The 144179-nt window shown below is 40.4% G+C and overlaps 2 protein-coding genes, 1 long non-coding RNA gene, 1 other non-coding gene and 1 pseudogene across 12 annotated transcripts in view; 2 read left to right on the top strand and 3 right to left on the bottom strand.

The window, feature by feature from the left end:
• The first annotated feature begins 15991 nt into the window (after positions 1-15991).
• CUL4B (cullin 4B) lies at positions 15992-62052 on the top strand. Of its 7 annotated transcripts, XM_077888639.1 has the most exons (24): positions 15992-16399; positions 16542-16624; positions 16749-16826; positions 21265-21477; positions 27791-28333; positions 30429-30544; positions 40175-40278; positions 40778-40847; positions 41631-41704; positions 42718-42880; positions 43016-43105; positions 43401-43483; positions 44807-44874; positions 45907-46025; positions 46783-46975; positions 51745-51849; positions 52336-52446; positions 52891-52982; positions 54062-54169; positions 55046-55159; positions 55982-56087; positions 57407-57579; positions 59635-59787; positions 61505-62052. In XM_077888639.1, exons 3-24 carry the CDS (start codon positions 16766-16768, stop codon positions 61598-61600), a joined length of 2955 nt encoding a protein of 984 aa, XP_077744765.1. In that variant the 5' UTR covers positions 15992-16399; positions 16542-16624; positions 16749-16765; the 3' UTR covers positions 61601-62052. The 7 variants fall into 7 exon arrangements, 6 of the variants coding, with proteins under 6 accessions (XP_077744765.1, XP_077744764.1, XP_077744768.1 ...); XM_077888638.1 differs by lacking the exons at positions 15992-16399; positions 16542-16624 and having other exon boundaries at positions 16733-16826; positions 52891-52976; XM_077888642.1 differs by lacking the exons at positions 15992-16399; positions 16542-16624; positions 16749-16826; positions 21265-21477 and adding an exon at positions 26898-27039 and having other exon boundaries at positions 52891-52976.
• LOC144308306 (small ribosomal subunit protein uS5 pseudogene) lies at positions 19780-24154 on the bottom strand (annotated as a pseudogene).
• Positions 49147-49249, bottom strand: LOC144309278 (U6 spliceosomal RNA). Its single transcript, XR_013375333.1, has one exon. It is a non-coding gene; the product is annotated as a U6 spliceosomal RNA (small nuclear RNA).
• A 39562-nt stretch (positions 62053-101614) lies between the features above and the next one.
• Positions 101615-106345, bottom strand: LOC144308502 (uncharacterized). Its single transcript, XR_013374969.1, has 3 exons — positions 106192-106345; positions 103192-103373; positions 101615-102059 (listed from the first exon to the last, which is right to left on the bottom strand). It is a non-coding gene; the product is annotated as an uncharacterized LOC144308502 (long non-coding RNA).
• A 2153-nt stretch (positions 106346-108498) lies between these two features.
• The window catches only part of LAMP2 (lysosomal associated membrane protein 2), a 37692-nt gene continuing 2011 nt past the window's right edge, over positions 108499-144179 (top strand). Inside the window, exons 1-9 of one of the 3 annotated variants that reach the window (XM_077888231.1) lie at positions 108500-108703; positions 119689-119807; positions 120460-120673; positions 124829-124987; positions 126365-126552; positions 127724-127846; positions 132102-132165; positions 132679-132843; positions 142326-142841. In XM_077888231.1, the coding sequence (XP_077744357.1) occupies positions 108640-108703; positions 119689-119807; positions 120460-120673; positions 124829-124987; positions 126365-126552; positions 127724-127846; positions 132102-132165; positions 132679-132843; positions 142326-142465 (1236 nt within the window). In that variant the 5' untranslated portion in view covers positions 108500-108639 and the 3' untranslated portion in view covers positions 142466-142841. Of the gene's footprint in view, positions 108704-119688; positions 119808-120459; positions 120674-124828; positions 124988-126364; positions 126553-127723; positions 127847-132101; positions 132166-132678; positions 132844-135388; positions 137933-142325; positions 142842-144179 lie in introns of those variants that run through there. The other 2 variants (XM_077888232.1, XM_077888230.1) reach the window with 2 other exon arrangements.

The raw sequence follows: 144179 nt of genomic DNA on the forward strand, positions 1-144179 counted from the left end.
AGAGTCTGCACATGGAAAACCAATTTCCTACTACCTACAACTACCAAACTAGGAGTATGTTCACAGCCATCCTTCTACTGTTAAAACGAGAGATATCCCTGGTCCAATCCAGGCTAATTCCTCTGTCTGTGTTCCAGATCTCATTTAAATATGGGTCCTCAATAACCTTACTCAATCTATTATTACCTCTTTCCTATATATTCAACCTCTTTCTCTCTACTGGCTCCTTCCTCTCAGCTTTTTCAAATAAAATACATTATGCCCACATCTTATAATATTCAAATGACACAGAAGTACAATGACAATAATAATAGTGCTACTGAATACTTACCCTGTGCCTGGCAGTGTAGCAAGTGCTTTCACATATCAACTAATTTAATTCCCAGAGTGACTTTATGAAGTAAATGCTACTATTATTTCCATTTTACAAATGAAGAAACTGAGGAAAAAGGACGTTAAGTAACGTGTCCAAGATCAGCAATCTATGAAGTACCAGAATCTGAATTTGAACCCAGGTAGTCACAACTCTGCTCTCTAAATCACAACACTTAAAGTCCTCCTCTCCCCTGTGCTTCCCTGCCCCACTCCACGTCACCGTCCTCAGCTTTTCCTTTGTTTCCCTTCCTTCCCCATAGGTAATAACTAGTGATAGTTTTGTGTGTATCCTTCCAGAAAGTCTTTGGTATATTTACATATATATTGTACATACATGCTTCTTAAAAACATAGGTAGGATCATACATACATGATTTAAGTATTCTCCTTCTGATGGTCACTTACGAGAGGATTGAAGGATAGGATGGAGCCATAAAACTCCAATGCTCCTCAGACCTTCCACTGGCCTCTCATCAGGGATCAGGGCCCTGTGCTCTGACACTTATCTTAACCTCAAAAGTCCTCAACTGCATCAATAGGAGGTCACTGGGGACCCCATACACATCCCTGCCCCTGGCAGAAGCCAAGAACAAACTCACACTGGGGCTAAAACCTTCTGGAGGTTTTTACCCACTGTCAACAGTAGTCAAAAGAGGCCCAGAGTGGGGCAAATTTCAAGCCTCCCCAAACTTCCTCACTTCTATCTACAAGAGTCAAGTGGAAGCACCAATCACGCAGTGCTCCCTACAACCTCACCATCACTATCTACCTTGAGTCCACCAGGGATTGCTTTCATTATAACATCTATCTCCATTTATGTTAGTCCCATAAGAAGCCCCAGACTCCCTAGCCATCCCTCATCTCAGCCACTCTCATCTTTATGGCTCTGTACACCCCCCATTCTGTCCCTATCGCCCAGCCTGCTGTCTTCCCTTCTCAGTAAATAGCAATTCCACCCACTTATCTTCTTGAGTCAAAAATCATCTAAGTTGTCTCTCTCACATCCTGTATCTAGTCCATCAGCAAATACTATCACCTTTACTTTCAAAATATATCCAAAATCTGGGGAGCCTGGCTGGCTCAAGCAGTAGAATATGTACCACTTGATCTCAGGGTTGCGAGTTCAAGGTCCATGTTGCACCTAGAGCTTATACATTTATTTATATATATAAATATACATTTATCTAAAATATGATCACTTCTCACATACCTCCACCACTGTGACCTAGTCAAATTTGCTATCATCTCTCACCCTGGCTCCCAAATTAGCCTTTAAAATTGCCTCTGGCTTCCATTCCTGTGTCTGCCCCCACCTTACAGTCTACTTTTTACACAACAAATAGAGTGAACCTTTTTTTATTTTTTTAGAGTGAACCTTTTAGAACATAAGTCATAATATAGGGGCACCTTTGTGGCTCAGTCAGTTAAGCCTCTGATGTTTGGTTTTAGCTCAGGTCTTTTTTTTTTAATTTTTTAAAATGTTATTTATTTAAGAATTTTTATTTATTTATTTATTTATTTATTTATTTATTTATTTATTTATTTATGAGAAACAGAGACAGAGAGAGAGGCAGAGACACAGGCAGAGGGAGAAGCAGGCTCCATGCAGGGAGCCCGATATGGGACTCGATCCTGGGTCTCCAGGATCACACCCTGGGCTGAAGGCGGCGCTAAACCACTGAGCCACCTGGCTGCCCTTCTCTCGAAATTTAATTTTTTAAGATTCATCCATGTATATTTGCATGCTGCTATGGTTCATTTATTTTTATTGTATAATATTTCATTGTGCATATGAATAACACTTCAGGGCCTTTGCCCTTTGTTCCCTCTAGAATGTGCTTCTCTCAGATATCCCCATGACTCCCTCCCTCACTTTATCCATGCCATTACTCAAATGCCATCTTATCCTAATACTATCTAAAATTGTGCCCCATTTTATTCTATCTGTTCTAGCCTTCTTTGCCCATAGACTTATCACTACTATGTTGAACACTCTTACTTTGTCCAGATCCACTCTATGCCTTTCCACTCTGCTCTGAGCCCTGCAACAATAGGCTTCCTTGCCCTCTGGCTTCCCCTTTGGGTTTTTCCTATAAGAGATACCCTCAAGACATAGAAGGGTGGGAGAGACTGAAGTTGTGGTATTTATTTCCCAGCTCCCTCCCTCCTGTGATTTTGTCAACAGCTGCCACACTCCTATCCAGTGAGTCTCTGCTATTACTATGTTTCTCTCCAGGTTCCGGTTAAATTCTCCCTCCTCTTGCCTCTTAATGCCAAGGTGTGGTAATGTCTCCTCATCCCTCTCCCATCTTGGCTGCTTAATCATTCCTTGTTATTTCCCTTAACTGCATTCACAATTTTGTAAATGATCTTTCATTAAACTCATCAATTCTTTTTTTTAATTCTTTTTTTTTAATTAGGTTCCATACTTGCATGGAGCCCAACATGAGGATAGAACTCACAATGCTGAAGATCAAGACCTGAGCTGAGATCAAAGAGTCAGACACTTAACTGACAAAGTCACCTAGGCACCCCTAAACTCAACAATTCTTGTGTTTGAATGTACCATCTATTTTTTGACAGTATCCTGACAGGACTGCCTTACATTAATATTATTTATCCATATTTGTTTTGTTGACGGTCTGTTCTCCCACTAAAATGTAAGCTCCAAGAGGGTAGGGACTTTGTCTAAATCTCTGCTGTATTCCCAAAGTCTAGAATAGTGCTGAACTCATGATAAGCATTCAAGAACTATTTGTTAAATGAATTATTAACACATACAGTAATATATTTAAAGTGCTTAGACACAAAATATTGCTGGCACATACCTCTTTCAAAACAATGATATTTCTTTAAGCTACAAGATTGAAGTTTAAGTGGATTTTTAATTTAATAGCTATTACCAAATTTCCTCCATTCTCCAATAGAAGGAACCTGGGCTCCCCGGAGAAATGGCTGGCTCTAGGATCAGAGCAGGGAAAATATAAGATGAACCTGGGGTGTCACAAATTTTTCAAATTGTCAAAAACTAAACAAGCATACAGACAAAAAATAACCCACAATGGCAGATATGTCAAAGGGATACAGGAGCTAGCTGAGAGTTCCCAATAGCCAAAGTTGGATCAATATGAGCAATAAAATAAAATAGCATTGGATTATAATCCCAAGTATAAAATAGGTATTGATTCATTCACACTGATACAAATATGTGAATAAATAAACAAAAGGAGAGTAAACAAATCTGTACAGAATTCCAAATAATTTATGTAGGTACTCTCTCAAGCCACAGAATATAATTCTCCACTCATTAAGGGTAGGATGCACATTATGACTTCCTTAAGAAGACCAGAATTTGGAAAGAGAAAAAGAGTAGTACTGAAGAGAAGGAAACTGATACCTCAGACAGGCAATCAGGCTTCACATCATCAATGGTAAGTCATGCTGATAGCGCGACCTCTGATGAGATGTGATAAGAGTGACACTTTACTTTTGTAGTTTTCCTCCCAGAAATCCATAACCTGTCTACCTATGGGAGATGCATCAGACAAACTCAAATTGAAAGAGAATCTACAAAAAAAAAGAAAGAAAGAGAATCTACAAAATATCTGACCAGACTCCTTAGAATTGTCAACAACAATCGAAACAAGGAGGGTCTAAGAAATGGTCACAGCCAAGAGGAGCTTAAGGAGATATGATAACTAGAGTGCCTAGATTTTGGCTCAGATCATGATCTCAGGGTCATGGTTTCCAGCCCTGAATCAGCTCTGCGTTTAGTGGGGAGTCTGCTCGAGGATTCTCCCTCTCCCTCTGCCCCTTCTTTTCCTGCTCACATGCATGCACCCTCTCTAAAAGAAATAAATACATTTTAAAAATAAAATAAAGTGAAGCCTCCATACTCAGCCACTTTAAAGCAACACATACAACTCACTCATACAGAGCCTTCCTATTCAAGGGACAGGCCAGTCAGGGGGACACAAGAAACTCAGGCAAGCTATATATGTTTGCTAATGATTTGTCCCTTTTTCACTACTATATATGGACAACAAAAGATTACCAAAAATATTTGGAGAAAATCTACAATGTAAAAGAGAAGAACCAAAATGAACAAAGAGTACAGTTGCCCCTAAGTGGTGAAGGGGGAGGGGGAGGGAAATAATATACGGAACAACAACCAAAAAAGAAATAATAAATGGAACAAAACTCCAATTTTTAGATTCTCATTTTGAGGTATATTCAGAATGCATTGAAGGCAGATTCAGAACCTCTATGAATTACTCAGGTAGGTATTAGAGCAAAATGAAAAATGAATCCCCCAAAGAGGAACACTGTGGAATATAAGAAATAGTATTAAGCAAAGAAATAGTAAAAGTTTTAGTTGTCCAAATGCTAGCATAAAAGGAGCACCATCTGAATCAGAGGAAAATATAATTTAGAGCCAAGAACATTGAAAGAGACAAAGGGACATTTCATACTGATATAAAGTACACACAGGGTGCCTGGCTGGTTCAGTCAGTGGAGCATATGACTCTTGATCTCAGGGTTGTGAGTTTGAGCCCCACATTTGGTGTAGAGATTACAAAAAATAAAATAAAATAAAATATTAAAAAAAGAAGGTAGACTCCATCAAGAACATGTAACAATCATGGACATTAATGCATATGACAAATGAATTAAAGATATACAAAACAAAATGTATTAGAAATATGAGTAGAGGGGATCCCCGGGTGGCTCAGCAGTTTAGCGCCGCCTTCGGCCCAGGGCGTGATCCTGGAGTCCCGGGATCGAGTCCTGTATCAGGCTCCCTGCATGGAGCCTGCTTCTCCCTTTGCCTGTGTCTCTGCCTCTCTCTCTCTGTTTCTCATGAATAAATAAATAAAATCTTAAAAAAAAAAAAAAGAAACATGAGCAGAGGAGCACCTGGGTGGCTCTGTCAGTTAAGTGTGTGCCTTCAGCTCAGGTCATGATCCCAGAGTCCTGGGATGGAGCCCCCATATCCAGCTCCCTGCTCAGCAGGCAGTCTGTTTCTCCCTCTCATGTTCCCCCTGCTTGTTCTCTCTCTCTCTCTCTCTCTCTGTCAAATAAATAAATAAAATATATTAAAAAAGAAATAAGAGGAGAATAAAAATTTACAAATAACCAATCATGGCGGGGGGGATAGTCACCACTCTTGCTCCCCCTTTCCTCCCTATCCTCCTTCTGTCCTTATCCCTTTCCTATCTTTCCCCCTACTTTCCTCTAAAAAGATATATTTAGCACCTAATATGTGTCAGGTATTGTGTTACATACTGTGAGCACAGTAGCTAGCAAAACAACCTCGGTGCCTGCCGGTGAAATTTACAGTCTACTCAGAGACAAACATTATTCAAATACTAATTCAAATACATGTAAAATCACAACTGTGATGAGTGCTCTGTAGAAAAGGTATGAGAGGTCAGGGCAAGCTTCCTTGCGCAAGTGAAACCTCCCCAGAGACCTGTAAAGTACATGGAAGTTAACTGGATGAGGAGGGAGAAAAGACATTCCAAGCAGAGGGAAAGGATGTGCAAAGGCCCTATGGCAGGAGGACGTTTATTGCATGTGAGGGACAAAAGAGAGCTGGTGCAGCTGTAACTCAGCAGGTGGAGAGTTTTATAAAATGACATTGATGAGATAGATATCATTGGCCAGGCTGTGCAGGGCCCTAGAGGCTATGGTGGTGATTTGTGTCTTTATCCTAAGCACAGTAGGGATTATTGGAAAGATTAAAAGTGGAAAAGACTATTCCATCTGTAAAAGGTATTAGATGAGGGGCAAACATCAAAGCAGGGAGCTCAATTAGAAGATCACAACTATATGTGTCGTGAGAAAAAAAGGTACCTTAGTGGTGTGGAGAGTGGTAGACATCGAGAGAGAACGGAGCTTTAAGAGATGCTTAGTAGGCAAAATTGATAGGGCTTCAGGACGGGTTGTGCATGAAAATAAGAGAGAGAGGGAACGTGGCAAGGATGACTCCCTGGTTTCTGGCTTTTGCAAATGGATGAATGATGGTGCCATTCACTGAGATAGGAACACTACAAGAGGACCATATTATTGTTCTTGGTTTTTAGAGGGAAGAGGAAGAGTTTGGTTTTGAATATGTTGAATTTGAGGTGCTTCTGAGACATTCAAGAGGAGATGTACAGTAGACACGTGGATAAAAATGTTTGGAGCTCAGAGAAAAGCTGGAGATATAAATTTATTAGATATATGAACAGCTGCTAATCGAAGTCCCTGATTTGGATGAGATTTTATTTTTATTTAAAAAAATTATTTAATTAGGGGATCCCTGGGTGGCTCAGTGGTTTGGCACCTGCCTTTGGCCCAGGGTGCGATCCTGGAGTCCTGGGATCGAGTCCCGCATTGGGCTCCCGGTGTGGAGCCTGCTTCTCCCTCCTCCTGTGTCTCTGCCTCTATCTCTCTATATATATATGTCTATCAAAAATAAATAAATAAATAAATAAATAAATAAATAAATAAATCTTTAAAATTTTTTTAATTAACTTATTTGACAGAGAGAGAGGGAAGTGGCAGAGGGAGAGGAGGAAACAGACTCACAGCTGAGTAGGGAGCCTGATTGGGGCTCAGTCTCAGGACTCTGGGATTATTATCTGAGCCCAAGGCAGATGTTGAACTGACTGAGCCACCCAGATGCCCCTTAATTAATTTTTTAGAGGAGGGGTAGTGGAAGAGGGAGAGAAAGAGAATCTTAAGCAGGCTCCACACCCAGTGCAGAGCCTGACACAGGGCTTGATCCCACAACCCTGAGATCATGACCTGAGCCAAAAGCAAGAGTCAGATGCCCAACTGACTGAGATTTTAAAGTTTTTATTTTTAAATTTTAACTTATTTATTTGAGAGAGAGAGAGAGTGAGTGAGTGAGAGAGGAGGAGCAGTGGAAGAGGGAGAAGCAGGCTCGTCAGTGAGCAGGAAGCCCATGTGGGGCTTAATCTCAGGACACCAGGATCATGAACTGAGCTAAAGACAGACGTTTAACCAAATGAGCCACCCAGGGGCCCTTAGAGTTTAAAGTTTTTAAATTTAGAGATTTTAAATATCACCCTGGATGAGATTTTTAAAGTGAGAAGGGCTAAACTGAGTTGAATGTTAGCATTTAGTGGTTGGAAAGGAGGATAAGGAGGAACCAAAGAGGTATGAAAAAAGCTGGGAGAGTGATGTGCCAGATAAATCAAGGAAAGGGAATTTCAAAAAGAAGGAGTGGCAGTGTGGAGGTTCCTCAAAAAATTAAAAATAGAACTACCATATGATGCAGTCAATTCCATTTCTGGGTATTTACCCAAAGAAAAACAAAAACACCAATTTGAAGAGATATGTGCACTCCATGTTCATTGCAGCATTATTATTCTTTTAAGATTTTATTATCTCGGGATCCCTGGGTGGCACAGCGGTTTGGCGCCTGCCTTTGGCCCAGGGCGCAATCCTGGAGACCCGGGATCGAATCCCACATCGGGCTCCCTGCATGGAGCCCGCTTCTCCCTCTGCCTGTGTCTCTGCCTCTCTCTCTCTCTCTCTGTGACTATCATGAATAAATAAATAACATCTTTAAAAAACAAAGATTATCTCTACACTCAAGTTGGGGCTCAAACCCACAACCCCAAGATCAAGAGTCACATGCTCCACTGACTGAGCCAGTCAGGAGCACCCATTGTGGCATTATTTACAACAGCCAAAATATGGAAACGACCTAAGTGTCCACTGATAGATAAATAGATAAAGATGTGATACACACACACACACACCACACACACACACAGGGAAAATAAATAAATAAATAAATAAATAAATTAATTAATTAATTAATTTTAAAAAACAAACGAACAGGGCAGCCCTGGTGGCACAGCGGTTTATGGCACCGCCTGCGGCCCGGGGTGTGATCCTGGAGACCCGGGATCAGGTCCCACGTCGGGCTCCCTGCATGGAGCCTGCTTCTCCCTCTGCCTGTGTCTCTGCCTCTTTCTCTCTCTGTGTCTCTATGAATAAGTAAATAAAATCTTAAAAAATAATAATAATAATATAAAAAAAGAACATAGAATATATTCTTTGCAAATACCCATCGAACATTTTAAAAAAATGAATCATGTATTAGTCTGCAAAAATGTAGAAATCATACAAGTAGCATTCTCCGGTCACAATGCAATAATATTGGAAATTAACGACAGAAAAAGAGCCAAGAAAATAAACACACATAATTTTTTCTGATCAAAGTCCCTTAAATAACAGCTTTCTTGAGATATAATTTATATACTATAAAATTCACCCTTTTAAAGAATATAATTCGAAAGTTTTGGTATATTCATGGAATTGGGCAACCACTGCCACATTCTTATTTTAGAATATTTTCAGCACCCCAAAAAGAAATCCTGTACTCATTAGCTGTCATATCCTATTCTTCGCTTTTCTCAACCCCTAGCAACCACTAATCCACTCTCTATACATTTGCCTATTCTGGACGTTTCATATAAATGTAACTACACAATATGTAGTCTTTTGTGACTGGCTTCTTTAACTGAACCTAATATTTTCTTTTCTTTTCTTTTTAAAAAACATTTTATTTATTTATTGGACAGAAAGAGAGAGCGTACAAGTAAGGGGGAGCAGTAGGCAGAGGGAAAAAGAGAAGCAGGCTCCCCACTGAGCAGGGAGCATGATGCGGGACTCAATCCCAGGACCCCGGGATCATGACCTGAGCCAAAGGCAGAAGCTTCACCAACTGAGCTACCCAGGCACCCCAAGCCTAATATTTTCAAGGTTAATCCACATTGTAGCATCTGTAGCATCTAGCATCCATGTTGTAGTACCAGTACTTCATTCTTTTTTATGGCTGAATAATATTCCATTGTATGGATATGCTGTAATTGTTTATTTATTCACCAGTTGAAGGGTATTTAGGTTATTTCTACTTTTTAGCTACTATGAATAATGCTGCCATGAACATTTGCATACAAGTTTTTGTGTGGACATATGTTTTTATTTCTCTTGGGTGTATACCTAAGAGAGAAATTGCTGAATCTTATGGCAATTCTATGTTTAACATTATGCAGAACTGCCAAACTGTTTTCCAAAAAGGTTGAACTAGTTTATTTTCCCATAGCAATGTATGAGGCTTCCAGTGTCTCTTCATCCTCACCAACACATATTGTTTTAATTATAGCCATCCTGATAAGGCATTTTTAAGACATTTAATAAACTCTTATAGAATAGTTTATTTTTTAAAAAGATTTTATTGGGGATCCCTGGGTGGCTCAGTGGTTAAGCACCTGCCTTCAGCCCAGGGCGCGATCCTGGAGTCGTGGGATTGAGTCCCACATCGGGCTCCCTGCATGGAGCCTGCTTCTCCCTCTGCCTGTGTCTCTGCCTCTCTCTCTCTCTCTGTGTCTCTCATGAATAAATAAATAAAAACTTTTTAAAAATAAATAAAAATAAAAAAGATTTTATTTATTTGACAAGAAAGATTTTATTTATTTGACTTGTGCACGTACAAGCAGGGGGAGCAGCAGGCAGAGGGAGAAACAGGCTTCTCAATGAGTAGGACCCTAGGATCATGACCTGAGCTGAAGGCAGACACTGTTAAGCAGCTGAGCCACTCAGGCACCCCCAGAATAGTTTTAGATTTAGAAGAGGACACAAGAATATTACAGAGTTCCTATAAACCAGCCACTCAGTTTTTCCCAGTGTTAACATTAATCCGTACATTTATCACAAAGTAACAAAGCAATATTGATACATTATTATTCAGATTTCCTTAGTTTTTACCTAGTGTTCTTTTTTCTGTTTCAGTATCCCATCCAGGGCACCACATTATTTTTAGGTAGAGGGAGAGAGAGAGAGATTGAGAGAGAGAGAGAGAAAGTCTGAAGCAGGCTCCATGGGCCTGGATCTCATGACCCTGAGATCATGACCTCAGGCAAAATCAAGAATTGGACAGTTAAACTGACTGAGCCACACAGGCACCCCTGGAGGCTTCTCTTTAAAATGGGTTGGTATAGAGGTGATAGAAAGGCTGTTCCCCTGAATTCCTGCAAATTGCCAAAACAATTTTACTTCGGCAGCACAGGACTTAAGTGTGTTATTTCTCTCCTGGCCAGAGGTGCTTCTCTTTTTTTATTTTTCCCTATATTTTGTGGAAGTCTAGATTATACATACTAAGGTCTGCTCTTTTTTTTCCTTTCTAGAATCCTACACTCACACAAGACAACTTTGAGAAGCAAAGAGCTCACTTTAGTGTGAACGTTTTGGCTTTAACTTTGGAATGAGTCGAGGGATGGAGGGGCACCGCTGCTCACTGCTCGCACAGAGGCTAAGCTGATCCTTCTTTTCTGAATGCAATTCTTTAATTGCCCTGAGGGACCCCCCTTCCCACCGCTTTTTGTATTCATTCTGAGATTTGATTTTCTCTGGATTTGCTCCATCAATTTTCTCTTGGATGTTTTAGACGGGGCTCCTCCTCTTCTCTTATCAATATGATTAGATCTGATTTCTATCCTCAAGAGATTCTTCACAATTTCTGAACTGCTGATGGTACACTTTCCTTAAATTATGCCACTCTTGGTCCTTTTAAAAGATTTGGGGAGGAGAAGATAGGGACAGAGTTACCAGTGCTTCGGCTCTCATCTTGATCTAATCTGACCAAAGTAATTTTCTTATGTCAATTTGCCTAAGGCAAAGAAGAGTGGCTAGGACTCACTCTGAGAGGCAAGTGGAAAGGGCCTCTTGCAGCCCTGGCTTCTAATTTGGCAGGACTTCTAATTAAGGCCCATTAGAAACCTAGTATCTGCATATCAGTGCCTCTCAGAGAGCCAAGCTGGCTGCTAGCAGTCAGAACCCTCAGAGTAGAAAAATTGCACTCACACACACACACACAAAAGGTGCCCCTCAGGGTAAAAAAAAAGCTTGCCTTTCTCTGCTAATAGGGGCATTCCTGTATGAGGGCTCAAGGCTGGCAGACTGCAGGCTCCTCTCACCCTCCTCCTGCATACACCTTCAAATGTGCACCCTTGTGCAGGACATATCCCGCAGAACCATTTACAGCAAATGGTAGCCTTGGTTAATGCCAACTACAACGCCCAGAGACAAAGCCTCCACCCTCTTGGGCTTCTCCCAATTCCACACATGTACAGGGCTAAGAGGTCAAGTTCAAACTCGGAAAGACTTTGCTCAAGTAGGCTTCCTATGACAGAAACCTTTACTGCTCACCACCCTCTGCCTCAAGAGACAGGCCTCTGACTTCCCTAAGCCCCCAAAGCTGACATTGTAGAGTAGCCAGAGATCATATCTCCAACAATTGGGGAACTATGGTTTTAAAGTCTAGGCCCTCTTCATTGGAGAGAGAGCTGCCACCCTCAGCATCAAGAGGAGAGGTCTTTAATGCAAATGTCACCAACAGACCTTAAAGACCATCAACTGCCACTAGGCCTCTCCAGGAGTTGTCCTCAGAAACTAGGGAGAAGACCTCTATTGACCATCCCAGAGTGCCCCCTCCCTCTCCTGCCCTCCACAACCTACCCATTTCCCTAACTTGGGCCATCAACATATCTACCAGAAGTAATTCTCTTGGCAACCCTGCAGGAGGTATATAGATATAGATATAGATATAGATATAGATATAGATATACCATATAGATATCCATATGTGCATATATGCCCTTCTGCCTCTCTAATACCATATCCCAGAAATTATCTATATTAACAGTTTGTTGCATTGCCTTCTCAACCTGATAGTATGCTTATGCAAGTATATAAGACAAATATATCTATATTTTAAAACAAAAATGAAGTGGAATTAGTTAATACACATTGGGCTATAACTTGTTTTATTTTCCACTTAATGCATCAAAGATACCTTTCATTTTTTAAAATTTATTTATTTATGATAGTCACACACACACAGAGTGAAAGAGGCAGAGACACAGGCAGAGGGAGAAGCAGGCTCCATGCATCGGGAGCCCGATGTGGGATTCGATCCCGGGTCTCCAGGATCGCGCCCTGGGCCAAAGGCAGGCGCTAAACCGCTGCACCACCCAGGGATCCCCAAAGATACCCTTCAGATGGATACATATAGCTCCATCATTTTCTTTTTTGTGGCTTCATAGTATTTCATTGCACAGATATACCATGATTTTTTTTAAGCAGCCAAAGGCTTTAAAAAAAATTATTTATTTAAGTTGGGGAGGGGTAGAGGGAGAGAGTCTTTTTTTTTTAATTTATTTTTTATTGGTGTTCAATTTACTAACATACAGAATAACCCCCAGTGCCCGTCACCCATTCACTCCCACCCCCCGCCCTCCTCCCCTTCCACCACCCCTAGTTCGTTTCCCAGAGTTAGCAGTCTTTACGTTCTGTCTCCCTTTCTGATATTTCCCACACATTTCTTCCCCCTTCCCTTATATTCCCTTTCACTATTATTTATATTCCCCAAATGAATGAGAACATATAATGTTTGTCCTTCTCCGACTGACTTACTTCACTCAGCATAATACCCTCCAGTACACCATGATTTGTTTAGCTTTCCCATCCAGGTACTAAACAGGCTCAACTTTGCTTAGCTTCTAAGATCAGGTGAGTTTGGGCATGTTCAGTGTGCTATGGCCACAGACTATTTAGCTCTCTTAGCTTCCCCCATCCTTTCCTCTTCATCTTCTCAACAGAGTCATAGCATTTTTTGGATAAACTATTATGTCAGTATCACTATGATTATGTAAAAATGATTCACTGCTGAGCCAGGTAGTATATTATGCTTACATTTCCTTTCTTCTTCTTCTTTTTTTTTAAAATTTTATTTATTTATTCCTGAGAGACACACAGAGAGAGAGAGAGACACAGGCAGAGGGAGAAGCAGGCTCCATGCAGGGAACCGGACGCGGGACTCGATCCCGGGTCTCCAGGATCACGCCCTGTGCTGAAGGCGGCGCTAAACCGCGGAGCCACCTGGGCTGCCGTCGTCGTCGTCGTCGTCGTCGTCGTCGTCGTCGTCCTCCTCCTCCTCCTCCTCCTCCTCCTCCTCCTCCTCCTCCCCCTCCTTCTCCTCCTCCTCCTTCTTCTTCTTCCTTTCTTCTTCCTTTCTTTCTTCTTTCTTCTTCTTCTAGTTTTTAAGTTTTTATTTAAATTCTAATGAGCTATATTTCCTTTCTTTTTTGAGATTTTATTTATTTATTCATGAGAGACACGGAGAAAGAGGCAGAGACACAGGCAGAGGGAGAAGCAGGCTCCATGTAGGAGGTCCTATGTGGGACTTGATCCCAGGACTCCGGGATCACATCATAAGCTGAAGGCCGACTTTCAACCGTTGAGCCTCCGAGGCATTCCACTACGTTTCCTTCCTTAAGCAACTTTCTCTCCCTGGATTTAATAATTATCTCTCCTTTTCATTTGCTTAATTTTCGATGGTGTTCCATAGAGTTGTACAGTGCATGGCCTGTGAAGTTATGTATGGCAGCCCTGTTTTTTTTTTTAAAGATTTTATTTATTCATGAGAGACAGAGAAAGAGAGAGAGAGGCAGAGACATAGGCAGAGGTAGAAGCAGGCTCCCTGAAATAAACCTGGTGCAGGACTCAATCCCAGACCCCAAGATCACACTCTGAGCCAAAGGCAGACACTTTACCACTGAGCCACCCGGGCGTCCCTATTCCCCTTATTTTCAATGGAGCACACTCCACTATCTTTATTTGTCTTCAAATCTATAATCTCTCTGGTTCATTTTCATTTACTTGTTTTTTAGTCTACTTTAAAAACTTTTTTACTAATAAGTAACATACAGAAATGCACAAATGATAAGCATATAGTTCAATGAACTTTCACAAGCAGAACCGGCCATATCATAAGCATCTGGATCACTCTCTGGTTCATTTTTTACAAATAATAAACCTTTTTGCTGGGGTGACATATGTGAGGAACTTAGAACAGTCCATAGTATATTGTGAGTGCTTTTGCTAGTTCTAGCTAGTATTATTCAGTTACCTGTCAACCTGCTTTCCATTCTCACAAGTTAAGCTTTCATGTAACATTTATCTCTTAGTTTCATGGAAGATGGAGTCTACATTCTGTTTTTATTTTCCTTATTGTTTACAGGTGATTTCTGTACTTCACTCCTTACAAAATTTTTATTTTTTATATAGTCTTGTCTGTCAATGGATAGCGAAAAGGTACCAGATAAAAACCAGCAGCTATTCCTTATAAAAATTCTGAGTACAGGGGCACCTGAATGGCTCAATCAGTTAAGCATCTGCCTTTGGCTCAGGTTGTATTCCTGGGGTCCTGGGATTGAGCCCTGCATCGGCAGGGAACCTGCTTCTTCCTCTCCCTCTGCCCTTCTTCCCTGTTCAGGTCAGGCTCTCTGTCTCTCTCAAATAAAATCTTTAAAAAGTTCTAAGTACAAAAGAATAGAAGACAACTTTCTAAATATAGGAAAGAGTTTCAAAAGCCATGTGCCAGCATCATGATCAAGTTCTATCAATTTCAGGAATAAGGTACAGATGTCCTCTATAGTTTTTTGAAGGTTCTAAAATGTAATAAACCAAGAAAATGAAATAAGTTGTATAAATCTAAAAGGAAAAAAGGAAAAAAAAGGATAATTATTTACAGATGATATGATGATATGCATTGAGAATCCAAGAAATGGGGCAGCCCAGGTGGCTCAGCGGTTTAGCGCCGCCTTCAGCCCAGGGTGTGATCCTGGAGACCCGGGATTGAGTCCCACGTCGGGCTCTCTGCATGGAGCCTGCTTCTCCCTCTGCCTCCCTCTCTCTCTCTCTCTCTCTCTGTGTGTCTCTCATGAATAAATAAAATCTTAAAAAAAAAAGAATCCAAGAAATGCAATTTAAACACTATTAAAACTGAGAAGGCTATATAGTGGACATCTGCTGTTTTGATTTGCCCAGCATTCTTTCTTCCCTGCTTCTAGTAGTAGCACTCCTTTTCATTTGGAGAGCTGTTTCTCTTTCACTGTCCTTTCAATATAGTACTGGTGGGACAGGTAATGATAGTAACTTGCCCCATTGCACCCTCCACAGACCTAGCTCTGCACCTAACCCAGGATGGGCTAATCATAATATCAAACTCTGCTGGACACAATGGCAGCTCCAAAGGGTAGGCATGTGTCCTAGGCCAGAGATATAAGACCTTCCTTGGAATAATACAAATCAGAGGTAAAGAGGTAGCTTTTTCCTTTCTTTGGACATTAAACTGTAAGGATGTGACCCCAAAGCAGTTGGTAACCATGTCTCTATCATGTGAAGGAGTCTTAGAGAATGAGGCAATACAGAAAAGAGAGGTGGAGAGATGACTGAGTTTTATGTTTTTGCTTTTGGTTCCAATCAGGCCCCTGTTAGGCGAGTGGGGTTTCCCATGAAAGGATTGGTCAGATCTGCTGTCAATCAATCATCCTTGAAAACCGTTAAAAGCACCAGAACTCAAGCTTCAGTGGGCAGCACTTTCTTAGGAAAAAGCCCGCGAATTGCTAGCATGCCTAACGGTCTTCGGTGGTCAGTTGTTGTCCGCATTCCTAGCCGTTGGTTTTCTGATGTTAACAGAACGCTGGTAACCACAACAAATCCTGTTGGTCTTGGGGCAGTGCGTTAAAAGCTCCTTAGAGATTATGGAAAGAGGAGGGTATCCTTTAGGAGTTTACTGGCTGTGTGCCTGACTTGGAGCCAAGAGACTTTAAGCCAAGGCTCATCTCTGGCCACTTTAAATTATTTTGTGGTATACTTCTTTTCGTTATTCTCAGACGTTTAAAAGAGATATGTTGCTATAGAAGTTATAGCTTTTATTCACTGGTGATATGGGTAAGTTAGGCAAAAGCATGTCAGAGCCATAGTTACCTGCAGAGAAAATTCTCAGCCAGGTGGTGACCACGGCGTGGAAGAGGGATCCCAACAACCATGGCTCTGTAGTCTGATGAAGAGGCCAATATAGAAGATAGAGACCTGGTTTGGATCATAGTGAGATTGGACTTTGAGACCCTCTGAAATAGCTGGAGGACCCCTTGACCAGGGTCTGTTTGTTGGCCTGGAATCCCCCCCGGGTGGGTGTGGGAGTGGGGTGGGGGGGCACGAGCCATAGTAATTTAAAAGGGCATGGCAGATTTCCAATTTTAGATGTTAGTCTGAACAATTGTGCTTTTTCTCCCAAGTTAGCATTAAATGAAAGAAGAAAACTAAATATTAGACCCGAAACCATAAGGGATAACCGGGAAGGGTGTGATGAGCCAGCCAAAATTGTGAGTATTTTCTTGAAGATATGAAATAGGATGCAATTGATTGAGACCAGAGTCAATGGATCCAGAAAACTAGAGATATGGGAGAGAACTGCTGTTAACCTGAATTCTCTATTTTCTAATGTAGTCCTCCAAAGATGGACCATGTCACAGCCCTCTGAATCAGGGAATGGAAGAGATGATGCAGCCATCTCAGAAGATAATGGTGAGTAAATAAACTAGTAAAAGTCAAATGAGGTGAGGTATCTAACTCTTGATCTCATCTCAGGTCTTGATCTCACAGTTATGAGTTCAAGCCCCACATTAGGCTCCACACTGTTTTGGAGCCTACTTAAAAAAATAGTAACAATAGGGGCAGTCTGGGTGGCTCAGCGGTTTAGCGCAGCCTTCAGCCCAGGCCATGATCCTGGAGACCCCGATCGAGTCCACGTCAGATTCCCTGCATGGAGCCTGCTTCTCCCTCTGCCTGTGTCTCTGTCTCTGTGTCTCTCATGAATAAATAAATAAAATCTTTAAAGAAAAAAATAATAACAATAAAAATTAAAAACTATTATACAATTTTAATACATACAGAAGAATATGTGTGACATATAATTTATAGAGCATAGTAAGAAAACAAACACCCAGGAATCCATCACCAAACTAAGAACTAGAACATTTAACAATGCTTTTGAATCTACCTAAGTTCTCCCCTTTGCTTCCCCCAGAGCAATCCCCTACCCTGGATTTTGTTTTGTTTTTTTCCCTTCTATATTTTCTATCCATTGTTTTCCTTAATTTTGAGCTTTACAAAAAAAAATTATCAATTGCATATATTCTGTAATTATTGCCTTTTTCGTGTAACATTAATTTTGTGATTTATGCATATAGCTGTAATTAATTTTTCACTGTCGTGTAGTATTTCTTTGTGCAAATATACTCCCATTTAGTCATTCTATTAAAGAATATTCTCGGGGATCCCTGGGTGGCGCAGCGGTTTGGCGCCTGCCTTTGGCCCAGGGCGTGATCCTGGAGACCCGGGATCGAATCCCACATCGGGCTCCCGGTGCATGGAGCCTGCTTCTCCCTCTGCCTATGTCTCTGCCTCTCTCTCTCTCTCTGTCTCTGTGACTATCATAAATAAATAAAAATTAAAAAAAAATTTTTAAAGAATATTCTCTTGTCATGTTTTGAGGTCCATATCAAAGTTGATACAGACTAGGAACAGAAAATCTGTAGCATGTTTTGAATCACTTCCTCCCTTAGGCCACCACTAAACAGTCTCCATATATCTATTATTAGTACTTAGTATATTCAAGGGCAAAGGTCAGAAATTTATTTTTTCTGTAAACGATTACATAGGAAATATTTTAGGCTCTTGCTGGCCATATGGCCTGTCCCAACTATTGAACTCTGTTGTTTTAGCACAGAAGCAGCCACAAAAAATATGTAGATGAATGAGTATGGCAGTATTCCAATAAAACTTTCTTATTTTTAAAAGAAGATTTATTTATTTCAGTGAGAGAGTGCACACGTGCAGCGGGGAGGGGCAAAGGGAGAGGGAAACTCAAGCAGACTGCACTGAGCATGGAGCCCAACATGAGGCCTTATATCACTACCCTGAGATCAAACCCGAACTGAAACCAAGAGTCAGACGCTGAACAACTGCACCACCCAGGCACTCCCCCACCCCAATAAAACTTTATTTTTTTTCCAATAAAACTTTATTTATAAAAATAGGCAGCTGGCTGGGTTCATTCAACTGACTGCCCTTTCCCAAACTCTGCTTTAGTTTATCTGGTTCCTGTAGCATTGTCCAGTATTGTGGTCACATGTGCACAAGTATTATCTCACTTCTTTCTCATTACCTTATTTCCCATGCTTATCTCTCCTCATGCCCACCCCTCCACCCCCCCCCCCCAGTTCCTGAACTAGTGGCTCAAAGTAAGAATTATCAGTAGCTACCACTCCAACAGCAAGTAGGGGTAAGTCAGGCCTGGTGCTAAGAGGCCTAGGAATTACTGTACCAGATTTTAGACAGAGATGCTGCCTTGATTTCCCTCAATACTCTAGGGGTTTTGGTTAGGACAAACTATTCCCTGAGAACGAGTTTCCTTGAAGATAGTAAGTATGTCTTAGTCTTTCTCACCTTCAGGATTTAAACCTGCGCCCTGTTTTCCTTCTTTGGGCCCCTTGCCCCCTCCCACTCTTCTTGCCTGGCTAATTCCCACTTACCCTCACAGATTTAAATTGAATTACTTTCTCTGGAAGCTATTATTTTCTCTGGAAGCTTTTTGTAACTCCCCACCTCCACCTTTTCTCTACTCCACCCCACCTTCCTAGGCTGTGCAGGTGTCTCTCTGTGTTGCTACAGCAGCTTTTATCACTCTGTCCTCTAATTGTCTGCCTCACCCACTAGGCCAATTGGGAACTGTTTGAGGGCAAGGGTTGTCTTTGTATACTCAGGGACTGGATCATAAGAGGTCCTCAGGCAAGGCTTGTTTAGTGTTTGTCAGGATTTGGCTAGGAGAGGGAGCTGGTTTCTACCTCTGGTGAAGATCAGCCGTTGATTGAGGGTCCAGCCAAAGAATGGACTAATTCTGATTCTCTAAAACCAAATTGTTGTCTCCTTGAATGTGCATTGCTTGCTGCCGCGTCCTGCCTGAACTGAATCCAAGCTTGGTCTCCTATTAGGCACTATGATTTGGCTCATCACAATAAAGGAGTAGTTTTTTTATTTCTTTTTTTTCCCTCTTGGTGAGTGGGGCTCTGAAAGTCTTTTCCTAACTTATCTATTACTTGAGACAATTTTGTGGCATGTCTTCTGCTTAAACTGGAAATTATGAGAAATACCATATTTGAGTTTAGAGAAAAAGTGGGTTTGGTTTATGTCTGTGGGCTTCATGTTTTTGGCAAGTCATTTTAACCTCCTTCCCTGAGCCTGTTTCTCATCTGTAAAATGGGGATGGCACCTGACCTATCTCATAGTGTGGTTATGAGGATAAAATAAGATTGTATGTGAAAGTGTTTTGAAAAACTATAAAATCAACCACAAATGGAATTTTGTATTAGTTCTGTATTCCCTTATGACATCTAGCACCATGCCTTGCCCAGAGTAGTTGCTCAATACATTTTTGTTGAGTGACCAAATGAATTGGCAAGAAAAATAATGCTATTGGTGGGAATAAAGGACATTTAATGGAATCAGGAAAAACAGATCACTTGACAATAGAAACATCCATATGGTGACTAATTCAGAGTTGGGCATTTATGTATAGCCCCAAATCTACATTCCTGATGTCTGGTCTTTGTTTTGCTTATAAAAATATTTAAATTTCTCTGAATAAGCTTTTGGCTGCTGAGATAAACTTAACCAGATCTTAAATATGCAGCCATCACAAAGTAGGATTGGCCCCAGGCAATACTGTGAAGTCAGCAAGAGGTACTCTCAGAACTCTTTCCTCCCTTGATGTAACTTTACCCCCCTACCACACCCCCCATTGCAATGCCTAGTCCTAGTTCTGTTTACCTCCAGGCACTTAGGACTTTTGTATTATCCTTTGTTCCCAAGAAGCATTCACCTTAAAGGGTCAGGAACTGAGTCTCTCTGGCTAATTTGCATTTGAAAAAAGGATTCCTAGAGAAGGAGACTATTTTTATCAAAAGGAATGAATAAATAATTGTGAAATTTCAGGCTTTAAAGAGTACAAGGGCTTATCAGCCTCATTCAAATCTTGATGGTACTTAGTTCATCTACAGCTGTGGTCTCAATCTTGAAGGTAAGTAGATTCACCCTGAGAGCTTCTTAGAAATAATGGTAATGGAGTCACTACTCACAGAGATTCCAATTCAGTTGGACTAGTTTGAAACCTGGGCAAAGGTGTTTTTTTTTTTCTTCTAAGTCCCCAGGTAATTCTGTTGTTTATTTGGAGTTGGGAGCCACTGATTTAAACCTAAAACGGCCTTGCTTTTGAGAAAAAGAAAAGCTGAATGCCATTGGAAGATCAAATCTTAAAGCAGGGTGGGAGGGACAGTGAGAGTCATTGATAAAGTGAAGGGAAGGTTAAAAATAGGTCCAGCAACTCCACAATAAGCAAGTGCTTGGCAGCACCAAAGAAAGAAATCTGTGGCTGATCCATTCCCTCAAACTAAACCCCAAGGGAAAATGGCCTGGCCCTAACTCTTAGTCCTTAAATCTGCTTTCCAGATGGTTCACAGGTATGACTGTAGGTGAAACCTCTGAGCTAAGGGGTTAAATCCTCAAATGTTTGATGTACCCAAGTCAGTAAGCCTTCAGTTAATGAGATAATTTTATGTAGAGGATAAATGATTTTATGTAAAATATGAGATCTGTGTTATTTATTTACATTGTACTGAGCACCAGGTTTAGCATTTGTTGTCAAGTTTCTTGCCTTAAACTCTAAGGTGGGCAGAGGGTGAATTCACATTGTATAGTTGGATCATCTTTGCATAAGTTTGATCTCAGTCATCCCTAGCAGCCCCTTGCTGTTGATAGCATCACAGAGCTCTTACTATGATGTAATGTTGGCTACTTCACCACAGCTTGGCTTGCCTTCTCCGTGTTTCCCTGCTTCAAAGATGGTCCTTCAAAAAGGCAGATAGGGAACATGGACTACCTTTTACCCACCAATTGTGTTTTCTAGACACATTCCTAAACAATGCTTGCCGCAGAAACATTTTTCGTATTCTTCTGAACAAGCAGTATCTCCTATATGGAAGGAAAATCCCACCCGTGGATGACAAGTCTTCTGTGAGCCTGAGTATCTGTCCACAGACAAGCCCCTGCTCTGAAATGTCTGAAGATGACTCAAAACCAAGCACCTTGGAGAATCCCCGTGATCAAAAAAGGGAAAAAGGTCATATTCTTTTTTAGAGACATAACTGCTGAAATAGGGGAATGGACATTAGAAAAACTAGTCCTGTCTTTGTGTTTCTTCCTTTATGCGTATATTTACCTGTATAAGTAGCTACAGATTTATTTGCTTGATTAAAAGAATACCAATAATAACTATACTTCATCTGGCAGCACTGTAAAGTTTAATTAATGTTTCTAAGGTATGAGTTGAACTCACAAGATGAAAGACTCTATATATGGAATATATATGTGTTAAGTGCCCAATCTGGTTTAGTCTGATAATGGCCATAATTGTATGGTGTCCTACACTACATGTCTTGACTATTGTGGTTCCAGTGAGTTCAACCTTGAGAAATGTATTTTAATGTTGAAAATGTGTTTAACGTTGGTTGGCAAATGTTTGGATGTATATAATGTATATGGTTATGTCTTAATTAGCTCATTTATTTGATTCTTGATGTAAAAGAAAGATATTTTACAAAGAAACATGGAAGGTTTTTCTTCTTTTTAAATTGGTCCAAGAAGACACAAAGTTCTGGCCCTCACACATCATATAGTAGTATCTAAGTTGGTTTGTGCCACAAAATCTAAATGTTAAATAAAAAGATCATTATTGGGTCACCTCGGTGGTTCAGTGGTTGACCATCTGGCTTTGGCTCAGGTCATAATCTTGGAGTCCTGGGATCAGGTCCCACATCAGGCTCTGGGGGAGGGGGCTGCTTCTCCCTCTGCCTGTGTCTCTGCCTCTCTCTCTGTCTCTCACGAATAAGTAAATAAGATATTAAAAAAATAAAAATATCATTATTAAAATTACATATCCATATTAAGATGTACTAAATATATGAGGACTGACCTGGCACAAAATAAAATAAGATTGTTACGATATCAAAAGGAAGATTACTATTAGTCACCAAGATAAAAAAGAAAAATATTTTTCCACAAAACTCATTTAAGGATATTTCATGGAAAACTTAAATAGTAAGTTAGACTACTAGGTCATTCAAAGTGAACTATGCTCAAGAGCCAAGGATTATGCTTTTAGAGCTAACACGTAACTTGGAAGAGTGAAGGGCTTAGATAATCATGTCAGATTGGGAGCTATTATTATTAGAATGTAGTTGAATATTAACAAGACTCAGCTATGCTTTATGTTAGTCTAAATGTTTATCTTTGAATTGCAAAAGTAGTTTTCTGCCTTTATGTCCATTCCCTTTCAGTTGTACTAATATTTATAATTTTTAAAATAGCTAGCACTTTCATATAACCTTTAAGAAATACAATTACATGAATTAGAACAAGCCCCATTTTTTCAGTCTTGAAAAATCTTTGGTTAGAATGCAAATCCTTCTAGAAAAGGTATCAATTCGAGCCATTATCACCTGGCCCATCCACATACCCTTCTAAGGAATAGAACTACACAAAGTAGACAAACCTTGTTCATTAAATCTGGAAAATTAGTCAGTTAATCCTCTTCTGTAAAGACACAGCATTATTTTATTCTCATTCAAATGACGATATTCAATTCAGTATTTACTCTGCATTTACAGTTACTCAGCGTCCTGTGAAGTATGAGACACATAAAGGAAAGTTTACTGCTTCAGCATACCTTCCTTGGCTTTAAGAGTTTACAGTTTTAGGCAGCAGGAACAAAATGGGACTTTCAAAACGGAGAGGAGTCCATCTTCCCTACTTTTCAGCCTCTCTTACAGTTCTCTGTGGCCCTGGGGCCTAAGTTCCATTAGAGCCTTAGCCAATTGTAATCAAATAGCATATTCACTTTTATTTTTCTTGTATAAAACTATGTGTTAGCCACAGCTGGAGTCTGGGTCCTCTGCACAGAGACTCTGGTGTGGGTCTTTACAAGATGGTCAGTGAATTCCTCATAGGGAGACTTGGTGAACACAGTCTCTTTCCAGAGATCAGGGGTGAGATAGGTGTAGGTCTTGGAGATCGTATCAAGAGTAGCCTTGGCAAAGTTCCCCAGGCTGGCAGTGCAATCCCTGGTGGAAGTGTAGCAGTCGTCAATACCAGCCATCATCAGTAGCTTCTTGGGCACAGGGGCTGAGACCATGCCAGTGCCTCTGGGGGGCAGGGATGAGACACACCAGCACAGAACCACAGTGACCAGTCACCTTGCATGGGACAGTGTTGGGCTTGCCGATCTTGTTCCCCCAGTAGCCTTGCCGCAGGGGGACAATGGAAAGCTTGGCCAGGATGATGGCCTCACGGATGGCAGTGGCTACCTCCTTAGAGCACTTGACGCCCAGACCGAAGTGTCCGTTGTAATCTCCGATGGCAACAAATGCCGTGAACCTGGTCCGCTGGCCAGCACAGGTCTGCTTTTGCACAGGCATGATTTTCAAAACCTCATCCTTGAGGGATGCCCCCCAAAGACGTCAATGATCTCAGATTCCTTGATGGGCAGAGAAAAGAGAGGGATCTCCTCCAGGGACTTGATCTTCATGTCCTTGACTAGGCGGCCCAGCTCGGTGACGGGGATCCACTCCTAGTCCTCCGACTTGCCTCCGCGAGCTCCGCGACCTCGGCCCGGCCCGACCGTGGCCACGGCCCGGATGCCGCTGGCGAAGCCTCCGCGGAAGCCTCCACGGCCTCCCATTCTGGGCCTTCTGGGCCTTCTGGGCCTCCCGGGCCTCCGCGGCACCGGCGTCATCCGCCATTTGGTGTTCTCCCGGAGAAGAAGGTGGATTTGCTCAAGGTGGATTTGCTATTTAACCGAAGACTTTTGAAGATCTAAAATTTTAAAAATAAATACATAAACAAAAAGTGGGCTTGTATAAGCAGCTACAAAATGGATCTATTCTTAGAGTTCTGATTTGTCTCTCTCAAACTATTCAATACAAACTGCTTTTACACTACCCATCACCTTGTTACTCCCCTGCTTTTTTTTTCTCCCCTGCTTTTAAAAGCCCAGCTTGCTCCCTCCTCTCCTTGCTGTCTACCCTAGGCTGCAAGGTAGAGCAGACCTTTGGCTTTGTGCACCAGAGGAGGGAAGGAGAAATTCTCCTTCTACCCTTCAAGGTCTTCCTGCTGGATTAAGAATTAAAGACAGATTAATAGGAGAAAAAAACCCAAAGTTTTATTATGTAGGCACAGAGGCCCAATTATGAAATTGAGACCTCAAGAAATGAACAAGACAGGCAGTTTTTATACATTTTAGACAATGAAACAAATTTGTGAGGCATTGACAGGATAAAGAAAACAAGTGTTTGGGAGTTTTAACTAGGGAATTCGAAGCAGGATTTAAGTTGAGGTAGATTAGAAAAATGTTTCTGCATCTTTCTTGGCTTTAAAGTCTCTATCTCGGGATCCCTGGGTGGCGCAGCGGTTTGGCGCCTGCCTTTGGCCCAGGGCGCGATCCTGGAGACCCGGGATCGAATCCCACATCAGGCTCCCGGTGCATGGAGCCTGCTTCTCCCTCTGCCTATGTCTCTGCCTCTCTCTGTGACTATCATAAATAAATAAAAATTAAAAAAAAATAAAGTATCTATCTCTGGTAATAAGGATGTCTTTTTACATCTTAGTACAGGGAGGATATTTTTCTTATAGGAGATTTGTTTCCTGCTTTCAGAGGGACAGCAGTGGGTCTGCATGTCCTTTCACCAGTTGCTTCCCAAGTAGCTTCAATTCAAAATAATCAGTATGCCATTGTATTACATTTTGGGCAACCTGCCTTTGGCGCCCTACCCAGACACTTTTGAGCCTCATTTTATTTCTTTTAAAAAAATATTTAATTTATTTATTCATGAGAGCCACAGAGAGGCAGAGACATAGGCAGAGGAAGAAGCAGGCTCCATGCACAGACCGATGTGGAACTCGATCCCAGGACTGCAGGATCATGCCCTGAGCTGAAGGCCCATGCTCAACTGCTGAGCCACCCAGGCCTTCCAGAATCTCATTTTCCTTACTTCCAACCAGACATCTTACTAACTTCACTGCACTTTCCATAGTTCCATAAACAGGCCAGGACCTTTCACAACTGCCTGCTAAGCCCATTTCCACTATCCAGAATGCCTTTCACTTTTTCCCCTCTTGTCGTTTTGGCAGTGCCCACTTTGGGACCCAGCATAAACAATTCCTCTGTGAAACTATTCCAAAATTCGTCCTAATCCCTTGGTTCACCTGTTTCCAGAGCACTTTATACATTTGTTATAGAACTGTTATGGAAATTCATTTTGAAAATGTCTTTGTCGGGGAATCCCTGGGTGGCTCAGCGGTTTGGCGCCTGCCTTTGGCCCGGGGCGTGATCCTGGAGTCCCGGGATTGGGTCCCGTGTAGGGCTCCCTGCATGGAGCCTGCTTCTCCCTCTGCCTGTGTCTCTGCCTCTCTCTCTCTATGTCTATCATGAATAAATAAATAAATAAATCTTAAAAAAAAAGAAAATGTCTTCCTCTACTGGTTTCTCAATGGCAGGGCCCTGGTATAGTGTGTGGCATAAAGTCTTTCAGTACATACTTACTGAATGTTTCTGCAGTTAGAACGATAAACAGGTTGGCAGATCTTGTTTTATTTGACATTGTGCTGCCCCCCATGTCCTCAGGTTAAATAAAAACTCCTAGCAGGAAATGTACAAGGTTTATTGTTACTAACTTAACCAAATTTAGAGGTTTGTTCTTACAAGTAATCCATTTTGAAATTTGGGCTTGTGGAATACATTGTTAGAAACCATTGATTTTTGTGAACATCATTCTCCTCAAATGTGTTCTTCAAAACAGTGTATGAGCTGAGATTTGGTAAAAGTAGCTATGTTTAGTCTGTAAATTACTGGATTGACAACGGAGGAGATCAGGGTTGGGCTTGGTCCTGGGAACTGTGTTGTGTGTGTGTGTGTGTGGGGGTGTGTGTGTTAGTTACCTTCCTGTTTCTTGGGCCTTATAATGCACCCTCAACTCTGGCCAGCCATCTTAGAAAAATGCTCCTGTTAGGAAGGTCAAAAGATTTGTAGCTACATTACTCAGAAAGGTACCAAAATTCAGGTCCTTTTCATATTGGGTTAGGGGCGTCCTTGACATAAGATAAACAATGCATAGGTCAATCGAAGCAAAAACTCATTTTCTCTCTAAGATCTTTTTCTTTTCCTTTCCTATTTTAACATCATGACATTCCTGCTTGGCAGCAGGCATAATGCTATGATTATGTTTTCCTCCATTTCGGGTCACTCCCCTTGCCTTGCAACCCCTCCTTATTCCTTTATCTCTTTCAAAGTTTCCATTCTCCGCTCCCTAACTTTTTATTCCCTCCCTTCTTCTCTTCCTCCTCCTCCTTTTTCCCAGCTAGCTCACCCCGCCCCTCACCGTCACCACCTTCCCTCCCCTTCAGGCTCCTTCCCGCTGCTTCTCCCGCCACCTTCCCCCCACCCCGCCCGCCTCGCGTTCAGAAAGCTCCAATCAGCAACTCGGGAGGTGTCTCAAAAGCCCGCCCCCTCCTCCCTTTCCACTTCTCTTCCCCCCCTTTCTCCCTCCCCCATCCCCCCCCACTCAAGTCCTGCGGACCTGGGGGCTTCGGGACCTGGGCGCTATGAAAAGTGTCTGCCCAGTCACTTCCGGTAAGGGCGCTGCAGCGCGAAGCTCCCCGCGGGACCGTTAAGGAGGGGGTGGCAGTTACTGGCGGGCCAGGGAAGAAGAGTGCTGCCAGGGAGAGGGAGCGGGAGGGGGGGCAGCGAGAGCGAGAGAAGGAGCACGACCGTCTGGGGCGCCTTAGCCGCCGCTTTCCCGCCGCCTCCCTCCCAGCCAGCTCCCCCGCCCCCCGGGCGCCTGCAGTGCTTCTCTCCACCCCCCACTCCCGGGGACAGACGCCGCCCCTCCCTCGCCGCCGCGTGACCGGAAGTGGCGCCATCTTTAGCCTCTTGTGCTATTGACAATAACAAGCCCTGGTTCTCTCCCCCTCCCCCTTCCCCCTCCCCCCAACCACGGCATCTCCCCTCCCAGAGAGAGGGAGAAAAGGAGGAGGAGCTGCAGCCTCACAGACTCACTGAGTCGCTCCTGCAGAAAGGGGGGAGAGAGACCGAAAAGCAGGGGAGGGGGACGGCACGGCCGTTTACCTGTCTGCCTCCTCATTCGCTCTCCCCCCTCGTTCTGCTCACTCCTGGTGTCAGCCTATCCGCCTTCCCAAACCCTCCCATTCCCCCGGTGTAGCCCCCCCTTCACTTTCCTTCTCGTCCTCTGTGTTTCTCCTCTCTTTCTTCCCTTCCCCCCTCTAGCATTGCCACCTTCTCTCCTACACGCACGCAGGCATATAAACGTAGGTTTTTGATGCTCCTCTGCCTGTTGACCCCGCTATTTTCATGTTTCCAACAGGTTTTTCTTCCCCCAATCCCTCAGCTGCTGCTGCTGCTCAGGAGGTCAGATCTGCCACTGATGGTAATACCAGCACCACTCCGCCCACCTCTGCCAAGAAGAGAAAGTTAAACAGCAGCAGCAGTAGCAGCAGTAACAGTAGTAACGAGAGAGAAGACTTTGATTCCACCTCTTCCTCCTCATCCACTCCTCCTTTACAACCCAGGGATTCGGCATCCCCTTCAACCTCGTCCTTCTGCCTGGGGGTTTCAGTGGCTACTTCCAGCCACGTACCGATACAGAAGAAGCTGCGTTTTGAAGACACCCTGGAGTTTGTAGGGTTTGATGCGAAGATGGCTGAGGAATCCTCCTCCTCTTCCTCCTCATCTTCACCAACTGCTGCAACATCTCAGCAGCAGCAACTTAAAAATAAGAGTATATTAATCTCTTCTGTGGCTTCGGTGCATCACGCAAACGGCCTAGCCAAATCTTCTACCACCACTTCTAGCTTTGCTAACAGCAAGCCTGGGTCTGCTAAGAAGTTAGTGATCAAGAACTTTAAAGGTAACCAAGGCCAAAATCCATAATCACTGACTAAGGATTTGACACTTGAGCGGTCACGTGCTCTATTTATGTTAATATATTAAACAGTATAGAGGTGGCCTAATGTTTTATGCATAATCAATGAGGTGGAGGGAGGTCCTTTTTTGGGTGGAGGGTTCATTTTCCGGGGGTGGTTAGTATTCTTGTGCTGAAGCATACACCGGCGTGTTTCTGTGCAGTATTTGATGTCTGGCTCAGTTTAATCTGTTACTCAGTGTAACATTGCCAGTCGGTATGATTGATCTGGATTATACAGGTGAGAAATTTGTATTCTAAGGAGGTTTATTTGTTTCAGGTGCATAGTGAGCTTTGGCACTGCTGGGATTTTTATTTTTATGCTTCAGTAGGCCACATTCTCTAGTCCCTAGAAATGCAGGTAGCATTGGTGATCTTTTCATGCTCAAAGATGATTTATAGTTAGATTTATAATGTTGGATACTATATTCTTGAAACTCTTTGTGGAAGCAGTTTTGGAGAAAAATATTTATGATCTCTGCATATCTTTCCAAAGATAGGGTTTGGAAGTGAAAAATACTGTATACACAAAAGTAGTAACTCTGTGTACCACTAGTCTAAAGATAGGAACAATTACTACATCTATTTTTTTTTTCACTAAAATGGGCTTTAAAGTACTGACCTGCAGCTTTTAGGAAAATTTGTTCATTTCATGTTTGAGATATGTGATTAAGAGTATTATGAGTGCATTGATGCATATAAAATCAACAATTTTTAAAAACATAATTGAAATGAATTACTTTTTTTCTGTTGACTGTATTTGTTTTTCTGACTTAAGTTTTTCGACATCCTTAACTGGCAGGTAATAGATGCTAAGATGTTTATTAAATAGAAAAGTAAATGAATGAACTGAAGTAGTATTTACCAGATAAGTGTCTTGTGGCTAAATATCAGTATTGAGAAAATTAGATTCTCAGTGCTTGTGTTTTCAACATTAGTGTGGAAATCAGAAATATGCTCTATTTTGTCTAGAGCAGAGGGTTATAGTGTTTATTTTTAACCTTTTTTTCCTGTCACTCCTCTCCCATCCCCAGGTTCTTAAGAGTGTTGTAATCTTTCTGATTTAATAGTAGACCTTTCTGAAGTAAATGTGAATTGTAATTGACTAATATGTTCACTGTTCCAAAGTATATCAATTTAACAGTCAAGGATTTTTAAAGAGAGGAGTTATGATCCTAATTTCATTTGCATACTGGTTTCTGAGATTTTGTTTGGGTTTTTTCTTTCCCTCTTAAACTAAAAACATATCCTTAAGGCATTAGGATATTTTAATTTAAAAAATACTCATTGCTGGTCAATGAAGTTTAAAGCCTGGCTTAAGGTAGTCCTGTCCATTCTGAAAATGCTACAGAGGTTCTGGAGTCATTTGGATGTTTTAATTTTTTTAAATTTTACTCTGCTCATGGATGTAGTTTAAATTAAAATCTGAGTTAAGATGTTTCTCTTCATTTGTAGATGGTGCATAAATGTGGGGGTCAAACAGAGTTGGGTTAGAATCTCAGTTTTGCCACTGATTAGCTTTAATGACCTTGGGCAAGCCTTACTAAATGAGTCTTCTAGCCTCAGTAGTTTTCTCCGTTGTAAGGTAGAGATAAATAATACCTTCCTTAGAGCATTGTTAGGGAGATTAAGATGTTTGTAAGGTACTGTGTGCACAGTGGATATTCAGAATTTTAAATCTTAGGTGCAAAATTCATGTTGACTGACTTAGGATTTACATGTGATGGAATAAGATCGGGACTGTTTTTATCTGTGATTTTTGAATTTTGATTTTTTAAAGCAATACAGTCAATTGAAAAAAAAACCTCTCACCTTTAATTTTAATAGGTGAGTCAAAATGACTTAAACAGTATTCTGGCATTTCAAATTTTATTCTTTATGCTAAGGCTAAAAAGCAGTAATTACTTTAATAATTAGATGTTGTGATTATAAAAATCACAATTTACCCTTGAAAAGCAATAATACTATTACTGTACTTTAGTGGAGCCTTCCATTACTATATCCTACATATTCTGATATCAACCTTGTACATATCACCTAGATAAGCCTAAATTACCAGAGAACTACACAGATGAAACATGGCAGAAGCTGAAAGAAGCAGTGGAAGCTATCCAGAATAGTACTTCAATTAAGTACAATTTAGAAGAACTCTACCAGGTATGTATTAATGTGGATAACCAGATTTGGCAAGCATAAATTGAAGTAGTATGTAAAATATGGATTTTACTTTGAAATGACTCCTTATGTAGACTTTTGGTTTCCTTCTAATGAAAATGTCTTGATTTATGTACTCTGCTTTATAATCAGACCACATATTCTGACATACTCTAACATTCTGACATAAACTATGAGTATAGTCATACTGGTATATATTGGGTTTACCTTGGACCCTTCTGACTGGGATTTATAGTGAGGAATACCTTGGTATTATCAAGGGTTTACCTATAATGGAATCATACAGCCTGGATCCCAAAGGTGTGATTTCTGATGACAAGTCATTCTGTTATGGTACTTATCCCTAAGTGGTGTTACTCACCTATAGGAAAGGCCTCAAGAAATGTAGATATTCTCTATATGCTTTATCCTCCCTCATTCATATTAGTAGCCTTTTGCCATTTCTTTTTCCTTTAAAAAAATACTTTATTCATGAGAGATACACAGAGAGAGGCAGAGGGAGAAACAGGCTCCTCTCAGGGAGCCCAATGTGGGACTCCTGGGTTGGGGATCATGCCCTGAGCCAAAGGCAGACACTCAATTGCTGAGCCACCCAGGCGTCCCTGCCATTTCTTCTTCTTGTTCTTCATGTTTGTTTTATTTTCTGGGCTACAAGATTGTCTTTAGCCAAAAAATCAGCAGATTATAGTACAGTGACTTGATCTGAGGTTCAGGTTTGTTTCTTTTGCTTTATAAATGGGTTTATACTTGAAGTATTCAGTTTAAATATACCATTAAGGGCAATTACTGATTTAGACTTCTTACTACCATGATTTTGCTCTACTGTATTTTTTAAAAGATTTTATTTATTTATTAGAGTGCACATGCACAAGCTGAGGGGGCGCAGGGAGAGAAAGAAGTAGACTCTCCGCTGAGTGGGAGCACGACATGGGAGCTCAATCCCAGGACCCTGAGATCTTGACCTGAACCGAAGGCAGTCACTTAACCAACTGAGCCATCCGGGGGCCCCTGCCCTACCGTACCGTATTTTTGACGCAACCACTTCAAGAAGTTACTTTGCATTATAGTGTAAGCAGTTTCATGTAGAAAAATACTTCAGAGTCCAATAGCTTGTGTATTTTTTAGAGAGCAAGTGCGTGCGCTAATGAGCAGTGGGGGGGAGCAGAGGGAGAGAGAATCTCAAGCGGTCTCTGCGCTGAGCATGGAGCCTGACTCTGGGTCCTGAGATTTCAGAACCCCAAGATCATGACCTGAGCCAAAAACTCAGGATATTTAACCAACTGTGCCACCGAGGTGCCCTGCTTGTTCTTTTCATATTGATAAGTACCTTGTAAGAAATTAAGTGGTTTGATTTATCAGAATTTGTAATTTTTATCTATTCATTTTAGTTGCAGAGATATTACGGTAATGGTTAAACCCTGTATTAGGAATCTGAAGACAGGGATCCCTGGGTGGCGCAGCGGTTTGGCGCCTGCCTTTGGCCCAGGGTGCGATCCTGGAGACCCGGGATCAAATCCCACATCGGGCTCCTGGTGCATGGAGCCTGCTTCTCCCTCTGCCTGTGTCTCTGCCCCTCTCTCTCTCTCTGTGACTATTATAAAGAAATAAAAATTAAAAAAAAACTGTAAGGAATCTGAAGACAGATTTGGGATCTTGTTTTGGTGGCTATTACCCTTGTGATCTTGAGCAAGAAACTAGACCTCCTTCAACTTCAGTTTCTTCCTTTGTAAAATAGGGGAAAGAATACTTGTCCTATCTACCTCAAAAACACTTTGAAATGCTATATTCTAGAAATATAAGATGATGTAGTAAAGCTCTTGCATAAGTCACAGTGTGGTTTTTTTTTACTTGTAATAAGTCAATTACGATCACCAGGTTCTGTTGCTGTGAAAATCTCAAGGAGTCAGTGCATGGAAAACACTCAGAACATGCCCAACACATAGTAATAATGTTACACAATATAATCATTATAACACTGTGTTAAGTAGTACAAAGCTATTAAGGATAAGCCCACCTTATTTGACTATGTTGGTATGTTACATATGAGGCTTCTGAGTTGTACAGTAATAAAAGTAGAATTATGGAATTAGAATTGGAAAGACCTTAAGAAATTGTGTAGTCCAGTAGCTTTTTTTCATATAGTGCAGGTGGCCCTCTACAAATCAGGTTTATCTTTTATATCTTTTCAGTATTATAGAAACCCTTTGTCAAGTAGAGTAGTAGTTATTATTCCTCTATTGATGAGGAAATCGAGTCTCAGGGATGTTAAATAACGTGCCCAGACTCAAACTGAGATGGCCAATTTTCAAGTCCAGTGCACATTCACTACTGTGTTGCTTCAATAATACACCACAGCACTTCAAGTGCCTCTATAGTGTAGTGTAAGAGACAAATAAATAGTTTTACTTTAGGGAAAAAAACTGTCACCAAATAAATTTTTTCATATGTGTGTGTGTATGTATGTATATGGTGATTATTTGGATACGTTTTATATTTATAGCATATTGGCTGTGATTGTTAATGAACCCTATTTACTTTACCTTGAATATTTTTATAGACTTTTGGGGTTCAAAAATATTTTCCTGATAAATTGATTCTGTTAAATTTCCTTTGTTTCAAGAGCTCATAGCTTGCATTTTTGTGTTTTTCATTTTATCTAATTCAGAGTTACCACCTGCTATTGTTCAGTTGTATTTCTTTAGCCTAAAAACAGTGTTATAACTGTTTACTCTCTATATTTTTTACAGTACTTTACTATTTTTGCTGAAGTAAATTCAAAAGTATTTGTTTCTAGCTCTTTTGTTGTTTTTGACCCTAATTTTATAAATGCTCCCTTTGGATTATTCTCAGAGAGTTTATTTTGAGAATTTCAAGTTCAAAAAAGGATAAAAAGATAAAGGGAGTAAAATTGTTTTGTACCATCTGGATTTCAGGTACTTGTTTAATTTTGACTGAAATGTAAATTAAAAGTACTCTTCCTTTTTTTAATGTTTTATTTTTTTAAAAGATTTTATTTGCACAGAGAGCATGTGTACAAGCAAGGAGAGCAGCAGGCAGAGTGAGAAGGGAGAAGCAGGCTCCCTGCTCAGCAGGGAACCCAATGTTGGGGCTCCATCCCTGGACCCTGAGATCACCTGGGATCATGACCTGAGCCGAAGACAGACACTTAACTGAGCCACTCAGGCACCCCTAAAAAGTACTCCTAAAGAGAGTGTAAGGGGAGAAATGGCAAAAAAAAAAAAAGTATTCTCATAAAATTGAGACGATAGAAGTATGTAGTATACCAAGCAAAAGTTCACCAAATCCCTCACTCCCCCATTGTAGCCTCTATCTCTGAAGTAAATGCTTATTTCACATGTGTCTGTGCAGAACTTTTGTCCGTGCATGTAAAACCATTAAGTTTTAAATCTAAAGCATGGAAGTCCCTAGTGTGGATTGCATGTACTGCCTCCCTAAAATTTTAATTTCTAGAAGAGAACACGTAGTTTTGAGTGCATTTGCAAGAAACAAATGTCTTTTAAAAGTGATTTAAATGAGGGATCCCTGGGTGGCGCAGTGGTTTGGCGCCTGCCTTTGGCCCAGGGCGTGATCCTGGAGACCCGGTACCGAATCCCGTGTCGGGCTCCCGGTGCATGGAGCCTGCTTCTCCCTCTGCCTATGTCTCTGCCTCTCTCTCTCTCTGTGACTATCATAAATAAAGATAGATAAATAAATAAATAAATAAATAATAAAAAAGTGATTTAAATGAGAATTGTACTTGAGCTTAAAAATTATCTTCCTGGACAACCTTGAAATCCTACAAGTGTGAGGCAGTGGTTAATGTTGTTTTGGTTTTGGGAGATTTTTTTTTGCTTGTTTTTGATTTTCTACAGATAGTATGGTTAAGTGCACTGATCTTTGAGTTCATCAGCTTGCTTAGATTAGAGATCTGCCACTCATAATAACTTTGGGCAAGTTACTTATCTAAGCTTTGTTTTCCCCATTTGTAAAATGGGAAGACTAATGTTACCTATATGGCAGGGCTGTTTAGCTGTAAAATACTGCAAAAAATTACTTATTACAATGTCTGCTATTTATTGGTGTCACCAGTGATGTTGATGATAATAAGAGTCTTTTAAAAAGATACTTTTATTTTAAGATTATACTTTATTATACAGCTCTAAAGCCACACGTTTTAAAATTCTAAATCCACATTGGGCCAGAACAGCCGGCTGATAAATAGATTACATTCCAAATATGTGTCAGTAGACACCATTAGCCAAATTGAAAAAAATAATAGAAAAAGAGAGGCACTCTCTAGGAACAGTGTCCTTTACATCTCAAGAATATGTCTTGTTTTTTACATGTGGTATCTTATAGTAGTTGGAATTTTTGGTATTTTAAGTAAAGGGATTATTTTCCTCATGTTCTCAGCCTTTGTATAAGTAGCTGTGGAGTGTTTTTATTTTTTATTTATTTTTATTTATTTTTAAAGATTTTATTTATTCATGAGAGACACACACAGAGAGAGAGGCAGAGACACAGCAGAGGGAGAAGCAGGCTCCATGCAGGGAGCCCAATGTGGGACTCAATCCGTGACTCACGCCCTGGGCCAAAGGCAGGCACTCAACCGCTGAGCCACCCAGGCGTCCCTGTGGAGTGTTTTAAAATCAGCTACATTTTTTTTGGAACTGCCTGGTTGTTTATATATGAAAGTATAACATTTATTCTTTTTTTAAAAAAAGATTTTATTTATTTATTCATGAGAGACACCGAGGCAGAGATACAGGCAGAGGGAGAAGCAGGCTCCCCGCAAGGAGCCTGATGCAGGACTCGATCCCGGATCCCAGGATCACACCCTGAGCCGAAGGCAGACACTCAACCACTGAGCCACTCAGGCGTCCCAACGTTTATTCTTTTTTTTTTCCCAACATTTATTCTTAATAAACATGTCTAGCTGTTTTCTTTGAAGACAAGCCTAATCCATACTTCAATTCTGCTGGAAATAATTTTATTTATTATTAATAATGGGAACTCTGGTTAGCTTTTTGTGAAGTAAATCTTAAATAATGAACTTTCCTAGTAACGCTTCATTTATCAAGTAGATGACTGTAAGACTGAAAGCAAATAGTGTGTTCTTCTCAGTATAGGTTATTACCCATTGTAAAATCTGGTGGTTTAAGCAGTCAGAAGTTATAGAAGAGCAGTTAGATTCTTAGCAGAGATGACCAGCTTTTGTATTCTATATTGATGAGTAATTAATTGTATTCTATGTAAAGTTATTTAATTGTTGTCACTCTTGATGTTTTTAAGTTTAATCTGTCACATATATTGCTTCTTTCTTTATTTAGTACACAATATTATCTCTGCAATTTAAAAAGTATGCAACTACAAATTCTTAATCCTTGGTAATTTTAGTCTTATTTAAACCTTTTTTCCTAGATGTAAAAAGAAAAATTAGGTTTCATGTCTGGCTTCCTTTCTGCAAGTTCTTAGTTTTTGGTATATTTCAAGTATCTTATTTCAGCCACTTTTACTAAGTGTAAAAAGGTAATTTAGATTTTATTGCTGTATCAGTTCTTGAAAACTGTGCTTTCCTTTTTCTTTAAACATAGGGTTTGAAAAATAAGACCCAACCCATTAGGCCAATGACCAGAGTTCAGCACCCTAATGGGAGTTTAATACCTTTCTGGGTGTCTGTTGTTAAATCAGAAAGTTTCTAGATTTCCTCCTATACTATGTTTAATTATGTTTGCAGTCATTATATTTTTTTATTCTTATTTTAATCCTCTTCATTTTTTATTCTAGGCTTATTGCTCACCCTTATTTCCGTTCCCTTGTTCCAGATGAAATCTTTTGTGCCTTTGCTGTTTCTTAAATCCATTATTCCCCAAAGCATCAGATTTCAGGAACTATAGTTTTATATTTCATTTGCTACACGTTTACATTTCTTTGGAGTGAGTGGTTTTGTTTGTATCGGACAAACATGCTTTTTTTCTCTTTTTTCGGACAAACATATTTTTTGATGTGACATGTGTGGATTTTGGAGGGTAGGGGCTGGGATTTAGAGGAATAAAGGTTAGAATCTTGCTAGAATGTTTCTATTTTATATCTGACTGCCTTCAAAAATGATTTAAGGCAGCATATTTACCAGTAATGATTGGGAGCTTGAGTAAAAAGAGTTTTATTTAAGAGACTTATAAAACTATGTAGAGTATGATACAAATAGTTGCATGTGAAGTGAAATATAAAATAATTAATACTTAATGCATTTCTGGTAGTGCATTTCAAAGAGATGGAATAAAATAGAGCTTATCCTGGGGGCACCTGGGTGGCTCAGTGGTTGAGCATTTGCCTTAGGCTCAGGGTGTGATCCCGGGGTCTTGGGATATAGTCCCACATCGAGCTCCCCACGGAGAGCCTGCTTCTCCCTCTGCCTATGTCTCTGCCTCTTTCTCTGTGTCTTTCATGAATAAATAAATAAATTCTTTAAAAAAATAGAGCTTATTCCAAACTTTAAGTAGTGATTTAACACTTCCCTATTTATGTTTCTATCCCAGCACCTATACAGAGTACTTATTTAGTAAACAGTCCTTGTTGAATCAGTTACTGCTTCCTATGTGCAAAGCTGGACAGATGCCATGGGCATATAGAGATCACTTAGGCCTTGCCCCTAAGGTGCTTAGATTCTAGTTAGGTTCATGAAATTAGTAGTTTGTGACCAACATTTTTTAAGACATAAAATAGAAAATAATTGGAGAATATCACATATAGTAATAAGTATAGTTTCTTGAAGATTCTGTTTCAATTACATAAATCTATGTATAATAGCTTGTGACATGAAGTGCATTTTTTACTGTGGCTTGTCAAAAAACTTTGGAAGCCCCTGTTTTAGGCACATATGACTGCTCCAAACAAACCTTGCTTTAAAAAGTAAGGAAAGCAGAGTGTTTAGATCAAGGTGTGTGTGGAAGATTATAAATAGACATCAGACTAAAATGGTAAGATTGAGCCTTGAATGCCATGCTGAAAGGTGGGGAAGGTAGAAAGGGTTTATTGGATGAGGTGAATATATACTTAATATATTCATCCTATTAGAAGCCCAAAAAGTATTACAGAACATGTAGTGAAAGTTTTACTTCCCCTCTACCCTCCTTTGCATTCAGCTAGTTCCTCTATCCACAAACATTATTAGTTTGGGGAGTATCTTTTCCAGCAGTGTTTTATTTATTTAATTAATTTTTAAAAGAGGTGGAGTTCTGTGTAAGGCAGGAGGGAGACCCTGGACTTTTTTTTGAGAACCTGGACTTTTTAATAAGATTTTATTTATTCATGAGAGAGGCAGAGACATAGGGAAAGGGAGAAGCAGACTCCCCACACGAAGCCTAATGGGGGACTTGATCCCAGGACCACGACCTGAGCCAAAGTCGGACGCTCATCCACTGAGCCACCCAGGTGTCTGGGCCAGCCAGGTACCACCAGGTCTGCTGTTTCCTGGTGAGGTGCAGTCCTTTGTATTTTTTAATACCTATTATGGGATTTCTCCATAACAGTACTTAAGGAGCTTGATGAAAGGTTGTCAAGGAAGGGAAATTACTAGATCTGGTCTATGTATGTTAAGACTCATAAAGGCTAACTAGAGAAACAGAGCGTTCTGTTTCAATTTGACTTTCAAGACTCCCTTTCCTGCTTTTCTTGCTTAAATTACTCTCCAGCTAAACATGGGAGAGATTGTATGCATATAAAGCCCAGCTTACTTCTCTATTTCTCATTATTCCCACTAGCTCTTCATCCATTTTCCTCTAGTCTTTGGGATTTCACATTTTTGCCTCTGTTCAGGAAGCCTTTCCTGACTTGCTCCTGTCCTAAAGAGCCTGGCTTAGGGCCTTTGCCCCTATGCTTATTGTCATCATAGCATCTAACGCAGTGTTTTGTAATTCTATGTTTTCTGGCCAGTTTTCTGCTTACACTATAAGCCCCTTCTATGTACATTGCTAGTTTTAAGTATGTTTTTTTTCGAATATTTGCCATATTGCCTGATTCAAAGCCCCCAAAGCATTAAAAGAGTATGTGGATACATGAGCACATGGACTCTTTTTCTCATTAAAGAGAATTGGGGGATGGGATATGCACAAATATAGAATTTTTTAAAAAAGGATATATAGTATTGACTGATAAATCAGTGTGTTATGATTGGTGGATAGTGCCCGGTTGAAACAGTTAAGGAAAGCTTATTGGAAGAGGTGGGACCTACCTGAGTAGTAAGGGAATATGGTATTTTGTGCTAGAAGATAAATAAAGAGAAACACAGCAGAATGGAATGGGAGATACAGGACTTGGAGAAGTACTGGAAGTGGGAAATGTGGATAAGATAAAGTACAAAGACAGAATCTAAGCAGGGAAATGAGAAGTGTTGAGAAAATGAGTCATTCAAGAGGAACATGAGATACAATGAAAAGAATACTAAAGAAGGAAGGGGGAGAGTCCATAGAGATCCAATGTGAACAGAAGGGCTCATGAAACAAGCATAAATACATCCTTTAGGTATTTGTGGCCTAACCCAAGGCCCCATGGAAAGTGGCCAAGGGAGACTCAGCTTTCTTATTCCTCTTAGCTATTGGATCTAATTGGCCTGCTGTTTCCTGGTGAGGTGCAGTGACTTTCCTGCAAGGATATAAGTGGTTTTCTTTGAGCTTTCTTTTCATTTGCTAATTTATTTACTGGACCTGCCTGCTGGGAATGTGACTTCCAAGTACATATTTATAAAATTCCACTCCAACCTACAGAACTTGGATGCTCCCTTAGAGTCAATTTTAATGGATTTTCTGCCTTTTCTTGTGGTGAAGAAGGAATCCTGGTGTTATACTTAAGTCATTACTAGTTGGAATTGTAGATTATATCAGAGTTCATCCAAAGAGTTTTACCATGCCTGTTGTTTTAAAATTGAAAGTCTTTGATATACATAACTGGAAACTCATTGAAATCTGAAGTCTTTCCTTTCGGGATCTGAGTATAAAAGAAAAGACCAATTCAACTATTAGAATGAAGTAAAAATAGTTATTTCTGTTTTAATTGATGTTTGCTTAATTGTACAAATTTTAAAACCTCTATTTAAATATTCATAAACTGAAATATTGGAGAAAAATAAGAAAAATACTTGGTGTCTGCATCATACTCCTTATATAATACTGCTAGCAATAATCCATTGTTCTATTTAGGAAAACCAAAGAAAGTATAAATAAGTTCTAATTCAATGGTGAATCCATCTGATAAACAATTGTGAAACTGTTTTTTAAACTCAAAGTGAGATTCTAAACTTATAAAAATAGTTAACATTTTCAAGAACAAGACAACATTTACATGTAGTCGTTGTTGTAAATTGGATGTCTCCACAGGGTAGAACTTGGCTTGATTCCCTCCATCCTTAACCTGAACAGCCATTATATTAGTGGGGTGGGTTTTTTTTTTTGTGCATCTATTATGAAAAAGTTCACTTGCATTCATATTTTGTTATTTTAGTTTGTGTTTTAAATGGATAAATAACCCTTTTTAATAAAAGTATTAAAATAAGAATTTGATGTAAATAATCAGTGACTATTTTCTCTTTAAGCAAGTATATGTTTAATCTTGCAGGCTGTAGAAAATCTCTGTTCTTACAAGATTTCTGCAAACTTGTACAAACAGCTGAGACAGATTTGTGAAGATCACATCAAAGCACAAATTCATCAGTTCAGAGAATATCCTTTTAAAAACTCAAAATACTGTATTTTTATCTGTTGCCTCCTTCCCTATCCCTCACCATTTAACCCAACTTGAAATGGAATGCCTGTGTTTTGTAGATTTGTTATATTGTTCCTTACCTTTCTGGAGAAAGAAGAAAGGAGTTTTTGACTTTTCAACCTTAATTAGGTTCCATATCTACATTGTGGTATTAGTGAATATAACATATCCTTATGTCTTTACTCTTTTTGTCCTAACAAATTTCCATTTAGGGAAAAATCATCTTCTAAGGGAAATCATAAACAGCATAATGCTCATTTAATGTGTAAGACTTGTTCTAAAAAGTATTTAGTCGAACCTAAAATTTTTTACAGTTTAAGAAAGAGCATTTTGTTTTATAGCTAAGTGCTGTTTAGTTTAATTAGTGTGTAATACTCCATATTTAAGACAAATAAGCTCTTACATTGCTTGTATTACTTGTATTAAGCACTTAAAAATATCCTTGACATACTTCATGGATTCATTGGATAGTGTTCTTTTTCTAAAGAAGATTGATAAATGCTGGCAAAATCATTGCAGACAAATGGTAAGCTGGAAAAAGTATTGCATTTATTTATTGTAGTTAAATAAGTTTCTTCAAATACGTGGATATTAGTTTTAAAAGCTTTGCAGTGTGGGGGAATTGCCTTGATGTCTGCTCTTGTTCTGAATTGAAAACTAATTGTGGTTAAGTTTTCTATTTTTAAACTGTGAGTTACAGGGAAACCACCATTTTAGAATGACTTGTACCTTAGGATCATTTTTATTTTTGTCACACTTAACCAACAAGTACCTCGTTTAGAAAAAAACGTACATTTTTGTGTGTTGGTTTTGATGGATGTCCCGCCCACCTACTTGATTGCCCTGTGAAGGTGCCTGATGGTCCTGCATTTTAGTTTATTCAGAATTCAGCCTTATCCTTTCTCCCTAATCTGCTATTAATTTTATATCTTATGTTCCGCAAAGTAAAAATCTTAAAATCCTTCTATCCAAAGCCATACATGTACTTCACCCTGAATGAGCACTGCTACTGAGGAAGAATTGTATGTGTGTCCCCTTAATTCCCTGTTTTTATTTTCAGTTACTTTTCAAGTTGCAGAGAAGTCACAGAACCATTTTAAGTATCCCTTTTCTAAAAACGACAGCAAGGATTAAGAAAATAGAATAGTTTAATAAAAATGGTATGGGCACATTCTCAGGCAGATTTCTTTATCGGTATGTAGTAGTCTAGTATATTTAAAAGCGAATCCTGTGATTTTATTCTTATTTTATCAGGAGCAAATATATCAGCTTAACAAAATGTAAAAATTGATTTCTTTTTCATTGACAGATCATGATCAGGAGCATTTTTTTATTTCTGGATAGAACTTACGTTCTTCAGAATTCAATGCTACCCTCCATTTGGTAAGGATGCCAAAAAATAATTATGAAAAGATTTGTTACAAATCATAGTCAAATCTTAATTACAGGGATCCCTGGGTGGCGCAGGGGTTTAGCACCTGCCTTTGGCCCAGGGCGTGATCCTGGAGACCCGGGATCGAATCCCACGTCGGGCTCCCGGTGCATGGAGCCTGCTTCTCCCTCTGCCTGTGTCTCTGCCTCTCTCTCTCTCTCTCTCTCTGTATGACTATCATAAATGAATAAAAAAATTAAAAAAAAATCTTAATTACACTAATGGAAAGAGAGTAAGTGATACTGTGAATATTCTCCTAAAAACTCAAATTTGGCTTCTAGACTTGTATATATAACAAATTTACCTTCTTAATTATGTTTTGCCTATTCTAATATTGGAGATAACTAACATTCCCTGAGCACGTAATAACTTAATGAAGAAGTTTTTTTGTTAGCCAAGGGGGTTAAAGTCTATTCTGGATTGTCTATGTGTGTGCATTATTTTTTTGCTTATCAAGAGTTTGCTATTATCTGTTAACATGGCTGTGGAAAATTCCACATATACGCAAAAATAGAATAGTATAATGAGCTCTTTCCCCACCTTATGCCTAGCATCTACCTACAGTAATTATCAGAGAGTTTACTGATTTTTGAGTACTGAAGCCAGATGACAAATGACCAATTAAGCCTTCGTTACCAGAACAGTGAAAACCATTTTATATCTTTGAACTAATTTTGTCTCTTCATTTGACCAAGGAAGAAATTCACCAAAGGAAATAATACAAGAAAACTTAGTTATGGAGGAAGACAGGACTTTAGCTTCAGTTCTCATTAAAGACTAAATGAGTTTCCTGTATGCTTTAATTATAATAATGTTATATAAAATTAAATGTGTGGATTTTATCTTTTTACAATTGCTGCTTCAAATCTGGAGCCCTAATTAACATGTGGTGAGAAGTTAAGCAGGCCTCTTTAGAAGTGGTATTGTTGTCAATTAATTTTAATTATACATATTTTTGTTTTAGGGACATGGGACTGGAGTTATTTAGGGCTCATATTATAAGTGATCAGAAAGTCCAGAATAAGACAATTGATGGCATTCTTCTCTTGATTGAGAGGGAGAGAAATGGTGAAGCAATTGATAGAAGTTTACTCCGAAGCCTTTTAAGCATGCTCTCTGATTTGCAAGTAAGTTTAACTTCACTTACAAGCTGATTACTATTCCTAGTTTATGTTTAAAAACCAAATTCATAGTGTAGTTCATGTGGAGGATTTAATATTTATTGAGTAAATGAACTTTTTAATTTTGATCCCTCCTCCCAGATTTATCAGGATTCTTTTGAACAACGATTTTTGGAAGAAACCAACCGGCTCTACGCAGCTGAAGGCCAAAAATTAATGCAGGAAAGAGAGGTATTGAAAAATCATGATTAATAAATCCATTGTGTCTCACAATAGACCTTACTTTATAAAACATAAGCTTCCCTTTGCACTTAACTTCCCAACATTGTGATACTTTTCTCTCACTTAGGTATTCCTTTCTTTTCTCTCTTAAAGGCCAGAATTCTGGATCATAAGCTCCCTATAATTTTACATATCATTCAACCTTGTCACAGTTGACAGGGCTGCTCCCGGGATCTTTTGGACTTGACATTTTCTGAAAGATTCATGGGGAGGAAAACAATAATATAAAAAACTATCTTTGTAGGTTCCTGAATATCTTCATCATGTTAACAAACGTCTAGAAGAAGAAGCAGACAGACTTATTACTTACTTAGATCAGACCACCCAGTAAGTATTATATGCTCAGCCTAATATACTTTAACCATTGTTGTTGAATCACTTAAGGCACTTTCAGCATCCTCAAACCTGTTAGTACCTATTTGCAGGTGTGAGTTGAGATTTTTTAACAATTGTTTTCTTAATGTGAACTTCATTTTCCTTAGATTTAATCAAGGATTGTATGTGTTTAGGATGTAATTTGAAAATAGCATTAGAGGGGCACCTAGCCGGTTTAGTTGGTAGAGGATGTGACTCTTGATCTCAGGGTTATGAGTTCAAGCTCCATACTGGGTGTAGAGCTTGCTTTTTTTTAAAATGAAAAAAAAAATAGTACTAGAAGCTGATGTGATCTTTGAAATCTTAAGGCTGATTAAAATTCAGTAGATGTTTGGAGGAGAAACTGTTTCTGTGCTTTCCTAAATATTATCAACCAAGGAGTTTCTATAAGTAGCATAGATAACTACCTTCCTAATTAAAGCAGAGAAACTTTGAAAAAGCCAGCCACAGCAAGACCATAGAAATACTTAGTGATGTAAATCAAATTCTGAAATAATGCACTTTTCCTTCTTATGGTGTAAGTAGAGTAACTCTGAGCACCAATACATTTAAACATAGGATAGGAATATTGGAATTAACTTGAAACAAGCTATTTGAGGGGTGCTTGGGTGGCTCAGTTGGTTAGGCATCCAACTCTTGATTTTGGCTCAGGTTATGCAAGATTTTAGAGTTGTGAGATGGAACCCCAAGTTGGGCTCAGGCACTGGGTATGGAGCCTGCTTGGGATTCTTTCTTCCCTCTGACTCCTCCATCTTTTTAATTTTTTTTTAAGATTTAATTATCCATTTTATAGAGAGAGAACTGAGGGGAGAGGGAGAGAGCAAATTGCAAGCAGATTCCCTGCTGAATGTGGAGCCTGATGCAGGGTTTGATCCTATTAGCCCAAGATCATGACCTGAGCTGAAATCAAGAGTCAGATACCTAACCAACTGAGCCACCCAGGTGCCCTGTTGCTCTCTGTAAAAAAAAGAAAAAGAGCAGCAGAAGCAAGCTATTTGATCCCCCCCCTTAAAGGCTTTAAATTTTCAGTAGAGTTTAGGCACCTGGATGGCTCAGTCGGCTAAGCATCTGCCTTTGGCTCAGGTTATGAGCCCAGGGTCCTGGGATTGAGTCCCACATCCGGGCTTCTTGCTCATCAGGGAGCCTGCTTTTCCCTCTCCCTCTGCCTGCTGCTCCCCCTGCTTGTGCTCTCTCTGTTAAAAAAATAAATAAAATCTTAAAAAGTTTTTTCAACAAAATCAAATGTCAGTAATTCTAAACTTTTTTTCCTTGTAGGAAGTCATTAATTGCTACTGTAGAAAAACAACTTCTAGGTGAACACTTAACAGCAATTCTTCAGAAAGGTAATTGACCAATTTATAAATAAAGAGATCACTTTTAAAATTGTAGCTGCAAACAAGTGAAAAAAATAATTCTTAAGGATTGCCCTTTTAAGAAGCTTGATACTAAATAAAATAAAAATAAATAAATAAAAATTAAAAAAAGCTTGATACTTTGTGGCTGCTTTTCTGAGAATGGACCCAACCCTTTTTCCCTATTCATCATGGTAAACTTTGAGGAGATACTCATTGACTTGACTTAAAGATACAGTAACTGAGAATGAGAGGAGTCCACTAACACCAGTAAAAAAAACAAAAAATAAAAACAACAAAACAGTGGGAATGTGGGAATTGTTGACTTAATATGTAAGACTACGATAGAAAAAAGAATTTTTCTTTACACTAAAGTGTATTCATTCATAGCATATAAAACCAAGCACTTTCCCCTAATCCCAAGTGATCTAACGGGTAAGCCCTGAATTTTACTTTGACAGTGCCAGAAATAGACAAAAGTTTTACCTTTTCCAACCATTTTTTCTTTTGTATAAAATGGATATATTAGAACTTTAACACAGTTACACTATTATTTCATTTTGAAAATCAAATACTTGAGACTTTTATTCAAACTTGGCCTATTAATGCATGGTTTTTGAAATACCATAGACCATATCCAATACTCTGAAATACGGTTATGTATACTAATTAGTGTCAAATGTAATATGGCTACTTGCATATATGAGTGAGTTATTTGTAATGTGTATTTAAGTAAATCAGTTTTTATAAATTGGTTTATATATCTCATCTGCCATGCTAAATGGCACAAACCATTACACAGTTGTTTTTGTATTTATATAAGCTTAAAGCTCCCTATATTTACTTTTCATTTGGAAAGGTGATTTATCTATTTGGATTTAATAGAAAACAAATCTTTATATTAAATTTTATAGACTAGTAATAGTTTATACCGGTATCACAATAATAATTTAACTTAATTTTCATTAAAATGTCTGATGTTTTTGTTCACGATTTTTAATGCCTCAATGTTTGAAAATTCAGGTTTAAATAACCTCCTTGATGAAAACCGAATTCAAGATTTATCTCTCCTGTATCAGCTCTTCAGTAGAGTTCGAGGTGGAGTTCAGGTTCTCTTGCAACAGTGGATTGAGTATATTAAGGTATTGACAATTAACCTGTGGGGTTTTTTTCTTGTGTCTTATAAATCTATACACTCAGTACATATCAGCAAGCATTTATTACATGTTAGATTCAGGTTTTTTTAAGTAATGAGAGTTTTGAGGGCAGTCAAACTAAGAATGATAGCTATGTAACAGATCAGCAATAAAAGTTATTTTATTGAGGTGATTTCTATGTGTGTGGGGGGCTTTTTTTGGGTCCCAAATCTCCTTCCTTTCTTCAGTTTTACACTGAAGCCAGATGGCCATTTAAAAAGAAAAATTCAGGGATCCCTGGATGGCTCAGCGGTTTAGTGCCTGCCTTCGGTCCAGGGTGTGATCCTGGAGTCCCGGGATTGAGTCCCACATCAGGCTTCCTGCATGGAACCTGCTTCTCCCTCTCCCTGCATCTCTGCCTCTCTCTCTTTCTGTCTCTCATGAACAAATAAATAAAATATTTAAAAAAAATAAAAGAAAATTTCAAACCTGACTTCTTTAGAAGTAGGGACAAAAGCCTAGAGACTCATAATATTATGATACTGTATACCTAGTGAGTCATTCCTTATTTTGTGATTATAGATGAATGATTATCAGTCTGGATGTTTTATCACTTTATTTTTCTTTTCATGATTTCAAAAACAGCTTTGTTTTATTATTTTGAGATTTAAAAATATGTGTACCTACTTAAAATAAGATTTGGGAATTGTTTTCATCAGAGTTAATTCAGTTCTACTCAAAAGTGGTCGTTTTTGTTTTTTAGGCATTTGGCAGCACTATTGTAATTAATCCTGAAAAAGATAAGACCATGGTTCAAGAATTGCTGGATTTTAAAGATAAAGTTGACCATATAATTGATATTTGTTTTCTGAAAAATGAAAAATTTATTAATGCCATGAAAGAAGCATTCGAAACATTCATTAACAAAAGACCAAACAAACCTGCTGAACTTATAGGTATTTTTCCAGTCTTTTTTTTCCATCTATTTAATGTTCTTTTATTCATAAAATTTCAGTCAGTTTGAAATTTTGACAAGGTTGTAGTTTAACACCTCATATATTTGGGGTTGCTTATTAGGTGGTAGTTTCTAAGAACCTAGATATAAGGAATAAGTCCTTCGAGGTAAAGAACATCTCAAGTTTATATGTCAAACATAATGTTCTTTCTTTGTAAGATAATACATTGAACCCTATTTACTTTTATTTATACTAAGCTTGATACCTGTTTTTTAAGCCTATAGCAATTTAGAGATGGGGCAGGATGCTACGTCCAGAGGCCCACACTTAGTGCTACAAGAAAGGGTAGCAAGAAATTACAGTTGCTACTGAGAAAGGAAAACTGTCCAGGACAAAAATAAGCCTAATAATCTGGGCCCATTTAGTGTAAGGCTCTGACATATGGCAGTGTTTCTTAGATTTCCCCACCAAACTACCCTTTAATGTCAGAAGGAGAGGTATCCTGTGGTGAAGTTTTAGGGTCTTCTGCCAAAAGGATGAATTTCATTGGTCTACTACTTATCCTTAAATTTTTTTGGCAGATTTTGCCTTTTACTCTGTGATGTATCTGGTTTGTTTTAATAAGTAGTTTTTTAAGATTGGAGAACATAAGTGTAAAATGGACACTCCAGAATACATGCCAGGTCTTTCAGTGGCTTTTTTGAGGTGTAATTGACAATACAGTATTATATTAGTTTCAGATGTGCAACATAGTGATTCAATATTTGTATACATTGTGAAATGGTCCCCGCAGTAAGCCTAGTTACCATCTGTTCCCTTACAGTTATTATGGTATTTATGGACTATATTCCCTGTGCTGTACTTTACATCCCCATGATTTACTTATTTTATAACTGACTTTGTACTTCTTTATCCCCTTCACCCATTTTGGCACCGCCTAACCCCCCTTCCCTTGGCAACCACCAATCAGTTCTCTATATTTGAGTCTGAATTTTGTTTTGTTTTGTTTTTTAGGTTCCACATATAAGTGAAATCACACAGTATTTGTCCTATTTCTCTGCATTTTACCTAGTGTAAAAACACTTAGGATCTATGTTAACACAGATGGCAAGATTTCATTCTTTATGGCTGAGTAGTATTCCACTACACCCACACCCACGTACACCTTTCCTTATTCATCCACTGATGGACACTTAGATTGTTTCCCTATCTTAGATATTATAAATAATACTGCAATGAACATAGGGGGCATATGTTTTTGAATTAGTGTTTGCATTATCTTTGTAGTGTAATTGTTGAATCATGTGGTAGCTCTATTACTTTTTTGAGGGACCTCCATAATGTTTTCCATGGTGGCTGCACCAATTTGCATTCCCACCAGCAGTGCACAAGAGTTCGCTTTTCTCCACATTCTCACCAACACATTTTTTCTTTTCAATACTAGCGATTCTGACAGATGTGAAGTGATATCCCATTATGATTTTGATTTCCATTTCCCTGTTGATTAGTGATATTGAGCATCTTTTCATGTGCTCGTTGGCCATCTGTATGTCTTTGGAAAAATGTCTATTCAGATCGTCTGCCAATTTTTTAATTGGATTTTTTGTTACTGAGTTGTAGGAGTTCTTTATCTATTTTAGGTATTAACCCCTTATTGCATGTATGATTTGCAAATAACTTCATTCTGTCTTTTCCCAAAAAAAGGTTGCCTTTTCATTTTGATGGTTTCCTTTTCTGTGCAGAAGCTTTTTAGTTTGATGTCCTGTTTGTTTATTTTTGCTTTTGTTGCTCTTGGATTTGGAGTTAGATTCAGAAAAAAAAAATTGCTAAGACCTATGTCCAGGAGCCTACACCCTATGTTTTCTTCTAGGAGTTTTATAGTTTCAGGTCTTCATACATCCATTCAAGTCTCTAATCCATTTTGAGCTAATTTTTCTGTATGATATAATATCATGGTCCAGTTTTATTCTTTTGCATGTGGTTGTCCAGTTTTTCCAATACCATTTATTGAAGAGACCCCTTTTTCCCAGTGTATATTCTTGCCTCTTTTGGCATAGATTAATTAACCACATAAGCATGAGTTTATTTCTGTGCTCTCTATTCTGTTCTATTGATAGATATGTATGTTTTTATGTTAATACTATACTCTTTTGATTACTATAGGGTTTTTTTTTAATATGGAATGCTTCATAAATTTGCATGTCATCCTTGCAAGGGGCCACGCTAATCTCTGTATCCTTCCAATTTTAGTACATGTGCTGCTGAAGTGAGCACTGATTACTGTAGTTTTGTAGTATAGTTTGAAATCAGGGAGCATGATACCTCTGGCTTTTTTTGTCTTTCTCAAGATTAGCTATTCGGGATCTTTTGTGGTTCCATACGTATTTTTAAATTACTTGTCCTAGTTTTGTGAAAAACGCCATTGGAATTTTGATAGGGATTACATTGAATCTGTAGATTACTTTGGGTAGTATGGACATTTTAACAATAGCAATTCTTCTGATCCATGAGCACAATATATTTTTCCATTTATTTTTGTATCACCTTCAGTTTTTTTCATCAGTATCTTATAGTTTTCCATGTACAGGTCTTTCACCTCCTTGGTTAAATTTATTTTTAGGGGGTCCCTGGGTAGCTCAGTCAGCTAAGCAGCTGCCTTTGGCTCAGGTCATGATCTCATGGGTCCTAGGATACAGCCCCACATCTGGCTCCCTGCTCAGCGGGGAGTCTGCTTCTATCTCTCCTCTGCCCCTCCTCCCGCTTGTGCTCTGTCTCTCAAATACATAGATAAAATCTTTTCTAAAAATTTATTTTTAGGTATTTTATTTATTTTTTTAAGATTTGTTTATTTGAGAGTGAGAGGTGGGAACGGGGAGAAAGAGAGAGAGAGTCTCAAATACACTCACTCTTCGCTGAGTGCAGAGTCCAACACAGAACTTGATCTTATGACCCTGAGAACATGACCTGAGCCAAAACCAAGAGTTGGGACACTTAACCAACTGTGCCATCCAGGTGCCCTGGTATTTTATTCTTTTTGATGCAGACATAAATGGGATTCTTTTTGGTTCTCTGATAGTTCGTTATTAGTGTATAATGTATTTTGTATTCTGCAACTTTACTGAATTCATTTATTCTAATAGTTCTTCCATGGAGTCTTTAGGATTTCTATAGTCTTTAGTCTATAGCGTCATGTCATGTACAAACAGTGACAGTTTTACTTCTTCCTTTCTACTTTGTATGCCTTTTATTTCTTTTCTTATGTAATTGATGTGACTAGACTTCCAGTAATGATGTTGAATAAGATTGGGGATAGTTGGGACGCCTGGATGGCTCAGGGCATGATCCCGCCGTCCTGGGATCAAGTCCCACAGTGGGCTTCCTGCATGGAGCCTGCTTGTCCCTCTGCCTGTCTCCGCCTCTCTCTCTGTGTCTCTCATGAATAAATAAAATCTTAAAAAAAAAAAGATTGGGGATAGTGGGTATCCTTGTCTTGTTCCTGATCTTAGAGGAAAAGCTTTTAGCTTTTCATTGTTGAGTATATTAGTTGTGGGTATGTCATTTATAGCCTTTATTTTGTTGAAGTATGTTTCTGCTATACCCACTTTGTTGAAAGTTTTTGTCTTAAGTGGATGTTGAATCTTGTCAAATGGTTTTTCTACATCTGTTGATGATCATATGATTTTTATCTTTATTTTGTTAATGTGGTGTATCATGTTGATTGGTGGATGCTGAATCATCCTTTTATCCCCAGAATAAATCCCACTTGATCATGGTGTATGATCCTTTTAATGTATTGTTGAATTCAGTTACCACATCCAAACTCCCCAGTGTATGCTAGCAGGCTGTATGGAAACTGCAGTGATGGTGTCCTCCAGCACCTTAATCTCTAGGGAACATATTAGCTATATCCTGCCCCTCCAGCTGATAATGCCCCCAGATCAGCAAGTGTATCTTTCACATATAGCCTAGGTGCTTTTCAAACTGCTGTTTTTTCACTGCGTCTTAGAGTGAGCCAGGCCGCAAGAGCCTCAAGAGTGGAATCTTCATTTCCTACAGCACTTTGGGATCCCCGGAAATCAGTTCTGTTGGTTATTTAAGTCAGATGTTCTAGGGGCTCATCTGTGGTGCAGATCACTGGGGCCAGGGTGCCTAAAGTAAGGCACTAACCCCTTATTCGTTGAAGAGAAGCACCTGTCTGGTGAAATCTTTCCCTTTTGTGTGTTGCTATATCTGTGTCGTCTCTGCCTCTCTTACCCATCCTAATGTGATCCTTTTATCTTTCGTTGTGAAGAAAAGATCATCTAGTTTTAAGATGTTTTTCAAAGGGAAATGTTCCATGTAGCTGTAGCTGGGGTGTGTTTATGGGAGAAGGTGAGTTCAGGCTCTTCCTATGCTGTCATCTTGGACCTCCCTCCCATCTTCAGTGGCTTTGATGACTCTAGCATGGTTCTGTATACACTGCCTCCCCCAGGATACCTATACCACATTTTAATAAGCATCAGGATAGTGGAAGTAGAAAGTACATTAGACTGAGAGCCAGCAGACTTGGGTTTGAGTTCAGGCTCTGGTATTTATTAGTTCTGTGACATTGAATAAGTCACTTGATATCCTTGACTTTGGAGACTTTTAAAAATGCATGGATATCTCTGAAGCATTGCAAAACTCAGTATATACTCCTATTTTGGTATATATAGTGCCTAGTACCTTATGGATACTCATGATCACTAAATATGATCACTAAACAATGAACTTTCCCCCCCCCACTTTAGCTAAGTATGTAGATTCAAAGCTTCGCGCAGGCAACAAGGAAGCTACAGATGAAGAACTTGAAAAAATGTTGGATAAAATTATGATCATATTTAGATTTATCTATGGTAAGTATTTTTGTTTTAAAATTCTTCTTTTAAAACAGCACTCAGCAGAGAAACTATCAAGTATAATTAACCTGGAAGGAGTATATTTGGGAGTTAGAGTTAGATATTTAAAACTGTATTATATTTGTTGCATTTAATTCATTAGGGTACTTAAGGAATATTACTTAATTGCCTTCTGCTTTGACTTTTCCACTTATTAAGAGCCTTTATTTTTGCTACTTGTTTTAATTTCTGTTGATGCTAAACTCATCAGCTGACTAAAATTTTTTAAAGACAAGGTAATGGCAGTCTTAATTTTTTACAGCAAAGAACTTTTGAAATGTCCAGCATATCTACTCCTAATGTCTGTTGCATTTAACAAACTTGGGTAAAATGTATAAATTTAAATAACTTGGAGTAAAGGTGTGATTTATTAAGCACTTCACAGCAATTTTGTCAGAACTTTTTATTAGAATCTTATACGTTGTATTTTATTATTTAACATAGGTAAAGATGTTTTTGAGGCCTTCTATAAGAAAGATTTAGCCAAGCGCCTGTTAGTGGGGAAGAGTGCATCTGTAGATGCTGAAAAATCAATGCTGTCCAAACTTAAACATGGTATGATTGTCATTTTTTCTATCCTTCTTTGATTTCTGAGGGAAAATATTAGCTTAAGTTTTACTACTTAATTGCCTCTTTCATTAATTGTTGTTCATATGATGAAAATGTAAATTGAGTAAGCTCATGAGGTTTCCAACCTATTGTACATAACCAGAGCTTTTGCAGTTTTTTAAAAAATAAAGCATTGTTCTTGGTTTTATTACTTGTATAAATATTTTTCATTTATCTTATGCCTAAATAGTAGATAAGGTTACTACAGGATTAAAGAGTATGACTCTGAATTAGTGGGGCATACACTTTGGGGTAAGGATTTTTTCATTCTTATGAATAGTTACAGATCATATCTTACACTGAAGCAAGTTTTACATTTCATGTTTTCAATTTTCAATTCTCTGTTTTCACCATTTTAAAATATTATAAATGTATAAACATCTTTAATAGAATGTGGAGCTGCTTTCACCAGCAAACTTGAAGGAATGTTTAAAGACATGGAACTTTCTAAAGACATCATGATTCAGTTCAAACAGGTAAAAGTGAGTTAAACTCTTACTTAATTTCTCAAACTTAAGTATATTTAGTTATTTTCTTACTATGATTCGCACTGAAGAGGATAAGTAGAAACTTATATTTGTTGTAAATACATCATAGAAGCTTAGATGATACTCATTAGAGGAAAAAAAATCAAAGAAATATAAGTATATTTGACCTATTTCAAAATTCATGCCCAGTATGCATACCTAAGGTAACAAAAAAAAATGTATTGACTGAAGTCAGGACAAGAAAAACTGTAGCTAGATAGTGAGAACAGGGCTTTCTCTAGTATCTAATCACTGTTGGTGATTTGTATATTCAAAGCTGGCAGTGGGGAGGGAGGAGAGGCGGTAGAATGATTGTATAAGGTCTTTGAGGACATTGAGAGTAAGAAGCTAGATCCATAGTTTAGCAGATATCGGTAGAAGGTGATTTTGAAATATTTAAGAGCATAGGTAATAGTGATAGCAAATTAGATTTTCCTCTCAGGGTTTTAGTAATGACTTCTTTACCACTATATTGCCATGGTAGGAACTGAGAGTGAGAAAAGATCAGTAGAGTCATGGTCCTATAGTAGTGACAGAATAGAGTTTATCTGCTTTGCCCTTTCCCCCTCTTCTTCCTTCCCCACTTCGGGTAACCCCCTGCAAACAGGCAGTGGAGCAAGTTAAAAATTGGAGACTTGGGCTCGCTGGTGGGGTGAGGAATGGGGGTTGCTACAAGGTGTTCCAAGCCACATAGGGGTCCCCAAAGATGGGGACTGCAGGTGGTAGGGGGAAAAGAATGGAGATGAGATTCTACTTAAAACAGCCCAGCCATAAGTGAGAAATGATCTAAGTCAATAATGCCTCTAACAAGGTCACGTGATCCTTGTATGCCATTGTAATAAAATGTTAATTAGTACATTTAATACAGGCTTCATTTATAGTCTTTTTATAACAGTTGCCTTTTATTTTGAAGATGGTCAGTGTTTGCATGTAATTTTATAATGGGGAACTTCTTGAATGGGTTGTTGTTATGACATGAAATGTATGCACTTTTATTTTTAAAATTTTAAGTTTGTGTGTTGATCTTATTATAGTATATGCAGAACCAGAATGTACCTGGGAATATTGAATTAACTGTGAATATCCTGACAATGGGTTATTGGCCAACATATGTGCCTATGGAAGTCCATTTACCACCAGAGGTAAGAGTTGCTGTTCAGGACTTGAGTTATAAGCATAGAAATATATAAAGCTTCTAATTTGTTTGTCTTTGAAAAATACTTTCTAAAAGTTTGCATCAGTAAGCACACCAACACCAAATTCTCTTTTAATATTTTGCTCTTTTTTTTATATTACTCTTGTACTCGTATCATTAGAGCATAGCTAATGATGTCAAGTTTCTGGATTCAGGGCCAATTTCCCTGACTCTTCTTTTAGTTCTCCAGATTTTACCCATCATTCTGCCCAGCTCTCAGAAATTTTTACTCATATATCACTTGGAGGTTGGATTTCTGAGTGAATGGACTTGAGTAAATCCATCCTAACTTTTGGGGAAATGTCTTTAAACTCAGGACTGAAGCTTAGAAAGGAGGTTAAGGCTAGAGATAGATATTGAAAATCCTTGGTGGAGATGATCATGGAAGCCAAGGGGTAGAGTTTCACTCATTAAGAGGAAGAATATGGAAATAGGAAGAAAAGGCCTGAGACAGAACTTTGGAAAAGGTTCACATTTGGCGGATGGTAGGAAGAGGAACTTGTGAAGGAAACCAACGAAGAAGCAATAGTGAAATAAAGAAACCAGTATGGTTTAGAGGCACAAAAGCCACTGGAGGTGAATGTTTCAAAAGAGAGGATGTTTAAATATTGTAGAGAGATCAAAGAGTATCAAAACTGATAAATGCCATTAGATTTGGTAGTTGGGAGATCATTACATCAAAGTAATCATTGGAGCTACTGGATATAAAAAACTGATATTAAAAACTTCCAGACATTATTATACATGAAGTAAATATAAAGAATGGTGAAAGTGATTCTGGGCACAGAGCTTAAATAAAGCTGTATTTTTTAATTTACTATAGATGGTAAAACTTCAGGAGATTTTCAAGACATTTTACCTAGGCAAACATAGTGGCAGGAAACTTCAGTGGCAGTCAACCCTAGGACACTGTGTGCTAAAGGCAGAATTTAAAGAGGTAAGTAGATGTTCCTCAAACTTAGTTTTCATCTTCATCTTTGATGTGGAGGTCATCCTTTCTTCCCTTTACAATTTTTTTTATTTGAGTGTAGTTGACCTACAATGTTACGTTAGTTTCACATGTGCAACATAGTGATTCAACTTCGCTATACATTATGGTATGCTCACCAAGAGGTCATTTCTCTTAACTTGAAGGTTTAAGTTGTTTATAATACATGGCAGAGTCACTGCTTATCACAGCTTTGTGTGTATTTTAAGAATGTGGTCCTTCATGATTGAATTGGCCCTGCTGCAAAACCAAAAACCAATAATCCTTTTTCTGCCACCATTTCCCCACCTGTGGACGCAGAATTCCTGTTGCCATTTCTTGACAGGAAACTTCTTGTTGCTGGGAGCTAGAGAATAGAGTGGGCGTAAAGGAGAACAGTTCCCATATCTAATTTCAAAAATCCCTACAGCTTTTGTGACTAATTTGAATCTAACAAGTTGAAAATGCATTTGAAATAGTGATTTCTTGCTGCTTATGAAAAATAATCTATAATGACACATAAGCTGAGTTATTAATTTTCATTACTTTGTTCTGTTTTAATTATAAGGCTTAAAAAAAAGACCTGTAGAAAGGTCACCCAGTCCTTCTTCCTATTTTAGGTAGGATCACACCTAAACCCTACACCAAACATACTTGCTTTTCTGGATAATGTTAATCCGTGTTCCTGAATCCACTAATTGAAAAATGTTTTTCCTGTTAAAGATTAATTATTTGACTAATTTTCATGTATTTTTAAAAAATGATGGCTAAATACTGCTGTTTTTCCAACAGGGCAAAAAAGAACTCCAGGTCTCTCTTTTTCAAACCCTGGTGCTGCTAATGTTTAATGAGGGAGAGGAGTTCAGTTTAGAAGAGATCAAACAGGCTACCGGAATAGGTTTGTGTTTGAATCAATTAGCAAGCATTATTCAATGTCTGCTATGTGCATTCCACTAGGTTAAGAGCTTTGGGGGATACAGAGGAATAATCCCTCTCCTCAGCACTCATAATCATGGGAGAAGGGGGAAATGACATTTGTAATAAGTTCACAGCCTATAAGTACCAATCTGTGGGTGCTGTGAGTGTATTAGGAGTTCAGTGAAGCAAGAGATGTCTGTGGGCTGGCATAATTGGGAAATCCTTCATGAAGGAGGTGATATTTGAGGTGAGTCTTCAAGTTTTAGTTAGGGAGATGGCATAAGCTGCCAGGGGAGATAGTGTGAGAAAAGGCTTGGTGCTTAGGAATGAGCACGGTGTGGGCAGGAGTCATAAAGTATTTAACTGCAGTATTAAATAGTGAGATACAAAGCTAGATAGGTAAGATGAATAGAGCCTGATCATGGAGAGTCTTACAAATCTAGCAAATGAAACCTACATTGTAGGGTCTCAAGTGTGAGACATAATGGAAGTGGCTTATTTGGACAACTTTCCTGGAATCAGTAGACAATAGGGCAGTTTGGAGGATGAAGAGATGCCAGTCCAGCAGCTAATGGGGTAATTCAGTCATAAAATGATAAGGGGCTTACTTTAGAATGAGGCCAATGAGAATGGAGAAGAGGCATCTCTAAGGAAGCAACTACTAGGCACATGAAGGATGAAGGGAAAGGAACAGTTAAAAGATGATTCCAGGGTTTCTCACCGGAGTAGACTGGTAGTTTCAGGGCTAACCATTGGAAAGAGGACACAGGGATCCCTGGGTGGCGCAGCGGTTTGGCGCCTGCCTTTGGCCCAGGGCGCGATCCTGGAGACCCGGAATCGAATCCCACATCGGGCTCCCGGTGCATGGAGCCTGCTTCTCCCTCTGCCTATGTCTCTGCCTCTCTCTCTCTCTCTGTGACTATCATAAATAAATAAAAATTAAAAAAAAAAAAAAAAGGAAAGAGGACACAGTCTTATGGGGGAGATTCTGAATTAAACTCTGGACATATTGGAGTTGATGAAACAACCAGGTGGAGAGGTGTCTTTTAAATGTGGGATTAGAAGGAAATGAGATGTCATTTCTGATTATTAGGTAGTTATCCACAAGGAATAACTGAAGCCTTTAGAGGACCACAGGGGGGAAAAAACATTGAATAGGACAAAGAGGAAGTCGTTGATGATCCTGGGGGAAAAAAGAAACTTTTAATAGAGTGATGGGGTAGGAGTAGATTGAGGTGAATGTAGTGATTTGTGTTGATGAACTGGTTGGTAACAACTAATCCACTATTTCTTCTTCAGAGGATGGAGAATTAAGGAGAACACTGCAGTCACTGGCCTGTGGCAAAGCTAGAGTTCTGGCAAAAAATCCAAAGGGCAAAGATATTGAAGATGGTGACAAGTTCATTTGTAATGATGATTTTAAACACAAACTTTTCAGGATAAAAATCAATCAAATCCAGATGAAAGAAACGGTATCTCTTTTGCATTCTTCTTGTTCTGATGTACTGGATTTGTATGTGTTCATATTAAAAATTTATAAAGAAGATTTTATGCCCGTACTACTACCACTAACATTTTCTGTACCTGTATCTAGTTCAGTATATTTTGGTACTTGATCTTGAAATTTTGGGGGGAAAGGGGAGTACACACAGTTGGGCCTGAGACTCAAGATAGTTTTATATCCTGCTTTTTTTGCTTGACATTAAATCTTTAGAATTTTCCATGCCATTAAATATCTTCATAAAATGGCAGATGGCCACAGTGTTCTTTTACATGGCTTTTATAATTTATTTAACCAATGCCTGTTGGGTGATTAAATTAATTTCTTAGTATTTTAAAAACTGCAAGAAACATCTTTGTACCTAAATCTTAATCTCTCTGAGACTTCCTTTATAATAAGTTCATGAAAGTACTTCTTTGGGGTTAAAGAATATGAGCATTTTAAGAGTCTTAAAAATGATTTCGTATTGTGTTCCAGAAAGACTGGACCAATTTACACTCCATCTAGCAGTAAGAATGCCTGTCTTAATGGTGCCCTTGCCAGCACTAAAGATTATATTTTCTTTTTTAAATCTTTGCCAACTTGCTGAGTGAAAACTCTGAATGATTTAGTTAGTATCTCTGATTAACAGTGAAGTTTTTGTTTGTTTTTTGCTATTTGAATTTGTAAGAGACTTTTATTACAGAAAAACAACTGCAGCATTTCCTGAAACCATTTGGTTTCGATTCCAAAGGTTTCATGCAGTACATGAGGAAAAGTGTTAATATGGGATAGAGGTCAGTATCTCAAACAAGTTCCTGTCTTACTCACATCAAAGGTGTGATATTCCCTTAGAAGATTACTGTGTTCTTGTAGAACATTTATGCTGTATCAGAAAGAAATTGACTGCAAAAAGCCCAAACTATGCTTTTAATGTAAGTGCTAAAGATGAACATTTTTGCTTTAGCATTAAAATTGGGAAACTATCTCCTAAAACACCTAAATTTCTGTTAGTCTTGAAAAATATAATCACTAACACTGCATTTCTGATTTATGTATTAATAAAATAAGAATTAAGTTTTAAAAAGTTTGACTCTAGTTAGCTAGTACCATACTTTAAGTGAGAGATAGAGTCCATCTTTGCAGATAAGCTAATGTCTTGCAGAAATCTGGTCAGTAACCCTTGTGACACATTTAGAAGATTTTGAAGACAAAGTAAAAGAAAATGGTAAATTTTCCATCAGCCTTATCTACTTCTAAAAAGGCACCTTTAAGTGGTATTTTTCTATTAACTAATATTGACATTACTTCATTGTACAGGACAATATAATTAGGACAGAAAGGAGTTGTTGTAGGTTTTTTTTCTGTCATCATCTGTGTTTATAAGGTTTCTTTAATTCAATATATTTAAATCGTTATAGTGTATCATGTCCCTAAAATGTAGTTTGGTTAAGCAACCAAGTTTTTTTTTTTTTTTAATAATAAATTTATTTTTTTATTGGTGTTCAATTTGCCAACATACAGAATAACACCCAGTGCTCATCCCGTCAAGTGCGCCCCTCAGTGCCCACCACCCAGTCACCCCCACCCCCCGCCCTCCTCCCCTTCTACCACCCTTAGTTCATTTCCCAGAGTTAGGAGTCTCTCATGTTCTGTCTCCCTTTCTGATATTTCCCACACATTTCTCCTGCCTTCCCCTCTATTCCCTTTCACTATTATTTATATTCCCCAAATGAATGAGGCCATATAATGTTTGTCCTTCTCCGATTGACTTATTTCACTCAGCATAATACCCTCCAGTTCCATCTATGTCGATGCAAATGGCCAGTATTTGTCATTTCTAATGGATGAGTAATATTCCATTGTATACATAAACTACATCTACTTTATCCATTCATCTTTCGATGGACACCGAGGCTCCTTCCACAGTTTGGCTATTGTGGCCATTGCTGCTAGAAACATCGGGGTGCAGGTGTCCCAGCGTTTCATTTAAGCAACCAAGTTTCACTTCAGGTACAGTTTCTAAGTTTAAAAACTTTTTTGTTAGGTTGAGGAACAAGCGAGCACTACAGAAAGAGTATTTCAAGACAGACAGTATCAAATTGATGCTGCAATTGTTCGAATTATGAAGATGAGAAAGACACTTAGCCACAATCTCCTTGTTTCAGAAGTGTACAACCAGCTGAAATTTCCAGTAAAGGTAGGTACTTTTGTATTTTTGAATTGAGCTTGTTATATATAAAAGAACACATTAGATTTTCAGACATGAATTTTAAAAACATAAAGCCTTAAGACCATTAGGAGGGATAAAATTTTTCATTTCTCATGCTCATGTATATGATCCTCCCCTACCCCAAAAAACCCTTCGTTTAGTATATGTGGGTAGCTGTGACAAAGGGGAAAACTCTAAGGGCTCTTATACCTGAAAGTTAGCTGTTAAATGAGTGTGAAATTTTCAGGTTCATTCACAGTATTTCCTTTGAGCTTTGTTATTTTTGTTATTTTTTTCTTTTTGAAATACCTTGGTATTTTGACAGATTTGGTTATTTTAAGTTAAATCTTCTGTTTAGTTAGCTTATGTAAGTGTCCATTAAAAACTTTATACAGATAATTAGCCATCAGGCATCTTCTGGAAAAAGTTTAGCAATTGTTCTGACGACTGAAATTGGTCATTAAATGGACATGCTCCAGTGTAAATGTCCAATAATAAAGTGGCTTAGGTAATGTGTTTTACTGGCCTGTTTTCTAGGGTGTTTTTTAGAAGATTCCCAACCCCTTGTGATGATAAACACTCTGTAGAGTTTGGATAGACCCTTGGCTCTTGAGGTTCTCAGGAGCTTTGGGCTTAGGTTAAATCGCTTCACCTTGTTTTGTAAAATGGGGATGATAATAGTACTTGCATTACCTCATAGGTTTATTGTGAGGTTTAATGAGATAATGATCTATGTATAAAACTTAGCACTGGGCCTGGCATAATAAGTGTTCATTAGCTGTTAATGCTAATAAGGCAGGCTTTCTCTCTTCTCCAAACCTAATACTTCCTTCTCATTACCACAGTCTTACCTTGATGCTCTCTACCTTACAACTATTTGACCTCCAGCCAAAGAGATCACTGATGCTAAGGCAGTTAGAGGATCACTATAATAAATATTGGTTTTTGGCTGCCCTATCAAACTGCTTTCGCTCTTTACCCTTCTCAAATCAAGTGGCCATTTTACACTATCTGAAAAACTATTAGCAAGATATATTTTCTTTTATAGGCTAAATACAAAAGACTGAAATTTTGTCATCCAAGAGCTAAGAATGCAATCATGAGAACAAGTTACAGGCTTTCTCAATTTTTCAACCACAAGTAGGATTCAAAAATCCAAATTGTTTATAGTAGGTAACAGGTAAATCTTACATGAAACCTGAAATACAGAGATCTGAATTATGGGCTACTACACTTATCAGACCATTTGCTGTAGTATTCTTGTAATTGGTGTTTTCTGTAATATATTTTTTATCTTAATTTATAAGAATGCAACTGACTTTGAGAACTAGCTTTTGCCCAATTTAGGGTCTACTTATCCTCTCAAACTCTCTTGGCAAAACTAAATAGCATTCTGTTTTCCTGAACTATAATATGTTCCACATGTGAAGTTATGATAAGTTAGTCTTTTGTATTTTTGCAGAGAATAGCTGATTCTCAAAAGACCTCTCTAAGATAGAAAAGTAATAAGATGTGACAGTATATGTATAGTATAAAACATTTCTTAATCTGGTTTTATTTTCATTATACCTTTTCTTTTTAAAAAATAAGGAGATTAAATTCATTCAATCAGTATGCAAAAACTTCTTTTTTTAATGGGGTATTGGTACATGGGCTTGAGCCAGTGATTATAAGGTTTGCACTGAAAATTTGCCTTCTCTTACAGCCTGCTGATCTTAAGAAGAGAATAGAATCCTTAATTGATCGGGATTACATGGAAAGAGATAAAGAAAATCCAAACCAATACAATTATATTGCATAAAACCTTGGCCTCCGAGTATTTGGTATCATATGCAAGTAGCCAGTGGATAAACTAACCTGTTGATCCTATATTATTTGACTTCTTTTATACTACCAATGACCAAATGAAGTGTAATGGAAATAGTTGAGTCGACTTTTTCAGTGGTTAACATGCCCATATAAAGAGTTAATACTTAACCTTTAAGAAGAATGTTGTTGAACTCTTTGCATGTTATTTAGTATGATGTGCAGAAAATTCTTAAGAAAGTACCTGGTCTTCATGATTCCTCTTTGGAACTGGGGAAGAGGTCCTATGGCTATTAAAAAAGGAGGGGGGGTTCTTATACACCATTAATTATGAAGCAAAAGGTTTATTTGCTTAAAATGTCATTTAAAGATACTTAAACTGCATGCAAACTTTATTTACTGTACAGAGTTCTGGATGTATTTATCAAATAGAAAAACCACCCTGGACTTGGTTGTTCACCTGTTTTGTGATTTCCCTTGAAAAGAAAAATAAGTTGTCATAGCTATTGATATTTTACTAAGTAATGTTCTGTTACACTGAAAGGGATGTTTTAAAAAAACTTATTTGGAAACAAGTTTTCAAGTAGAGGGACAGTTGCATATGTAATCTCTTGTATATACACATCCTTAGATGTTCTATTTATGACCATAGGATGTGTGTATATGGCTTAGCCCTGAGTGTACTGTTCTGATTAACAGGTACTTATAAAAATAGCTGAAATAGAAAATTGCTGATCAACCGTACTAGAAGAACATGGTAGGAGAGAAAAATCCAACTCTTCATATTAAAAATGAATACAATATGAACATTGCAAAAGAGACCAAAACCCACGTGTTTTGTAAATTTTTACAAGGCAAAAGTTCATCAACTAGTTTTCAACTTCCTTTAGACTTTAATGTTGTTTGGACAGTTTTGTCTTTAACTTGGACCAATTGCTAGATTGTTACAGGCTTCCTAGGATTTAGCATTCCTCTTTTTTCTACCAAAGTTTTGGGAAGCACCCCAACTCTGCATTTTGCTAAATAAACCTTTCATCCTTCTGACTTCCTAAAGACCTAGATATAAAGGTTCTCCTTTATTTTCCCACATACCCTCTAGTTGGGAAATTCAAAATCCGTATTATGCCGATCTTATTCCTTTCAAAGTCTCTTGAAGAGTTCTCATAGCCACTGGACATCTACTTTTCAGGGGAATGTCCTAGGATTGTTCATACGTAGAAAATAGCAAAAGTATTGTTACTCTAATTGGTAATGTGAGTAAAAAAAAGGCTTCTCTTTAGCATCAGTGGGGGGGGGTTGTTTGTTTCTGTGGTTTTGGTGGTTGGGTTTTTTGTTTTGTTTTGTTTTGTTTTTGTTTTTGTTTTGCTTCCTGGTTTGTTTTTCCTTGAAAGGTAATCGATCTTGGAGGAGAAGCAGAAAATTTTGTCCGGGTTTTTAAAAATCAGAATTGCTTTGATGCTTTTGGCAACAGTATATTTCCTTGACTATTTGGAGCCATTAGGAAGAATATCTAGGTCTTAACCGTCAACTGAGGAGACTTTTGGCTCCTTTGTCTACCATTGATTGTTTTCTTGAATTCTCAAGACCTTTAACCAGCTATTATTAAAAAAAGCTGCCTGTTTTCTCTCTCTGATTGCATTAACTTGCACACTGTTAACAATATGTGGTATTTAGAATGCCTTCCTAATTCTTTTTGAGCAGCCATTGCCTATATTTTCTGAGCTTCTCCCTGGTTTCCTTGCATGAGCTCATCTGACAAGGAAATGCAGCTATTTTGTTTGTCCTCTCTCCATACTGGACCATTTATGTCAGTGTTCTAATTCATCCTGATGGTCTCTGAGATACACAGACTATTCCACAAGACTCAATAGTTACTCTTAAGAAATTTTTAGATAGAATTGGTCCCTGTTAGGAGGAGACTCTCGGTGTCACTTTTGTTATCTTGAAAGCTGGTCCCTTCCCTGAGGCTCTTAATTTTTTGAAAACTTGATGCTGTTTCAACTGAAAAATTGGCAAGAATACTAAAAAAAACAAGTTGAGGGGAGCTGTTTAAGAAATTGAAAAGTAATTGCAAACAACATTGGATAATTGTGACTTTCAGTTGTTCTGTATCAGTTAAATTTTTGTGCTCTTTTCCCTGTGTACGTGGTGGTTCTATTTTTCTCCAATAAAACTTTTATTTAAAAAAAGTTTCTGGAGAAGATCTTTAAAATTTCAAATATTTTGAGAAAGTTATGAAACCACAGAACTTTAAGTCTTCCTTATGATTTAATGAATTCACATCTGTCAATTTTGGTGGTTTGGTGATAATGCTATAGGAATGTGTGGGAGGGTTTTGGTATAGGGTGAATAGAATTCCCAGGAATTCTCAAGGTGAGTATTCTCAAATGTCATATTTTAGAAAAATCAAGTACAGGTATAAACACTGATTCAAATGCTCAAAAGTCAAGTAGTTTCATAAAGTCGATGTGAAACTAGATTTACATTGAGGGAAGAATAAAAGATTAAATGCTTTTGTTTTAGTAATGGCAGTTGATCTTCCTTTTCTATTAATATGAGTTCTGGGCCATATATACTCTCACTGTAAGGTGTACAGTCAAGGACCTTAACAAGCCAGAAATCAAGTTTTTTTGAACCCAGTTCCTGAGTCTGTGGAACAGTCTTATTAACATGATGTCTAGCCATACTCTTGAAAATTCTTACCTTGTACTTGTGTGTACAGTTCAGGAAATCAGTTTATTCTGTTTAGGCATCTGGGTCTCAAGATTTTTAGAAGCTTCTTTTTTAATCTTAGTATCCATAAATCTTTTTTTACATTAGCTATTTTTTTGTTTTAATGACCATTCTGTTTAATGCTGTGAACGACAGGAAGTGTTATAAACATGTTCTGTTCTGTCATCTACATAAAATTGCCAAAACATATTGTTCATTAAAAAGAAAAGAGCAGTACTAATGGGAATTTGCATAATTATGCTTTATATGGTATCCTTGCTAATGCCATCAATATTAAGTTTCCTACAAAAATTTGTTTACATTTTTAAAAATTCCATTAGCCAACATATAGTACATCATTAATTTCAGATGTAGTTTTCAACAATTCATCAGTTGTGTATATCACCCAGTACTGTTCACATCACCCGTTTACCATCCCCTCACCCACCTCCCCTTCAGCAACCCTCAGTTTGTTTCCCAGAGTTAAGAATCTCTCATGGTTTGTCACCCTCTCTGGTTTTTTGCGCATTCAGTTTTCCCTCCCTTCCCTTATAGTCCTCTGCACTATTTCTTATATTCTTAATTTCTTGAGCAACCTCCATACTGTTCTCCAGAGTGGCTGTACCAGCTTGCGTTCCCACCAGCAATGTAAGAGTGTTCCCCTTTCTCCACATCCTCACCAACATTTGTTTCCTATCTTGTTAATTTTAGCCATTCTAACTGGAATAAAGTGGTATCTCATTGTGGTTTTTTGAATAATGCTTTACATTTGAATAATGAAGAGATTTGTTCAAATACAAAATTTTGTTCAATTATTTTCCTTAGTATTATATAGGTATTTCTCTTTTTGAATAGACCCATAGTATACTTTTATATTTAACAATCCCTAGGGATGCCTGCCTGCTCAGTAGAGCGTGCAACTTTTGAATTTAAAAAAAAAAATGCAAAAAAAAAAAATGCTACAAAAAAATCCTCCAATCCCTAGAATTTGTGTTTAGCGTAGTAAAAAGAAATCAAAATTTTCTTTTGTAGAACCTTTTATTTTAGATTTTACTTATTTGAGAGAGAGGAGCCAGAGGGAGGGGCAGAGGGAGAGAGAGAAGCAGGGTCCTGTAGGGAACCCCTTGTTGGGGCTCGATCTCAGGACCCTGGGATCCCGACCTGAGCCAAAGGCAGACACTAAACCAAGTGAGCCACCAAGGTGCCCCATGTAAAACCTTTTATTATTTGATGTAGAATATAAGAATATGCTGCAGAGACACATTAAGATTTTATGGTTCTGCAGCTATAAAAACACCTTCCTCATAACCTCTATCTTTTTCTTTGAGCAAGAGAGAGCATGAGTGTGGGGAGGATGCAGAGGGAGAGGGAGTGAGAGAATCTTAAGCAGGCTCCATGCCCAGGGTGGAACCAACACAGCACTCTCTCACAAACCTGAGATCATGGCCTGGGTCAAAATCAAGAGTCTTAATGCTTAACCAACTGAGTCACTCAGGTGCCCCATAACCTCTAACTGTAATAAAATCTTTTAAAACCTTTTCTTTTTAAAAAGATTTTACTTACGTGTGCAAGAGACAGTTTGAGCAGAGGGAAGGGGCAGGGGGGAGAAGGAGAAGCAGACTCCCCGCTGAAAAAGGAGCCTGATGAGGGACTCAGTCCCAGGACTCCGAGATCATGACCTGAGAAGAAGGCAGACACTTAACTGAGCCATCCAGGCACCTCAAAACCTTTAATTAAAAAATTTTATAAAGCACAAAATTTTCCATTTTAACGTTTTAAAGTGTATAGTTCAGTGACTTTTGGTATGTTTGCTCTTTTGTGCAACTATCACCATTCTCTAGTTTAGAACCTTTTTATCATCCCAAAAGGAAATCCTGCACTCGTTAAGTAGTCAATCCCCATTCCTTCTTCATCCAGCCTCTGGAAAGAACTAATCTGCTTTCTATTTCTATGGATTTGCATAGCCTAGGTCTTTCATATCCATGCATACAATATGTGACCTGTTGTGTCTTTTTTTCATTTAACATGCTTTCAAGCTTCACCCATGATACAGCATGTGTCAATACTTCATTACATTTTATGGTTGAGTAATAGTGTATGTATATACTGCATTTTGTACATTTGGGTTGTTTTCTTGGCAATCGTGGCATAGCAACACTATGAAGATTTGTGGACAAATACCTGTTCACGTCCCTGTTTATAAATCATCTGGGTATATATTTAGGAGTGGAATGGCTGGGTTATATGGCAATTCTTTAAAAAGTAATCTATGGGGACGCCTGGGTGGCTCAGCGGTTGAGCATCTGCCTTCAGCTCAGGGCATGATCCCAGAGTTCCAGGATCGAATTCCACATTGGGCTCCTGCATGGAGCCTGCTTTTCCCTCTGCCTGTGTCTCTGCCTCTCTGTGGCTCTCATGAATAAATAAATAAAATCTTAAAAAAAAAGTAATCTATGCCCAATGCAGGACTCAAACTTACAACCCCAAGATCAAATCTCATGCTCTACCAACCGAGCCACCTAGGCACCCTTTCTTTGGGCCATTTTTATTTTATTTTTATTTTACTTTATTTTATTAAGATTTTATTTATTTATTCATGAGAGACAGAGAGAGCGAGAGGCAGAGACACAGGCAGAGGGAGAAGCAGGCTCCATGCGGGAGCCCCACGTGAGACTCGATCATGGGTCTCCAGGATCCCGCCCTGGGCTGCAGGCGGTGCTAAACCTCTGTGCCACCGGGGCTGCCCTGGGCCATTTTTAAAATGGTTTGTCAGGCCGCCTGGTGGCAGCGGTTGAGCATCTGCCTTTGGCTCAGGGCATGATCCCGGTCCAGGGATTGAGAATCCCGCATCAGGCTCCCTGTGAGGGGCCTCCTTCTCCCTCTGTGTCTCTGCCTCTCTCTGTGTGTCTCTCATGAATAAATAAATAAAATCTTTTTAAAAGTGTTTTGTCTTCCTGTTGAGTTGCAGGAGTTTTTTATATACTAAGGATACTAAACCCTTATCAGATATAATGGTTTGCTAATATTTCCTCCTATTCTATGGGTTATCTTTTTACTTGCTTAATAGTGTCTTTTAAAAAAATTTTATTTAAAATCTGCAGAAGGCAGGCGCTCAACCGCTGAGCCAGCCAGGCGTCCCTTGTTCTGATGTTGTCATGGCTGAAAAACCATTACCAATCCAAGCTCATAATAATTTACCTCTTTGTCTTCTTGTAAGAGTTTTATACTTTTACCTTTAATCTCATTTGAGTTCATCATTGTATGTGACATCAAGTAAGGGTCCAACTTCATTCTTTTGCATTTGGTTGTCCAGTTATCCCAGCACCATTTGTTGAGACTATTCTTTCCCCCATTGAAGCACATGTCACCCTTTTTCTTTTAAGATTTTCTTCATTGTTTCATGAGAGACCCACAGAGAGAGAGGCAGAGACACGGGCCAAGGGAGAAGCAGGCTTCCTGCCATGAGCCTGATATAGGACCTGATACCTGATCTCAGGATCACACCCTAGGCCAAAGGCAGACGCCCAACCACAGAGCCACCCAGGCATCCCTTGTGTCATCCTTTTTGAAAATGAATTGAGCATAGCTCTGTGGGTTTATTTCTGGACTCTTCCATTGATCCATATATGGGTCATTATACCATACTACACTATTTTGATTACTGTAGCATTTTAATAGTGGAAATCGGGAAGTGTCTTATACTTCTTTTTTCGAGATTTAGTTATTCAGGTCTCTTGCTATGGCATGTGAATTTTAGGATCAACTTTTCCATTTCTAAAAAAAAAAAAAAAAAGGCCGTTGGGATTTTGATAGGGGTTCCATTAAATGTATAGGTCTCTTTGGAGTGTTGCCAATTTAATAGTATTAAATCTTAATGTCTTTACATTTTTTTTTTAGAGTGAGCATGTGAGTGGAAGTGAGGGGAAAGGGGGAGAGAGAGAATTTTTTTAAAGATTTTATTCATGAGAGACACAGGCAGAGACACAGACAGACGGAGAAGCAGTCTCCTGCAGGGAACCCAATGTGGGACTCGATTCCAGGACCCCAGGATCATGCCCTGAGCTGAAGTCAGACACTCAACCACTGAGCCACCCAGGCATCCTGAGAGAGAGAATCTCAAACAGGCTCTGCACCCAGCACAGAGCCCAATGCAGGGCTTGATTTCACAACCCTGAGATCATGACCTGAGCTGAAATCAAGAGTCAGATGTTTGATTGAGCCACCCAGGCACCCCAGTGTCTTTACATTTTTAAACCACTTGTTTTAGGTCTTTAAGAAAAGAACAAAATACATAGGAACACATTTAACCAGGGTGATATAAAAGACTTGTACAGTGAAAAGTACAAAATATTACTGAAAGAAAAATTTTTTTAAGATCATGCATTTTAGAGAGTGAGAAAGCACTCACATATATGAGTGGCGGTGGGGGGGAAGTGGAGGGAGAGAATCTTCAAGCAGACTCCCCACTGAGCACAGAACCACATGCAGGGTTTGATCCCATGACCTATGAGATCATGACCTGAGCCAAAACCAAGAGTTGGACTCCCAACCAACTGAGCCACCCGGTTTAAATGTGTTCCTATGTATTTTGTTCTTTCTGACGCTGTTGTAAATTGAATTGTTTTCTTAATTTACTTTTCAGATTATTCACTGCTAGCAAATACAATTTTTTTGAAGATCTTATTTGAGAGAGAGAGTGAGCAAGAGAGAAGTGTCAGGAGGAGGGGCAGAAGGAGAGGGAGAAGCGGATTCCCTGCTGAGCAGGGAGCCTGACATGAGACTGGATTCTGAAACTTTGGGATCATGACCTGAGCTGAAGCGACTGAGCTACCCAGGTGCCCCTAGCATATACAGTTTTTAAAGAGATTTTATTTTTAAGTACTCTCTTGTGATCGCTTAAGCAGCACATATACTAAGTACTCCCTATACCCAATATGGAACCGAACCTGCAACCCCGAGATCAAGAGTCACATGCTCTACTGACTGAGCCAGCCAGCTGCCCCATATACAATTTTTGTGTGTTGATCTTATACCCTGCAACTTTGCTGAATTTGTTTACTAGCTCTAATATATTTTTTGGATTTTTAAGGATTTTCTATATATAGCATCTTTGTTACCTACAAATAGAGATAGTTTTACTTTTCTCTTTCCAATTTGGATGTGTTTTATTTCCTTTTCTTGCCTGATTTCTCTGTCAGGAGCTTCCAATATAACGTCCAATAGAAGTGGCTAAAGCAGGCATCCTTGTCTTGTTCCTCATCTTAGGAGGAAAGCTTTCAGTCTTTCACCATTGAGAATGAATTAGTGGTGGGGGTTTCACAAATACCCTTTTTCATGTTGAGGAAGTTTCCTTCTATTCACAGTTTTTTGTCTATCATTAAAGAATGTTGAATTTTGTCAAATGCTTTTTCTACAACAATTCAGACAGTTGTGGCTTTTTTTTTCTTTTCTATCAAATTGGTACATTATATTTATTGATTTTCTTTTTTTAATGTTTGTTAATTTCAAAGAGAGAGTGAGAGCAAGCGTGAGCAGGTGGAAGGGCAGAGGGAGAATCAGACTCCCTGCTGAGCAGGGAGCCCTATGTGGGGCTTGATCCCAGGGCCCTGTGATCATGACCTGAGCCAAAGGCAGAGGCTTAAGGAACTGAGCCACCCAGGCACCCCATTTATTTGTTTTCATATGTTGAACCACCCTTGCATTCCTGAAATAAATCTTACTTGATCATGGTGTGTAATCCTTTTAATATGTTGCTCAATTTGGTTTGCTAGTATTATGAGGATTTTTGTGTTATATATTCATAAGGGATATTGACTCGTCTATAGTAGTCTTAGGTCTTTGGCTTTTCTCTCAATAGAAGGAGTTACAAAGTGTTTCTTCCTCTTCTATTTTTGGAAGACTTTGAGAAGGATTGGTGTTAATTCTTAAATATTGAATAGAATTCACCAGTGGAGCCACTGGTCCTGAGCTTTTCTCTATGGGGAAATTTTTAATTATTCATTAAATCTCTTTGCTTATAGATCTGTTCAGGTTTTCTGTTTCTTCTTGAGTCAGTTTTAGGATTTTGTTTCTGGGAATTTGTTGATTTCATCTTGGTTATCCAATTCATTGGTGTACAGTTGTTCATAGTGGTTTTTTTCATCCGTTTCATTTCTTTAAGGCTGATCCTAATGTCCAATCTTCATCTCTGATTTTAGTAATTTGAGTTTACTCTCTTTTTCTTAGTCTAGCTAAAGGCTTGTCAATTTTGTTGTTCTTTTTAAAGAACCAACTTTTTGACTTTGTTGCTTTTCTCTTTTGTTTTTCTGTTCTCCAGTTATTTCTACTCTAATCTTTATTATTTACTTCCTTCTGATAGCTCTGAGTTTAGTTTGCTCTTTTTATAGTTCCTTAAGGTATAAAAGTTAGCTAATTGATTTGAAATTCTTTTAGTGTAGTGCATTTACAGTTATACATTCCACTTTTGGATGTGGAATGCACAAATGCACTTTTACTGTAGTGCATTTACAGTTATACATTCCACTGTTGGCATATTTTTGCTGCATCTCGTTGAGTTTTAGTACAGTATTTTTATTCATCTCAGCACTTTCTAATTTCCATTGTGGTTTCCTTTTTTGATATATTTGTAATTTAAGAGTGTGTTGTGTTATTTTTACATATTGTTAACTGTTCACTTTTCTGTTATTGATTTCTAGTTTTTTTCATTGTGGTCAGAGAAGACCCTGTGTATGATTAAGTCTTTTTTTAATTTATTGAGACTTGTTTTGTGGCCTAATATAGGATTTTTCCAGGAGAATGAATATTCCATTTGGACTTAAGAATGTGCATTGTAGGGATACCGGGGTGGCTCAGTGGTTGAGTGCCTGCCTTTGGCTCAGGGTGTGATGCCGGCATCCCGGGATTGAGTCCTGCATCAAGCCCCCCTCAGTGAGCTTGCTTCTCCCTCTGCCTATGTCTCTGCCTCTCTTTCTGTGTCTCTCTTGAATAAAGAAAGTCTTTTAAAAAATTCTCAGAAATGTGCATTGTGTTCAAGTCCTGTTCCCTTATTGACCTTCTGTCTTGTTCCACCAGAGTGGAAGACAGATTAATGGTTAGCATGGGTTGGTGTGGGAATAGGGGCTTGACCCACAAGGGGATAGTAAGAAGGTATCTCAAGAGGCAGTGGAACTGTTTTGTATATTAATTGTGGAGTTACACTTTGTATTTGTTAAAACTTGGAAGTGTACACCAAAGTGAATTTTACTGCGTGTAAATTACAAGCTTAGTAGAAAAACAGGTGGCTCAAAAGTGAGCAAAGAATGAAGAGGCAATTCACAGAACAGGAAACCCCAATGGCCAACGAATTTATAATATCAATCTAATAGTGGGGATACAAAATAAAACAGGTACAATTTCACATGCATCAGATTGGCAAAGATGGAAAAGTCTCAGTACTAAACGACATTTGTGATCAGCAATGTAAACTCGGTGGTGGTGATATAAATTGGCACAACTACTTTAAAAAGCCATATGGTGATGTTCTGTAAAGTCAAAGGTGCTCACATTTTATGACTGAACAATTCTAATCCTAGATATATATTCTAGAGGAATTCTCACATTGTGGACAAAGGACTATACAAGAATATTTATTTCTATATCATCTGTATCATCTGTAATTAGTAAAAAAAATTGGGACATTGTGTTCAGCAGCACAATAAACTGATAAATTGTGATACATTTTAAAGTATATAACAGTTAAATTTCAAATTTATATATAAATGTATAAAATTTATAATAAATGTTACATAACATTTGAATGAATTAGTACTACATCAACACATAAATCTCTAAAACAATGGTGAAAAATGCAAGGTGGAGTACACATCCAGTATGACACCACTTACATAAGTTTTATTTTTTTAACTTTTATTTTTTAAGTAATCTCTCCACCCAGTGTGGGGCTCAAACTCACAACCCTGAGTTCAAGAGTGGCATGCTCTTCTGACTGAGCCAGCCAGGTGCCCCCATTTATGTAAATTTTAAATAACTTACGAAAAGTAAATAATTAAAATTCCTTCTTTATTTTTTTAAAAGATTTTATTTTTTCATGGAAGACACACAGAGAGAGAGAGAGAGAGGCAGAGACACAGGCAGAAGGAGAAGCAGGCTCCCTGCAAGGAGCCTGACGTGGGACTCGATCCTGGGTCTCCAGGATCACATCCTTGGCTGAATGTGGCCCTAAACCTCTGAGCCACCCAGGCTGCCCAAAATTCCTTCTTTAAAATTTAAAAGTATAAATAATACATTTTAATGTTGAAGGACACATGTACACAAACATTTGAACTAGTAAAATTTTTAAATTGCTTTAGAATGATAAACACCACATCCAGGATAGTGCTAATCTCTTGGGAGAGGATGAAAGAGAATAAGGTAAGGGGGGTACACAGAACTTGAATTCTATCTGTAGTGTTTTATGAAAATGTACAAACCCTATGTTCAAGCGGTTCCACATTGGAGAATCATGCTTCATGCGCATGAGAAGACTTATACATAAATATTCATAGTTTCCAGCCAAGTTTGTTAACTAGGTTCTTTGAATATTCTGTATTGTTATTAATTTTTTTGTCTTCAGTTTTAACCCATCAAAAATTGAGAAAGGAGCATTACAATATCCCACCTTTTATCCTGCTCTAGTGACCCTCTCAATCCCAATGAATGCATTTTAAATTCTGTTTTGTCTTATATTAATGTAAGCACTCTGACTTTTGGCTAGCATTTGCTTGGTATATTTCTTCATTGCTTAACTGTCAGCCTTTCAGTGTTCTTATATTTTAGGGATGTCTCTCCATTTTAGGTGGATTTTCCCTTTTTGCCCCTTTTTTGACAATCTCTTGACTTTTAACTGGCAAATTACATCCACTTGCATCTCTGTGGTCACATTTATTTATTTGTATTTGTTTCTAACATCTTACTGGTTGCTCTCTATCTGTGCTAATTTCCTTTGCTTTATCTCCTTTCTCAGCTTAAAAAAATTGAATTTTCTTTTCTTTTTTTTTTTTTTTTGAATTTTATTTTCTTATTCCATTTTCCATCATGACTTAATTTGGAAATTACATATTCTGTTTCTGTTCTTTTATTGATTACCCTTGATATGTTAGCATATATGCTTAACAAAGTCTCAAGTTAATATCAATTATTCCAAAATAATATGGATGTTAGAACACTTTAGATACTGATCACCTCTTTCTCGGCTTATGTGGTACTATCCAGCATTTTGGTTTTGTCCTCTTTTTTAAAATAAACACCACAAATTAAAAGTCTGCTCAGACACCACTTTTTCAACAAGGCTTGCCATAGCCACTGTGTTTAAAATATCCATTTACCTACCAACCCTACAACAGACATTCCTGATTCCTCACTTACCCTGCTCTTTTTTTCCTTTTTCACGTGTCACTTGTTACCTTCTAGTACAGTACGCAGTTTACCTGTTTAATGGTATGTTGTCTGTTTACTCCACTAGAGTAGAGTTTAAGCTCCAAGTTTAGTATATGTGCTGCTGAAGCGAGCACTAGTTAAGTTTAAGACTTTTGTTTGTTCCTTGATTTTTTAAAAAAGATTTTATTTATTCATGAGAGAGACAGAGACACAGGCAGAGGGAGGAGCAGGCTCCATGCAGGGGGCTGGATGCAGGACTCATCCGGGGACTCCAGGATCACACCCTGAGCCAAAGGCAGACGCCCAACCGCTGAGCCAGCCAGGTATCCTTGTTTGTTCCTTGATTATCTCAAACACTTAGAGCAGTGTCTAGCTGTAATAGTTGCATTTGTTTCCTGTGGCTGCTGTAACAAATCACCAGAAATCTAGTGACTTAAATTCACAGAAATTAATTCCCTCAGAGTTATAGGGACCAGAGGTTGGCAGCTTCACTGGGCTGAAATCAAAGTGTTGGCAAGGCGACACGCCCCCTAGAGGCTCTAGGGGAAAGTCAGTTTCCTTGGCTTTTCCAATATCTAGAGTTGCATTCCTTGCATTCCTTGGCTCTTGTCCCCCTTCCTCCATCTTCAAAGCTAGCAGCATAGCATCTTCTCTGACTGCTTCTATTATATGGCTTTCTTCTCTACTTTGTAATAACCCTCTGCATCTGTCCTATAGGGACACTTGTGATGGCATTTTGGAACCACTCAGGTAATTCAAAATAATCTCATTTCAAAATCTTTAATCATACAGGCAAAAATCCTTTTTCCAAATAAGGTGACATTTTATAGGTTCTAGGGATTAGGATCTGATATCTTGGGTAGACATTATTCAGTCTACTACAGTAGGTGATAAATACTTGCTGAATAAATGAACAAATTATTTTATACAATGTATAGTTTACGTATTTTCCAATTTTTTTCTTTATCATTCCTTTTGGCATCTCAGAGTTATTCATTCTTTTCCTTCTGAAGTACATCTTTCACAAATTTGTTTGATGTAGGTTGTATGTAAGTTTGTTTTTCTTCAACTAGGATGTTTTTGCCTTGAAATATTTTTCTAGGGATGCCTGAGTGGCTCAGTAGTTGAGTATCTGCCTTTGGCTCAGGGCATGATCCCCCACCAGGGATTGAGTGAGTCCTGCATCGGGCTCCTCACAGGGAGCCTGTTTCTTGCTCTGCCTATGTCTCTGCCTCTCTCACTGTGTCTCTTATGAATAATAACATTTCTTTTAAAGAAATATTTTTCTAGGGCAGCCCCGGTGGCGCAGCGGTTTAGCGCTGCCTGCAGCCCGGGGTGTGATCCTTGGGACCCTGGATCGAGTCCCACGTCAGGCTCCCTGCATGGAGCCTGCTTCTCCCTCTGCCTGTGCCTCTGCCCCTCTCTCTCTGTGTGTCTCTATGAATAAATAAATAAAATCTTTAAAAAAAAGAAATATTTTTCTAGCTACACATTTCTTGGTTACCTGTTTGGTGTTTTTTTTTTCCTCAACTCTTGGAAGATATCGCACTGTCTTCCAGCTTCTATTACACTAAAGAATTTACTCTTAGCCTCATTTTTATTCGTTTACAGATTATTTGACTCATCTGAGGCGTGAGGACTCCTGTAGTTCTGTTTTTATTTTTTTTTTAAGATTTTATTTATTTATGAGAGACACAGAGAGAGAGAGAGAGGCAGAGACACAGGCAGAGGGAGAAGCAGGCTCCATGCAGGGAGCCCGACGTGGGACTCGATCCAGGTCTCCAGGATCAGGCCCTGGGCTGAAGGCAGCAGTAAACCGCTGAGCCACCTGGGCTTTCCTGTTTTTAAATTTTTGAAGAACCTCCATACTGTTTTCTTTATTGGCTGCACAAATTTACATTCCCACCAACAATGCCTGTGGATTTCCTTTTCTCCATGCCATCACCAACACTTGTTATCACTTGTCTTTTTGATGGTAGTGTTTCTCATAAATATGCAGTGATATCTCATTGTAGTTTTGATTTGCATTTCCCCCCCTGCTGATTGGTGATGTTGAGCACCTTTTCATGTGCCTGTTGGCCATCTGTATGTCTTTGGAAAAATGCCTATTCAATTCCTCTGTTCATTTTTTAATTGCATTGTTTAGTTTTGGGTTTAGCTAATTGAGTTGTATGAGGTTTTTTAAAAAAGATTTTATTTATTTGAGAGAGTAAGTGAGGAGGAGAGAGGGAGAGAGGGAGGAGGGGCAGGGTCAGAGGGAGAAGCAGACTCCCCACTGAGCAGGGAGCCTGACTTGGACTTGAACCCAGGACTCCAGGACCATGACCTGAGCTGAAGGCAGACAGTAACTGCCTGAGCCACGTAGGTGCCCCAAGTTGTATGAGTTTTTACATATTTTGGATTTATTTATTGACCTCTTATTAGATGTATGATTTGCAAATATTTTCTCCCACTCTATACATTGCCTTTTCATTTTGTTGATGGTTTCCTTTGCTGTGCAGAGCTTTTTAGTTTGATATAGTCCCACTTATCTTTTATTTTCTTGCTTTTGCATATCTTCCCTGTCTCTACTTAATTTTTTAAACATATGGAATACAGTTATAACTGTTTTAATATTCTTCTCTGCTAATTCTAACATTTCTGCTTTGTTTTTGATAAACTTACTATTCTCATTATGGGTCGTATTTCCTTGCCTCTTTTATGATATTAATTGGATACCAGGCACTGTCAGTTTCATTATGTTGGGTCTTGGATCTTTTTGTATTTCTATACATCTTCTTGAGCGTCTGTCTTACTATTATTCTGCAATACTCAGGCAAGACCTATCTGTATTCTACGTAATGCCCTGTAAGTCATGAGGTTTTCCATTCTGGCTGGTGGGAATCAGGCACTATTTCTGGCCTTATGTATGCACTAGGCATTGTGTTCTCTAATTCTTTCAGAAGGTTCTTTTCCTGTCTCAGTAGTTTTCTCATGTGAATGCACTTGTACTCTGCTGAATACTTGAGGGGCACCATCTGTAGATCTTTGGAGTTCTCTCTCTGTACAGTTGTGTCCTGTCTGGTATTCTTTCTTTCTTTTTTTTTTAAAGAGATTTTATTTATTTATTCATGAGAGACACACAGAGAGAGAGGCAGAGACACAGGCAGAGGGAGAAGCAGGCTCCATGTAGGGAGCCTGACGTGGGACTCGATCCTGGGTCTCCAGGATCACGCCCTGGACTGAAGGCGGCACTAAACCGCTGAGCCACCTGGGCTGCCCTGGTATTCTTTCTTATGTGCTCTAGCTGCCTTGGCGTCTCTACATGCTCAGCCATGTCTCCTTAATTCAGGGAGGCTGCCAGGCTGTCTTCATTCCCCTTCCCTGGTAAATAGGAACAGCTTCACAGACTGGTACCAATGCAATGTAGCACGGGACCCCAAGCTCAAAAGGGCCCATGTTTGTATTTAGTACTCTGTGGTCACCATCTTGAAATTCCTAATAATTTTATCTTTGAATTTGTGTTTTGTAAGTCCCATGGGACTGCAGAGCATGCACTAAAGGCTTGGGACCAGGGTTCACACATGGCCTTTTTTGCCTCTGTCTCACTGCTTCTCTAGGATAGGTTCCGTCACCTTCTGGCACCTCAGCCTCCCCCTCTATTCCCTTACCCGGCAACTAATGCCAGCCTCTTGTCTCCAGTGGGGACTTGGGCATGGGCACAGGGAAGGTCAGAATTAGATGTCTGTCCTTGTGGAATATCAGGGTGGGGCCTGGTGGTAACCATCCCCGTCCAGTGGCTGGCAGCCCCGCCGTACATTCAGCAGAAGATTCAGCAGGGATGAACCTCTTGCCTACTTTTATCCAGGTACCTAATCATCCTGGCCCAGAGTTTTCAATACCCCTTGGGGCTGCTCATCCACACTGCTTTGGGGTGTCAGATTTGTGGGAAGTGCAGATTCCTTGCTCATCTTCCTAGGAGCATTGCTATGACAGCTGGCGTGAGGGAGAAGCCAGCAGCTGGTGTGCCGAATGCATGTGTGTGCATGCCTTGTCACAGGGCACAGCTTCTGGGCACCTCTGAGAGTCTGCACTTGCTCTGAAAGAGTTTCATGCCTGAAGGAATGAAACATTAAGTAGCACGTAAAAATCACCATGACAGCCTAAGAGACGGGAAGAAAGGAAAACTTTTTTCCTGCCTTTTGAATAAGGGCCCCTACTTTTTAAAAAAGATCTTATTTATTTATTCATGAGAGACACAGAGAGAGAGAGAGGCAGAGACATAGGCAGAGGGAGAAGCAGGGAGCCTGATGCAGGCTTGATGCGGGAGGGAGATGCAGGGAGCCTGATGCAGGACTTGATCCCAGGACCCCAGGTGCCCTGGGGCCCCTACTTTTTAATTTTGTGCTGAGCCCCATGAATTTTGTTGTAGACTGGGTTGGAGGGCTCACCTTGCTTTTTAACCATTTTCCAGGGATCACTTTTCCTACATTGCCTGATGTGTCTTGAAAACTACTGTTTCATGAATTGTTTTTTGAAGATTTTATTTATTCATGAGAGACAGAGAGTGAGAGGCAGAGACACAGGCAGAGGGAGAAGCAGCCTCCCTGCAGGGAGCCCGATGTAGGACTCAATCCCAGGACCCCGGGATCACAACCTGAGCCCAAGGCAGATGCTCAACCACTGAACCACCCAGGCATCCCTGTTTCATCAATTTTCTAATTTTTTTTATTTATTTATGATAGTCACACAGAGAGAGAGAGAGAGAGAGAAAGAGAGGCAGAGACATAGGCAGAGGGAGAAGCAGGTTCCATGCACCAGGAGCCCGACGTGGGATTCGATCCTGGGTCTCCAGGATCGCGCCTTGGGCCAAAGGCAGGCGCCAAACCGCTGCGCCACCCAGGTGTTTCATCAATTTTCTATGGCTTTTTTTTTTCGGTTGTTTAATGCAAAGGGTAAATCCATTCTTAGTTACTTACTTCCTCTTAGCTGGAGGCAGAAGTCCTCTACATTTTCATACATTTATCTTTGTGTACTTGGCATCTGTATTATGCGACTGCATTAGAAAGAGTTTAATATTAGATTAATGGCAAGCTAAATTCAATAGTAATATTTGGAATCCACAGAGATAGACACATGCACATCAGAAAGTGGATCCAATCTTATTAAAATTCAAAACCTATAACTCCCAGGGAAATTATTTCAGGAAATTTGATCAGAATGTGTCCTCAGGTGTTTTTTTTTTAATATTTTATTTATTTGATAAAGAGCACAAGCTGGGAGAACAGCAGTGAGAGGAAGAAACAGACTCCCCACTGAGCAGGGAGCCCAATGCGGGGCTGCATCCCAGGACCCCAGGATCATGACCTGATCAGAAGGCAGATGCTTAACCTACTGGACAACCCAGGTGCTTTATGTCCTCAGGTTTTAATATCTGTCCTAAGCACCCTGGACCCTTCCAGCCAGCCTTGGGTTAATCCTCAAATGGGTCATTCTGTTCAACCTCTCTAAAGACTCATGGGATAAGATGCAATTAGTCATACAAGACCAATTTGTCCAAACCAATTGTTCAAAGGCCTAATCCAGAATATAGTGTTTTGAAAGGACACATAAAACCTATCATGCCCACACAGTCTGGCCAGGATTGGATTTGAAGAGTAAAAGTCAGCAACAGGCAATTTCCACTGAGCAAATTAGGAATGTTGCCAAACAAATTGAATTTAGATAAAAGGAAAGAAAAAAAAAGGAATGTCGCCAAAAGGTCAGGCAGTGGGAAATGCCTAGCAGCTGGGAAACAAAATCTGAGGGCTAGAGCCACTGCTGCTGTTTCTCTTCCTCATCCCACCAACAGAGCAAGCCCTCTCTCACCTCTCCCCAAGCATATTCTCCTTGGTCATCAAGAAAGTCCAACCCAGGTGGCTCAGCGGTTTAGCGCTGCCTTCGGCCCAGGGCGTGATCCTGGAGACCTGGGATTGAGTCCCGCGTCGGGCTCCCTGCATGGAGCCTGCTTCTCCTTCTGTCTGTGTCTCTGCCTCTCTCTCTCTCTCCTCTCTATGTATTCTCATGAATAAATAAGTAAAATTTTTTAAGAAAAAGTCCAACCCTTGTAAAGGTTCTAACCATTAGCCTTTAACCAGAGAAGTAAAAGTATGGTGATCTGAGTTTACTTCTATAGCACTACCTAGTGGTGGAACCTTAAGCATTTCTGGGCTTCACTGTTTCATTCAAATTGGGAAATGACATTCTTACCTTCATTTACATGATTGTTGTAAGGATGAACTTAGATTATAGGGGAAGCAGGCTGGTGTAGTGTAAAGAGCATGCTGGATCCAACAAAATGATGCTTCCAATTCCAAAATAAACACTTCATAGTTGTATGACTTTGGGGAAGTTACTTAATCTTTCAGAGTCCTAGTTTCCTAATCTAAGAGATAATATCTGTCTCATAGAGACATTGTGAGGATTAAATGAGATGATGTCAAGAAATTTGCTAACCTAGGGGCACCTGGGTGGCTCAGTCAGTTAAGTGTCTGCCTTTGGCTCAGGTCATGATCCCAGGGTCCTGGGATGGAGCCCCAAATCAGGCTCCCTGCTCTGCAGGGAGTCTGCTTCTCCCTCTCCCTCTGCTCCTCCCTCTGCTCATGCTCTCTCTATCAAATAAATAAATGAATATAATCTTTTTAAAAAAGTGCCTGACCCCTAATAAGCACTCAAAAAATGATAAAATATTACAAAATCTAGATAATACTTTATAAAATCATATACAAATGGAGCAAGGGGATACACAATGGGAGGGATTTGCTGCCCCCCCTTTTAAAAAAGATTTATTTTTTTAAGTTTATTTATTTATTTATTTATTTATTTATTTATTTATTCATTCATGAGAAACAGAGAGAGAGGCAGAGACACAGGCAGAGGGAGAAGCAGGCTCCTTGCAGGGAGCCTGATGTGGGACTCGATCCCCGGACTGAAGATCACACCCTGAGCCAAAGGCAGACGCTCAACCACTGAGCCACCCAGGCGTCCCAGATCTTATTTATTTATTCATGAGAGACAGAGAGAGAGAGAGAGAGAGGCAGAGACACAGGCAGAGGGAGAAGCAGGCTCCACGCAGGGAGCCTGATGTGGGACTCGATCCTGGGTCTGCAGGATCAGGCCCTGGACCGAAGGCGGCGCTAAACCGCTGAGCCACCTGGGCTGCCCTACTGCCCACCCGCCTCCCCCCCCCCCGCCCCTTTTAAAGAGAATGCTACCCTTCTTTATAAAGATTGGTTATCCTGGCTTTTTGCTGTAACATCTTTAAATTCAAGATTTCACAATAATAGTTTTCAGAGAAGCTTAGGACGGTAGTGTGTAATAAAAGGGTTGAAAAAAGACTTTTGGAAGGTAGGCGAAGACCTCTAGCTCTACCCATATTCCAAAATAAGGTGCTCTAGGAATTAGCCTAGGACACTTATTTCCTCAGTCGAGATAGATGCTTCTTCTTGATTTTGGGGGAGGTCTTCATGAGCACAGCATACTTCACATGTTGCATGATCTCATATTTGCCCATCAAATGTTCACTACTTGGGGTATCTGGGGGACTCAGTCAGTTGATTGTCCAATTTGATCTTGGCTCAGCTCTTGATGTCAGAGTCATGGGTTCAAACCCAATGTTGGACTCGTGGAGCCTGCTTTAAAAAAAAAGAATGTTCACTACTCTTTATGTACATTATTGTGCAACACTGGTAATTTTCATATTCTAATTTCAATTTCATTTCTCTTGTAACCCTACATGACTTCTTATTGGAACTTTCAACACTCCCACTGCTTTCGTATGTATCAGATATATGTTAATAATGTTCATTAAACTGCTCAAACCTAAGCAAAATCACAGCAAACATGCCTGATGAACACCAATGCCAGAGGCCAAAATGATGGTCAATAACCAACTGCCAGTGGCAGGCAGAGTTGGTGACATTTTCTCTCCATACAGCTTTGTGACTCTCAGAAATGTCTCAATTAGAGAAGTTTCTGTGGATATAGAACTTACTAAATGCTGGGAATGCAGTGGGAAGCAAAACATACCTAGTCTGCTTTTCTCAAAATCTCAGTCTGGCAGAGGGGACAGATCAGGAGATGGGCAATTGTCATACAGTGTGGTAAAGTGAGAAGGAGCTATAGAAGCACAGAGGAAGGTCACCTAATCCAGACTTGGAGAGCAGAGATTTCTGGAGGAAGTGATGTCTAAGCTGAGACCAAAAGGATAAGTAAGGTTCAGTCAGGTAAAGATGAAGGGAAGAGGTGTCCTACGTAGGGAATGTGGCCTGTTCAGGGAACTGAAGTACGTCTGTCTTGATGGATACAAATTGCGTTGAGGAAGGCTGGAGAGGTAAGTGAGATCCAGGCCACACAGGGCCCTTCCTGTAAGCCATGGGGAGGGAGGGAGTAGTTGGGTGCTCTGGAGGGAGACACTTGGGAGACTCAGCTGTCTTTTCTACTCAGTAGTGGAAACTTGGACAAGTTATTTGAGATTTTAAGCCTCAGTTTCCTCATGTGTAAGGTGAGGATAATACCCAAATAATATCTACCTCATAGACTTGTTTAAGTGTTAATAAGATAATGCACATAAGATACCTAATATATAGTATGTGCTCAATAAATATTAGCAGCTATTTCTTCTTAAAAAGATTTTAGTTGAGAGAGGAGAGGGGGAGGGCAAAGGGAGAGGGAGAAGCAGACTCCCCACTGAGCCCCCAATTTGGGGCTCAACCCCAGGACTCTGGGATCATGCATGACCTAAGCTGAAGGCAGACAGCCAAACGACTGAGCCACCCAAAAGCTCCACTAGCAATTGTTTCTGTATTATTCCTTCTGATATTAAGTTCACGTATTTTGGCTGTTGAAGACTTGGTGTCATAGATTTGTTCAGGATATATGTAAGTATTGCATATGCATATACCGATATACACACATTTTTTCGCATTACATTTTTTACCTTGGTTTTATTATGAAACAAGTTTTATACATTGATATAGTACTATTTGGATTCCTTTTCTTTTCTAATTAGTCTCCCATGGCTTTAATATCTTAAACATCATCATGCCTTCACAGTGATAGTATCTTCTGTCCTCCTGTGTTCTTGCTGCCTTTCGGCCTTCTGGCTCTGTGCATCTAAATTGATATCCTTAGGAAAGTGCGCCCTCTGGTTTTCATCTTGTGTCAGTTCAAAAGACAATGTTCCATTAACTGTGGTCTGAGGTCCCTGCCTGCTGCCTGTGAGCAGAAGCCCTTAGTCCTAGAGAGCAGGGAGGCTTAAAACTGTAGATTTTACGATAGGAAACCTCTGCCTATTATAAAATGTTCTTGTCCTTGTCTTCTCAAAGGTATCATACAGATACTAATTAATATATAGCTAACGTTAATATATCCATGGCACAAAGATTATAACATACAAAATGCCTTTCCTAGAAGAAAAGTCCAAGGAATTTAGAGACCTAGGATCAAGGCCTATGAACCGTCTATTACTATGTGGCCTTGGAAAGTTCCCCTCAATTGGGCCTTCCATTTTTTCCTAAAGATGTTATTTGTTTAATTGAGAGAACGAGAACGAGAGAGCATGGGGGGAGGGGCGAGGAAGAGGGAGAAGCGGACTCCTTGCTGAGCAGGGAGCCCAATTGGGGCTCAGTCCTGGGACTCCGGGATCATGACCTGAGCCAAAGATAGATGCTTAACTGACAGCTACGCAGATGCCCCTCAGGCCTTCCATTTTTAAAATGAAAAAGACTAGATCCATGTTTCACGAAATACGTTTTGTAGAATACTCTGTTAATTTTGAGGGATCACACACAAACAAGAGAGGAGAGACTACAAATAAAATGGGAAAATGAGGGTTAACCAAAAAGTGTTTCTTAACTGCAAGCCTTCTCAGATTTTACAGTGCTAACCCAATATTATGAATGTGCAAGAACATGGCTATAGCTTCCCAAAGGCAGTTGACTGCAGAACTTTTGCTGGCAGAGCATTCTGCAGTGCCAATGTTGTAAAGAAAACACTTTTGAAAATGCTGGTCTACACTATGATTTAATTGGGTGAACCTTCCTGATCACTGGATTCCTTTGCTGGATAGAGACAAGGTCAGGCAACCAATCTGCTAATGTTAGGACACCAAGTCAGCAATAAAGATAACTGGATAGCAATCAAGAACATAGTCTCTTAATAATAGTAACAAAAACAATAATAATAATAGTTCATGTTTATTGAGTGCTCTATATGCCAGACACTGTGCTAAGTATTATGTGTATTACCTCATTTCATCCTTACAATAGCCCAAATGTGTTTCTATTATTATCATGCTTATTAAAAATTTTTAAAGTGAATTTATTATTATTTTTTTGAGAGACACAGAGAGCGAGCTAGGGGGAGGGATGGAGGGAGAGAGGCAAAGAATCTTAAACATTGTGGAGCCTGACTCGGGGTTCCATCTTATGACCCTTAGATCATGACCTGAGCTGAAATCTGAGATGCTCAACTGACTGAGCCACCTGAATGCCCCTAAAAAAAATTTTTTTTAAGATTTTATTTTCAAGTAATCTCTACATCTAACCCCGAGTTTGAGTCTTATGCTCTACTGATTGAGTCAGCTAGGTGACACCATTATCATCCCCATTTTTTTTTTATCATCCCCATTTTAAAGATGAGACTACTTGAGTTTGGGAAAGATTAAATAACTTACTTAAGGTCACAAAGCTACTAAATCCCTGCAAAGCTGGGATCCAAGCCCTGGCTGGCTGCTGCCAAGGCTAATATGCCAAGTATGCTAACTGAAACACTATTGAGAGTGAAGGGGACTATAAAAATAACTACATAATTTTGAGATATTTATTTTTTCACCAAAATTAATTTTAGTGGTGTGCGAAAACCAATCAAAAGTGAACTCCTTTGCTAAAAAAATGAAAATAAAATCTATCCGTATATACTAAAGCAAGATATAAATGATTTGTATTGATTTTTATTATTTCTTATTTATTTTTTGATGTATATTGATTATCTGAATATTTTTAAATAGCATGAGTAATAATTTTTAGTACATATTCAAATGATCTGATCAACTTCTTATTCTTGCCTTTTATAATGCATCACTGGTATTTTTGTGAAGTATGTATTTTTTCAATATTTTATTACTTAAAAATTTTTAAAATAAAATTGCAGTAATTTTCAAACTTGTATTTTATGGCTAAGATGTTTGAAATTGTTCACACCTTCAATTAGCTTATATCTGTAAAGCATGATTTTTAATTTTTAATTTTTTAATTTTTTAAAGATTTTATTTATTTATTCATGACAGACACAGAGAGAGAGGCAGAGACACAGGCAGAAGGAGAAGCAGGCTCCATGCAGAGAGCCCGACGTGGGACTTGATCCCGAGATCCCAGGATCACGCCCTGGGCTGAAGGCAGATGCTTAACCGCTGAGCCACCCAGGGATCCTAATTGAACTATTATTAATTTAATTTGCATTTGAAGCAGCCAGACATTGTTGTAAAGTTGGTATCGCGGAATCATTTTTTTTTCCATTGAACCATTTGTTTGTCAAATTCAGCCAACACTTTAACAGCTACTGGTTCATTTTTCATACATGCAAGGAAATTTAGAATAAAAAATAAAATGAATTTAGAAAAACAACCATTTGATCTACATGAGAAGTTATACTTTACAGCATTATATGTAAATCTTCTGTATCTGCATGTGTGATCCTTCAGCACATTATTAAAATAACTACCAACTTTTTTAAAATTTTAATTTAATTTAATTTTAAAGATTTAATTTATTTATTCATGAGAGACACAGAGAGAGAGAGAGAGAGAGGCAGAGACACAGGCAGAGGGAGAAGCAGGCTCCCCGCAAGGAGCCTGATGCAGGGCTCTATCCCAATCCCCCCCCACCCTGGGATCACATCCTGAGCCAAAGGCAGATGCTCAATCACTGAGCCACCCAGGCATCCCTTTTTTATTTTAAATTCCAGTATAGTTAATATACAGTGTTATGTTAATTTCAGGTGCACAATGTAGTAATTCAACAATTCTATACAGGGTTACCTAGTGCTCATCAAGATGAGTGTACTCTTAATCCTCAATACCTAATTCTTCCATTCCCCCACCAACCTCTCCTCTGGTAACCATGAGTTTACTTTCTAGAATTAATAGTCTGTGTGTCTCTCTCTATATATATTTTTTCCTTTGCTCATTTTTTTTTGTTTCTTAAATTCCACAATGAGTGAAATCATATGGTATTTGTCTTTCTCTGTCCAACTGACTTACTTTGCTTAGCATTGTACTCTCTAGCTCCATCCATGTCATTGCAAGGGGCAAGATTTCATTCTTTTTAATGGCTGAATAATATTCCGTTGTGAACTAACCGACTTCTGAGGTAGATCCTGATATTTTGTCAGCAGATAGATGTCTTCTGGTTTTTGTGTGATCAGTTATATCACTGTGGCCCCCATGGGCGGTAGAGGTCAGTAGACATTTTATGTGATTTACATGTAAATCATTAAGTTCAGTACCTAAATTTTCATAAACACATATGTTCATTTATTTGTGTTCATTAGTGCCAAGAGGATTTACTGCAAAATAGAAAAAGCATTATCAGTAAAATAAATAGTTGTAGATTTATACCATGCTTAAATTACACAACCATTGTTGCAAGAATGTTCAGACTGCTCTCTATATGCTATATGGCAGGGCTGCTTAGCCTCTATTCCCTATGCATATCTCATGTACAATTGACCTGTAATTTCCCACATCTCCCATTGACTCTGCTACCTGGTGAGCCAATAGCTTGTGCGAGGGACATCTGGGATTCACAGGCCAAGGAACAACGGGCTAGTTAGTATACCAAGTGGCAGGCAGTTGGACAGTGTCAAATACTTCCTCCACTACTCTCTGAGACCTGAGCTTGTTAGGCGTCCATAGCTGCTGTTACCCGGGCACATTTTCTTTCATCAGTGAGCTCCCTGCCTGCTTTTCCTGATGAGGATGTTAAGAAAGATGGTGAAGAAAGAAATGCATTATCACTGGTTGTCTATCAAATTTAATCATGTGAGAACCAAAGTAAGAACTCTGTAGAAACTGGAAGTTCGGGCAGCCCCTGTGGTGCAGCGGTTTAGCGCCGCCTGCAGCCTGGGGTGTGATCCTGGAGACCCAGGATCAAGTCCCATGTCAGGCTCCCTGCATGGAGCCTGCTTCTCCCTCTGCCTGTGTCTCTCTGCCTCTGTGTGTGTGTGTGTGTGTGTGTGTGTCTATGAATAAATAAAATCTTAAAAAGAAACTGGAAGTTCAAAGGGGAAATCTATTAAACCCAAACCAAATTATTTGGGCACAGCTATTAATTATAATACCCAAATCAAAGATGAAAACTGTGAGACAAACCTCACACCCATCAGAATGGCTAGAATAAAATAGACAAGAAACAACAAGTGTTGGCGAGGATGTAGAGAAAAGAGAAGCCTTGTGCCCTGTGGGTGGGAATGTGAGCTGGTGCAGTCACTGTGGAACACAGTATGGAGGTTCCTCAAAAGCTTAAAAATAGAAATGCCATATGATCCAGTAGTCCCACGTCTGGGTATTTGAAGAAAATGAAAACACAAATTGGAAAAGACATATGCACCCCTAAGTTTTTGTTTTTATTATTTTAAGACTTTATTCATTCATGAGAGACATAGAGGGAGAAGTGGGCTCCATGCAAGACTTGATCCCAGGACCCCGGGATCACGCCCTGAGCCGAAGGCGATGCTCAACTGCTGAGCCATCCAGACATCTCTGATGTTTTTATTTTTTTTAAGATTTTATTTAAGAGTAATCTCTACATCCAACATGGGGCTTGAACCCACAACCCTGAGATTGAGAGTTGCATGCTCCATCAAATGAGCCAGCCAGGTGCCCTGCACCCCTATGTTTATTGAAGCATTGTTTACAGCAGCCAAGGCATGGAAGCAACCCAAGTGTCCATCAATAGATGCATGGATAAGAAAGATGTGGGACACACACACACAAACACACACACACACAAGACTATTACTCAGCCATAAAAAAAAGTGAAATCTTGCTATTTCTGACAACATGGGTGGATCTAGAGGGTATTATGCTAAGTGAAATAAGTCAGACAGAGAGGGACGCCTGGGTGGCTCAGCAGTTGAACGTCTGCCTTAGGCTCAGGGCGTGATCCCACGTCCCGGGATTGAGTCCCGCATCGGGCTCCCTGCATGGAGCCTGCTTCTCCCTCTGCCTCTGTCTCTGTCTTCTCTCTGTGTGTCTCTCATGAATAAATAAAATCTTTAAAAATAAATAAATAAATCAGACAGAGAAAGACAAATACCATATGATTTCTCTTAAATGTGGAAACAAGAAAACAAGATAAATGGACAAACAAAAAATCAGGAACACATATAAATACAGAGAACAAACTGATGGTTGCCAGAGGTGGATGGGCAAATAGATAAGAGATTAGTAGGTACAAACTTCCAGTTATAAAATAAATAAGTCACAGGGATGAAAAGTACAGCATAGGGGATATAGTCAATAATACTGTAATAATTGTATGGTGACAGGGCAACTACGCTTATTGTGCTAAGCATTTTGTCATGTATAGAATTGTCAAATAACTCTACTGTATCCCTGAAACTAATATAATATTGTATGTCAACTATACTTCAATTTAAAATAAGAATTTTTTTAAAAGTATGAGACAAATGCTAAATTGGATGAGATGCAGGACAACGGGTGTAAACTAAGACCGTCCCAGACGAACTGAGAACGCGTGGTCATCCTGGTTACACTACTTCTCGGCAGATTATCCTTTCCTAAATTGGGTCCCCTTTAGTAACTCCACATGGTCTTAATCAAGGTCCTAGAGTAATAACATCATGCTGCTGTTGCTGCTGAACTTTCGACTCAGTCGATTACATGATTACACAAGCCTTAAAATGTCCTTCTCTCTCGTGGCTTCTGAGGAGTTGCATCTGAATTCTGATGTTCCTCTTTCTCCACCCAAGCTCTAAATGTTAGAGGGCTTCAGGGCTCGCTCCTGGGCCTACCTCTCTTCTCTATCTGCCCTCTCTTCCCAGGGGATCTTCATCTAGGTCCGTGGCTTTAAAAAAACAATTCTGTGCTGCTGGCTCCTGAATCTATACCTACAACTTTGAGGGTTTTCCCTCATACCCAGACTCATATCCTCACTCTCCTATTCAACATATCCATTTTTTTCTATTTATTTATTTATTTATTTATTTATATTTTTATTTATTTTTTAACATATTTTTTTAACTAGAATTCAATTTGCCAACATATAGCATAACACCCAGTGGTCATCCCATCAAGTGCTCCCCTCAGTGCCCGTCACCCAGTCACCCCCACCCCCCGCACATATCCATTTGAATGTTTTAGAGACATTTCAAAATTAACATGTCTAAAAAGGAACTGTTGCCAGGGTTTGAATCTTAGCTCTGAAATTTACTAGCTATGTATTGTTGGTTGTTTTTATGTAGCTTAAGTTCCTTATCTCTAAAATGGGGATATTAAACCTCTGGGGATCTTGTAGAGTTGTGTTAGTCAATGCAAAGCTTAGAACAGTATCTGGCACATATTAAACATTCCACTCAATAAATGCTGGCTGTGGGCAGCCCGGGTGGCTCAGCAGTTTAGCGCCGCCTTCGGCCCAGGGCCTGATCCTGGAGTCCTGGGATCGAGTCCCACGTCGGGCTCCCCGCATGGAGCCAGGTTCTTCCTCTGCCTGTGTCTCTGTGCCTCTCTCTCTGTATGTGTCTCTCATGAATAAATAAATAAAATATTAAAAAAATAAATACTGGCTGTTATTATCTCTATCCTCTGTTTTTTTCATGAAGCAATAACATTTGAGATTAGTTTGTCTTGATCTTCACTAGTCTCCCCTACTAGAATGTAAACTCCTTGAGAAAAGAGACAATATTTGTCTTATTCGTCACTGTAGCCTCAGTAGCCACCATAGTTAGTCCTTGGCTCATAATAGGTGCTCAATAAATACTTGTTGGAATGAATAAGTAAATGAATAAATGAATGAATGAGTGAATAAAATAACTGCATGACCCAACTTAAAGGTCCTGAAGCAGAGTTTTCCGTCTCTCTCTCTTTCTAATGTGTCTTATTTGGGAAATAATGGGGAGCAATGTTGGGAGTAGTTGTTTTGTACAGGGTTGGGGGATGGCTTGCATGTAAACTACCTAATGTAAGTGACCACTAGCTATGTAGACTTTTCTACTACAGGTCTTCTTAATGTGTTTTGTGCCATGCACCTCTTTAAGAATTTGATGAAGCTTATGATCCCTGACATGGAATAATGTTTTAAATGTAATAACATTAAAAAAATAAATGAAATAAAATAACATACATAAAGATAACAAAGGAAACCAATTATATCAAAATATTTAATAATATGTGTTAAAAATGTGTGTGCTTCTCTATTAACACATTAAATATCAAGATCTAGAGATGCAAAAAGTAACAATGTTGAAATACTGATGAGCGTAAACCACGGGTCAAGATACCTACAACAATAGTGATGTGATATAAAACATATCCACGGTTTCTATTGGTGACTAAGTCAAAAGTATTGCTAATTTTACTGTGGGTTGTTTCTATATCCATGGTTTAAGGAAATCCTCAATTTCAGTAAAAGGCTGGTTCAGATAAAGACGCTATGTTTTTTCCCATCCCAGTTCATGAGCCCCTCTGAACTCTATGTACAGAACCTAGGTTAAGGACTCCTGGCTTAGAGTCAGGAAGTTCAGGGCACTGACTAGGAGGAAACCCACACTATTTCTGTAACTTAGGATCCCATTGGGATTGCCCTTTGTTTACCACATCTCCTTGGTATGTGTTACTGTTACTTGTTGGTTTACCCCCCAGTGTGGTAGTCACAGAGAATATACCATCCTGATCACCATCGGAGGAAGGACCTGCTGCCCAACCTTGGAATGTGTGCTCGGACACCAGCTGTCAGCCACTTCACGGTCTGCCTCCACTTCATGTCATGAGGTAATGCCCCTCCTGGGACAGCCCACATCTCATGATTGAAAGACGGAGGGGGATAAAGGCCTGGTCTTGTTAGCCTGTTGTGGGACACTCTGATGGGCCATACTTGTTCCAGACCTCTCTGTGAAGTTGGCCAAGGCTTTGTTAGGCTGGCATCACTGTTCAACTTTTCCCTCTTCCCAATCCTGCTTCCCACCCATTTCCTTTACAGATATTGATCTCTAAACATCTTGCACCCAAAATTCCACTTCAGCACCTGCTTCTGGAAAACCCAATCTGTCACACCCCACTTCTTGCCCTTATAGCAACTAAAGTCCACAAATTTTAGGGCAACACTTTGGTGCAAACTGAGATGCTGCTCGTCCTGACCTCCGTGCCAGGTGACCCAACCTAGCTTTCCCACCCTGTGCTTGCCCAAGATGTGCTCCTTTGGCACACAGATTATTTCAAGCTGAAAACAAGGCCCCTAAGACTCAAGAATAAACTTTGACCTCTCTGCCTAATTGCCTAAAAGACTTTGGATAGAGGACCTGCTCCAGGAAGAGAGTGACCACCACAGATAACTACATTATACTATGAATTAGGGGCTGCAGACAAAATAATTTAGAAAAGTCTATGAAGATTCCTCTCTGTGTCCCATTGTTTCTGGATGGCCCAGCAAACATTTGTTGACCAAACACCTACTTTTTCATCTTCCTGTGAGTTGCTTTCCTTTCCTTTGTAGTCCCAGAATCCTACTCTGCTTTTCTTTAGTTCAAGAGGACAGGCCTCATTTTGCCTGTGTTTGGAATCTCATGTTTATGTGGACTCCCCATACGTACTTAATCACATTTTATTTTCTCCTCTTAGCCTGTCTGGTGTCAATTTAATTTTTAGGCCAGCCAGAAGAACTCTGAAGGCTAGAGGAAAATCCACCACCCCAACACCTACATCCTGCCCCATAGCCACAGGAAAGGCTCCCCATGTTAGGCCAGGGGACACAAAGTAGGGAAAGCTTCATGGAGTGGGCTGAGTTTGAGGTGAACATTTCAAAGTAAGGAGAGAGAAAGCGGAAGAGAACAAATACCCACTAAGTTTACCTCTAAATATCTCAGGCTGTCTGCCAGGAACTTGACTTGTTGATTTCATTAATGCTCTGCTCACAAGGATACTATGGGGTAGGTGGTTCCACCACAAACAATAACAAAATAAAAATAAGTCAATTGATCAAATGCAGTACTTACTATCTGTACGGTACTGTTCAGAGCCTTCACACTCATTATTATCTCATTTATTCCTTAAAGGTCCCCAAGGCCTGGGAAGCTTTCAGATTTTGGAGACATTCACCAACTCCCACCCCTTAATAGCAGAGTTCCATGGACTTCACTTAGGATTAACGTTTGTGATAACCATTCTACCAGCAATTCCACAAAAGTTTACTACTACCCAGCAGCCCAGATTGGAGGCCCTCCTAGAATAAGGGTCAAATGATCCCTCTTTCTGCTCCTCCTCTGTGGACCCTGATTCTCTCGGGACTCTGTGAGGAAGCTAAGGCTCAGAGAAAACACTAAGGGGCTTACCTCTGCTCCTACAGCTGAGTGTCAAGGGTATGAGTTCAGACCTGGGTGGCCCTGACTCCTTAGGCTGCTTCCTGACATTGGTGATGTATTACCTCTACTTGACAGTGATGTTTCTTTGTTGTTGTTTTTTAATACTTTATTTATTTATTTATTTATTTATTTATTTATTTATTTATTTATTTATTAGAAAAAGAAAGTACAAGCTGTGAGAGGGGAAGGGCAAGGGAAGAGGAAGAAGCAGACTCCCTTCTGAGCCGGACCCTTGGCTTTCAGCTCCCAACCTGAGCTGAAAGCACAGGCTTAACCAACTGAGCCACCCAGGTGCCCCCCTTCTGTTTTTGAGGTCTGATTGCATTGTTTTCTTAGATGTCACAGCCATAGTAAATAAAGTACTAATGAAATGTCCTCATTTAGGAAAAACTTCGCAGGTAAAACCGTGTGCCTATATTTAGAGAAATTCAAAACTTTAAAATAAATAACAGTTTACTCATGAAGAAAAGGCAGTAGATCGATTTTTTTCACTACTCAGTGACAAAGATAAAAGAAATATATTTTTGTTAACTTTTTAAAGATTTTATTTGAGAGAGAGAGCCGCACAGTAGGAGAGGGAGAAGCCGACTCCCCACTGAGCAGAGAGCTTTGGGGGGGGGGGCTCAATCCTAGGACCCTGAAATCATGACCTGAGCCACACAGGCGCCCTTTTTTTTTGTATTTTATCAGTCCCTCAATTTTGATTACCATTGATTACTTCTCTGAATGTATTTCTTTTTGAAAGGTTTGTTGAGGTATTGTTGACATTCAATACACTGTACGCATTTATTTATTTTTAAAGAGTTTATTTATTCGAGAGAGAGAGACACACACACACAGAGAGGCAGAGACACAGGCAGAGGGAGAAGCAGGCTCCATGCAGGGAGCCCGACGTGGGACTCGATCCCGGGACTCCAGGATCACACCCCGAGCCCAAGGCAGACGCTCAACCGCTGCGCCACCCGGGCGTCCCCACTACACGTATTTAAAGTGTACAATGTGATGAGCTTTGACATGTGTATATGCGCGCCACAGCCGGGCGTCGGGCGGTTCCTGCGCTCATAAAGGCTCCCCGGGGCGTGCGCACGCTGAGTAAAAGACGTCAAAGCACCCACCGCACTGAGCCCAGAAGTGGCTCCCTTGGCCACGAAGGGCCGCACTTGACTGTGCTTTCCTCCCGGAGCCATAATCCACCGGTAAGGACCGCACTGCACTCTCGGCGCCAGCCTCGCCCGGCAAAAACAAGCTGCATTTAGAAGCTAGGCCTCCAGGGGGAGAGCTCCCCTGCAGAAGTGCCTGGAAAGCGGCCGAGCCGCCGGAGTCACCCGCTCAAAGTGCAAGAGTCGCTCGGCCGAGCAAGGTCCCCAAACGCGCCCAACGCCGGAGACGCGCAAAGCCGCTGTCTGGGCGGGTCGGATCGACGCGCTGCGGTTCCCCACACGCGCACCCACCAGCGCCGAGGCGCGCCCGCCGCCCAGAGCCCCTCCTCCCGCCGCGCCTTGGGCTCCGGCCCGCGGGGGGCGCGGGGGGCAGCGGAGGAGCCGCAGCACGCATTACCCACGCTCCCCGCGCCTGTGACCATACTACGAGGGGTGGGGGGGAGCTCCCCACTTTTGGTTTAGTTTCGTTTTTATTAAAAACTTCACGTGATTGCCCGACTCTTGACTCAGCGATTTCTGCAAACGGCCTCCTTTAATTTATTGGTTTGTCATCACCGCCTCCACCTCTTCTCGTACAGCCCTACCTACCAGTCTTGAGCCTTTAAGCGGAATTCTCCCGTTGGATTCAAAGAACAAATCAGCTGTGACCCCCATTGAACCAATTCCTTTCCAGCCCGCAAAATGCCAGGGGTTTGAAATAATCGCGTAAGTGATTCCCCTCATTCTCCACGGAAGCAACTTCCACGCGTTTTCTTAAAAGGATCGTCGACTTTTTTTTTTTCCCACTCTTCTGCCTTAGTTCTGGACATTACAGATCCATTCTTAAGTAAATGGGAGAATTAGATAAAGATTTAATAAGCGGGATCCCTGGGTGGCGCAGTGGTTTGGCGCCTGCCTTTGGCCCAGGGCGCGATCCTGGAGACCCAGGATCGAATCCCACATCGGGCTCCTGGTGCATGGAGCCTGCTTCTCCCTCTGCCTGTGTCTCTGCCTCTCTCTCTCTCTCTGTGACTATCATAAATAAATAAAAATTAAAAAAAAAAATTAAAAAAAGATTTAATAAGCAGTTGTCCCAGAACTTTTTCTCCCTCCCCCACATCCCCCAATAAGGACAATTCAGATAAGTTTTGTGCGAACTGAATTTTTAGGATACAAAGGTGGATTTTTGTTTTTAAAGGTTTATTTTAATCTTTATTTTTGTATTGTTTTATTTATTTATTTGTTTTAGTTTATTTTAGTCATCCCTACACCCAATGTGGGGCTCGAACTCACAACCCGGAGATGAAGAGTTGCATGCTTCTCAGACTGGCACCCCTTATTTTAATCTTCATAATGAAAATGATAGTATAGAAAACGTGGGCAAACAATTCAAAAGACAAAAGATAGTATTTGCAATCTCAGTGCTCGGGAACAATTCCTGTTAATAATTTGGTTGGTGTTTTTCCAGTCTCTTTATTATGGAATTTAAAAGACCATTTTAATTGTTGAAAAGTACAGGTTTTCTCTGCCATTCAAGGATATTTTGGCTGGTCTAAGAATTAAATTGACAAGAGACAGATTTAAAGGAAAAAGTGAGACATCAGACAGGTTAACCTGAGACAGGTTAACAGGAGGGGGCTCCGCAAAAATATGAGGCTCCCAGGCAGTTATGCAGTTGAAGTTTCTATGCTGTCTAGAGGTAAGGAGAAGGGATTAGGGTTCTGGATCTTCCAAAGAAAGAAGACAATTCCTAGGAAGATGAAAAAAGAGTAAATGTTTAGCAAACAAACGTTTGCTGGATCATATAGAAACAATGGGACATAGAGAGGAATTTTAACAGATTTTGCTCACTTCCTTCTTGTCCACCAGCCCTGGTTCATATCATAATGTAGATATCCAGGGTGACTGTTTATTCCCTTCCTGAAACAGGTCCTCTAAATTCTTTTAGGCAGTTAGAGAAGAGGCAGAAAAGAAAAACTTGAGTCTTCTATTTCTTAAATATAATCAGCTTAAAATAATACACATGCCAAAGAAACACATTTTAGGTTGGCAAATATTCCTCCCCTACATAATTATACAATTTCCTTTCTAACTCTCCCCCTCATTACAACATTACCACCTTCCCATTATATTAGGGACACAGCTTTTAATAACCGTTTAATAGTCCACCGTAGGAATGTAACATGCATCACTTAATCCTCCATTTTGTGACATTCAGGCTCAAAATTTTCAATTGAGCAAACCCTTTAAAATAACCCTGCAGTAAATTCTTTCCGTGAAGTGAAGCATCCTTTGAAATGCAAATTGCCACTCTCAGACCCAATCTGGTTTTATAAGCGTAGGAGAGAAACACTTGTCCTTTTGGCACTTCTCTGATTCTTTGGCTGGCCTAATAATCAAATTGACATGAGACAGAATAACAGGAGAAAAACAAACAAATAAAAATATGTGACTCCCAGGCAATCAGATACTAGAGGATTCTGTGTCATCCTGGGCCGAGGAGAACAGGGTAGCGGTCTGGGGCTTCAAAGGGGAAGAGGGCAAGTCCTTCGAAGATGAGAAGAGCAAATGTTGGGTAAACAAATATTTACCATGCCAGGCAGGTACATCTTTCTGATATGAAAAGTTATCTCTCCGAGCGCCCGGGTGGTGCGGGCGGTTAAGCATCCAACTCTTGATTTCCGATCAGGTGGTGATCCTAGGGGGGTGAGATGGGGCCCCACATCAGGCTCCATGCCGAGTGCAGCACCTGCTTGAGATTCTCTCTCCTCCCCCCCCCCCCCCGGCCCCTCCCCACCTCTTTTTCCTCTAAAAAAAAAAAAGTGATCTCTGGCAATAGCTGTCTTCCTGGTACAGGCATCCTATCTAAATTCGTTTAAGCGGTTACGGGGGAGATAGAAAGCTTTTCCTGAGCTTGTTGGGTTTTAATTGTCTTCAGCTCAAAACATTCCACATGCCAAAGTGACACACACTTTGGGGTATTGTATTCTGCTCCCCTTCATAAGTCTTTGAACTCTCCTGTATTGGGTTTATGGAAGGCAAAGCACACCTGAACTTTTGTTGAAGTCTGGGAGTCGTTTGAGGTTTCCCTACAAATGTATGTTGGACAACCCCCAAAACTATTGTTCTAAACATCTTCTGTGCTTTTCTCAAAGCACTTTAATGCATCTATAAGAACCTAGATCTGTGGAAAGGAGTGATTTAACTCCCTTTGCACTCATTCCTTTCCACTGAATAGAGGAGAGAAATGTGGGCGAATGGGCAACACTAGAACAGCAATGTGTTGAGGAGTGGGGGAACGGGGCTGAGTACCTGGGGACTGGCTGGAAGTAAGAAAGTGGACGTGCCCCCAAGTGTTTACAGCTTAGCCGAAGTGAAATCGAACCTGTGTGCGGTACTGGTGGGCAGATCATAAGTCATGCAAGCTCGTATTCTTCTATGGCTATTCCCCAGGACCTGGCCTAGCATGAGCACAGAGGAGAATTAATTCATTCATTCAACGGAGTATCTACTATGTTCCAGGAATTATTCTTGGTGCTTAGGCTCTATTGGGGAACATAAAAGATACAAATTCCAGCACTTTGTGTCCTTAGCATTTTAATGGGGGGAAGACAGACCCTAAACAATAAACATAATAGAGAAGTCGTATTTTATGTTAGGAGAAGACAGGTGTTGTGAAAAAATGGGCAAGAAAAGGGAGTTTGAGTGTGTGTGTGTGTGTGTGTGTGTGTGTGAATATTAAGTAGGGTAGTCACGGTAGGGTCCGTTAAGAAAGTGGCAGACAGGGACGCCTGGGTGGCTTAGCGGTTAAGTGTCTGCCTTTGGCTCAGGTCATGATCCGGGGTCACGGGATCAAGGGATCAACTCTCACATTAGGGCTCCCCATGGGGAGCCTGCTTCGCCCTCTTCCTGTGTCTCTGCCTCTCTCTCTCTCTCATGAATAAATAAATAAATAAATCTAAAAAAAAGTAAGTGGCAGATAAGCAAAGACTTGGAGGAAACAAGAGAGTTCATCATCCGGATATCTGAGGAAAGAACGTTCTGGAGCAAACAGCCAGGATAAAGTCCTGGAGTGGGACTGTATCCAAACAGCAATCAGCTAACGTGCATGGAGAGGAGCAAAGTTTATTGCTTAAATGAGTAAATGGCTAGATACCCCATTACAAAGCAAGGTGTTAGCAAGGATGAAAAGAACTCTACCCACGTGGCAGATCGAAGGTATGAGCAGCTGCTGAGTTAGAAAGTTATCAGATGGAGGTTCCCGGTGGGCTTCCCAGAACTTGAGGGGTGCAAGGTGTGGGGAGGGTGGACAGGGCACATGAAACAGAGCCGCGCCCTCAAACTGCCCCACGATCGTTGTCAAGACTTGCAGGTTTCTGGAGGGCCAGATAAGAAAGCTGTCTGGAGACCATCGAAAACTGGCATCTGCTCTTCTTATTCCGGGATTTTTAAGTGGCAAAGGAAGCCAATGAACCAACCCAAACCCCCAAACGACAAACTACATTTCCCCAAAAAATCTTATAAATGCCAACTTCAGTGGCCAAATGCCCAGGGACCCACCTCTCCTTCCCTAAAGTCTGCTGGTCTTTCATACGGAGGTGGTTTTATTAGTTTTCTTTTTGTTGTTGGTTTTTTTTTTTTTTTTTTTAGATTTTTGTTTATTTATCCATGAAAGACACAGAGCCAGAGAGGCAGAGACACAGGCAGAGAGAGGAGCAGGCTCCATGCAGGGAGCCCGACGCGGGACTCCATCCCGGGTCTCCAGGATCACGCCCTGGGCCCAAGGCAGCACTAAACCGCTGAGCCACCCGCGCTGCCCTTTTATTAGTTTTCTATCGCTGCTCTGACAGATCACCACAAACTTGGCGTACAACCACACGTCTTTATTATTTTACAGATCTGGAGGCCAGAAGTCCCCAAATCAAAGCGTCAGCAGGATTGCATTCCCTCTGGGGGCTCTGCGGAAGAAGAGGTTTCCCTGCCCTTTCTAGTTCTGCAGGCTGCCCGCATTCCTTACCCTGTGGTCCCTTTCCTTTATGATACCACCGTCCTCTGCATTTCCGTTTATTCTAAGTTCCCTACCCTAACAACTCCCGAGGCACCAAGGTATTTCTGCAAGCTGCAGCATCCAGTTGATGGAGCGCTGAGAGGTCATCTTATCTAATTTTTCTTCGAGTGCTGAAACTCATTCAGCATTTTCTGGACCAATGCTCATTCAGCTTCTCTTTTTTAAACTCGGACGGCAGCTCAAAACAAGTCACTAGGAGTTGGTACTTATTAAAGTCTTACTGTTAGAAAGTCTTCCTACTGAACCGGCTCCTCGTTAACTCCAAACTAACCTTCCCATTTTCCCTCTGCAGCTCCAGAGAACCGTCTGTCTCCTCCCGTGTCTGCCCCGTAGGTATTTGAAGACTAACCCAGAAGACTTCTGTCGTCCAGCCTGAGTGCATGTGGCCATGAGATTTCCCGGTTCCTCTCCACGCTGGTCTCCCTTCGCTGGAGACTCCCTAGTGTCCTGAAACTGTGGTATCCAGAACCGAATATATGACTCTGGGCCAGGATCCACTGGGATGGGACGCCTGGGTGGCCCAGTCAGTTGGGCATCTGCCTTGAGCTCAGGTCATGATCTCGGGTTCCTGGGACGAATCCTGCATCCAGCTCCCTGCTTAGCGGGGAGCCTGCCTCTCCCTCTGCCCTGCTTGCATTGGGTGCTCTTTCTCTCTCTCATAAATAAACAAAATCTTAGAAAAAAAAAAAAAAAGAATCCACTGGGCTATCACTTTCTTTGACTTGAGCTTTCTCTCTCCTTTTTTTTTTTTAAAGATTATTTTATTTATTTGAGAGAGAGGGAGAGCAAGAGAGCATGTGCTGAGCACAAAGCCCAAGGTGGGGCTTGATCCCAGGATCCTGGGGTCCTGACCTGAGATGAAATCAAGGGTCAGATGCTCAACCGACTGAGCCATCCAGGAGCTCCTTCCCCTATCTGATTTATAACAGCTACAGATAAATATTCTGTTAAAAGTGTACTTTTAAGCAAGCAAAAAATGGGCCACAGAATTTTCTGATTATAAAATGTAGCCCACAAACCACATACATCTGACTCACCTGGCTATTTTCTCCAAATGCAGACCCCTGGGCCCAACTCAGACTCAGATTCTCCAGTTGTGAGGCTTAGGAATCCTCATTTGACATTAAACCAGAGGTCATTCTTATGGACACTAGAGTTTAAGCACCCTGCTTTAGGACTTCAACACAGCCATCTACAGCAGTGGGTCTCAACTCTTAAAACCTCTCCTGCCCAGATCACACCTATGAAGTCAGAATCTCTGGGTTGGGACCCTGGTATCTGTGTGTTTAAAAAAGTTCCCCAGGTGGTTCTAATGTACAGCCATTTCAGAGAGACACCAATTTCTAGGTTCTACAGTATAGATTTGAGAGTCAAATAATCTTTAAGAACTTGTCAAATCTCAAGAAAATGCCCTGAGCTCATAAAATGTCACCCGTTTACTTTGGACTTGAGTTACTTGTCCTAGAGTAAAAGTGAACTTATCGTGAGGAGAGACACGAGGTGCCTCTTAGTGCTAAAAATTTCGATAATTATTGCCATCATTTTTATTCAGACAAAGAAGTTTGATGACTACCATATGTACAGCACAGTGTTAGGTACTGCTGGCAGTGCTGGTGATAAATAAGCTAGCAGAAGGCACATTCCTCAAGGAACTTAGTCTAGTTGGAGAGTCAAAATGAACCTGAGAGAAACTGGAGTGAAAAGTTTCACAAAACCTCATCGTAATGAAATACTGAACTGTAGGACACATGGTAAACACTAATTCAGAACCTCAACAGAAAGAGGTTGATGAGGTCTGCAGATAGGGTTTGAGCTACATCTCGAAAACATTTCAAGACCTGGATTGATGGTGAAACAGATGGACAGTTTCCTGGATGAAGGATACTAATTTAGATGACTTCAACTCAAGCAATTAAATTCCCCAACTAAGAGTGACTTAAGCTTATATGGACATTTATTATCCCACTTAACAAGAAGTTGGGAGGAGGGCAGTCCCAGAGGGGATTGTGTAGCAACTCAACGATATTAAAAATATTTTTGTCTTGGAGCACCTGGGTGGCTCAGTGGTTGAGTGTCTGCCTTCAGCTCAGGGTGTCATCCCAGAATTTGGGATCAAGTCCTGCATCAGTCTCCTTGTGGGGATCCTGCTTCAACGTCTGCCTATGTCTCTGCCTCTCTCTGTGTGTGTCTCTCATGAATAAATAAATAAAACCTTAAAAAAACATTTTTGTCTTTTTTGCTCTGACATCCACAGTATAAGAATGTCTTCCCTCATGGTTCAGAGATGGCTGCCACTGCACCATTCATTGCTTCCTAACCCTTGTATCTCAAGGAATAGGTTGGTGCAGGCCTTTCTCATATGCGTCTCTTTTTCAGAGAGGAAAAATCTCTTTCAGAAGTTCCTTGAGGGTCCTCCTCATGTGCCGTTAGTCAAAACTAGGTCACTGGCCACCTTTATATCCATCACTAGCAAAGGCTTGCATGGCTGGCGTAAAGCAATTGTGATTCATCTCTTACAGCTGAACACACTGTCACCTGTAATGTAATCAGGTTGTGTCACTAAGGAAGTAGGGAGAATGACTCTTTGATAGGCAGCAAGCCGAGTCTGCCATAGACATAATGAACATTTGTACTAAATGAATGAAAACTTATGATAACTCAGTATAGCAATTCAAACTGACAAAGATGTGCAAGTTATTTAAACTTTCTGTGCTTCAGTTTCCTCGTCTGTAAAACAGAGATAACAGTGCTTACTCTATAGAGTTGCCATGAGAACAACACGAGATAGTAAATGTATCACACATGTTAGTACATCACAACAGTCCCTGGCATACAGGATGGGCCAGCATCCTTTGGGTGTCACCAGCTTAGAGATGATTCTAGAGGAGTGCCATGGATGTGCTCTTTGAGTGTTCTCATTTGAGCTTCTATGTTTAGAACAAAACCCACCAGAATCTTTCATTATAAGACAGGTGCATTTTGGAAACTGGGAAAGAACCTAGGATTTTATACTATTACAACTGAAAGTGAACATGACAGTTTTCTCGTCCAATGTTTCTTGTAATTTTGTAGCCACCGAGCCACAAAAATTTATGCTCTAAAACAAAGAAAACCGAAGCCATTGTCTTCCCTACTCACTCTGAGATCCTTCTCCTGAACCCAAGGACTCCATGGAACACACTTTGAGAAACACTGACGTAGTTTAAACACTCAGACAGTAAAGTGTGATTAAGTGGCCACAGAGATTAAGTGGCCCAAAAGGCCACAGAGTGATTAGTGGCCAAACTGGGATCAGAAACCAGCTTTCCTGGTTTGTATGCTGAGCAGAGTGAGCGAAGTTTCGGTGTGAGCAGGGGGCCAGCTGTGACATTATGGTTAAACCTCAGCGGGGGCTGAAGCCCATCATTTAGGCTTTATCTGGAGGGCTGGCATCTTCATCCTGCTCTACAGGTCTTCAGGTAGACGCGTCTACCCCAGGAAGCCACCCTGGCTCACAGGAACCACTGTGTCTGGGAAGAAAGGATGGAGAAATGCAGATGGAAAGAAAGGGATGGAATCAAGTGACGCTCATTATTATTCTCGGCTTCTGTTAGAGCCCTAATGAAGGGGCTGGCCAATGGACTGTCTTCCTTAAAGCCTCACCATAAAGCCAGCCAGTGCTTAGGTGGACAGTCAGCTGGAAAACATCTGGAAGAGTGCAGTTTCTGGGAAACGCACACAGTGCAGACCCTAAGAGTGCTAAGCTCCATCTGATTAATTCCGTAGCCGCACCGACCGGCGCCCTCCGTGTGTTCCTGGCCTCTCTCACTGTCAGGACACTTTCGTGAATGGGGCCTTTTAGAGCACAGGGTGGGAGCTAACCGAGAATAGAGCCCCAGACAAGAAGAACAGAGGTGAGAGCTCTGGTGCCTGTTTGGCTGCAGACTTGGGCAAGTAACTTGAGCTCCCTGGGCAAAAAGAAAAGGTTGAAGCGGACAAGGGCTCTTTGATTTGAAAACATCCATCGTTCCAAAGCAGGAGTCTGCAGCAAGAGGCCGCCCTCTTTGCAGAAGAGCTGGCCGAGGCCTTCCCAGCTACATGGGCAGAGTCAGGCTATCAACATCACGGAGACACAAAGTGGGGTTAAGGATTTCTGAATGTGAAGCCCCTCCTCCAAACCCCTCCTGCAAAGGAAGGGAAATGTGACATGATCTGCTAAGCGATACATCATTTCACAGTTTTTTGGGTTGTTCTGTCCTGGGACTACTGGCCTGCGTGATCTGTTGGTTGAAAGAGAATGTGGAGATCACGGGAGAGATAGAAATAAGGCTGACATAAGTGTGTGTGTGTGTGTGTGTGTGTGTGTGTGTGTGAGAGAGAGAGAGAGAGAGAGAGAGAGAGAGAGACAAAGAGACAAAGAGAAAGTGGTGGAAGTGGAAGCCAGACATTTGCCGATGGTCAGCAGGTCAGTCTAGGGGAAAGAAGGCACACAGCCTGTCACTTTCCCTGATGTGACTCAGATGGAAAAACCTGGGGAAATATTCTGCCGAGGAGACCATTCCTCCAGCTCCGCACTTAGATCACATAGTCTCCAAAAGCCGAAACCTATTCTTAGATCTGTCATTCATTCATTAATTCAATATACATTTTCCGAGCACTTACTATGAGAAGAGATTGATGGAAAACATGGCCTGGTCTTTGCCCTCAGGAAGCTCACAGCCACTGTGTGGCAATTGCAGCGTGGTGAAGGAAGTCCAGGGTATTGGGGGAGCACGTTGGTGACCCCCCCGCCAATTCCGCTGTGGCTGATTAAAAGAAGGTTTCTTTGGAGAAAGTCATGTCACCTGAAGGAGAAGCAGAAGCCAGCCTGATGTTGGAGGAAGTGGGAAGAGAAGGAATGTTCTCGGCAGAAGGAGGACTATAGGCTTTCTAAACGTTTTTCTTCATGCTTAGCAGTGTTGTACAGATATTCATTACTGGACATATATTACGTTTATATAAAAGGGATTTTAGGATTTGAAGGATAGCAATGGCCCTCCCTCAATCAGAGAGCACCAGTGAGAACTTCCTTAGGTCTGTGACAGCCTGACAGGGAGGGAAGGGAACACAATAATGACCACTACTAATCCCGGTATTGGAAATGTTTGTTAGTTCCTTTCTATATGTGAGCGTTTCCCACATACCTCACTTAGTCCTTACGATGATTCTATGTAATAGATACTACTGTTATCACCCCCTTTTTATGGATGAGGAAACTGAGGCCCAGAGGTCACACGACTGGGAGGAGGGAGAAGCGGGAGTCAGAGGCAGTCCAAAGGCCAGAGCCCCGCTTCATCACCACCAACTAGGCTTTGCCGCGCTTCTCTAACAGAGTAAAGCGATACACACAGGGGATCAGCTAGTGTTCTAACCTCACCCTCTTCTAAGAAGCAACTTCTTGCCATCAGCTGACTGTGTTCTTGTCTCCTCCAAGTCGGGGTGAGGGGCACAGGGGAGATGCTTCATTTGGGCGTGGAGAGGGATAACAGGTGCGCAAAGCAAGAAGTATTGTCCGAAGGTTGCATGACAATGTAATGAGTGGATGGGTCCCAAAAAACCACATCAGCATCACAGCTGCTGGACTCCACTTTGCTCTGGCCATACCAGCAATATTTACCTTGTGCTAAGTTTCCGAGTTTCAAAACAGCGACTTCAGTCTAAATGGTTTATTAAAATTCCCTTGGGACGCCTGGGTGGTTTGTCTGGTGGTTGCGCGTCTGCCTTCGGTTCAGGGCGTGATCCCAGGGTCCTCCCTCTCTCTGTGTCTCTCATGAATAAATAAATAAAATATTAAAAAAGAAAAGAAAATTCCCTTATATTGATGTTGTTCTGTGATGCAATTCCTAGGTGAACCACAAGGTGATGCTGCAGACAGATCTAGGGATTTGTTTGAAAGGAGAGGTTTAAGCATGTTTGTATTTTATGAATTACGATATAGCTACACAAATATTAAGCAGCCACTTGAAAGTATGAAGTAAAGCTGTATGGCTTTTAATAAATATCTTTTTAAAAAAGATTTTATGTATTTATTCATGATGGACACAGACATAGACCAAGGGAGAAGCAGGTTTCCTGTGGAAAGCCCCATGTGGGACCCGATTCTGGGACTCCAGGATCACACCCTGAGCCGGAGGCAGACGCTCAACCTCTGAGCCACCCAGGTGTCCCTCCCCTATATTTCATAAACGCTTATCACTTTCCCATTCTAAATCTCTATATCTTTACATCCATTTCCTTCCTCTGACCTGCACATTTCATTATCTATCATCTATCAAATCTGACAGGACCATTATTTCTCACACCATTCAGTGTTCACACGTAGGGATGTGTTTGCCAGCGATTCCCTGCTCCCTGGCCAAAAAGTCATGAGCTCTCAAAGCTGTTCAAATAAGTCATAGGGACACCTGGCTGGCTCAGTCTGAGGAGTGTGCGACTCCTGATCTCAGAGTTGTGTGTTTGAGCTCCACATTGGACATAGAGATTACTTAAAAATAAAATCTTTTATTTATTTTATTTTTTTAAGGATTTTATTTATTCACTAATGAGAGACACACAGAGAGAGACACAGAGACACAGGCAGAGGGAGAAGCAGGCTCCACGCAGGGAACACAACATGGGACTCAAACCCAGGACTCCAGGATCACGCCCTGGGCCGAAGGCAGGCGCCAAACCGCTGAGCCACCCAGGGATCCCCAAAATAAAATCTTTAAAAAAAAGTCATAGGGTGCCTGGGTGGCTCAGTCTGTTAAGTGTCTGCATTCGGCTCAGGACATGATTTCAGGGTCCTGGGATCGAGCCCCACGTCAGGTTCCCTGCTCAGGAGAGGAGTCTGCTTTCTTCTTCTCCCTCTGCACCTCTCCTGCTTGCTTGCACACGTGCGCGCGCTCTCTCTCTCAAATAAATAAATAAATAAATAAATAAATAAATAAATAAATAAAAAATCATCTTAAAAAAAAAGGAGTCATAAACAGGCTGGCTCAGTTGACAGTCAGGGTCGTGAGTTCAAGCCCCATGTTGGATGTAAAGATTACTTAATGGAATAAATAAATAAAACCTTTTTATTTTTATTTATTTATTCATCATGAGAGACAGAGAGAGAGGCAGAGGGAGAAGCAGGCTCCATGCCAGGAGCCCGACGCGGGACTCGATCCCGGGACTCCAGGGTCACGCCCTGGGCCAAAGGCAGGCGCTAAACCGCTGAGCCTCCCAGGGATCCCCAATAAAAACTTTTTAAGAAGAGTCATAAACTACCTATGGGGGTAGAGGGTGGGGAGTGGGTGAGCTGAGAATTTTTGTACATGGGGGAGGTATGCAGGATGGCAGGAGAGGAAGTGCACATAAAAGTACTCTGGATGCAGCTGTAGCAACTCAAGTCACCGGATGTGAAGCTCAGAGGGGAGGGGGCCTCACAGAGTTTCTCAGACATGCATGCTAGTCCCCCATACAGATCTGCCTTCAATACAGAAGAGTTTGGGGGTAAGCTCCTTCAGCTGGGCTGGGGTCCTGGGATGCTGCCTACAGAAGGGAGTCATTTTCAGTATTTCACACAAACAATTGTGAGTGTGGAAGCTCAGACCAAAGACTTGAGAATGTTTAATCTATTCATTCTAACAAGATACTCACCAATTGATTTACCACTTCAAAAACATCACTCTGTCTCAGGAGTTCCAGTCAGGGAATCCGTGTTTGTTTTTGGTCAGGGGAAAAGGTTGTGATGAGGAGGTTTAGCTTATCAGGCTGTTTATGTCTCACTGTGTTCCATTTTTTTAATTTGATGACATCTGCAGAATGTTAAGGGCAACAATTGAGTAAACTGGATGTTTGACTAATTGCAACAGTTTCCTTATCTTTGAAATAAGTGAGCATTTATTCTTAGAGAATCTTAGCTGGAACCACCTTAGAGATTGTCTGTGGCCCATGAACATTGCCTTGGAGAGTTTTGAGAAAAATCCAATGCCCAGGTCCCGCATCATACCAACTGAATCAGAGTCTCCAGAGATAGGATCAAGGGGCAACACTAGTTTTAAAATCCCACAAGTTATTCTAATGCAGCCAGGACTGAGAAACAGCCGTAGTCTCACAATACAGAAGTTGAAGAGATGAAGTGACTTGTGCTCACTTTGGCAGCATATATATGAAGAGACAAAGTGATTTGCCCAAGGTCACAGTGCTAGTAAGTGGTATCTTACCCCTAACTTCCCTGACAGCCCAGCCAGTGTTCTTTCCACTATGCTCTTTTGTGTCTTCTAGAATTTAGGGTTTTGCTGAACATCATAGTTAGGTGGTTTACAGTTGAGGGAGAAGGGACAGGGTCCATCAGAAAGGGTGGGTGGGGAAACTTTTAAGGACTCAATGCAATCAAGGATTCTCCAGAACATGGTTTCCGTCAAGTCAGCCTGGTGGGAGGACAGTCAAATGACCTTTTGCTGAAAGCAGTGCCTAATACTGTAGTGTATATTTAGTTCCTCATAGAGCAAGTCAGCTGCTCATGACTCAGTTCCACCCATGAAGACATTCATGAATAAGTGTTCTCACTTTCAGGAATTAATCACATTAAAGTAAATGACATGGTATATCAGTGATTCTTAATATTTGGGGTGGGTGTTGGGGAAAACTAACAGGTTCCATTTGAGAACTAATAAAAGCTATAACTCCTCCCCCCCTGCTGAAAAATACACATACATAAATGTTGCGTGTAATTTCTGGAGATTCACAGACTGTCCCCTACTCCCCAACTGCACCCCCCTCAAATTCATCCTTTGACATCGTATTAGGATCTCCTGGATTAGATGCTTTTGGAGCTCTGTTTTTTAGTGTTTCTCAAAGTGTAGTCCAGGAACCAGAGAAATTAGAATTATCAGGGGTGTTTGTTCAAAAAACAATTTCCAAGGACAGCCATAGACCTACCGTTTCCGAATCTCTGTGGGATGAAGTATAGGAGTCTGTATGATATTAAAACTCGGGGATGCCTGAGTGGCTCAGCAGTTAAGCACCTGCCCCTGGCTCAGGATGTGACCCGTGGTCTCAGGATCAAGTCCCACATCGGGCTCCCTGCCTGGAGCCTGCTTCTCTCTCTGCCTATGTCTCTGTCTTTGTCTCTGTCTTTCTCTCTCTCTCCTCTCTCTCTCTCTGTGTGTGTCTTTCATAAATAAATAAAATCTTAAAAAAATATATTAAAACTCCCTAGATGATTCTTTCGGACACTAACATTTGAGAATTAGTGCTTTATCCCAACTTGAGATTTTTATAGTTTTTGAATGCTTTCATTTGTTGACTGAGGTTTCATCTGTTCACCTGTCAAGCATACCAAATAGTATGTCTAGTATGAGTTCATTAAAGCATATTCACATGTGGATATGCACAGGAAAAACAAGTGGAAGGATAGATTTTCTTTCTGTGTTTAAAGAAGATTCTTCCTCTTTCTGAGTTGAATTTCTCCATCTGAAAAATAGGGTATTGCAATTAGGCGAACCTCAAGGCCGTCCTGCTCTGGCTGTCCGCGACACCAGGCTACCCACCCGCTCCCTTGTCCATTTAATCACATGAACTGCAGGGGCATATGAAACACGTCTTATGGAACAGGCGTTCGTAGAATAATTCCGTGTTATTAGTGTTCATATTACGTTATGATGCTTAGCAATCTTTTTAATCCAGCAGAATTATTCTCTTCTTCCTCAATGAGTTGGAACTGAAATAAACTCTACTACCTACACCCCGCGAAAAGTTAATCCTCTCTCTTATTAAGCCTTAGAAAGAGCCGTCCGCACGTATCTCTTGGGCGCAGAAGAAGGACTGTGAACCAAAAAGCCAGGGCGTGGTCGCCCCGCCCACCGACTCCTACATCACCTCCCCTCGCGCCGCTTTCCAGCGAGGCGATTGGCTAAGCGCAAGAAAGGGCCCCGCCCCAAGTCTTATGACCCGCACCGAGGCGGCGCGTCCTGGCGTTTGCAGTGCCGCGCTCGGTGGTCCGCGGTCCTCCCGCCCGGTGTCGGCGAGCCCCTTCCCGGGTGTTGCTGTGCCGTTGCCACCGCCCCCTCCCGCCCCGCCGCCGCCCCCCCGCTTGGCGGAATCATGGTGTGCTTCCGCCTGTCCCCGGCTCCGGGCTCGGGGCTCGTTCTGCTCTGCCTTGTCCTGGGTGAGTTGTCGGGCCCTCCTGCTCCGTCCGTCAGCCTGGGCCCGGGGAGCCCAGTGCCAAGGCCACAGGCCGCAAGCCTGGTCCGGGGGAAGGGAGCGTGGGGCAGGCCGCGCGGCTGACCCTGGGCGGCGGCGCTTGGCCCGGGGAGGCGAGCCGTGACCTACGGAAGGCCTGACCGAGAGATGGCGGGGAAGAAGGGCCCGTGAGAGGGGGACGGGGCAAGCCAGCCGGGTGGGCGCCCAGGGAGTAGGGGGGGAAGAGTGGGGAGTGGAGCAGCCCTGGGGAGGAAGAGTAACTTGGGGAAGAGACTAAAAAGAGTGAGTCTAGGAGGGACGTACGGGCGATTCTGGGGTGGCAGAGACCATTGGAGACTCCTGGTTTCTTAGGATCTGGGTAGAGTTTTGAAGATGGTGGAAAATTATGGGGTGGGAGCGAAAATTGGGGAGAGAAGGGAACCGCCTTCGCCTGCGCGCAGAGCCTTGGGGGAATGGTGGGGAGTTAGGGGCGCTTATGACCGTAGAGTCTGGGGGACAGTGAGAGGGCCGGGGGGCGTTGTGTGGGTGGAAATTTGAGGCCGTGGAGGAAGGGTGATGAGAGAGATGAGGACCGCTGCCGGATTTGAGTTTGGTGGTTGGGAGTTTTGAGGGGTAGGGACCTAAGGTGACCCCGGGGCAATTAACAGGCGAGAAAACTCGGACCTAACCTCTGGAGACTAAAGGGATGAGGGGGAACTTTGGCGGGGAGTGATCTGACTTGGAGGTGCTGAAGATGTCGCTTTTCTACCAGTTTTGCTACTTCCTCCCAGCCAGATACTGATTAAGAACAAGCAGGCAAACCAACTTAAAGCCTTAAAAAACAAAAAACAAAAAAACAAAAAAAACAAAAAAACCAAAAACCTCCGGGTATTTCAGCTGGGAGGGCCTCCCAGATGTGCGGTTTTGGGGGTGGAGTATTGAGTCGTGTATACTGCCTCTGCCTTCCGAAGCTCGTTTTCTTCTCAGTGACACAACTGGCCTTTTACTTCATTTTTGGAGGAGGAGGATAGGTGACTTGCCAAAGACTGGGTTGTTACCAAGTCATAAGAAAGGCTGGATGAATGTTGGCTGATTGTATTATCCCCCCCTCCCCCAAAGATCACTGGGTCCCTGAGGGCTGTAATGCCTGAAAGGTGAACTTTGACCAGAGTGTCTCTTCCTGACCTGATTCATCCTGTGCTTGTTGCTATCCACCAGCTTGCTGTTTGTGACCAAATAAAAGAAAGGGGGAACAAACCCAGGTGGTGGGGGTGGTGGTGGAGGGAGGGGAGGGAGTAGGCTTATTAAGGGTCCGAAAGGGCAGTGAGAGGTACACAGTCTGTAATTCTCATTTCAGTAGAATAAAATCAGCACCCTAAAATAGTGGATTCTCAAACTGGGAACATTTGGCACTATCTGGAGACATTTTTGGTTGTCGCAACAGGAGATTGCTTTTGGCATCTAGCGGGTAGAGGCTGGGGATGCTGCTAAACATCCTACGGGGCATAGCATAGTGCCCCCATCCCCCAACAAAGAATTTTACACCTCAAAATGTCAGAAATGCTAGAGTTGAGCAATCTTGCCCCAGAGTGAGAGTGCTGGAAGGGTGGGTTCTTGATGATCTAATCTAGTGCTTCTCAAGGATCTTTTTGAGGAGGTACCTGTCAGATAAAAACTTATTTCTAAAATAATACTAAGAAGTTATTTGTTTCTTTCACTCACACTCTCACCAGTGTACAGTGGAGTTTTCCAGAGGCTACACAATGTGTGATGACATCACCACCACTCTCATGGCTCTGATGTTGTATTTTAGTCACTTCTTATTTTTTATTTCGAATATGGCAAATACCGACAGATATAACGCACGTAAAGCAATGTGAATAAGAGAGTAAAGGGTCCTGACACCAGACGTTTCAGACACCCCAATCTAGTGCAGCTGTGCACATAGGGCAGGAGACACCCCTGTAGCCCTTCTGAAAGGAAGCCTTGGAGTCTTTGCTCAAACACAGTTCGAAGCTGTTGTTAACACTGCTGCCAGGCACTTACTGAGGGGCCAGCGACCCTAAGAGAGGATTGTTTACAACGAAAAGCACCTTATCAGTGGCTAGAACTCATCTGACCAACGCATCTGTTAATCAGTAGTTCACTGCCAATTGAATCTGCACAAACAACCCGGTTATTGTTCAGAGAAAGTGAAAAAAAAATAATAATTGTCCTACTTGTTGGCTTTCGTGTCATTAGATTTTTTTTGTTGTTTCTTTTTTTATGAAAGCTTTTTTGTTTTGTTTTTACAAAAGCTATGCTTGCTCATTGCAGAAAATAAACAAGCAAGAAGAAGCACATGAAAGAACCCGTCAGCTCATCTGCTAGTTTGCCATTTATTGATCTGGACTAACTAGATTCGTCTTCTTGGAAGAGTTCCAAGATCGATTTCCTCCACTTCCAGGTTTAGAACAGGGTTTGGGGGGAGTAAAAGTTCATAATGTACCTAGATTAGATTTTTAGAAGGTATCAGTGAACTAGAAATCCTCTCTTCTCCTGGGCTGCTTTTCCTGACAGTTGTTGGTTCAGTGCGGAACTCAGGTTCCTTCCATGTGGTTTTCTCTCTTAAGAATCGAGCTGGTCTTCAGTTGCCTGGTGGGGTTGGCACGTCACTTTTCATATATCAAAATACCAAGAATGGGTTTTTAAAAACTCAATAAATATTTGTAAAGTACCTGTTGTGAATCTTGTGCTGCTGTTCTGGGTACCAGTGAAGAGGGATCTGCCCTGGATTTATAGTCTCATTAGCTTGAGTGCTCAAGCTGTGCCAGTTTCACTTTGTAACTTTATAACTATCCTAGCTCCACGGAAACTTTTTAAAAATAGCTACTTTAGGGCAAGTATAGGAAAGAGTTCTTAGGAGTTATGTATTGGTCCTTTTCACAGAGATTAAGTCATGCTCCTCATTTGAATGAATTATAACTGACTAGAGAACTTTCTGAAGAAAAGCGATACGATTTTTCCAAAGCTCTACAGATGCATTATAAAGAGAGTAGTGGATAAAAACCATTTCCTAGCATCATCGTCTAAGTGTTTTTTCTTTGTGACATCATAGATTTCAGAATTCTGTGGCTATTGATTTTTACAACTAGTTTGACTTCTGGTTTTTATAGGGTTGATGCTTTTTTTTTAAGATTTATTTATTTATTCATGAGAGACACACAGAGAGAGGCAGAGACACAGGCAGAGGGAGAGGCAGGCTCCCAGCGGGGAACCTGATATGGGAGACTCGATCTGGATTCCGGGATCACGCCCTGAGCCAAGGCAGATGCTCAACCGCTGAGCCACTGAGTCGTCCCTGGGTTGATGCCTTTCTGGGTGGGAGAAACCTCCTATAAATATCCTGAGTATGTACTTTACTGATAGGAAGCCCTCCCTCCCGCAGATGTTTATCGATTGCCTGGTGAGCAGAGACCCGAGCATTGCAAGGAGGGCCAGCCAGGTGACCATCTGGAGAATAGGAGTAAATCTTGTTGTTCCCAAACTCTTGGGTTATTAGGCTAGCCTGTTTTCAACTCTTTTTAAAAATTCTTTTGCCAGTTAAGACTCCCCTATGGCGGGATCCCTGGGTGGCGCAGCGGTTTAACGCCTGCCTTTGGCCCGGGGCGTGATCCTGGAGACCCAGGATCGAATCCCACGTCGGGCTCCTGGTGCATGGAGCCTGCTTCTCCCTCTGCCTATGTCTCTGCTTCTCTCTCTCTGTGTGACTATCATAAATAAATAAAAATTAAAAAAAAAAAAAAAAAGACTCCCCTATGGCACTAGTGTCCGAGAGCAAAGACTATTCTTATGCACTGTTATTTACCATTGCCCACTTAGCACAGCACCTGGTACAACGATCAACCCTCAGTACATTTTTGTTGAGGGTATTCATTGGTGGGCACTGGGGATATGACTGTAAATTAGACCCGCTTGGTCTCCTTTGTCTTCTGTGAACCTTAAATTACGTTTTGCAAGAAATTTTTTGTGTCTTTGGATTGAGAACTTCAAGATCAGTGCTAAGCTGTACAGATAATTATAAGACAATTAACTGATGTATAATCCCATATAATAATGCTAGTATCTTACTTGTACCCCTTCAGATACACCTCCACAGTAGGGTAGGTTAGCATGGAGAACTAGGAAGTCCTTGGTGAGAAAGAGAATAAGAGTTTCATAAAAAACCAATCTGTCTCCTTTTGGAGGTGATCTAAAAGAGAGAGAAAGTAAGCATGAGATCTTTCTGTAACCTTTCCTTAAACGGGTAACTTTGATTTCAAGGTTATGCTAAAATTATTTTTAGCTGTAATAGAGATACTTGAAAGAATAGGCTTATTATTTGTCCATTAGTCTTTGGTTATCACATCTGATAGGATTTTAGATCTTCAGATATTTCCCAGGAGTGCAGCTTTCTTCTCCTATCTCCTTGAGTGGAATTTGTGATCAACAATTATTTCACAGCACTGTAGCTGACTTAAGTGATCCTTGGTGCAGGAAGACTTCTCTTCCTCCTGTAGTGACAAAAGGATTCCCATCATAATTTCATATTAAAGTGATCAGAGATCGCCTCAGATCCAAAAGTGTACTTTATAAGTACTTGTTGGTATCTTGCTGTGCATTGCAAAAGAATTCTGGAGGTCTGCCAAACACCACTCACTCAGCAATAAGCATTTTCCATTAGTTGAATAGTGTTGAATCTTACTTCCTTACCCACTCTCTGGTCTTAAAAATAAATTATTTTGTAGCTTAGAATCATTTCATTACTTTTCTTTTTAAAAGAGATTTACCAGAAATTGAGAGTATCAGCAACTGAATGGGGTGATTGTACCTATATTAGGAAGCATAAATGAGGACTTGTAAATGAGGAACAGTTTATCTGATTTATTAAACCTACGAACAGAAAGAATAAATAGGTACTTGTATGCCTATGTCATGTGCTTTAAAAAAAAACTTTATTTATTCATTTATTTATTTAAAGATTTTATTTATTTGTTCACGAGAGAGACAGAGAGAGAGGCAGAGACACAGGCTTCCCACGGGGGAAACCCATGCGGGACTCAAACCCAGGACCCTGGGATCATGCACTGGAGCCAAAGGCAGAGGCTTAACCACTGAACCACCCAGGCACCCCATGTTGTGTTTTTTTTTTTTAAACCCTTTGCCCAACATCATTCTGAACTGATGAGTTTGAGTTTAGGAGTTCATGGTTTAATATGATGAAAGTAAACAAACATACAACTAAAATTTGGGAAGGATTCCTTTAGGTGCTGTATTTATTAGGAGGGAAGCTTAGAGGTTGGGATATCTAACTTGCTTGACAAAGTTATCTTAGCTGTGAAGGTCTTGCATGCTTTTGAAGAACTTGTTCGAGAAATAATCCAATTCTTAGCAAGGATAACTTGCCTATAGTCTCACAGCTAGTAAATTGGACTGACTTGATTTGAATTCTAGCTTTTCAATGTCAGGGATGGGCCTCTTAATTGCCTCATTATATTGCTTCTTAGATCATTGTTTTTTATTGGTTTTGTTTTACCACTAGTATTATGTTCCCACCCCACCCCCCTTTCGTTTGCAAATGTTTGCAAATCTTTCAAGTACACTTGCAGTCAGATAGACTTGTAAAAACCTACCCACTTTTTGCTGCATCTCCTGCTTGGAGAACTAAATTGTGAATTCTAAAAGAACGTATAAACGAATTTTTTGGAAATAAAATTGAGAGGATAATTAAATTTGAGAAAGTTGATTTTGAGGCATGCCTTTTTTTCTTTGGAGAATAAACTCTCAGCTCTATAATTATACACTCTAGGATATGTTCAGCTGTGTGGGTTTTTTTTAAACATTTAACTAAATTTAATTATTTTTTTATTTGAGTATAGTTGACACAGCTGTGCTTTTTTTAAACTTTTAAAAAATATTTTATTTATTTATTCATGACAGAGAGAGAGAGAGAGAGAAGCAGAGACACAGGCAGACGGAGAAGCAGGCTCCATGATAGGAGCCCGATGTGGGACTCGATCCTGGGACTCCAGGATCACGCCCTGGACCAAAGGCAGGCGCCAAACCGCTGAGCCACCCAGGGATCCCTGTTTTTCTTTTTTTAATGTCATTGAGACCTTTAAACAAAAACAATTTAGCTATGCTAAAATCAAATACAGCAATAAGGATGGAAATGGTTTGCTGGAGACTTTTTAGCATATAATAAGTGTAGACGTTTTAGCTATCAACATGCTTTATGGGGAAACAGATCTTTCCTAGCTTGAAATTCATCTCAAAATTTATTGAGGCGAAAACTGACTTGGGGGTTGAGGGTGCATCCAGAGGACCAATAGGTTAGATTCATGATTTGGGGGAAACATTGGCTTTTTGTAATTAGCATAAGCTATATTTCAGGTCCTTACTGCAGGATATTTTTACCTTGATAGGCTCAGTCAGTACTTATTGAGAGACTGAGATGTATTCTACAAGATTAGGAATGATAGGAGATGGAGGACAAGTAATAGATGCAGTCTCCCCAACCATGGCACCTGTGATGGATGACATTCATATAAAAGGCACACTCCTTGGGGCTGTGACATAGATAAGATCATCTGTTGGTAAGGGAGAATTTTGGAATTCAGATGAGTGGCGGACATTATCAAAAGGGAATCTTGAATCCATATATATCAATCATTCACAGACTCGGTTCCTTTTTTTTATTAGCTAACGAATTATCAGCTGTATACCATAATTTACCATGACACAGCAGTTTGTTGTGAAGTTACAGTTGAAAACTGCTGTTTTAGAGCTTGTGACGATACAGGAGTCAGGATTCACAGGCACAACAGGCATAAAATAGCTGAATAATTTCAGATAGTATAAAATACACAGGAGGGTGGGGGTATGCACATGTATGATTGCTCCTCGAGGCTTTTACAGGTAAGGAAATCTTGGTGGAGAAATTGGCTGCTGAAAAATGGGTTAGCTTATCAGTCCAGGTTCTTAATTGTAAGCACCAGAGATAAAATCTGATTGATTTTTAAGCAGAAAAGGGGAACTTACTAGAAAGGTATCAGAGCTTATGCGTAGGCTTCCCATCATTCCGCTCCTAGATATACTCCCAATGGAGACACATCCACATGTGTTCGCCAATGTGCCTGTTTGTAATAGGACCACACTGGAAACTATCCACATGCCATATATGATCTCCCATAGATGAGTAAAGTAGATTTAGCTTGTGAAAACTCTTTGATCCGTATGCTTAAGGTCAGATGCACTTTTCCCTTCCGTGTGTTAGTGTATACTTTTCTGTATATAAGTTGCACATCAATAAAATTGTACTGTATGAAAAAATGTGTTATCAGGTAACACAATTACCAGAGCTCCAGGCTGAGGTATCTCAAGCCTGGTCCCAGTTTCCCCAGTCACGCCACTGAACCACACTAACACCACCAAGCATTAAACTGCAGTTCAAGCACTACTGGCCACTGCCACCAGCCTGCTGGCTGGCCTTGTGGCCCGAGTCCTTGATCCCACTGTAGTGACTTCCACCTGAGGGTGACAGTTCCATTCCTGGCTCCATTCCGCTGCCCTCCTATCTAAAATCTGGGGTGGATGCCTCTGTTAGGCGAAGCCTACCACAAGTGCCCATCCTTGCTGCAAGGGAGGTTGGGAAAGCGAGTAGCTGACATTTTCAGCTTTTACCCTGATATCTGCCAGAAATTATTAGGGAAAGGCAGGGTCAGTGGCATGGGGCAGAGGGTGTTGGTGTTTCAGATTTGGGGGCAGCCAAAAAGAGAACGAAGTCCTTCCTGAAGTGAACATTTAAGTCAGTAGAAAAAAAGTAAATTTCAAATGTTAGGGACAATAGACGCCTAAGGGTAGAGGTTGAGTAGAGCATGGCATTTGGGTCCAGTGGAACTAGTTTAACCAGATTAAAGGGTGTGTTCTGGGAAAATGGTTTGAGAGAAGTTGAAGGAATAGGGTGGGATGAGATGAAGGATTGCTTTGAAAGTCAGGTGGTAGAGTTTAAATTTAATATGGGAGTTGGGGAGCTAATAAAAGTATCTGAACAAGTGTCCTGATAGGAAGAGATATTTAAGGACCATTAATCAGGGAGCATTTCTAGGGACAGCTAGGAGGCGTCTGTAGTAATTTAGGGGTAGGGTGGTAGGTTGGGAATGGAAATAAAAGGCAAAGGTTGGATTTAAGAGAGGCCTCGAAGGGGAAAAAAATCAATAGGACTTCATGAAGGGAATGGAGTGGAAGCTTCATTCCCAAACTTTTGAGCCTGACTGACTCTACTTGGTCCTGCCTTTCCTTTAGAGCTTAGAGACGCCAAGAAGAGGACTGATGTAGAGGAAGTAGATGAGTGAATTTTAGTGTTGCAGTTGTTGAGTTTGAGGTGATAGAGACTGAGTGAAAGTGGTCCCTGGGCCGTGGGGAGAGGTGGAGGGAAGGAAGCTCTGTGGAAGGAATAGCTCTCACCGGGAGAAAGGCTGGGAAGGCACTGGAATGGAAAGTGCTGGAGCCCTCAGGGCACTTCTCAGTTCTCATTTTTTAGGTTGGTAGCTGGCCGATCTTGAATTTAATGAAGTGGTAAATTTGAACTGCAACTTGTGCCTTCTGCTTCGTGGGGTTTGAGGTCTCCCACGCGGGCACATGCTGCTGCCATTACCGCTTTACACCATTTTCTTTCTGTTGCATCAGTGTCTTTGGCAAGTAAATGAATAACACTCGCAAGGCTTTTCTCGGTTATTTCTAGCAGTTTTGAATCCTTTGGCTACAAGGAGGATATGTTAAAGCTAGGGACTTTAAATGAGACACAGAGAGAATATATAAAAAGCAGGCCTCCAGGGATGCCTGAGTGGCTCAGTGGCTGAGCGTCTGCCTTTGACTCAGGTCATGATCCTGAGGCAGAGGATCACGACCTGAGGCTTCTCCCTCTGCCTATGTCTCTGCCTCTCTCTCTGTCTCTCACATGAATAAATAAATAAAATCTTAAAAAAAAAACCAGGCCTCCAATTGATTGGAAAAATTAGGAGCCAGAGTTCTCAGTCCTACTGCAAGGGTAGCCTTGGGTCAGGGGTGACAGCTCCTCCCTTCCACAGTGTACTGAGCAAAGACCGGCTATGAAACCTACTTAAGCCTCACGAGGTCAAGTCTTAACCAATATGTTTAGGCACTCAGTAACCACAAGCTTTAGCATAATACTCAGGCTTGAGAGGTAGCTTGGTCTCTGGAGCATCACGACGATCGGCTTTTGTGTACAACTTGAAAGCTGTTGCTGAGGGACGCCTTCTTGGTATTCCTCTTAGGACTTTATGCTCTATGGTCTATAGCATGTCCTTACTTGTAGATGGTGCTGGATTGCTCAGATATCATTAAAGGATATACATCTGTCTTAACAGGAAACAGCTTGCCCCTTGGGTAATGTGTGAGACAGTGAAGAAAATCCTTAAATGGTTGCCTGTCATTTATGCTGCTGCTGTGTTTGCTGGCACATAGTACTTTGAGTCCTTGGGCTCTTCGGTGTAATGGCAGTGTCCCTGTGTTTAGCCTAGTGTAGATCAGAGCCAAGTTAGCTCAAAAGTCCCAAGGCTTTTTTGTCCCCATAAGGTTTCTCTGCCCCTGAAGAGGTAGCAGGTTGAGAACAGAGGAAGTTGACTTTGAGTCCATGTCAAAAGGTTCATCAGCCTTCCTAATCAGTTGGATTTTAAAGTAAAACAGAGTGATGAATGTCACATCTATAAAAAATTAACCTTTTGCTTATGGACCTAACAACCTTTGAAATGAAACTCTGTTCTTTTGGTCACATGGTACAGATGCTTACAAAGAGCGATCCCACATCTTCACCTCAGAATAAAATAGTTTGCCAAGACATCCGTGTGTCATAGGTCGCGTAGCTTGTGGCAGGATTGAAAGCAACAAGACCATAGAATACCTGATCTATCATTATTTTGGCAGGGGAAGTTCCACTGGCTGGTTTGAGAGAGACAGTTTTGTTTTTTTGGTTTTTAGTTTTGATTTTTAAAAGAAATTTATTTAAAATCAATTAACATATTGGGTATTATTAGTTTCAGGGGTAGAATTTAGTGATTCATCAGTTGCCTATCATACCCAGTGCTCATTCCATCACCCAGTTACCCCATATCCCATCCCCCTCCCCTCCAGCAGCCCTCAGTTTGTTTCCTACAGTTGTTTCTTTTTAAGATTTTATTGATTTATTCATGAGGGACACAGAGAAGCAGAGACACAGGCAGAGGGAGAAGCATTTCCCCGCGGGGAGTCTGATGTAGGACTCGATCCCAGGGCCCAGGGATCACCACATGAGCTGAAGGCAGATGCTCAGCTTCTGAGCCACCCACGTGTCCCTGTTTCCTACAGTTATAAGTCTCTTATGGTTTGTCTCCCTCTCTGATTTTGTCTTATTTTCTTCCTCTCTCCCTTCCCCTATGTTCATCTGTTTTGTTTCTTAAATTCCACATATGAGTGAAATCATATGATAATTGTCTTTCTCTGACTGACTTATTTCACTCAGCATAATACCTTCTAGTTCCATCCTTATTGCAAATGAGAGAGACAGTTTAACACCTCTCCCAAGCTCCCCCTTAAACCCATTTACCTTAAAAACAAAAGTCCCAACAGCAAACTATAATTTCCTAAAACAAAACTGGCAAGGTGCAGACGAATGTGGATATGACTATTAGGAGGCAAACGGCAAATGTCACTGGTCTGTGCCATTGCATAAGCATCCTAGGTCAGGTAGCCATTCCTTCTGGAAGGAGTAATGCTAACTTTATCAATAGGATTCTACTTAAAATACAAAGAAAAACCATCACCAAGATACCATATATATTCAAAGTATTTTGTTTCATTTTAAAGCTGGTTAAACTTCAGTGGTGGATAGAGTTTGTTTTTATTTTAGATATGTTTTTGTGGTACAATTTTACAGTCTTACTCTTTTTAATCTAGGAGCTGTCTCATCTTATGCATTGGAAGTTAACGTGACAGACTCAGAAAAAGCCACTTGCCTTTATGCAAAATGGCAGATGAATTTCACAATACAGTATAACACTACAAGCAAAAATTTTGTAAGTGTTTTCCTTTTCCTTTGAGTTTTATAGTAGGAACTCAGTTCTACCCTTTATCCTTTGTATATATTTATGTAAATGAGATTTCATGTTAACTGACTTGCTTAACACTTAAATTCTGTGGGTTTTTAAAAAACATATATACTTGAAGGTATTCTGTTTAGTGTTGGAAGGAATATTTTATTTCATAGGTCCTTTGAGTTCTTGCAGTTGATTAAGGGCAAGTGATCCGAAGACTGTGGCGTTCAGGTCTAACTACATCTGTAAATGCTTTAACATGTACTAACATCAGAGCTTTCCCATTTTTAATAGTTTGCTGTTAAAATCTCCTTTTTGGGAGGGGGTGTCCTCTCAATCCTTTTGCCTTCTTATTTTCTTTTATTTAAGGTCCTGCCTGCTTATAACCTGATTTAAAAACAAATCAAGAACAGAAGTTCAGGCCACTTTCCCTTTTCCTTTTAGACATACATGAATTTGTCCAGAGGACTGGTATATAGGTGAAAAATCTGGGACTGGTTTACACAATAGGCCAGGCAAAGGGCAACCTGGCCATGGGGGCTCATGTGATGGAGATTAAATTGGCACATCCTGTATAAATGCTTGGTGCTCATTACTGTGTGTGTTACTTACCCCAAACTTCTTTTTGTTTTAGAAAACTGCAACCATTTCAGACTTTAGCACTGCAACCTATAATGGAAGCGTTTGTGGGAATGACCAGAACAATCCCAAAATAGTGGTGCAATTCGGATCTGGTTTTTCCTGGATTGTGAATTTTACGAAGAAGGAATCGGCTTACTTAATTGACAGCATCTCATTTTCCTACAACCTCAGTGATAATGCAACATTTCCTGATGCTAAAGAAAAAGGTAAATTTAAGAATTAAGTTTATGTTCTCATGCTCTTTTTTTTTTTTTCATGCTCTTTTTTAAACAAAGATTTAATTTATTTGAGAGAGAGAGTGAGAGGACAGAGGGAAAGGGCAGAGGGAGAGAGAAGAAGACCCAAGCAGACTCCCCGCTGAGCCCATGGAGCCCAACATGGGGCTCAATATCATGACCTGAGATCATGACCGGAGCTGAAACCAAGAGTCAGATACTCAACCAACCATGCCACCCAGGTGCCCCTCTCTTGTTCTATGTTAATAATAAAAATGTAGGTAATTTAAAAATCATCTGTATGCATGTCTGTCTTTCTAACTAGAATGGAAAGTTCATGTCTTTGTATTTCTCACCCCTACCCCATGTATAGCAGTGTTCAACACAGTGATGATACTTGCTGTCATTGTTTGAGTGCTTTACTTTGTACTATGGAGTACCCAAAGTGTGTGTCTAGCTGCATCTTAGTCCATAACAGCAAGCCTGGGAAGTAGATATTATTTCTACTTTACAGGTAAAGGGAATGAGGCTTGATCAAATTAAATGACTTTTCCTAGAGGTCAAATAGCCAGCAAGTGGGTGAGCTGGAGTTTGAACTAAAGTCTGTTAAGCTACAGAGTTCGTGCACTTCACTATTATTATTTATTTCATCCAGTAGCGGGTATCAACAAATGTTGAATGAATGAGAAAATCCTTTACTGATAGCTATTTTAAGCCTGTACACGGAGGATCCCTGGGTGGCTCAGCAGTTGAACACCTGCCTTCAGCCCAGGGGCGTGATCCTGGAGTCCCGGGATCGAGTCCCACGTTAGGCTCCCTGCATGGAGCCTGCTTCTCCCTCTGCCTGTGTCTCTGCCTCTCTCTCTCTCTTTCTCTCTCTGTGTGTCTCTCATGAATAAATAAATAAAATCTTTAAAAAAATTAAGTCTGTACACGTTCAGTAACCGTAGATCAGCAGAAACTTCATCTTCAATCTTTTTACTATTTATTTATTTATTTAGATTTTATTTATTCATGAGAGACACAGAGAGAGAGGCAGAGACATAGGCAGAGGGAGGAGAAGCAGGCTCCATGCAAAGGGCTCAATCCTGGGACTCTGGGATCATGCCCTAAGCCAAAGGCAGATGCTCAACCACTGAGCCACCCACGCGTCCCTCTTTTTACCATTTAGATAGGATTTGGACTGAAGAGTAAATGATTAAAGGCAAAATGACTGAAGTCAACATTTGTTGCTATTTTGAGACAATTTCACATAAAATCAAACTTGGAAAAGCATCAGCAATAAGGCGTTCTTGTCCATCTTAGAGCTGAAACATGTACTAGATTTTTTTTTAGTACTAAAATTTTGAAGGTGCACAGATAGTGGAGATTTCAATTTTATCCAGCATGTAATTCTCCTTTCTTTCCCTTCTCTTTTGATTTGGGTTAACATGGGGTTTGTAGTAGCTTAGCATTTTTCACATGTAGATAGTATTTCATTCTTATCCCAGAAACACAGGCAGATTGGCTTCGGTTGCAAGACCTGGGATAAATGACTCATTTGGATGTATGGATATCCAAAGATATGTATGTCCAGAACCCAGAAGTGAATGAGCTCATGTAAAACTTGGGGGGTAATGTGGACTCAGACTTGGAAATCAATCCTAGCTTTCTCTTTCCTAACCTCTTAGTTTGAGAGGATAACTAAAGCAAGTCCGTTATGGGTTACTTTCTATATTTAGCCTTGTGCCCTGCATTGTCTTCTAGAATTAGTATAGGATTTGCTCCCTCACCTTCAAGTGAGGAGTTTTAAAACTAGTTTGGGAGACAAAGCACATTTGGCTTTCTAGGTGAGATGCCAAAGTAGAAAGCATTGAGAGCAGTGTGATTTGTTTGTGGTTCTGTTTGGGGAGTGGCAACATGAGAGAGCCCATAGACACCACCCCCCCTCAGGGTACAGAGTCAATTTTGCAGATGCTGTATATTTCCCGAGCCCATCTGTTTGCACCTGATCCAAATGTGTCCTCGCAAGTGGTCTGCTTGGCAGCAGAGAGAAGGGAGAGGTCAGTGTGTGTGGAAGGAGTGAGAGATCTTGGTGTCAAGAAAGATGTTGAAGCTCGGCTAATGGTCTAATTTGAGTCAAGCGGAGAATTGGAGCAGAGGCTTTCCAGCAGGGGGAAGCATAGTACTGGCAGCAGTAGCTGGAGAGCTACCTGATTCAAATAGAGGCTGTGCATGTAGCAGAAGGAAAATCAAGTTGGCTGGGCCTGGTGGGTCTAAATTATAGGGAGCCTTGGGAGCCAGGGAGAGGCATTTAACTTGATGGTGTAGGCACTGGGGAACCATTTTAGGTTTTTCAGTAGGAACATGACCTAACAAAAGCAAAGACAGTAGTTTGTAAAGAATGTTCTGTAGGATTAATTTGGAAGTGAGGAGACTGCAGGCAGAGATGCCAGCTTTAAGAGGCTGTTCTAGTAACCAAGGGATGATGTAATTGAGTGCCTAGGTCAAGGGGGTGGTAGTAAAAGGACAAATCTGACAGATTTGAATGGAAAAACTATGGACTCTAACAGTTAGCTTCCCTCCTTTTTATTTTAAACAAGGGGAGGATGCAATTTTTTTTATTACTAGCATCTATGTAATAAGATATGTGAAGCTATTTGGAATTTAACATGGTCTCCTTAAATGGATTGCTGTTTTTGAAATAATTTAGTGTTTTATTTTTAGGCGTCTGAGAATTGAAGCAACTTTGAAGTTGCTGTTTTCTTAAAATTTTTTCATGATTAAAATACAGAAAAGTACAGAGAAGAATATGATAGATATACCTGTATCAGTTACCCAGAGTTTATAAATGCCGTTTTTTCGTATTTGCCTCATCTTTTTATTTATTTAGAGAAGTAAAAGCTTAAGATACATTTGAGGTTTCCTTTGTACTCACTCCCCAGAGCCATCTTCCTCTCTGCCTCCCCAGAGGCAGCCACTCTTAGGAATTTCCTATCCACCTGTTTACCTTTGACTAATATGTACATGTTCATGAATAATACATTGTTTAAAAAATTATCATTTCATAGTATAACTCCAGTGTGTCTATAGATTGTTTTTGAGGTCTGTCTATATAAGACAGTTCAGATATCTATTCGCTTAATGTTAACAGTGAGAAACGGTTTTGGGGAAAAATGTTCTTCTAGTATGTTGGTTTAAAAATTGTATTTTTCCTTTGGCCATTAGGGGGTGCCAAGACAGCATTAATTGGCTGCCTTGCTGCATGATGGAGAGGCCCTGAAGGCAGCCTCTATTAAGGACCTTGCATACCTTTCTTGCTGCTTCTCCAAAAGAAACTAAGCCATTTGGGTGGATAATTGTGATCCTAGTCTTGAAGCATCCCCACAGGCATTATAATAAAACTCCGTATGGGATGGCTGTAACTTATTCCTTTAACACTTTCATATTCTGAAGATTTCCTGAAATGGAACAGTCTTTAAATGCTATCCAGGAAGGAGTTCCGAAAGCTCATTATAGTAATTGTAACTGCCTCTGAAATAGTAGCACAAAAATAAGAATTTACTCTGAAGTCCCTGATGAATCCATCTTTCTTCCTCCTTTGGTCACAAAGTCCTGTTGATTGGACCTTAGCTATGTTTTCAGTGTGGCCTCTTTGCTCTCTATTACCTTAATTTAGGCAAACCCCTCACCTTTTACCTTAACCAGAGCAGCAGCCTTTTAACTACTTCCCGTCTTTTTAATTTTTTAAGTTTTTTACTTCCCATCTTAAATGACTTTCCTTTAGAGTCTTTTCCCCTGCCTGGCCCCTACAATTTTGCCATCTCCCTTATAATAAATTATATGTGTGTTATTTATTTCCAGCTTTAAAAACTGAAGCTAACTTTTCACGACTAACAAAATAGAACCTGACCTGCCCTCAGCTTCTCCAGTTTGCTTCAACATGTGGCCACCTGCAGCTCGTCTTTCCTTCCTGACCCCCGTCACATCTTTCCTCTTTCTCCTTGTGTTTCGGCCCAGTGAATTTGTCATTTCCTGAACATGCCATGTCCATTGTCACTTAAGGATGGGGTGAGGCAGGCAGGACTAGAAGAAGATCTACAAATAGAGTTATGTGATCGCTTTTCTCCTACCTTGGAAACAGCTGGTGTTAATCTTGTTTTATAGGAATTTTGACTGTCCATGACCTCGTGGGATTCAGAATTCCTTTGAACAACATCTTTAGATGCAATAGTTTATCAACTTTAGAAAAGAATGGTGTTGTCCAGTACTATTGGGATGTTCACGTACAAGCTTTTGTCCAGAATGGTACAGTGAGCACTAAAGGTGAGTACTTAAAGTATATATATTTGGACCTGAATTTAAGATTAGAGTATACTAGCCGGCTTTGATTGAAATTGTTAAAAAAAAAAGAAATTGTTATCCGAAAGCATTTCTATACTAAGACTTGTTTGTAGCTTACACTGGACTATAACATTTTTGTGAATAACAACAGTCTTGTTCTTGCAGAACTTGCAATTATAAGTTGATGATGTGCATGTTGTGCGATGGGTGGTTTTGTTTTTTTTTTTTTTTTTGTGTGTGTGGTTTTTTTTTTTTTTTACACAAATGCTGGACCTGTAGTGTTTTCAGCTGATTAAACCTAATCTTTGAACAAATCCTCAAATAGCTTGATCATCAGCACTTTAGCTTTTGACGATCCAAGACCTTGGCTCAGGAATGAGGTTTTTGTGTTCACATCTTGAATTGTATAAACTGTTTTTATCACTTCTATGTGACTTTATTGAAGTATCATAATTCTCATTTACCAGCTCTGAAAAACGACCAACACTTCCTAAGAAGAGGTTGAAATGCCTCCGATTTGTTGTAGGGGTGATACAAATAAAAGGTTCATTTGTATTCACACCCTTTAGTGATTTTTTTAAAGGATTTTTATTTATTCATAGAGACACAGAGAGAGAGAGTCAGAGACACAGGCAGAGGGAGAAGCAGGCTCCATGTAGGAGGTCCTATGTGGGACTTGATCCCAGGACTCCAGTCACGCCCTGGGCTGAAGGTGGCGCTAAACTGCTGAGCCACCCAGGCTGCCCCCCCTTTAATGATTTTTTTAAAGATTTTATTTATTCATAGAGACACACACAGAGAGAGAGGCAGAGACACAGACAGAGGGAGAAGCAGGCTTCATGCAGGGAGCCTGATGTGGGACCGGATCCCGAGCCTCCAGGATCACACCCCAGGCTGCAGGCGGCGCTAAACCACTGCGCCACCAGGGCTGCCCCCCTTTAATGATTTTTAAACTTTTTTCTGGTAAATCCTCTCCATCCTTATAGTGGTTGTGTGTGTGAAAGAAGAGGGGAGGCATAGGTAGGGGTGAAATGTTTTCTTACTTAAATTTCTTATTTTCACATCAGAGGCAGGTGACATTCTTTATTCTTTCGGCATAAAGGGACCTCGGGGTCTGAAGAAATGAGTGTGTGGTAAATAAAGTATAAAGTAGATAAAGCGTTTGTATGCAGTGTCTGGTGTGTCATAACTCTTACAGATTGTTGGCATCTGAAGCTGCGGTTTAGGAATGAACTTCTGCCTCATTCCCTTAATAAAACCTTTTGGACTTCTATTGTAAGAAATAGTTTGCTCTTCCCTGGGCTTATGGATTAAGAAAAAGGCCAGTTAGTTTATTTTGTCTTTCGTTTGTTTCTTTAGAGTTTCTGTGTGAAAAAGATAAAACTTCAACCACTGTGGTGCCCACCATCTCCACCACCACACCATCCCCTACTACAACACCCACTCCAAAGGAAAAACCAGAGGTGGGATCCTACTCGGTTAATAATAGCAATGGTACTTGTCTTCTGGCTACCATGGGGCTGCAGCTGAACATCACTCACAATAAGGTATAGTTGTCTGTTTTTATTGATAGGTTCTTCTCGTATCTCCTTTCAAATATGGTATATCCTACCTCTGGCCCAAGAGTAGTGTTATTAGACTGATTCTGCCTTAAAGATTTTTTGAAATTTATTTATTTGAGAGAAAGAGAGAGGGAGCATGTGTGCATGAGCAGGGGGAAGGGCAGAGAAGCAGACTCCTCGCTGAGCCGGAGCCCAACACGGGGCCTCAATCCTAGGACCCTCATGACCTGAGCTGAAGGCAGACGCTTAACCAACTGAGCCACCTAAGCACCACTAGACTGATTGTGTATGTATGTATTTATTTATTATTTTAAAGATTTTATTTATTCATGAGAGACAGAGACAGGCAGAGACATAGGCAGAGGGAGAAGCAGGCTCCCTCTGGGGAGCCCAATGCATGACTTGATCCTGGGATCACGACCTGAGTCCAAGGCAGACACTCATCTGCTGAGCCACCCAGGTGTCCCCTGATTCTGTTTTAAATGGAGGTTTGATGTTGACTTGTTGAGGTCTGATTAATTTGGAGTTACTGTAACCACGAAGAGTTAATGTCACTGTCAAGGTGTTGTCTTGGCCAGCAGGAAACCTAGCCCTTTCAAGGACTCTTTGGGGTTTAGATTCAATTTACCATCAATAGATTGGAGTACAGTCGATTTTTAATTCTAGTCAGTTTAAAATATAACTCCTCATTTGTATCTGAAACACAGTGTAGGTTGATGTGCTGGGAAAGCGCAGCTGTTTCTCCAGCTCCACGATGACTCAGATGGTAGAAATGCTCAAGTAGGGGAGGGCACTTCTGGTTGCAGTGTTCCACAGAGGTTACAGGGGGCGTGCTGACCAACAAATCCCATTTCCAGAGTCTTGAGACTTAAACAAGCTAGACAGATGGCTCTTGTGCTCCATAAAAATGTGTCTTCATTTGACTCATTATTGAGGAAGCTTCTCTCTTGTTTTTCTTTTATTTCTTTTTTTTTAAGTTGTCAGAGTCATAGCTTGATGGCTTGGGCCAACTTCGTTTGAAAGTAAGACACCATAAACTTAAGTATTCAGACAACAGGATTTCTTTTGCTACACTGAGGTTGCTTATTAGGGTATAAAGGTTTTGCCGTGGACTCATATGGTTGAGCTGTACCTTTCTCCCTCTTCTCCGCTAAAGGTAGCTTCGGTTATTAACATCAACCCCAATACAACTGACTTCACTGGGAGCTGCCAGCCACAGACTGCCCTGCTTAGACTGAACAGCAGCAACATAAAGTACCTTGACTTTGTCTTTGCTGTGGTGAGTAACAGATTTCTTTAAGATTAGGTCCATTTTGCTTTGAAACATCTGAAAGTCTAAATGGCTCTGTGGTGGGGGGGGGTGGGTGGGTGGGTGTCTGTAGAGCATGTTTAGCCCTATTTTCCATTTCAGCACTACTTAATTATAAAGTGTAGTCCATTGATCCCACTTAATCCCTCAGAGTCACCTCAGTGGTCTGTGAGCTGGACTTTTGTATTCATGTTCATGATCATCAAAAGTCACTATTCTTCCATTATATATACTTCAGGGTAGGAGCAAGAATTAGCCCACACCAAAAAAAAAAAAAAAAAACAAAAACAAAAAAAAACCTCTCTCATGTATCCCATATAGAAATATTTAATAATAAAGTAGAAATATTTATGTATATTATAAAAGATAAAAAGTAATTTCCAGAATATTTTTCTCTGTTATTGGTTAGGAAACTTGTGTTTGTGTATTCTAATATTTGAGGTTTTTTTTTGGAGGCTATGCTGTTTGTCATAGCATCAGTAATAATAATAGTTAACATTTATTGAGTACATGCCATCTATAAGGCTCTGTGTAAGTACTTAACATGCATAAGTTCATTAAATCAGGATAGTTTATAATGGCAGCATTCGAGTTTTTGTTCATGCTTGTATCAAGGGCTGAACACTAAACAGAAGGCTTAGTATACATGCTCTACTTCTTGCTAGCATAAATTCATCCCTGAGGACTTTTATTTCTACCTTCTCAGAAGCAGTTAGTACCCTCACAATTTTTGAGGGGGGTGTGTGGGAAAGAGGGCACAGGTGTGAGTGAGGGAAAATCTTAAACTGTCAGCAGTTCTCCAACTAAGACTGATTGTTTAGGTAGATTGATTAACAAATAGTTCTGCTTTTAAATCAGATGACTCTACTAGGGATGGGGAAACACTCTCAACATCTGATACATAAAAATTTAGGTATGTGGTATTTGTTTCAATTCTGAACTTGGTATCTTTAGTCTAAAGCCTTTTTTCTCTATGGAATATATGCAGCGAAATTGAGGGTTATATTGGGCAATTATATTTCAGAAAGGTTTGTAAGAGTCTTCCCTTCACCAGTGTGGAAATCATTCCTCTGTTACAGTATGTATATGACCAGAGGATGAGTATTAAAAATGTCTGCTCAGGCTCGTCCTCTTCAATGTGGTAGGAGCAGGCCTCCCCAGACATATTCTCTTTTAAAGTCATCTCATCGGGATTGTACTATAAATAAGAATGAAGAGGGATCCCTGGGTGGCGCAGCGGTTTGGTGCCTGCCTTTGGCCCAGGGCGCGATCCTGGAGACCCGGGATCGAATCCCACATTGGGCTCCCGGTGCATGGAGCCTGCTTCTCCCTCTGCCTGTGTCTCTGCGCACGCCTCTCTCTCTCTCTCTCTCTCTCTCTCTCTCTCTCTCTATCATTAAAAAAAATAAGAGTGAAGAAAGGAAGATTCTAGATTCCTTCTCTTTGGAATGATTGAGTTTGGTCTTTCTAGCTGTGGTCGGGTCCTAAAAGAAACATGATTTCTTTTGACTCTTATTGGGAAATATTTAATAATTACAATATTTAATTTCCCCAACAGACTATTTTAGAATGCAGTTCAAAACAGTGACATTTTAATTGCACTACAGGCACTTTGAAGAGTCAAGAAACCCTTGTAAAACCACCAGACTTCACTGCGGCCCATCTTTAACCCTGTCCCAATAGACCCTTTTAAGGAGAATTTATTGAATTTCAGTGTGCCGTGTACAGGATACCATGGTGGGATTCAAAGAAGAAGGCCTGTTTTGATAAGGAGCCCACGGTTTAGTGGTAAAGATTGAAATACACAAATAATGGCCATTTTGGGGAAGGCCTTGAATGCTATGCTAAGGCTTTTGAGCCGGATCCTGTGGGCAATTAGAGTGCTGTGGAAGTTGCATTCTAGGTTGGATGAGTGATAGACCAGAAGAAAACACAAAGTCTGTGGGAGTATAGAAGAGGCAGTGGTTAATTCTGGGTGGAGGAGAGTCAGGAAGGTTTAACGGAAGAGATGACATTTGAGCTGGACTTTCAAGGATGGGTCAGATTTGTACCCATGGAGCTAAGGGGAGTAAGCGGAAAAGGACAGGTTATTTCTGGACAAAGGAACACAGTCAAGACCAGCGAGGAGAATGAGGCATGTGGCATGTTTAGCAAAAAAGACGTTATGGAAAAGCAGTAGGGATAAATTGTGGGGAGCCTTGAATGCTGAGCTGAGACATGGCCTCAGGGAAGGAGAGATGTGATGAAGTGGTCAAGTCTTCCTTTGTGCTTCTTCCTGATAGTTCTCTCTGCATCTGTCCCCCTCTCCATTTTCTTTCCTTTTTTTTTTTCAAAGGTTCTATTTGAGAGGGCGTGAGCACAAGCAGGGGGAGCAGCAGGCAGAGGGAGAGGGAGAAGCAGACTCCCCACTGAGCAGGGAGTCCAATGTGGGCTTGATCCCAGGACTCTGGGATCATGATCTGACCTGAAGGCAGATACTTAACCAGTGAAGTCACTCAGGCAGGCGCCCTATCCCCTCCGTTTTCATTCCTCACTGCCTTTGCCCTGAGTCCAGCCTGCGTGACCTCTTACCTGGATTGTTCAGCCTCCCACATCAGTTCTTCCTCCTCTTCTCCTCCCTCAACTCACCCCCCCGCCACGACGTGTTCTTCTGCATCCGTTTAATCTTCCTGAAGCACGACTCCTCCTCAGAAAGTTTTAGCGGTTCTGTTTCACCAACAAGATAACATCTAAATTTCACGGCAGGGTGTTTTATGTCCCCCCCCCCCCACTGCCTCCCGCACACAGCGGAACTTGCGTATCTGGCGTTATGTTTACTTCTTTCCCTTTCCATGCATCCCATGCTTCCCTCACCCTGTGCCCATTCAGTGAGGTAGGAGAGCATAGTAGCAGCCAGTGTACGGGTTCTGCAGCCAGACTTCTGGGGTTCAAATCCCACTTCCCTGACTACTAACCATATGGCCTTGGGGAAAATCACTCCGTGTCACCCTACTTTGATCACCCTGTCGCAGAATGGGGTGTTATAATTATTCGATGAGGCCCCACATGTAAAGTTTTAAGAACATCGCTTAGCACTGAATACATTTTCAAATGCTAGCATGCTTGTGATGATGCTTTCTTTCTGGCTACCTTCACTCGTGCTCTTGCCTTCCCAGATACCCTCTTTTGCTGGTTTCCTAATTGAATTCTGCCCAGTTCAAATGGTGCATCCTGGGCAGCCTCGGTGGCTCAGCGGTTTAGTCCTGCCTTCAGCTCAGGGTGTGATCCTGGAGACCCGGGATTGAGTCCCACGTCAGGCTCCCTGCATGGAACCTGCTTCTCCCTCTGCCTGTGTCTCTGCTCCCCCCCCCTTCATTAATAGATAAATAAAATCTTTAGATTAAAAAAAATGGTGCATCCCTAAGCTCATATCACTTGCCTTCTCCCCTACTTGGAAGTCCACCTATCTCCTTTTAATTTTTATAATCTATTGCTGTCTATTTTTGCAATATGGTTATTTCTTTTTTTTTTAAAGATTTTGTTTATTCATGAGAGAGAGAGAGAGAGAGAGAGGCAGAGACACAGGCAGAGGGAGAAGCAGGCTCCATGCAGGGGGCCTGATGCGGGACTTGATCCTGGGACTCCAGGATCACGCCCCGAGCCAATGGCAGGAGCCAAACCGCTGAGCCCCCCAGGGATCCCCGCAATATGGTTATTTCTTTGTGTAGTTATCTTATCTTCCGTGGCAGATTGCAAACATGGTGGGGGCAGGATCCACATCTGGTTCACTCGGCTAGCTCCCCAGAGCACGCGGATATGTTGCCTTGTCCATGCTAAGCACTAACATGATTAGAATGACTGGCTGATCAGATGCGTGCTTCACAGAGAGCATAGTGGCAAAGGGAAGCTCCCAGCTGGAAAGGCTGAAAGGCAGGGAGGGAGTCCAGTTAGGAGACTGATCATGATCCAGGCGGTAGGAGGCGGGGGCTCAGCAAGTGGCAGGAGACCTAAAACGAGGGGATGGATCGTTGAGTGTCAAAGACCCCGTGACTACCCCCGGGTCCAAAAATTGGAAACAAAACGAAAAGGGAAAAGGATTCTGTTACATTTTACCTAGCTGGTCCGGGTCTCATCCGTGGTTTTATCTTCTGAGTAATAGTATTAGATTGCCTTTCATCTGTAGATATTAACTGGACCTGTAGACAGTTGTGATGTGTTGATTAACTGGAAGCTCTTTTTCTAACAGAAAAATGAAAATCGATTCTATCTGAAGGAAGTGAATGTCAGCATGTACTTGGTTAATGGCTCTGGTAAGCAAAGCATCGGCCTCGGGGAAAAGAGTGGGTTACACTGAAGGAATAGAAACCATAGTTGTTTTGTTACCAAATAGTGCCTTATTTAATGGAACAGAGGAGTCTGTGTGAAAATTGTGCTTTGACCACAATTGAAAATCAATAACTGAGAACTATAGTGTTTTATCTTTTCAGTCTCCCTCGTTTTCAAATAGGGTGGATAATAGTTAAGGATGTGACTGATTTTTAGACCACAGAAACATCTATAGAAAGATAGGAAACCTAGTGATCGTAAGAATTGCTTTTTTTGGTAGACTCTGTACCCCAAGCTCCCATACTTCACTGAAAAATTCTGAGGACTGTCCCATTTCTTATGTTCATAAAGTTACTAACAGGCACCTGACTGATTCAAGCGGTAGAGCATGGAACCCTTGGTCTCTGGGTCAAGGGCTTGAGCCTCACCTTGCGGGTAGGGCCTACTTAAAAAAAAAAAAAAGAAAGAAGTTCCTAACATCTTTGTTTTCTTTAAAGTTTTCAGCATTGCAAACAACAATCTGAGCTACTGGGATGCCCCCCTGGGAAGTTCTTATATGTGCAACAAAGAGCAGACTGTTTCAGTGTCTGGAGCATTTCAGATAAATACCTTTGATCTAAGGGTTCAGCCTTTCAATGTGATGGAAGGAAAATATTCTACAGGTAAGAACTGAGCAAGTTTTATTAATAATTTATGTTCTTATGTTGACTAATAGGTGGCTTTTCCTTTGACTCATGGAAATTTAAGCAGTGAAATAGAGAAATATGAATTCACCTCTTGTGACTCTGTTGGAGAGTTCGCATGGCCTTGAGCAAGTTCTGTAAACTCCGTATTTGGCTCATCATTTTGCTCAAAGTAGATTTTTTTGTGTGTGGACCTGAAACCCATTTGCAGCCAAGTTCTTAAAACTAAAAACTGATGGAAGCTGTCAGCGAGCCTTACTTAAGGTAGAGACACTCCCTGCCAGTTTTTAGTTTGTGGGAAGGATGGCAGCTTTGAGAAGCTAGGATCTATTTTCTTGGAGCCATCTTCTTATTGGAAATATTTTCATACCCGAATGAAAGCAGTTTGGTCTTATTTTGTTAAGACAAAAGATTACGGTTAGCAAAGCTTCAAATACCATGAACAGTGTTTTGGCCAGCCAAAATGATTTGGAGAGTTTTAAAAGCATATGCCAAGGTGTGAGGCTTTCTGGAAGATCGAGTCAGGGCTAATATTAGGCAGTATTTGTCAGATTTTTAGTGAAACCTTTTGTGGAGGGCTCATTGTTCATACGAATATGAAAGATGTATTTGGCATTATGAGATTAAAATCTGCACATAGGTAAAAAAGTACATAAAATTCCTTAATTGACTTGTCCTTTGAAACTGATGACTTAAAATTGGGGGTTTGTGGATCACAGCTCTGCTGAGCAGAGCTATTCAAACCATCCACATCCTTTTTAACAATTAATTCTGTGGTTTAGAAGGAAATATGGCAGCTGTGTTTAAAAGTCAATATGCCATGAGCCACTCAACCACTTTTGCACTGGTGCTGGATCCCCGACCTGACTTGGTTAGGCCAAAATAAGTTGGGATCTCCACCCTACCATTCTTGTGACTAGAGAGGTTAATCACACTTAGAAATTTTTTTTCAGGAATTCATTTCCCCTTTTGTTATTTTTGCTTATGTACTATAATTATTTTGATCCTCTCATAGTTTTATTTTTGAGTCTTTATCAAGCTCCTCTACATTATTACCCTAATTTTAGGTCCAGATTTTTGTTTAGAATTGAATCATTTGCAGCGTGATACCAGCTCAAGTCTGTTTATCTAGTCAGCTGAAATAGAGATGAGCTACATTCTTTCTCGAACTTGAAACTTTGCTTTTTATGTATGTTGAATTCAAAATGGTACCCAAAGGAGTATACAACATTTAATACTGGCAATGAACGTGTCATCTATTTGTGGAGCTAGGTTCTTGACCGTGGGTACCTACAGATACAACATACCACTAGTATTTGACTGTACAGGGAGGAGGGAGTAGACTTGTATTAAGGGAAAAGAGTGTTGAATGGATTTTACTGGATCGGACTACTCTCTGAAATAGAAAAGCTCGCCCCTTGTGGGCTGCCAGCCCTGACTAGGTTGATAAATGTAGTAAACACACGCAAATTAGTTAAGAGGTCCCAGTTTCTTGACTTCTGTAGCTGCTAAGATCACATACTCTAGGTCAAGGATCCGCAGAGTGTATTTGGAAGGCATAGACAAGTAAGTGTTTTAGGTTTGGAGACCACATGGGCTCCGACACCACTATTCAGCCTCCTGTTGTAGCATGTAAATAGCCAGAGGCAATAAGTAAATGAGTGTGGCTGGGTTCCAATAGAACTTTATTTATGGATGCTGAAATTTGAATTTCATACAATGCTCATGTGTCACAAAATCTCTTCCTTTTTTTGTGGTTTTTTTTTTTTTTTTGGCCATTTAAAAAATGTGGAAAAACCACTTTTAGCTCTTGGGTCAGATTTGGCCTCCAAGCTATAGTTTGTTTTCTGCTCTAAAAGATTCCAGAGCCAGCATGGTTCTAATCCCATGATTAAACCTTTCTCATCTGTTCTCAGTTTCCCAAAAGATATTCACTCTAGCACTAAGAGGCTAACCTGGCTATGTAGAAATGGATTAGAATTAGCTCTCTTCATTTCTTTCTTTCTTTTTTTTTTAAGTTTTATTTATTTGAGAGCATGCACACGTGACCTGGGGGAGGGATGGAGAGGGAGGGAGAGAGAGAATTTCAAGCACACTCTGCCCCGAGCGTGAAGCCTGATGCAGGTCTTAATCTCAGGACCCTGAGATCATGACCTGAACCAAAACCAAGAGTTGGGTGCTTAACCGACTAAGCTACCCAGATGCCCCTCTTCACTCCTCTATTTTGGAAAGGATTTGGACTATGAAACACATACACGTGTATGTGTTTACTCATAGATATAAACGATATAATGTTCTTTTATTCATACATTCGAATTATCTATACATATATAACACAGAAGAAAAGACAAGTAAATTTTAATTCTAGAACAATCCATAATTTTCTATAGCTTTATCATTAAAATATACCTGTCTTAATTAAAGTTGACTTTGTAAGAACATTTCTGACTTTTGAAACAACATCTTTTACTTTTGGACATTCATTTTTTATTATACTCATTATTTGTTACACACTTTTTCTCACCTACAGCCCAGGAGTGTTCGCTGGATGATGACACCATTCTAATACCAATTATAGTTGGTGCTGGTCTTTCAGGCTTGATTATCGTTATAGTGATTGCTTACCTAATTGGCAGAAGAAAAAGCTATGCCGGATATCAGACTCTGTAATACTAATCTATCTGTAATCTCTGTTACAAAATAATAAAGCAAGTACAAGTTCCAATATGCAGTACTGTTCAATTTGAGGTATATCTAGTTGCAGTTCTGATCTTAGAGTGGGTGGTGTGGGGGATTTCAAACTCAAATAAATAAAAACACCCTAAAAACTATAAACTACAAATTAGCCACATGATTTTGGTTTCCCCAGCCAAGGAATTTAAAACTGTTATTTCTACAGCAAAAAGCATGTGCAAAATAACCTGGATGATTGGTTCTGTTCTATTGTCTTGAGTTAGTAATGTCCATGTTTTCACTTTATGTATTCTGACCAGAAATACACAGTATAGAAAACTCAATTTGCAAAAAAAGAGATTTTTTCCTGCATATAGTTAAAACTGGGACCGCACATTCTACAGTGAATTTGTACTTGCTCCTTTTGTATTGTGTGTGTGTGTGTGTGTGTGTGTGTGTGTGAGTGAGTGATTTTGTTTGCAGGTTAACTTAGCTACTTTGGCATTGCTGCATATTTGACCTATGAGAGATATGCCAGTAGATTTGAACAGTCTAGTATTATGTTCTTAGCAATGAATGCTTTGCTAATGCCTTTTGAATATACTTGTATTTAATGTGGCTATAATGACAAGAGGTACAAAAGCTGTATACATTTTGGAATAGGTGTTAATCTTCTTGTTTAATCCCTTTTTGAAAAAAACCTGGATTTTTCAGTCTTTTAAATGGCAAGACACAAGACTATTCCAACTGGGCATTTCAATCAATTTTCTAGGTGCTTTAGAGATAATTGCTAGGCTGTGCCAATTTGGGGTGTTAGTCCTTTGTACCTGTAAATTGGCCTCTACATGCACTGCTAAAATGAATGTAGTTTCTCTTTAGCTTTGCAGTATCCTTGTTGGTGGTAGTATGTTGTATTCTTTTCTTGTTTTCTTTTTCTTTCCTTTCCTTTCTCTTCCTTTCTTCTCCTTTCCCTTTCTTTCTTAAAGAAGAAATGCCAGGATGTCCTAGAACCCAGATAAAGAAGTGCACTTACACTTAGCCATCAATTTGCACCTAACCCAAAAGTCTTGGTCTTCTCTTAGTCCATTAAAAAGTCATCCTTTGTTTCCAGCTTGCATTGATTGCGTCAACATTTACTAATTTGGCTTTCACATCTCAATGGTTCTATGCTAATCAAAACTTAATGTTATTATTGTTCATTATGGTAGAATCATTATTAATTCATGTATTTTGTGCTCTGGAGAGATACACCAATGGACACATTTACCATGCACCACCTAATGTTTATATGATAAAGCAACACATTTCAGCTTGATAGTTAATACATCAAGTATTTCTCACTGCTTCCAGGAGGTGTTTTTGTTGTTGTTGTTATTTTGTTTTTTTGTTTATATTGGAATGGCTGAGTAAATATTAAAAAGTTGTTAATATGCAGCCATATATAGGAAGTTCTTATGTTTTGGGAGTGGGAGATTATATGCCCCCATATACACTAGAAAATGGGATATGTGTTCCAAACAATTATTGATGTTGAATTAATTTAGTAGCCTAGCTCTATGCAGCACACACACAGAGGCAATTGCATGTTAGCATGTGTATATCTGTACAAGTATCTTTCAAGTTATATTAGAGTGGTAAATATTTTCTCCCACTTAAATTTGCTCTCTGCTTAGAGTAGCCTGAAACCCTTACTGGCTCAGAATCAGATTCTTGACCAGTCCCTCCCTTACAGCTACGCTGAGCTGCATTGCCAGCTTAAGGCACTTTTTAAGGACTAAATATAAATCTGATTTTTAAAACGTATTTTTACTTAAATAACATTCTAGTGTAGAATTGTTAACCTTATATGAATGGATAATGCTTATGAAAAAATGGGCGTCAGATACTTATGAATCAAAACAAAGCAGCCTTTTTTTTTTAAACCTAAATTGGAAGCACAAGTGAGTGGCACTAGCTTAATGCTGTTAATGTTTCTAAAAGTTTTTACATTTAGGTTATATGCCTAATTCATATTAAAATACCTCTAATTAGCACTGTTTTATAGAAAATCTGACTTCATTGAATATTTTTGTATTTTACATGGGCCAGTTCATATACTCTCTTATTTACACTATTATTTCCTATAGCCACATGTTCTTTGTACCTTTTGTAGTTTTGTTTGTTTTACTGGGGTTTATACCTTGATGGTTTGACATGCTATTTGGTTCTGGGTGTTTTTCATGTTTTAGCATTTGTATAAAGAAACTGGTCCATGTAAATGCTTTTCATGTTTTTTTCTCAAATGTTTAAACCACTAGTTGATGTATGGTGTTTCTCTTTAGATATTTGCCTGTCCATTTGCTCAACATATTGCTTCTAAAACAAACAATAAAGATTCTTTTATTTCTTAAGGAAATTTGCTCACATTTTTTCCCGTTGGTCAAAGTAAAAATTTTGTATAACTACATGATGACAATTTCTTCCAAAAGGGAAAACGTCAGAAAAGCTTAGAAGTGGAACTAAATTATTTCCAAAATATTCTGTGTATTACCGTCTGGAAGAGTGGTCCCATACATAGATAGGTCTGTACTGATCCTGGGCTGGTGACAGAATAAGATGACCTAGGAAGCTTGATAGAAAAATTCACATGCCAGGCTCCATTCCTAGAGGATTTCACTTAGCAGGTCTGGGCGTGTGTGTGCGTGCACGTGTGTGTGAGGGCGGGGTGTGGGTGTGTCAGCTCCCCAGTGGGATCCAGTGGGTAGCCAATCAGGGAACCAGTGATCTAGAATATTTATGTGATAGGAAATGCTTTAGAGTTTCTCTTTGTTCACTTTTCTCAACCACTAAGTTAAGGCTGATATTTAATGTGTATACACAGCAGCTGTACATTACAGCCATACAAACCCAGCTATTGCTCTGAACTGAAATAGGATTGTGTGTAGTCACTCTCTCAGATCACCCTAAAATACTTGAACCTTCCAGTTTTCACATAGCTTCCCACCCACAAAAACTTGGCAACCTGGCTAGTAACTTTCCTCTGGATTACCCACTTAAGCTATGTGACTGCCAGTTAATCATCACAACTCCCAACTCTGCTGCTAGCTGCTATGTGATTTTGGCCAAGCTGTGTAACTTCTGGGGTCCCAGTTTCTTCACCTGGGAGCTGAGGGCTTTAAAATCCTATTCCTCTTAATTTCTGTAAGTGATAGTTTCCAAATGTTTCAATGAAAATTGAGTATTTTTAGAAGAAATCTGATAAGCAGTTACTAGTTATAATCAAGGACATACTTTATATAGTGTAAAATGTGCCATTTGAAGTTTCTCGCACTTTTCACAAGGAATTCTTATAAGACTCAGATATTTTTAAGATAATAGCACTTCATCTTTGTTTCTTTAAGTAGATAAGGTTACATCGTCTTGGGCTCATTCTCTCCCCACCCATCTCTTTTATTCTGGGTCACTAACTTTCGGCATCAATAATTACCACATCTTGTTTTTGAAACTAGTATAGACATGTTTGGGTAATACTGAATAGCTTCAGGTATCTTCAGATTCATGTGATATACTTCAAACAGTTTGTAGATCTAAAAGGTATATAATAAGATGTCACATAAGAATATGACTCTTAATACTGATTGTTCCAAAGAGAAATTTTGATACAATTGGTTTTTAGGATGAGTTCGTTTTATATTTCATTACAAATGTATATCTCAGCTTTCCAACTCACACTGAAAATTGTATTTGAAAAGTTTGAGCTAACAGATAATTGAGGATTAATAGTATTTTTAATCTACGTGAAACTTTTAATTGAAATTTCAGTGGCCACAAAACTTTATCTTTAAAAATCTTCACTGCTTCTGTAATTATTAAGCTCTTCCACAAATACACTGTTCCTTTCCCCAGAAATATTTTCAGTATGGTCTCAAGTGTACATTATGCAAATAAATCAGGTCAAAATGACTTCTATAGAATGAGATTTTTCTTTTCTTCAGGATGTGTTCCTATTAAAGTCATTGTTTTCCAAAATTTCTTTCCATTATCTAAAGAATTTTTAAAGGTTGAATTCATAAAATCAATAGTTATTATAAATTAATACTTCACATACTAATTGAGAGCATTTTAAGTAAGTGACAGCATCTAGAAAGATCTTTGTATTAGTGGAATTGCCTTTTTGATCTACTCTGGGAATATTTGTCTTACATGAAAGCCTTATTGGCAGTATTTATGAAAGTCGTTTCAGTACTAGGTCAAATACCCAATTTAGGGAAGAGAGGAGTATGAATCCGTTGCCAGAATAAGAAATTAATCTACTAATGAATTTTTTAAAAACCAAGTTATATTAAATCCAAGGCATAATACTTTATGGTTCATGTCACCTAATAGTTTATATGCCAGGTGGTAATTGGGGAAATTGAAGGGGAGGAGTCCGCTAACTGGGTGCTCTTCACACCGTGTATTCCCAAGTCATATCTGGCAATCTCAGCTATCTGGATTTCTAACAGAACCAAGAAGCAAGTAAAAAAGATCATTGAGCTGGCAGCCAAAGCCTGTATCATAAAGTCCATAAACTTCAGGATTGCATCTTGTTCCCAGTTATTGCCCCAGAGGCTAGCTAAAGCCTGGCACATTTCTTAAATGTGGGCACAATCAAAATTGCCTAGCAGCCTATTCATTCTTATTTTGACACAATTCTAATAAGCACAATTATCTGATTTATCAATCCCCGGTAGACTGCAAGCTAGGAGGAGAACTAGCACAAGAGACAAGGAAATGGGAAACAAGTGGTGGTTCAACATCCCGGCTGCCTTCCCTCTGCAGATACACCTCCATTTGCACGCACCACCCCTTCCTCCTCTCCACTCTCAGTGAGGTGGCTTTTCCCAGTCCATGCTTCTGAAATCCCATTTCACCAGCCTCCTGGGACACCTTGTACGTTGTCTACAGTCGTTGTTTGAAGCTCTTGCCTTCATTCCACCAATGCATTTAAGTCTCTTCCACTCCAAAGATACCCTTTCTTGACCATGTTGTTCGCCTTCTAACTCCCTCCCTCGTGTCTTCTCTTCTCCTAAACTTCTCGGAATGACTACTGAATGTTCCCCATCTCACGTTCTTGATCTCCTAACCGATCACTTTCCATTGTTCCTAAACCGGCAGCAATTTGACTCACAGCCGTACCCTCTAGTCGCTAGATCCGATAGGCTTCTGTAATATTTACTGTTCTCTGTGCTGATCGAAACTGTTTCCTTCCTTGGCTTCTGTGGCACTGTTGTCTACCTGCCTTTCCTTTTTCTTTTTCTTGCTCCTTTATTCCTCAAATCTGAGTGTTCCCGAGGGTTTTGGCTCTGATCCTTTTTAAATTGTTTGCCCTTGCTGAGAAATAAATGTGTCCCTGGTTTTCACTACCACTTAGGTTCCTCTTGGTTGGGACACAGGCATCTGAAGCCCAGAAGGCCCGAAACTGCATGCCTCCTCCCACATATCCCTCCCCACCCTTCCCCCGCCCCCAACACGCGAAAATAACTACAAACCAAAACTGAATGCAGGTGTCTTTTCTCCCGTCTTCCCTATCATGATGGGAATGGCACCTGTGTCACTGGATCACTCAAGTGGGGAATTGGAAGCCTTTTTATTACTTCCTGCCACACCCCCGATACCCATTCGCTCGGTCCTGCCTTCTCATTGGCTCTCCAGTCTGTCCCTTTCTGCATCCGCACCTCGTTCACCCAGTTCGGGACCCTGCTGTTGGTCTTCTGGCCTCTAGCAATAGAGACGCCTCCTTACTTCCAGTCTTCCATTTGCCATAACTTCTAAAACAGATACCCTGCCAAAAGTCCCACCGTCTTCATGTTTCCTTCCATCAGGATAAGGTGCAACTACCTAGAGCAGACCGTGCCTCTGTGAGGGGCCCTAGTACCCTTTCTCCCCCTCTTTTCCAGCCAGGAGTGCCTGTCGAGCCACCCTAGCTCTGCCAGCCTGCCTGCATTTCCCCTGGGGTGCTGCCTTGTCCCGTTGGCCCCCGTACATCTGTCCCCGCTGTTTCCTAGACCCTCGATGCTCTTCCCCCTTACCTGCGTGGTTAGTTCCTACTCGGCCTTCACAGCTCGGCTCCAGTGTCACCACTTTCAACAGATGTGTGTCTTGAGTAACAAGGCTGAGTTGGGTGTGCCCCTGGAAAACTGCTGTGACACTCTGTGTGTCGCCTGCCCCCTCCCCCCCGCCCCGTTAAGGCACATTTCGAAACTCTGACCCCTGCTTTTCTTGTCTGACTCGCTGGATGCAAACAGTTATGCCGTCAAAGGCAAAGGCCCGCCTCTCTCTTCTTTCCACTACCGGACCCCGGCTTGCCACACCTGGAGTGTGTCTGTCTGCTTTGTATCGTTGTTCACGTGCTTCATTTCAATAGTGCCTCACAATGCGCAGGCTTCCAGGCGTGGTGCTGCTGCCACTTGATAGCAGTTTGCCCCTAGAAGCTCACAGCCTGAGCATCATGGAAAGATTAATGATATTTATCCTTCTGTTTAGGAAATCTGGGAAGTAGGGAATCAGTTTATATGTCTCTCATCCAAAATGCCTATATTTGGGGGGGGCGGGGGGAGGGAAGTCCCTGAAAGCAAGCGTATGACTTGGTTATTTGGAGGATGACTTTGGTGGAACCTCTCATTTGCTGATAAGGAATGCCAGTGATGCGTTCCCTTGGTGTAAAAGACAAACGTGTGTGAGGGAGTGGTGCCATTTTAACTTAACATTTGCGGCTTTGACATTTTGTCATTGTTTTCTGTTCTCAATTGTCCTTTCTCCACGTCTAGCTCAAGACTGCAGTGCCGATGACGACAACTTCCTCGTGCCCATAGCGGTGGGAGCGGCCTTGGCAGGAGTACTTATTCTAGTGTTGCTGGCTTACTTTATCGGCCTCAAGCGCCATCACGCTGGATATGAGCAATTTTAGGACCTGCAGTCCAATCAATTATAAAGAAATACATGCACATAAAATTTTTCTTGCCTCTCAATTTTGAAACACGTTGCTCTTTAAGATTGATATGTTGAAACTTTAATTCTTAAATCAGTCCCAGCATTTTGAGATTAAGTCTCTATTAATAAAAACCGTTCTCTTTTATCAGCTTAAAATTAAATACTGTATTCACTGGTCCTGAAGACAGACTGGTTAAAATCATTGGTGTGTGGTGTGTTAAGGTCTAGCCTAAGAAGCCTCAGCCAAATTTTGATCCTAACCTGAGATGCCTTAAGCTTATTAATGCGGCCATTATAAGAAAAAAATATGTAGTTGCCTCTTAATGGAATTAATAAATTTTGTTTCACTACCAGTGTTCTGTTTTAATGTATAAGAGCTATCATGATTTCAACTCATCACAGTACTTTTGCATATAGTTCATTAAATAAAGATCGATGTGACATAAATGCCCATCAGATACGCTCAAACTTGGTTTTCAGTTGAATGTCCTCAGGACCATCAACATTTTTTGAGGTTATGTGACTTTTGCTGCTTTCTTTTTCAATTTAAGGATGGAGTCACTGTCTCACGCTTGTGATTTTTTTCCCTAGGTAAAAAACAGACCCAAGAGGCCACAACAGAACTTAAACTGGCTTTAGAATTAGAGTTTTAGAAAAATTGTTTCTTTTTCAGCAATAGAGACTGAAAAGACTCCAGCATATTTAACCACTTGCCTTTTTTTTTCCTTGTGTTTTTCTCTTTGGATGCCTGATTAGCATTGAAAGATAGAAATATTCTATGAACTAATTAGGACAGATTGTGTTGTGTTTCTCTACCTCATCTTGTTGATCTCTAGAGCATTAAAATCTATTTAGTGTTGTCATCAGACTGGTACTTATGAAATGTAAGCTAACAGCAATCTCAGAAGGGAGGCAGTGAAGCATAGCAAGTAGGCTCTTGCTTCTTCAAGAAGGCCCCCGTGGGGCAGAGTATAGATGGGGGGGGATGGAGTAGAGAGAAGCTGTTAGCATTAAAATGAGCTAGATAATCAGCTCCTATTGAAACATGCCCCTTGTCCTAAGTGCAGTTCAGATATTGAATGTATAGACAAATAAGAAGAAGCTTCTTCATCAGTGGACTGGGGCAGACTTTCACACTGAAGTGATTATTTTATTAATTCATTTTGTGAATATATTGGCTTGTTCAGAATTTCTATAACTCACTGATTACAGCATCTTAGTACCCAGCTATCTGTCTCTGAAGGCTTTCTGTGAAATGCACTGAATCCTTCCAATAAAGACTATGGTCATTACTGAAATTCCTATACTCGGAACCTCAGCAACTGTTTTTTGTTTTTCGTTTTGTTTTGTGTTTTTAATGAATGACTAAAGTGCAAGAGGAGCAAAAGATAAAATTAGAGGAGAAAGTGCAAAGTTATCACTCAATCATAAATCAGACCAAATATCACATCTTGATAATTGCATTAGGGCTTATACTTGGAAAGAGCGTTAAAGATTATCAACTCTAACCCTGTAATTTCACAGAAAAGGGGGTGACTTCACTGAGGTTATATATCTGGTGGGCCACAAAACCATTATTAGCATTTTGGTAACAGTTGTCCCAAGGAAGTCTACTCACTCACTAGTCAAACTAGTTTAAACATGCAATTATGAGATCAGAAGGGGGTACTTTGAGATTCTGTACTAACTAC

This window comes from Canis aureus, chromosome X, assembly GCF_053574225.1.
Source record: "Canis aureus isolate CA01 chromosome X, VMU_Caureus_v.1.0, whole genome shotgun sequence".
Taxonomy (NCBI): domain Eukaryota; kingdom Metazoa; phylum Chordata; class Mammalia; order Carnivora; family Canidae; genus Canis; species Canis aureus.

Coding starts and splice junctions, on each gene's coding strand:
- CUL4B (XM_077888639.1), top strand. CDS start 16,766: ATGTCACAGCCCTCTGAATCAGGGAATGGAAGAGATGATGCAGCCATC. Junction 30,545..40,174: donor ATTTAGAAGAACTCTACCAG/GTATGTATTAAT, acceptor TTAATCTTGCAG/GCTGTAGAAAATCTCTGTTC. Junction 51,850..52,335: donor CATATTTAGATTTATCTATG/GTAAGTATTTTT, acceptor TATTTAACATAG/GTAAAGATGTTTTTGAGGCC.